Source organism: Rhipicephalus microplus, chromosome 2, assembly GCF_043290135.1.
Source record: "Rhipicephalus microplus isolate Deutch F79 chromosome 2, USDA_Rmic, whole genome shotgun sequence".
Classification (NCBI taxonomy): Eukaryota; Metazoa; Arthropoda; class Arachnida; order Ixodida; family Ixodidae; genus Rhipicephalus; species Rhipicephalus microplus.
In genome coordinates this window covers 293,444,986-293,589,164 of record NC_134701.1, presented here as the reverse complement: position 1 = coordinate 293,589,164, position 144,179 = coordinate 293,444,986, and the positions used below count along the sequence as shown (strand labels likewise).

Genomic DNA, 144,179 nt, shown 5'->3' with positions numbered 1-144,179 from the left:
ACCCATTCTGCAGTTCCCCCAGCACCCCCTCATCCTCTATCCACGCCTGCAGTCTTTCCTTTATAATCTGCATCGCCAGCCTGTAGACCACTGATGTCACTGTTATAGGACGGTAGTTGTTTATGTCAGCTTTGTCCCCCTTTCCTTTATAGATCATGCTCATCCTGCTAAGTTTCCATCCATCGGGAACTTCACCATCTATTATTATTGTACTCACTGCCTCTCTCAAAGCCTGCTTAGACTTCGGACCTAATGTCTTTATCAGCCTAATTGGAATGCCATCTGGGCCTGTTGATGTACTACTAGGAACCCTTTTCTCAGCCCTTTCCCACTCTTGTTGTGAAAATGGAGCCATTGCACCACTTAATTCGTCCTTGTCTATTGTGGTGCATAAAGTACTTCTTTGTTGAAATTTTTCTGTCACTTTTGTTCTTATATATTCAATAGCTTCGTCCCCTTCTAGCCTAGCACCTTTGGCTGTAGTTATAAATCTCTGCTCTAGGCTCGTCTCATTTCTTAGGGAGTTTAGATGGTTCTAAAATTTCGCAGCTGCCTTTCTATCTTTTTTATGTACTTCTGCCAGACACTGAGCTCCCTTCCTTCTAATCTTTTTATTGATCAGAAGGGATGCATCCCTTCTACAGCTTAGAAAGGTTGCCCATTTTCTTTCAACATCATCTGTCGGTTCACCCCGCTGCTTAGCATGTCTGTGTTCCCTAGAGGCTTCCTGACGTTTTGCTATGGCTCTCCTAACTTCCTCATTCCACCAACTTTTGGGTTTGTGTCTTCTTTTCCGGGGTGACTTGTCACGCGTCTTAGCAAGCTCTAGCTCAAAGAGTGTAATTGGATTCGTGTATGTCCACATTGTCTTATTATCCTCCGTGATTACTTTCTCAATTTGTTTAGTGGCTATTTCAATTTGCCTTTCTGGATAAAAATTTTCCTGTAGTTGCTCATCTTGTCTCCTTCCCACTTTCACTGCTCTTCCAAAACTTAGCTTGATACGTTTGTGATCGCTACCCAGACTTCTGGAGCCACCTTCATCTATGTGCATTCCCCTGAGCTTATCATACATCCTATGTGACATCAGTGCATAATCTATCGTCGACTGAAGCCTTCCTACCTCCCATGTTATTTGCCCTTCACACTTCTTGGTACTGTTGCAAATGGTCAAATGTAGCCTTTCACACATATCCATGATCATTTTGCTTGTCGGGTCGGTATACCCATCTATATTTTCTATGTGCGCATTCATGTCTCCTAGTATAATTATCTCGCACTCTTTTCCTAACTCCTGAATGTCCTTTGATATACACTCTACCATTGTCTGGTTTTCCTCTCTGGCCTTTGCTCCCGTCCACAAGTACACGTAACCAAGGAGTGTCATTTGACCTGCCACTTTCCCTTTTAGCCATAAATGTTCCTTGCACTCCTGCTTGACCATTTGCCAGTCTGTAGTTTTATGAATGAATGCCCCAATACCACCCCCCTTTCTGCTGCCTTCTGTTCTATTACAATATTCCCACGCGTAGTCCAGATTGTTCGGAGGTTGTTCCATGTCCCTGAGATGTGTTTCTACAAAACCATATACCATCGGCCTCTCTTCCCTTAGCTGTTCTTCTATCTCTTCCCACTTCAGCCTGTTCCTACTACCCTGCATGTTAATATACCCTATGTCTGAATTGGCTCGGCGCTCGTGGCTACGTCTATTTATGCCCCGGACTCTACCTATCTTAGATATTGGTGCCACTTTGGAATCGTATCTGTCCATAGCACCTGTCGAAGAGTCTCCCTGGTTGTTTTCCTCGTTACTAGCTATCCTGCACCCCGAAGTGCTCGCTTGCCCCCCAAAAAAGCTACTGCGCGTCCTGCAAGTCACCAACCCACCTCATGACCTAGCCGCCCATCGAAGTGAATTCTGTCTCGTTGAAAACCCCCCCACCTATGCACCTCTCTGTTTATTTTCACCACCTCAAAGTTTTTCTCTCGACTCATCCGCCATATCTCTTGGTTTGCGTTGACCACCGCTCTTTGCAGGTTGCTATCACGCACCGGTACCTCCGGTATCGTGCATATCACTACCTGTACCTTAGGAGAAGTGGCGCGCATGTCATCGACGCCTTTCGCCAGTGTGGCTGCTAGTCCTGCTGCATCTCCATTTAGAACATCGTTTAAACCGCCTGAAATTATCACTAGGTTTCGTCTATCAGCTGTCGTTTTGAGCTTTGCGCTCGCTTGCCTCATGACTGCTTCCAGCTTGCGTCCTGGGAACGCCCCTACTGCAACCCTCTTGTCACCTCTTACCCTCTCGCTATCAGCGACAGGCTGCGCCCCCATGCGGTGCCTCGGCATGCAGGGTCCTCGTAATGAGGCTCAAAACAAACAACATTGCACAGCCACGCTTCGTTCTATAAAAATAATTTATAAATCGCATTCGTGAACGACAAGCACGTCGCAACAGCGGTAACAGCTCATTTCACGACTCCGACAGGTAGGCCTAGCATCGCGGGCGCCGGCCGTCGCCTACGCCGTTCACATGCGAGCTCGTCATCGAGCACTCGTTTTGACAACACTATCAAGCATTGCGCTCGTATGTAATGCGTTAGCATACATTATTACTTTATCGGTGCCATCGATGTGAAGAGCAAATGCGGAAGCGAAGCGAGCCAGCGCAGATACGCCGGTAGCTGTGTTTACCTGCGAAATGGCCTTGCATCGCTGCTCACTATCTCCGATCTCGCTAGCAGTTTCAAAACGGGCGTTGTCGTGCAGAAAAGGCACACTTAGGCATCACTTTATTCAATCCGGAATAATACCACGTAACCAGGGAAACGTACTCGATGTTTGTCACGCGGCCGCAGTCGGCGATGCAAGCGAATCCACGCTCGCACCGCTCCATCGACGGTAGATGGGAGCGGCGACAGGGAGATGGCGCCACTAGCATCGGGATGTCACTCGTATGCTCGCGCTTGTGATTCGCTGCTGCCATGCGGCGGTGCGATGCTGCGACGAACGGTTTGATGCTCGCCGCACCGGCTATGCGGCGGTGCGACGCGATGAGACGTCACGAAACGTCACCACTCCGGCAGTCGCATCGTCGCACCGCACGCCAAGACGGCGCTTTCACCGGTGGCGGCTATATGATACAAGTCTACCATAGATGACCTTGTTCTTATTGTGGTGGGCGATCGAATCGGTGACTGCAGTTTTTCGCGCTCCTTCAACATTTTCTTCTCGTTTTTCCAGTGTAGTAGGATAAGATGGAATTCCATACATCAGGAAGGAAGGTGCGTAGCCGGTAATTTCGTAGGGCATTCTGTTGTACACGTCAATTACCTCCGGAAGCATATTAGTCCAAGACTTCTGTGGTTCGTCATTAATCTTACACTTAAGTCTCGTTACGATGTTCTGGTTTGTCCGCTCGTTCATGCCGTTGCAGTGTGAATGATGAGATGAGGTGAATAGTTGGTGTATATGATTATGTTTTCAAAACTGCTTAAATTTTCCTGCAGTGAATCCTGTTCCACGATCTGAAAGGAACCTCCGTGGTTTTTCAGAAGAAAAATTGTTTTGCTACCCATTTCCCGAATCAGTACACTTATCTGCCACGGGTGGAAGACGACAGTGACCAATGTTTTCGGTGACGGGGGCCTTCGACTGGTCTAACGTCTGAGTATCGCCTCTGTACCATTATTCTGCGCTGAGCTTGCATTGACTTTGATGAAATGGTCAGAACAAACCTATGCACTCTTGGTGGGAATCCAGTTTTGTCGCGTTATCACTGCAATGCAGGAACTCTTTCTATTGTCATCGGTCAGAAAACAGAACGTCTTGACTTGCATATAGAATTAATTCAGGCATGTAGACTGCATCCTGGCTTGACACAGCTGTGCTCGACTTGCCAGCGCTTCACCAAAAATAATTTTATCCGTATAAAACGTCGAAACACAAGCAGCCGCGGCCACAACAAACGCTAAAACCACGCAAAAACAAGCTAAACTGGAAGTTTCCAGGGGTAGTTTCTCGGTGAACGCACAATGTTGACAGAGACAGGCAGGCTCTGGCGAAACCGTCTATAGTAGTGGAAGGGGGGGGGGGGGTGCACAGGAGAAAAAGAAAGAAAAATGGCAGCCCGATTCTTTTTATTCTGCAGTAGTCTACCTCGACAAATACTTGGTTTTCTGAAAGACGCCGTTCGGCCGCATGTGCGACTCTTGATTTGGATAACGTAGAGATAACTGTAAATGAACGCAATACTGATATCGTCATCGTGCTACTAAATCATAATCCAAATATAAATGACGAAAAAAGGACACGATGATAACTCAAGCACTTTTCTTGTGAATTAAGGACGTTGGGAGTAAATGCAGGTCAGCTAATAGTAGCTTTTCACAATATTTCAGCAAAATTACTTATCAGAATAATAAGTGGCATGATGAACGCACTTAATTATCTAGGACGTAAGTGGCATTCGGTTGACCACCTGTTAACTATCGTTACACGATAATATAGTGAAACGATCCCTAACAATTGGAGGGCCCCGTACGCGTTTCCAGTAAGGGGGAACGCTAGAATTCCTCTGTCACAGAGGGAGTAAAACCTCCTTGCAATGATCTATATAAGCAAAATTCAGCAGTTGCCATGCTTTTATTCGCCAATTGGACCAAAATAAAAGTATAATTAGAAAAAATACTTGCCTTAAGTGCACCCAGAGGATTTGTCGGTGATTTTGCTCACACGCGAGAAAAAAAAATCATGCGCCCGCTGAAATCCCGCACGCTCTGCTTTCTGTCGTGGTCTCCACCGCTCGAGGAACCAACATTAAAGGGATCGACACTAAAGCCAAATAACAATTTACGTCAGAGTGAAAGCTCAATGTATGACAACACCTAAAACGACAATATTATCAACAACAGTGCCCTGCTATCCGAGAAATTAAAGTAAATGCACAATAACACAAGCGCCGCAGTAGGACATTTTCAAAATGATCCCGATGACTCCAGACGGACCGCCTAAAATTACTTACTAATTATCGATCTAGCTACACTAAATATAGAACCTTCCGTGCATCGAGAGACGCAATAAAACGCTGCTTGTTTGTTTCTGTTCGATTCATGAAAAAAAAAAAGAACCGTTGGACCTTACTATAGGGAATGGCGCCAATATGGAAACGACAATATTATCAACAACAGTGCTCTGCTTACCGAGAATTTAAGTAAATGCACAAGAACACAAGCGCCGCAGTAGGACATTTTCAAAATGATCTCGATGACATCAGACGGACCGCCTACAATTAATTACAAGTTATCGATCTAACTGCACTAAATAGAGAACCTTTCGTGCATCAAGAGACGCAATAAAACGCTGCTTGTTCGTTTCTGTTTGATTCATGAAAAAAAAAAAGAACCATTGGACGTTCAATCGGAAATGGCGCGAGTGGTTCAAAAATTTAATTTTCGTGCGGTTACGAAAGACAGGTGGTGTCAACTAGCGTAGCGGAGCGCAGTTTAAACAAAAGCGTCTGCGATCTCGAAGCCAATTGTGTGAAATTGATCAGTGGTCGTTGCTGCTGTGGCTCCCGCTGCTTTCGGTCTGCTGCTACTAGCGCAATAAAGCTGGGTAACGTTGTGCCCAGCTTTCTAGGTATAGTACGTGCGGTTTGCGCCCCGCAGGTTTTCCTGCCTACGCGTGCCTCATTTTCCGGCATGGAACAGCGCCCTTGTAAACAATAAACAAGCTAGTATCAATTCATTTCGGAGATAAAAAAACAGACAGGCACCTGTTTTGTTTTTTTTTTCTGTAATTGGAAAGTAAGCGAATTTCTAAGGAGAAAATTAACTTCGTCCATGTAGGATGACAGCAAAAAAAAAGCACTGAAAAAATTGTGACTTTTTTTAATGTATAAAAACGTTGTACAATGACATAATTTATAATTTGAGACTTACGTACATCATTGAAGGAAGGTGACTGTGGTGTATTTAGAAAAACGTACTAAATGACATTAAAATTATGAACAAATGTTCTACACACAGATGTATGTTCAACAGTTGTATATGTTTTATATAACCCCAGCTGTTTACATTTGCATGATGATGCCAGGAGCAACACGAGCGCATCAACATCAGTTGCTGTAAGCTGATATGTTGCGCTTGCGCTCTCAAGGATGGTAGCCCCGAACACTGCTACATAAATCTACCAAAGTGTATGGCACTTAACTACAATCGACGTGAACTGGTCATGAAGGCTGCATCATAGGAGTGCTTGTGTAATTTTTAGAAAATTCTATAGTTAGCATTGCAACTGCAATTGACCTTTCAAGCAACATTTCGCCTGAGTGGTGTCTATTTCCACAACAGTGTTGAGACCTGGTGTAGCCACGCAGAATGCTTTATTTTCATTTCATAAGTGAATTAAACCACTGTGTCCACACATTAACAATATTTGTGCTATGAAGTGGTTTTTCTGCTAGTAAAAACAAAAAAAGTCATGACCCCCCCCCCCCTAAAATGAGTAGCTGAATCCGCCCCTGGCTTCACATACACCAAATTTGGTGTTACGTGACATCAATAGATGACGAAAGTATATGACTGGTGCAAACATTGTAAACATGACACGCGTGTCATGTGAGAACATGACATCATACCATGCTCATCATGCAATCGCAGCCGTTTCGCTAGCTTTAAATATAACTAACTTGGTAATTATGTGACGTAAATGGACGATGAAGGTAAATTGCACGTCCAAACATGATAATCATGATGCATGTCATGTAAAACATCACTACATGCTACACTCATAGCTGGCTTGCGGCCGTTTCGCTAGCTTTACATATACCAAATCTGGTATCACGTGGCGTGAATAGACGATGAAGGTAAATGACATGTCCAAACATAATAATCATAACACGTCGGAAGTCATACTGAGTATAATTTACGTCCGTTTCATAACATTCTGACTTTAAGCAACATATATGAACCTTCCTTATTCGTGCTTCACTTATCGATTCCCACTGTACGTGGGATCTGCCGTTTTGTTCAATTAATGGACTCATTAGCCTATTTCTCATTTCCTGCCTTCACACTTCAACGCCTTAGACCCTGGGTGCATTATCTTGAATTGCACATGTGTGACTGGAAGCCACCTACAAAGTGAGTTCTAATAGGCCTGGCCTACCTTCGATGTGTCTTAATCCGCTATTTGTTTACTATGCTTCCAAATTACAAGTGCTCCTTCACTCTTGCCTTCTTGCTAAATGAGCTCTATTTCATACCTGTCGGCTTCATCATAGGATGTGACAGTATCGTGTGCCCTAAAATAAAGTGATATTCATACCTTGGTTTCCTCTTGGCTTCGTTGATGCCAGGGATGCATGCATAGTCCTTGTGCAGCTCTAGACATGTAGTATGAAACACACACACACACACACACACACACACACACACACACACACACACACACACACACACACACACACACACACACTTTTTCAAGGTAGAAGTACGTGTAGGGGGGAGTAGAGAATAAGTGACTAATTGCTAAGGTGTTTTTAGGTGGGGCTACCTCACTGAGCTAGCGGTACCTCTGTTCCCATCCAGCCTCTGCCACTTTTGAACTAAAATTAAGTTTTTACTAACTCCAGATGCGTTTACTAAGTTTTTACTAAGTTAAGTTTTTACTAACTCGTTATGCATTTGTGTTAGCATGGAAGCATATAAAAACAGCAGAGACCAAGGTGAGAAGCAATATTGCATCTTTACTATTCTCAAAATAATTATTTCTCTTTGTGACTGATTTCTCCAGTCACTCTTCAGCATGTGGCTATGTGAAGCAATCTTATGATGCAAAACAGTGCCAAAATATTCTGTGTAAAGTTAGGGTTGTGTTTTCCGGGGCACATCTAGCTAGTGTGTAGGCTGCATTAGCATTGGACTAGATTAGGTTGTGCATTACTTGATGAGGAAGAAACTTAATAGCGCCATAAAGGAAAGGTGGGTGAAAATGACAGGCAACATATATGTCTTTTGCCTTCCATTTCATCTACTGTGTTGTTTGATACCTTCCTAAACATCCATATTCAGTAGTACGCCTGCAGTGTGGGCTGGCATGCACAGTCTAAACAAGTGCTCCACAAAACTTGGGATAGTCATTCATTTCAGAGTACGAGAGTAGATTGATCGATATGCGGGGTTCAACGTCCCAAAACCACCAAATGATTATGTGAGACGCCGTAGTGGAGGACTCCGGAAATTTCCACACCTGGGGTTCTGAGCACACGGACTTACAACGTTTCTGCCTCCATCGGAAATGATGCCACCGCAGCCGGGATACGATCCCGCGACCTGTGGGTCAGCAGCCGAGTACCTTAGCCAGTAGACCACCGCGGCGGGGAATTACGGGAGTTGAGGCAGCACATCTGGCATGTATGGGTTACATCATTGAAAAAGAAAATGAGTACACTACACTTACGAGAAAGTTAAAATAATGTCAGCAATTCTAAAGTTGGAGAGAAAGGACAAAGGCTTTCAGTGCTGTATATGTATCGGTGAGAAACATTAAACACACCTTTATGAGAGAAACGGATTCTCGGGAATCGCAGGATTATAGGCACTTTTTAATTTGTATTTCGGATGATCTGAAAGTATGGTACGTCACATATATCTCGGCCGGTCTACATATTGCGCATGCACATCTGCACTTCACAGCAAAAATTATTGCAATGAATTGAGCCAATAAAGTTTTCTTTAAATATTTGTTGCAGCTACAGAAACACGGCTTGCCGTGGGTTTCCTTTTTGAGCCTAGAATTAAGTTACGTAAGATGTATATTCCTACTGCAAGTGAAACAAGTTGTGCATTTGTCATTAAAGGCGTTTGCGTGAACGCGTCAACGAAGTCTGAACAACCATAGCTTCCATGGCATACAGGTGATAATTCACTGCATAATATATTATGAATACCAGAGCCAGCCCACGTGAGAGCCACGACTGTAGTTTATAACAACCAAGTTCATTGTATAATTTTCATTATCGCTTTCTCTGGAAGAGCCGGCCCTTTTCTAGGCATTCGACCACCATGGCTGTGCCAGAATCTTCGAAAAACTTCTACTAAATTGTTTTAGACTATTTGTGCCCAAGGCACGAGTAGTCTAAACGCGAGCCTCCGCGATACAGACCGACAAAGAACTTTACTGGGTCCTGAGAAACGCTGCTCCTTTAGAGCAACGTCGCGGGCCGCTCCCACGTAGGAACGGGGAGGCCTAGTCTCACCGCCGCGTCGTGGGCTCTCTAGACAGCCCGTAGTTGTGGTAGCAACTCTGAACTTGGTAAGGCAGAGTCCCAATCTTCTTCTGTGAGCCGACTTGGGCCCCGTAACGAGGGGCACTGCCAGAGCATATGTGCTAAGTCACTAACCTCACCACAATCAGGACAGGTAGAGTCAAAAGCCTCTGAGGAGACTATGATGAGAAAAAATAGGCTTGGATAGGACCTGGTCTGGAGCATTCTAAACGTGATGGCTTGAAGTCTAGACAACTTGTTGTGTGATGGAGCAAATGACCGCCTACTCAACTGGTAGTGTTTAGCCACTTCACTGAATGTAAGTAAAGCGTCCCTGAACATCTCACTGCCAACCTGCGGACCTACGTCTTCCCCAGCGCGGAGGGTTAGTGCGCAGTGCGCGCGCCCGGGAGTGAGCAGTGTCATTCAGGTTTACTTGAGAGTCCAGTAGGGGTTCGAGATGTGCAGGAAAGCAGGTAATCGTATGTGGAGAAAGTGTCCTATTTTCAAGTAGTTTAAATACTTCAGTACAGACGGAACTAGAGGCGAAAGCCTTGACCGCTAACCTTGAGTCGGTGAAGATTTGCGATCTACTGTCATCCAAAAGGGCAAGGGCTACAGCCAACTGTTCGGCTCTTGAGGAAGTAGAGCCCCTAACTGACGCAGCATTGATAATAGAGCCCATATGATTGACGGAAATAACAGAAAACCTAGCTGAGCGACCGTACTGAGCGGCATCGACAAAACAAACTGAACGAGGATCGTTTCTGATGTTCTTCAGAAGTGTGATGGCCCTAGCCCGGCGCCTTCCTACGTTGTGCTGAGGATGGACGTTTCGCGGAAACGGGGTGACCTGGATGGCAGTACGCTGTTCATCTGGTAGTTGAAGACGGTGATCCTCTACGAGCACCGGACTGGGGCCTAGGACGGACAAAATCTTCCTACCAGCCGGCGTAGACGACAGGCGCATTAGCTGTGCAGTCTCTTGGGCTTCAATGATCTCATCTAGGGTGTTATGAACTCCTAGCTGCATAAGCCGTTCAGTGCTTGTTCACACGGGGATGCCCAACACCCTCTTTACGCTTTTTCTGATCAGAGTTTCCAGTTTCTTCTTTTCGAATCCATACCAAGAGTGCATGGCAGCAACGTATATTATGTGGCTCATAAGTAATGCATGAAAGAGCCTCAGTAGATAACGACGCGTATACCACGGAGTCCCAGTCAGTCAACTTTGTGGACTAGGGATTGTATTAAACATATCGTAGAGTGAGTGGACATGTTGGCGCGCTAGTTTGTTTATCATGCTTATATGCGCAATAGCTCGAGGTAACCATGTCACATCACCACAAACTTGGTTTCTAAAGATAACGGTGACACTGATCTAGGGGCTGGAGTCGAAATTACACTGATTTGACCCGAAGTGAAAGTGATGGAAACGAAAGTATGTGGGTTACTTAGCCCTAAACTGTCCTGTTTCAATCCGGCGGAGTGCTGTACATGCAACTATCTTTACGTGGATTCACACTTGAAAAAGCACATAAAAATATCCCTTTGATCCTCACGTGGTGTTAATTCTTATTGGCATGCTTGTCAAGAGCTACATCCAAGAGGTCTGACACCGATTTTGTCACATATATTTACCTTTTGAGAAGCACACCTTCGACCAATGCTCATGCATGTAGTTTGTTTAGAATTTCGCATCAGCCGCAGCCGTGATTATTTAGTTTCTCTTCCACAGCATGCTTAATCTCCTAGATCGAAATTCAAGTTGTTCGCCTTAGTTGTTTTAAACTGATCGAGTGCTACCATACACTCCTTCATTCATTTGAATTCCCTTTCCTCAGCTATATGTCACGTGAAGCAACGCGTCTTTTGCATGCAGCATTCATGCGAAAATCATTCTTCCTCGAATTTATTAAAAAATTCACTTGTCGCAATGTTTCATAATAAATTTTGAATGTATATGTGCTGGCACAGATACATAATTATTTGTAATTGTGCATATATATATATATATATATATATATATATATATATATATATATATATATTGTTCACTAGCACAGTGGTGTTGTACACTTATTATTTTAATTATTGGGTATATATGATCTATATATCATGTTAACATATATGTTTGTATCAGTTCAAATTATCAAAGTACTCTTTTATTTCCACACAAAAATTATCAAGTTTTTTGCGTATATCCGTGCGCCTTTTATTTTCCTGCACATGTTACCTTCGATGCTCTAAACACTAATATTTATCTGAACGTTGTCATCTTAATGTTACCAATATTATTTCTTGCCATTTTTGGGTAGACGAACTGTCAATCACCTGTGGCACATAACCGCACACCTGCAATAAGTGTGCCACACATTTGGAAGAAAGGCTTTGACGACATACGCGGTGGGATTGTGGCATTAATCATGACCTGGTGGGCAATCATATTCGTCAAACCATCTTACCCTTCCATACTAATTTGGTTTACGCAAAGGTAAAGGAGTGATCACGAGAGCAACCAGACATAGGCGGCTATAGATAGATAGATAGACAAACCATTGAAGTCAATTTTTTCTGCTTAGTAACAGGGGCGGCGCCAGGATGTTTTTACTGGGGGGGCAACCACGAAAAGTGAGTTCCTCCAGGGGGGGGGGGGGGGGGGGCAAGCTAGCTCTGCTCTTACTAGGTTTTCAATATGTGCTTCCGGGCACTTGGGTGAGCATAGGGGGGGGCAGGCGAGAATTTTGGAGGGGCTGGAGCCCACCCTTGCCCCCCCCTGGCGCCGCCCCTGCTTAGTAAATTGATTTTTTTATAACGTTGTCTACTCACTGTCCAGCCCTGCTCGGTTATAGGCGTACATATATATTAGTAAAACGGCAGTCATTGTGTAGGCGCTGAAAGGTGCATGCAACGCAAAATATCTCTTAATTCAAATTCAAAATAAACTTCCCTTGTCGAGATAAAAAACGGAGCTGGAGCTGATAATTTCACAATTATAGAATACCACCGTGGTCATTACACACATACATATCCACACATGGGGAAGGGCCGATCGTATATGCGTTCAAAGGCAATGTAGCAATTGTTTTGCTTGGCTGCAGGACAAAAATGTCACACGGTGAAGCATATATGCTTTGCGGTAAAGCATATTTGTTGTGAGCCTTCCGAAAGCGGCACTCCGTAATGTATACAACTTGTAGGAGCTTCTTGCGCAAGCTCCCACTAAAGTTGAACAGAGCGATTGAATGCGGACAGAAGAGAACAAGCACGTACACCCACACAGAATAAACATCCTTGCTGCACGATCATTGATCGAAGGTGTGCCTGTAAAAAATCTAGCTATATATGTAGCGAAAGGTATGGGACCTCTTGGGTTGCTCGTGGCAAGCAGACTAATAAGAGTTAACATCTCTTGTGCATCAAATTTATATCTTCATGCGCTTTTACAGGTGTGAATGCTCATGCACGGATCGTAACCTGACAACTTAGGGCTAGGTAACACACATGTTTTCGTTTCCACCGTTTTCAACTATATATGGTCACACCCCGCAATTTTGACTCGAACGAGTAGATCGAAGTCAACATTATCGCTAGAGACCGGGTTCGTGATCACATGATGTGATTATATCTCAAGTTATCGCGCAAATAAGTATATGATAAAGAAGCTAGCCCGCCAACGCACTTCAGCTCGCTCACATGATTTATATATACTTCGATGTACATCATTCGTCAGACATTCAGAACCACTTCTCATCTGACGATCTAATTTGTGCAGTATCGATTGTCATGTGTGTTTATGACGGTATGCCGTTTTATGAGAAAGGTTGCCATATCAACTGTTTAAAGAAGAAACAAGCATTATCGTGGAGGCTCACGTTGGGAGCAAAGTTATAAAAACTGTGTTAGTAACCTGACTCCTAGTACGTGTTATACACGCAAATAGTCTAAAACAATCTAGAAGTTTCTCAAACGTTCTGTCGCTGCCTGCACCAATCAATTTTTCATGGGTATATCGATCATATAAAGAAGAAATGAGCGAGCGTGGAATATCACTACTACGGTATACAACCAAATCTCTTCCGACGACTCACTCACAACTTTGCTACATGTACCCACCGGGAAAATCAACCATAAAAATTAAGTCATACAATAAACTCGGCTGTTATAACCAACACAGTTGTGATTGTCACATTGGTTTTATATCATGCTGTTAATTGTCGCCTGTACGTATTCCTTGCACAACTTGTTTCATTTGCAGTACAAGTTCGTTTTGCAACAATATTTACAGTGCAAAGTGCATCTTGGGTTCTCTCGAGAGAACCCAATCTGCACTTTAAGCATGCAGTTTGTGTAGCTGCAATTAATACCAAAAACTTGGTTCCCTAGATCCATCAACTGCAATAACTTTTGTTGTGCAGTGACGATGCAATTGTATGCGCACAGTACACGTTAAGAGGCGTGTGACTATGCTTGAAGCCATCTGCAGTATTAACTAAACAGTACTACTGCAGTTCTCTGCAAATATTCAGATTCTTTCTGAAATGTATATTGAATTTTTTTTACCAACTAAATACCGAGCATTTAAAAGACATTACCTTTCCCCTTTCTGTCCAGCTTTATATATATATCTATATATATATATTACCTATCTCGAAGCACTGCTCTCTTCCGAGGTTGTTGTATATTACTTTCGTTTTTTGCAGATTATTTTCAAGACCCACCTTTCTGCTCTCCTTGTCTAACTCCGTAATCATGAGTTGCAATTCGTCCCCTGAGTTACTCAGCAATGCAATGTCATCGGCGAAGCGCAGGTTACTAAGGTATTCTCCATTAACTCTTATCCCTAACTGTTCCCATTCTAGGCTTCTGAAAACCTCCTGTAAGCACGCGGTAAATAGCATTGGGGAGATTGTGTCCCCCTGCCTTACACCCTTCTTGATTGGTATTCTGTTGCTTTCTTTATGAAGCACTATGGTAGCAGTTGATCCCCTGTAGATTTCTTCCAGAATGTTTATATATACTTCATCTACGCCCCGATTCCGCAGTGTCTCCATGACAGCTCATATTTCTACTGAATCAAACGCCTTCTCGTAATCTATGAAGGCTATGTATAGTGGTTGGTTATACTCTGAGCATTTCTCTATTACCTGATTGATAGTATGAATGTGGTCAATTGTTGAGTAGCCTGTTCGAAATCCTGCTTGTTCCTTTGTTTGATTGAATTCTAATGTTTTCTTTACTCTGTTAGTATTACATTTGTCAATAGCTTGTATACTACAGAGAGCAAGCTGATCGGCCTGTAATTCTTCAAGTCTTTGTCATCTCCTTCCTTATGTATTAAGATGATGTTAGCATTCTTCCAAGACTCTGGTACTCTTCCCGTCAGGAGACACCTCGTAAACAGGGTGGCTAGTTTTTCTAAAACAATCTGCCCTCCATCTTTCAGCAGATCTGATGTTACCTGATCCTCACCAGCAGCTTTGCCTCTTTGCATGCTCTCCAAAGCTTTTCTGACTTGTTCTATCATTACTGGTGGGGTGTCATCTGGGTTACTGCTCAGTGTCATAGTATTAAGGTCGTGCTTGTCCCGGCTACTGTACAGATCTCTGTAAAACTCCTAGCCGCTATTTTAACTATCCTATCCATATCGGTAGTTACTTTGCCTTATTCGTCCCTTAGTGCAAACATCCGATTTTTGCCTATCCCAAGTTTCCTCTTCACTGCTTTGACGCTTCCTCTGTTTTTCAGAGCGTGTTCCCTCCATGTTATACCTTCTTACATCGGATAACTTACGCCATTATTCAACTTCAAAAGCTCTGCCAGTTCTATTTTGTCTGTTGTACTTGAGACTTTCATGATTTGACGCTTCTTAATGAGATTCTTCGTTTCCTCGGACAGCTTGCCAGTGTCCTGTCTAACTGCCCTGCCTCCAACTTCCACTGCACACTCAGTAATGATACTCGTCAGATTATCATTAATTTTATCTACGCTAAAGTTGGTTTCCTCACTAAGAGCCGAGTACCTGTTCTGAAGCGAGACTCTGAATTCCTGTACTTTCCCTCTGAGTGCTAGCTCATTGATTGGCTTCTTGCGTATCAGTTTCTGTCGTTCCTTCTTCAAGTCTAGGCGAATTCGAGACCGTACCAGTCTATGGTCACTGCATCGTACCTTTCCAACCACTTCTGCATCCTGCAAGATGCCTCGGTGTGCACTCATTATAAAGTCTATTTTGTTCTTATTTTCGCCATTAGGGCTCCTCGATGTCCACTTACGGTTGCCTCGTTTTCGGTAGAAGGTATTCAAAATCCGTAGATTATTGCGTTCTGCGTATTCTACTAGTAGCTCTCCTTTGGCGTTTCTAGTACCGATGCCATATTCTCCTACTGCCTGGTCTCCAGCCTGATTCTTCCTACCTTTGCATTAAAATCTCCCAGCAGTATAGTATACTGTGTTTTTGCCTTACTCATTGCCGATTCCACGTCTTCATAGAAGCTTTCAACTGAAGAGTCATCATGGCTGGATGTAGGCGCATAAGCCTGTACCACCTTTACCTTGTATATCTTATTCAGTTTAATTACGATACCAACCACCCTTTCATTAATGCTATAGTATTCCTCTATGTTGCCAGCTATGTTTTTGTGAATTAGGAATCCCACTCCCAGTTCTCTTCTGTCAGCTTGGCTGACAGAAAAGAACTGGGAGTGGGATTCAAAGGACGTGCCCATTCTGTAGCACCCTACAGGCTTCATCTGTTCTTGTAACCTCACTGAGCTATATTACATCCCATTTAACACTCTCTAGCTCCTCGAATAGTACAGCTAGACTTCCATCACTAGATTAGGTTCTAGCGTTAAACGTTGCCAAGTTCAGGTTCCAATGGCGGCCTGTCCGGATCCAGATTCTTAGCACCCTCTGCTGCGTTGCAGATCTGACCGCCGCCGTGGTCAGTAGCTTCTCAGCTGCTGGGGACTGAGGGCCGTGAGTTAATTGCCATATGCATGTGGGAGGTAGTGGCCCATATACTGTATCAGGGTGGCCAATCCTTCTCTGGTGTGGGAGTGCGTTCCCGGCGGTGGTTACCGGTGAGGCCGCACCCCAGGCCTCTTAATGTAGTTCCATTACCACGCAGATATTTTTTTTATCCGGTTGGGAACTGCGCGGCACCGGGTTTCGAACCACGAACCTTTCGCATGCGAGGCGGATGCTCTAACCACTACGCCATCGCCGCATATTCTCTATATACGCACAATCTCTATATACGCCATCGCCGCATATAGAAATCGAAGTAACTAGAAGCACATTTGGCAAACGCTCTCAAATCATGACAGGTAGACTGCCACTATCCCTCAAGAGGAAGGTATATAACAGCTGTATCTTGCCGGTACTTAGCTACGGAGCAGAAACCTGCAGACTTACAAAGAGGGTTCAGCTTAAATTGAGGACGACGCAGCGAGCAACGGAAAGAAAAATGGTAAGTGTAAGCTTAAGAGACAAGAAGAGGGCAGTGTGGATTAGGGAACAAACGGGGGTTAAGGATATCATAGTTGAAATCAAAAAGAGAAAATGAACATGGGCCGGGCATGTAGCGCGTAGACAGGATAACCACTGGTCATTAAGAGCTACTAACTGGATTCCCAGTTGATTCCCAGATGGGGTAAGAAGGCAAGCGGGTTAGGGAGAAACAGAAGGCTAGGTGGGCAGATGAGATTAAGAAGTGTGCGGGTATAAATTGGCAGCAGCAAGCACAGAGCAGAGTTAACTGGCGGAACATGGGAGAGGCCTTTGTCCTGCAGTGGACGTAGTCAGGCTGGTGATCATGAGATTATATATATATATATATATATATATATATATATATATATATATATATATATATATATATATATATATATATATATATATATATATATATATATATATATATATAACGCAGCGAAGAAATACTTTCTTCTCTACAGTATAAGTACGTCCCAAGAACTAGTACGGGTTTAGTAACTAATTGCTAATTGGGTAATTTGTACAAAGAACAGAGTATACATATGTCGTTGTTTCAACAGGGAAAGAGATAAAACCAGAGACCAAGGTTACAAGCAATGTCGCACCTATGCTGTCCTCAATGTAGCTATTTCATTTTGGTATGATCTATATGCCAGCCATTCTTTAGCGTGTGTCTATGCCAAGTATTTTTATGACTCATAATAGAGCCAAAATATGCTGCATCAAGTTAGGGCAATGTTTGCTGGGTCACATTAATCAAGTGTCTCAATTATTAGGCTGCATTTGCATAGATTTAATTTAGCCACGAATGTATGATCAGCACTCTATAAAGAAAAGATGTGGTGAAAATTACAGACACAGCATGCGTGTCTCATTGCCTTCTGTCTATTTCATCCACAGCGCTGTTATTCCCTCCTAAAATAAGTAGTATTCAATACTACACCTGCGTGCACTGTGCATGTGCAACCAAGTAGATTCGAAACAAGTGCTTCACAAAAATTCAGTCTGTCATGCACCACCAACCAGCCCAGCAACTCACTTTTTTAGAGACACGTAGTCATTTACTATACATTACATTTTCAGCATGCCAGACAACGCAATGGCATTTACCTTCTAATGCCTTCAGATTGAAGGTCATTCGCGCGTTGCCACACGCATGAACGAAATGGCATTCGCCAAAATGTCATTCGTCACCAAATGCCATCGCCAGAACTCATTCGACTGAGAAATGCGTACTCTCGACGCCACAGCTGATGAAGCAGTTGTATAAAACGACGTTGATTCGATTGAAAGGAAACTTTTTGCGTGTTTTATTTACACTAAGCACTTTAAAAAACTACTTAAAAACTTCTCTTCAGCTGGTAGGCGCTGTGAAATAAATATGCTAGGCGCCATTTTCTTTCTACGCTGCGGATATGGCTAGCTTTGGCTCAAGTTGCTACATGGTCGGTTGTAGCGTCATAAACCAAAGTAACGAACGAAATCTAACGGCAGCGTAATATCCTTATTTATACTTTTATATATTATCGGATGTGTATGAAGCTTGTAAACGCTTGTTTATTTTTTTATTGCTACTCATTCAATGGCTACGAGGAAGGTGCTGCGATCGACATCATCAAGTCAAATGTCATTCGCTTTGGACGTGTAGCAGCACTGCCGGAAAAAATGTCATTGGGGAACTGAATGTCTTCGCTGCCGAATGTCATTTTCTATGCCCGTGTGGCACGGGTATTACCGTTTCTATAAATCACCTTGATCCATTTTTCGCCAACCTCGGTCACTGGAAACTCATGAAAAGTTACATCAGGAGTCTTCCCTTGCCTTGATTTGCAGAAAGGCACGCAGCACACAACCATCGTGATGGTTCATTTGCACCAAGAAACCTCGCTTCGCTGGTGTACAAACCGCACCTACCTGCACGCTTCTGTCGCAGCTCGGCACGAGCATACGGTAACGAAAGATCGTCATTATACTTTTAAGTTTATTCTAAAAGAGGCATTAATTCATTTTTTAATCGTCCAGAGTGTATGCACGCGTAAACATTGCTGCTTTTCTCCCAGTGTCGCGCGAGCAGACGACAAAAAAAAAAAAAAAAAAAGCGCGGCGGCTTATGTTTTGGCATAGCCTCCTATATTTCCTTTGCCTGAAGGATGAACGCGAAACGCTGGTCATTTGTGACGGCGCTGCCTACGTAGGGTAAGAGTTATTGTACTTGGTTTTTGAGATTGACTATTTTAGCGTTTGTTAATAATTTCGGAGGTTTTGTCTTGTATCAAAGAAGTTGCCCGTTGAATGACGGCGTCACATACGTAGGGTTTTTTAAAATTACTTTTACGCTTTTTTAAAATTTTTTACGTAATTTTTGTTGCATATAAGTTCTAAAAACGTAAAAACCTATTTGAAGACACTCCTACTTAGGTGGCGCTACCACCATAGTTGCAATGACAGCCGCTTTTTAAGTGACCGCCGATAATTAATTCAGCAGGCGAGAGAATTTCAGGAGGCTTTGGTTTTGGCCGTCAGCAACCAGTGCGGTTGGGGTAAGCTGTAGCGCTACAAGGCGCATAGCGGCAGACGCCAGTACCAGAAAGCGCGTGCTGTCGCTTCGCTCGCTAGGCAGGTCAGTAAAATACAGTAGTTCGTGGTTCAGACTTAGCTCAAGCTGCAGCTTCCGCCGTGTTCTGGCCATTCTGTGCTGGACCACTTCGTGTAGCTGCACTTTGGTCTCTAGTCATACTCTAACCTACGTTGGTTTTGCTAGTACAAGTCTGAAAGATGGCCATGGAAGTGGACGATGAACTGGATGTAGACCAGTCTGAACAGCCAAGTTCCACTAGCTCTGCTAGGGGAGACAAAAAACGATTCGAAGTCAAGAAAGTGAGTGGGCATTTCTTTGCTTTCTTTGCCGTTTTCATTTTGAAGTCTTACTGTTTACTAAAATGCTATTCTTTTCAGTGGAACGCAGTTGCTCTGTGGGCCTGGGGTAAGCTTTTGACCGCATCCGTAAATGGCAGATCGTTTTCTTTTTCCCACGCGCGCTTCTCTTATTCGCAGACATTGTCGTGGACAACTGCGCAATCTGCAGAAACCATATCATGGATTTGTGTAAGTTTAAAAGTGACCCTCACGGTGGTTTAGGCTTCCGCTTACGCGACTGCTGTTTCTTGCCAGGTATCGAATGCCAGGCTAACCAGGCTTCAGCAACCAGCGAGGAATGCACCGTAGCCTGGGGAGTATGCAATGTAAGCAGTTTTTTGGCCATACCATGATGCGAGGTAAAGTTTCTGTCGTTCCTTTTTCAGCACGCTTTCCACTTCCATTGCATCTCCCGGTGGCTGAAGACGCGCCAAGTTTGTCCGCTTGACAACAGGGAATGGGAATTCCAAAAGTGAGCAATACGCCTTTTCTTTGTGAAAAAAAAAAAGCACCCTTTGTCAGTGTTCTGGTTGTTCTCTTCCAACCACCATGGAAAGGCTTGCAGTGGTGTTAAAAGCCGTTAGCTTGATTAGGTTTTGCATGCGCGTTCATTCGTAATTATAGCTACTTCAGTAGTATAATTCATACCTCAACACCTGGAAGCCATCTAAAAAGGCCACTGGCTATACACATGGTGTACTGAAAATAACTAGAGGAAACGCTGCGATTGTTCAGCGACCATGGGAATGCTGGGCAGTACTTGAATTTGCGGGTTTCGAACACACTTGTGGCTTTGTTTATTGCAGTGTTTTGGTTTTGTTTTGATAACGTTTGGTCTTTGTAACTATATTTGAATTTGTGAGCCTAAAAGGTTAAGGTAGTGAAGCTTAACGGCTAAAACGTTGCTGATCGCCGTTTCATGACAGCGCAACTCCAAGCCACACAAAGCTAAATAAAGATGAAAGTGCAAAGATTAGACAAAAGGACTACCCATCATTCCCATGCTTGATGAAGCGCCATGCGTTACAGTTACGAAAGACACTTGCCCCACAGTTATAGGAAACTCTATGGCAATACATGCATGGGTTGCACGTGATGTTATTATCGGCTTGCAGATAGAGCGTCCGCCATATTTTGCACACTGAGTGGGGCTGCGCATGCAGCTTGCTGCCGCGTCTGAGCTCATCGACCTCATCTATTTATTCTGCGTGACATGGCAAAAAAAAAAAAAAAAACATGCACGCGCTAGGATTGCTGTACTTTGAAGAGCTTGTAGAGAAGACTTGAGGACGTCGCTAGCATCGGTCCTTGCTATCTGCACATGGCAAGTTTGCATGCATCGAACGTTGATCGGCTGCCTGCCGAGACACACGGCAGCATTGTGAAATATTTGGTGCGTTCAGCGAGTCATGTTGCGCTGCAACAAATTAGAGTTGCAAGTCGCTAGACAGCCACCACTACTGCAGTAGCAGTTGGGAGAAAAGCTTAGTAGCAAAGCAGTTTCCATCACCGCGTGTCGTCTTTCTATGCTAAAGTGGATGACGCTATGTCTGATTACTGCCAAAAACTTGTTTTGTTTTGTCGGCTAAAAGGCACATGGTTGAAGTAAAACATCATCTTGGTCTAGACACATAGGCATCAGCACGATTTTATGTTGAAGGATGCGAACCAGTGTTGAGAGGCGGTGGGGGAAGTGTTAGTGTTGTTTGGGAGGTGTAAATGTCCTATTTGCACCCTGTTCCAGGTTCCGTAGACAGCGTGCCTGCTAGAATGGCATCCAGTTAGCTCTTTTGTCGCTGTTTACAGCGGTGGAAATGCGCAGATACTGCAGTAGTTTGATCATAACAGTCGTGGCCCAGCAGTAGGCTTGATGCCCAGTGTGCGTCTGTGTCGTTTACTAAATTTAGAGGCTTTCTTTTAAAAAAGAACACCTTCACGTTTGTTGCACTGTTAGGCGAAACTTGGCAACTCAAGACATGTTTATTCAAGAGGAAAAGCCCGCCTGTACATAGCTGTAAATACCTTGGCCGAATTCTACAAGGCCGTTTCAAGAGCCGTTCACTGTGGTGTTCCTCACAATCATAGCAATTTTGTGCGCATGGTAACCGGAAAAATGTTGCCCAATTAGTAGCAGCTACCATTAACAGTGGGAGTGCATGAAACTTTTTAAGCTCATCTTTCAGCTTGTATGTCTGTCCACCCAAGTTTAATAAATACATTGGTAGAAAGGAAGCAATGACTTGATGTAAGGCATAATAGAAATTTCATTCATGGCTTTGTTTCCTTGCACAGGTATGGGCATTGAATGACCGGGCTTCAAGGCTTCAAAATTCAAGCTGTTTATTTTGCTGAACCTCCCAATAAAACATTCTTGTTCTTCTTTCATTGATAAAAGTGTGCTATTATATTTTATTGCATCTGCAGAAATAAGCTTTTCTAAAAGTGTGCATCATTTCTAATGTCAGCGTTGCGTTGCGGCTTGTTATTTTACAGATTGTTTTGCTGTTTGTGAACGAACTGGTATGTGCCCAAGAGCAACAATCCCAGTGGTGTTTGGGTTTGTTGCTCTACTGTTTTTGGGTCATTCCTTCAGATGTGTTTAGAGTGATGCCTTGCGACTATGTGTAACATGCTTTGTACCTCTCCTGTGCGACAATATTACATGCGAAAGGTATAAGCAGGAACTTCTGTAGTGAGGTCTCATGATCAGCAAGACGAGGAAAGTTGTTTGAGCAATTGAGTTTCTCGGCAGGAGCTAAAAGCCTGCCTCCGGTCACAGCCGCAAACACATTTATGTAGTAGTGTAATGAGAATCAACCGAACAGTAGTTGGGTCTAGGCACACAAAATCACCTTAAGACGCTAGCTGTTGTAGCATGTGCCACACTGGGTACTTTCGATGGAGATCACGATCCAAAGTGTTTGGTATCACTGAGATAATATAAAATGTTCTAATTACCTGATGACATCAAAGTGGCAGAGTCACGCAAACTACTTGCAATGTACGCTATTCGTGAATCGAACTTTCAAGTTAACCTGACTACATCTGCAATACACGCTGACACCGAAAGATTGCTACAGCTACAGTGCGACCGTCGGCAGCTACGGTGCAACACGTCGGGTGATGTCATTCGCTTGCACTGATGCACCCACTCACAGGAGCCTCTCGTGACCAAATGGTACAGTGTCACTGGGGACCTGCGACTAACGTCTGAGCTGTGCTCTTGCGCCATAGAGTATATGTGGAGCTTTAGTTGCCTTTGACGAAGTTGGTAGAACGAAGCGACACGCTCTGAAAGAATAGTTTTTTTTTTTTCTGGCTTAACCAGGCACGCTATGTGCTGGTAACAGAATGTTCTCGCTTGCTATAGAAAACTAGTCCTTGATCACAGACTGCACCCTATGGCACCACACAGAAGTGCCCAAACCGCAAGAAATCTGTCTATAGAAAACATCAAAACACAAGCAGCCACAGTGGGCAAAACGGGCACCATTTCTAGGGCATTTCCAGTGATTGCACAGTGCATCCAAATATAGTATTGTCCTTGCTGTGGTCAAGAGAGGCAGGACCCTTCTTCCTCGGGCGGCAGCCAGACGTATCTAGTGTTGGCGAAACCATCTGTACAGTTGCGCACATTTGACAAAAAAACTTGCTCAAGTAACTTTCTTACAAGCATTTTTATTTCTCAAAACTAAAATCCACTGCACAAGCAATGTTTCTTAAACTGGGGTACATGAAAGCTCATCTTCATATGCACCTCTTTAACAATGAAAGCGCAAAGCTACAGGAGCAAGCATTTGCTCATAACCATTTGCTGCAGCCACAGTGATTGAAACACATTCATACCCAGCTGGAGTGCAGCCAACCATCTTGCTGTATTCCCTCAAATGTAATCCTTGAATTACTTCTATTGGGACACTTCAATATTTTTTTTTTTTTTTTTCGCTATTACTAGGCAATTGCTGCTACCACGAAGTCTCAAAGCCATTTCCTCATTTCACTGGTGGTGTCCCACGATTGTCGCATCAACAAGGGGGCAACGTGGGTTGACTGCAAAAAATAGAATAAGCAGTTGGGTGTAACTTGTGATACCTCTGGCAACAGAAACTTGTATTGCCCAATCTCTGTTTGGTCCAAACTATTGCTTGGTTCTGTCCAACTCTCTTGAGACACGCTGCTTCAACGAAACATCTGGGAGAGCCGAGACTGACTAGACGCGTCTTGAAATGATTATTCTGCTCGACACACAATGTACTCTGCAGTGCTTGTCCACTGACTTATGTGCATAGCATAGTATTTAAAGGGTGATAAATTTGGGGATGCCTCAGCTTCTTAATATTTTCTGTGAGTTGTTCATCAAACGTGCCTTGCCTTAGGGAGCCAACATGACAGAAAAGTGCTTGCAGAGCAGCCCAAGTGTTAATTCCCATTACAGCACTGTGACTAGGTTTTGCACTGTTTGGTCAAGCCACCCATTCAGGGGCAAAAATGAATGGGGTTAAGACGGAAAAAACTGTTTCACACGTACGTTTGTTAATATTGGTGTTCACAAATCTCAATTTAAAAACATTGCATGATCCCTGACAGCATCCTTTAATGTTGTCAGATCTCGAAAATTGATTCCATGCAATAAATCACAAAATGAATTTTTGAGACTGTTTTTGACAATGTAAATCTTGCATGAAAAGCTTGCCATATTAATTCTTAATTCTGACTCCTACCTTATCAAAGCCCAGTCTTCCAGTTACATGAAACACAGCAAGCACAGAAACGTACCACCTACATGCACTTCTTAACCCTTCCACTGCCAGGCTTTATTCAGCACTCCATGCCAAGTTTTTTTTTTTCTTTTCTACTGGCCATTCAGTCTGATTTCTTCAGGATGTGTAAATGTTCTTATTGTAAATTAAATCATCAAACAAAAGAGGTGCTAACTAGAGGCAAAATAATGATTACAAGAAAATTACAAGCAGTGAACTGATTAACAAAGTAATATAATTAACCATTGATTAAAAATGACAGCCCTTAATTATCTATTTCAAGTCCAAGTTGATCAAGAGCTCCTGAATTTCTTCTATCAACGCACACATCTGGCATGTCATGGCTGTGCCGCTGAGACGGCAAAGACGCGAGCCAACGCTCATGTGCACGCACACCCTCCCTCTGTTGTCATAAATTTCACAAGTTACATTTGTTTGCAGAACCCCTTTATATAGACAGTGGGACAGACCTGCATTATTTTTTTTTTTCAAATGAGTTGCCTCGTAAGTGGTAGGAAGTAATTTATACCTCTGTCACACGTAGCAACTTAAGTGCACTTCAAGCAAGTACACTTACCCGCGAGTGTCATTTGCGCGCTGTCACACGATAAAATTTCATGTCACTCGCTGCAAAGTACACTTGCCGGCAAGTGCCTTCCCTAACCTCACTTCGCTGCTACGTAGAGTGTAGCCGCGGTACCGGTGGCTTGCACAAAAATACGCTGTTGCCTAAAATGGTGCTCATACTACTTTTAAACTATTGTTTTTATTATAAGGAATTCTGGGATGTATTAAAACAAGTCGTAAATCAACAACAGTTCTCGCTACACTCATCCTCGGGCAGTTTGCGGCCACATCTGCTAGGAGGATGTGGCAGCACATGTTGCACAATGGCTGCGTCGTCGCGTTATTTACTTCCAGACACACTTGCAAATGTGTAGGTGAGTCGTTCTCTAGTCGTTTACGATAGCATGTGCCACTGGTGCTGCTTCCACGGAGACAACGTGGTCCGACGTAACAAATATATATTGTGCTACAAACCCAACAATTGCTACTGTCATCATTTCCAAAGTACACTTCGCTTTCTCGTGTAGCAGCTAACCACCAAAATGACACTTTGTGAGCGTAAGTACACTCACTCAATGTGCACTTAAGTTGCCACGTGTGACAGGGGTATTAAAAAGGCAAAGCAAGTATACTCGGGATTGGCAGTGAATGGGCTAGGAAGGGCATTTCTCTACTCGGTGGCTGCTAGGGACTGGCTCTGCCCAAAGTATGAGGACGGCTTTGCCAGGCACAAGAACCCGCCCTAGAGAGACTTTATCAAGGCTTCACTTCACAAAATAATGGATTAAAACACCCTTTATGAAAAATCTATACAGTAACAAAATGGTGTGCAACCCTGTGATAGTTGAGTGCAAATGAAAATATACCCTGCTCGCATCAGTCATGCCCACATTGAGCATTGCAAATGAGAGCAGCACCCAGCACGTGAGTTATATTTGCAAAGGGGCCATATGCAATAATTACATATTGGGTAGCACACCTCTTTTCATCATTATTAGTCCTTTTACTGAGGTAATTTCTACATACTCCTGCTGAATTGGGATGCAGTAGGCCTACCTTAAAGAAGGACTGGCATGTCGTTTCTGATCATCAATTTTCTATGTGAAACAATAGTCCCACAAGACCTCAAACCAAAGAAGCAATACTTCCAGTTAGCAGCACTTCCACAGAGCCTACCTCGGTTCTACATTTCTAAAAGCAGAAGCTGGTCAAGTGGAGTGACGATCACATCAGCGTTAAGTGTGCGCGCACCTACATTTGCACCACAAGACAGCTCTGTCACAAGCAAATTCAAAGACTTCCGTATGCTGCACTTGATTCAAAACGGAAGCAACAATAAAAAGTATGTTTACACTCTTTTGAAAAGGCCAGGATATGGAACTGTGCTTTTTCAAGAAGACATTTACCGATCCTCAACTGCTTGTGCAGAGGAACAGCCACTCGCTATGCTACATTAATATTACAGCACATGTTCAAAGGGCAAGGTGGTATCCAGCCCGTTCAGGAAACCTTTGCAAAGCAACAAAGTGCAGCTTCATGACAGATCACAAAGCAAAAGTGTTCTCAAAGCAGCACCGATGGAAACAAACTTGAAATAAAGGCACCGAGCACACATTTCCATGGGAAAGAGCTATGGTCGGCTGCGCATGAAACTGTTGTAGCAAAGCCCTGCAGCAATTCGTACACTACATGAAGCATGTGCCACAGAGCTGAACAAGTTGTTGACCGTTAATCCTGACCATTGCAGCACAGCAAGAGTGCACTTTGTAGGGTGTTACAGGGGTGTCTCTTTCTTCGTTGTCACTCCTTCTCTGTGGCTGGCTACTTTGCTGTGCGGTTGATCGGACATGCAGCGCTTGTTTCCTTTGCAGTTGGGATTGGTAACGATGCCGTTGCGCCTTGGCCGCGCATCCGTGGCAGGGAGATCTGGCAGTGGGCGCGGCGGCACAACTACTGCTGGTCGCCAGTTGCAGCTCTGAGGACTGGACGGCGCACGACCCTCGTTGTTAAGGGGAGAAAGAAGCCGGCTTGTACGGTGCCGCGAACGTGTGCACTGCTGGATTTGCTGGGTGAAACTGAGGCTTGCTGCACTGGAGTCTGCGACAGTCGCAGCAACATTGTGTTGGGAGCGAGCCGTCGAGTCAGTCCGATTGCTAGACGATTTCGAGTCTGAGCGGGTGGATGCGAGGGAGCGACGTTTGTCGCTCGTAGATTCAGGAGACTCTGGGCAGAAGAGAGGAGCAGCACATGGTGCAGTGGATGCTGCAGAGGCAAGTGAGGACGTGCTGATTGAGCCCAGGGCCTGTGCGGAGCGAGCCAAACTTTCTTCGAGCAGTTGGACAACATTGAGGTGCCCTGCCTTGGTCGCAACGCGCAGCGGAGATCGGCCACACTGGTCAGCGTGGGAAGGATCAGCCCCATGCTCCAGCAAGGCACGCACAACCGCTTCGTGGCCTTCCTGAGAGGCAATGCCCAAGGCCGTAGCACCTTCCACACAGATGTGGTCAACCTGCACAAACAATGAAGGCACACTGTTTGGCGCTTGTCACTAGCTACTAGTCCCAATTAGGCCCCATGATAGCAGACAGCCAATGTGAGGGGTACCAAAGCTTATCTGTAGCGTATCATCTCATAACAAGAGACACTAGTTCGAAGCTTATCTGTAGCGTAACATCTCATAACCAGAGACACTAGTTTTATAAGCGACATTTGAAAAATCGTTTGGTTAGGTTTCTCATGTTGCCATGGTAACAACATTGCATACAACATAATTACACTCGATTACTAAGGACAGTATCTCTAGATCTTTTCACTACTTAGAAGAAAGACAACCCAGACACACTCATGTACCATTACCGATGTCCCATCACTAACTAGTATGTGCTGCAATATTAATTTTCTTGGCACAGCGCTGTTCCGCTTTGCAGTCGGACGATTGCGACTACAAATTGCACCGAACTTTCTTACGTTATGATTTCATAATCACTGTTACGTCCCCACACCAACTGTGCAACGCGATACCATTGGACTTCTGTCACAGCATTGGCAGCAGTGGTAGCTTTGTTTTCGTTAGTTTAGCCAGGCTTAGGAGCCATTGCCATGTTTCTATGAGACAGCTCTGCTCAAATTGTTGAAAACCTAACAGTGCCACATGGATGCGATTGGATGTGCAATTATCTTGCCATGAATCTTTGCCACATCAGAACTTCAATGGTGATCGTGTAATAAAGTGACCTAACCCGACTCCTTTGCATATTTAGAATTCTTAGTTACAAGGGGCTTTGTCTGCATGAAACACCTTTCCCAGCTTTCTTGAGCGTCTCTCGTACTGTGTCTTTCTGGGTCCTGTTCTCCATAGCAGATAGCATTTTAACTGGATAAAGCTAATGTACAATGCCATTCTTTAACAAATTCATGAAATGGCCTTGACAAGAAGCAATGAAACTCTGCTGCCACTATTAACAAAAGCAGCATTAAAATAGCAATCAATACTCACAAACAGAAAAGGCAGACAGTCTAGCATAGCTAGTGTACACACAAACTTCAATATAGCGAATATAATTATTGTTACATGAGTAACGAGTCAATATATTGGAAATATATTTAGACAATATATTTGCAAGAGTGGTTGCAGCGCTGGCCAGTCTGGCTCTGAGCTTGAGCAGCAAGCGACCTTCATCCTCTTCGTCGGGCACACATGCACATTGACAATATGCATTGCGGCAGCCTACATGTAGCAGAACCTCCATCAGCAACGGCGCATCTAGACGTCAACTTCTTTGGGCGAGTGGTACAGCTTCAGGCGTGTGACGTATACGATGTCGCTGGCCCGAAAGGTGGATGAAGCTGACGAGGCAGCAGGAGCGATTTCATAAGTGACGGGAGGCACCGCTCGAAGCACTTTGTATGGCCTTGTGAACAGAGAGAGCAGTTTGTCAGATAGGCCAACGTGCCTGGTCGTAACCCTAGTAGAACCAACGAACCGGGCGAAAAGTGCACATCACGGTGTCGTTGATCATACCGACGCCGTTGGTTTTCTTGGGAGGCCAGAAAGCGAGCACGAGCAGCTTCGCAAGCGTGGGCGGCCCGGCTGATGGCGTTTAGGGCATATTCTGTGGTCGGAGCTGCTGGCAACGGAATGACTGTATCAAAAGGCAATGTCGGTTCGCGGCCGCACAACAGGAAAAATGGGGAGTAACCAGCTGTGTCATAATGTGATGAATTGTACGCAAATGTTATGTATGGTAGAGCGAGGTCCCAGTCAGAGTGGTCTGAGGACACGTACTTTGAAAGCATGTCAGTTAGGGTTCGGTTCAGATGCTTCGTGAGACCATTTGTTTGAGGATGGTACGACGTAGTGAGCTTGTGGCGAGTTGCACATGAGCGTAGGATGTCTGCTATGACTCTCAATAGAAATGTGCAGCCTCGGTCCATGAGCAGCTGGCGTGGAGTACCATATTGCAAGATCACGTCATGTAGAAGATCGGCAACGTCTGTGGCACAACTTGTTGGAAGGGCCCGTGTGATGGCATAGCGTGTGGCATAGTCAGTGGCCACAGCTATCCACCTAAGAAGACAGGTCAAAAGGGCCAAGTAAGTCCAAGCCGACACAAAATGTTCAGAAGGAATGTCGAGTGGTTGAAGGCGCCCAGCCTGAAGCACGCCGCGACATATCTTCTGACAGAGCGTGCGAGACCTAGCCATTAGAAGCGACGGCGAATATGGTCGAATGTACGGGACACGCCAAGGTGACTGGCAGTAGGAATGTCGTGAAGTTCGTGGAGTACAGCCGAGCGGAGGTGTTTGGGTATAGCAAGCAGCAGAGATGAGCCGTCTGGATGGAAATTAGGCCGGTATAATGTACCATTCTGGAGTACGAACGCACGATGGGATCGGTTTGATGGAGAAGAGTCGAGGCGCTCGATGATAGCCCGTAAGGCTGCATCAAGGCGTTGCTCGTTGGCTATGTGGGTCAGTTGGGAAATAGAGCACACGCAGGCGTCGTCAGGTACGCCGGCTGGCTCACGAACTGGATTGCGAGAAAGGCAATCAGCATCCTAATGCAGGCGTCCAGACTTGTATGTCACAGCAAAGGTATATTCTTGCAGTCGCAGAGCCCAGCGACCAAGTTGATACCTGTAGGATCTCTCAAGGATGAAAGCCAGCAGAGCGCGTGATGGTTCGTGACGACGAAGAAGTGTGTGCCATATAAATATAGATGGAACTTTGAGACTACCCAAACAAGAGCAAGGCATTCTCGCTCCGTGATCGAATAGTTGCGCTCTGCAGGTGTAAGGAGGCGGCTAGCATAGGCGATAAAGCAGTTGTGACCCTGTTGGCGTTGGGCGAGAACGGTTCGGATACCGTGACCAGTGGAATCCGTTTGGACCTCAGTTTGGGTGGATGGGTCAAAGTGGGCCAGGATAGGGGGCGTCATCAAAAGTGTGATGAGGCGAAAGAATGCTGCAGCTTGAGTGGACCCCCACAAAAATGGGACGCCTTTCTTCAGAAGATCGGTAAGTGGTTGGGCGAGTCCCACAAAGCTTCGGACATCTTTGATGGATTGGGGTGCTGGGAAACTCATGATGGCACGAATTTTCTCAGGGTCCGGACGCACACCAGACACATCGACAAGGTGGCCTAACACTGTAATCTGTCGGCAGCTGAAGTGACACTTTGAGGAGTTCAACTGGAGGCCAGCATTGCAGAAGGCCTCGAGAATGGCCGACAGACACCCAAGGTGGGTCTCAAATGTAGGTGAAAATACGAGAACGTCATCTAGGTAACACAGGCATGTTGACCATTTGAACCTGTGTAGCAAAGAATCCATCATACGTTCGAACCTGGCTGGCGTGTTGCATAGACCGAAGGGCCGATGCGGACACGTGATGCGGTCAATGGTGAATGGGAGCAGCATCATCTGTGCTGATGCGGTGCTGGACAAGAAAAGTTTGGCCGAGTGGTCGATTGTAAAGGTCAAAGATGTCGCGGTAGCAAGATAAAAGGCGGATGAAGGCAGCTGATTGCGCTGGGGGAAGGTGAGGAGCGATCATGCCCCCGTGTAATGACATGTCGAGGGATGTGGCATAGGGTGGGCGACAAGGAAGATTAGTGCATACGTCGGCTACGAAAGTGGTGACGTGGTCATCAGCTAAGGACCGCAACGCGGCGATTAAGATGCCTTCAGGGAGGACTTGCTCCGTGAAGCTGAAATTTATGACGGGTAGATGTATCCGGTTGGCGGCTATAGTTACGACGCAGTGAGGGGCGATGACGTCATGGGCCAGTAGGACATCAGGAATTGGCGTGACGAATAATCCCCATCAAATACGGGTGAGGTCGTGGTGACTTTGGCAAATGTGAGGGCTTTAGGTGGTAGGCGGAGAAAATCTGTGGCACAGAGGCTACTTTGAAGTTCAGGTTGAATATAAAGGTCTAAGCAAAGAGTACCAGCGGAACAGTCTATCAGAGCAGAATGGGTCGACAGGAAGTCCATCCCTAAAATGAAGTCATGAGGACAGTTATGGAGCACCATGAATAGGACAGGAACGGAGCGGTCGGCGATGCTTATGCGAGCCGTACATATTCTGAGGACATGAACAGTTCCCCCATCGGCGACACGTACAGCTTCTGTAGCAGGAGGCGTCAGTACTTTTCTTAAGCGGCAACAAAAATGAACACTGATTATGGACATGTGAGCACCAGTATCGACTTGTGCCGTCAGAGAAATACCGTCCACGTGAACATCGAGAACATCGATGATGGGCTCAGTGGCTGCGCCACGAAACAGTCGACTAAGCCACTTCTTTTCAACAAGCAGGTGTTTGCTTTTGCTTTCATCTGTGTTGCCCTGCCCGCTACCATTTCAACCGTCCAGCACGTACCTTCATCTTGCGTGGATCAGCGCACTGGCTATGCACTGGTTTTTCTTCGCCAAGCAATGCCATCCACACCCCAGCTTCCATTGGCGACACCCGGCGTGAGCCTGAGCACCACTGCGTCATGGGAGCTGCCTACGTCACTAATGTCAACCACCGGATCGGCTTTAAAAGAGCAACATCCTCGGGCACCCACCTGTGGGCTCGGTGGCTGTGCCACGAAACATTCGGCTAAGCCACTTCTTTTCAACATGCAGGTTAGTCATTCATACAGCTTTTTCACAAAAAAATCAAGCGACTACCTTTTGGTACTGCTACCGAGCCCCCAGTGTTTGCTTTCGATTGTCGTAGAGTGTGTTCGTGTCTCGCGCCTCTTGTTACTGCTCCTGGGCGACGTCGAAAGTAACCCTAGCCCCGTTTAAAGAAACCCTGGTTCCGATCTTAACACTATCCTAACCAAATTGCAGAAGTTATCCGCCGGACAATCTCAACTAACGACCGAGATAAAAGGTCTGAAAAGCGAGCTGGTCGAAACCAACAGCACAATATCTGAGCTTACCAAAAGGATGAACTCCGTCGAGAACCACTGCCAAAACATAGAAACCCTGCAGCGACAGGTTGAATCAGTTGAAGCAAACGCTTCCGAGACGATGCGAGCTATCTCTGATATGGAATCGCAAATGGACGACGCTGAAAACCGAGCCCGTAGAAATAACTTAATCTTCTTCAGTATTGCCGACCTTGGTCCATCTGAATCTGCTGCTCTAGTAGAAGAAATAGTAATTCGGTTCTGCGCAGATCACTTGAACATAACCCTAAACCCGGAGCACATCGAGCGCGCGCATCGTCTCGGCCGCCACTGAAATGGTCGCAACCGCCCTATAATAATGAAATTTTTGTTGTTTAAGATAAAAGGAAAAGTCTTGTCCAACGGCCGCAAACTAAAAGGCACAAACTATAGAATCGGTGAAGATTTTTCTCGCCCTGTGCAAAACGCGCGTAAACATCTTATTGCATTTGTCAGGAGCAAATCAGTCCCTTTTTCACAGCACTACAAAACATTGTTCATAGGTTCAACAAAGTACATCTACAACGAAAATACAAAATACGTAAAAGAATCCAAATAGCAATCCCTACGGCTGGGTCAAACAACCCGCCGTCCGACAACGTCGCCTAGCCCTACCACTATTTCCTCAGCAATCTATACTAACATATGAAGTTTCTTACCCAAACGTGACATCATATCTAGCGTTGTCCTTTCATCCGGGTGTAGCTTATTAATACTCACCGAAACATGGCTAAGAGATGATATTTCTGATGCGGAGGTCCTTGATGATCTACCCAGCTTCAATGTCTTCCGCAACGACCGTCAGCATTGCCGGGGTGGCGGAGTACTCATCGCTGTTAAGGATACGTTGCCCTGTTTGGTTGTTGCTAACTCAAGTGACCTTGAAACCTTATGGCTGCTCTTTTGTTCAACTCCGCAAGTTAGCTTACTTGGTGTGTGCTACCGTCTCCCTAGAGCAAACAGCGAATTTACTGATAAACTGAACTGTGTGCTTGACACACTAACAAAAAAATATGCAAACGCGCAAGCTTTGCTATTCGGAGATTTTAATTTGCCTCATATTAAATGGAATGACAATCCACCGTCATAATGCTAAGTCGAAAACAGTTTTCTTGATGTTTGCTTCAATTATAACTTGACTCAGCTTGTGTCGGAAAATACGCGCGTCACACAGGACTCAGCCACCATTCTAGATCTCATTTTAACTAACAATTCTTCCAGTTTATCTTCAATGACTCTGCTGAAAGAAATTAGTGACCATAAAGTGATTCATGCCGCTTTTGCTTTTGCCTTTCCGAAACGAGAATCATGGGATAAAACAATACGCTTGTATGACAAAGATAACTACGACGCGATTAACAACGAACGTATCTCCTCCTACCCTGTCTACTGTTCCGAATTCCACAACCGCACACTTCAAGATAATTGGTCGATATTTCATAGCAAACTTACTGAACTTGCTTCTAAACATATTCCTGTTATAACTGTCCTGGCCAATCATCACAAACCATGGTTCACAAAAAAGTTAAGAACCCTTAAAAACAAGAAGAAAAGGCTATTTCGCTCCACAAAGCAACACAATTCCCCTGTGACGTGGAGTAAATATTATGAGGCAGAGAAAAACTACCTCTTAGCTGTTAGTCGCGAAAAATGTTCTTTCTTTCATGATACCCTACCAAGTGTATTAGATAACAACCCCCGAAAATTCTGGCGAATCTTGCAACCCAAGGTACCTGAAACTATCAACCTCACAGATCATAATGACATAATGATCACTGGCCAAGAGTGTGCCAATGCATTTAACGTCGCGTTTTCATCTGTCTTTACTACTGAACCTGCCACTCCTTGTCCGTCACCGCCTGCATGTTTACACTTTGTCATGCCACTCATCGAATTCACCGAAAATGGCATAATGCTAATAATCGAAAAACCAAAGTTATCATCAGCACCCGGGGTAGACGGTCTCAATTCGAAACTGTTAAAAAATACAAGACATGTGTGCGCATCTTACTTGAAACTAACATTCACCGAGTCACTTGAAACTAACACTTTCACTTGGAACTAACATTCACCCGCTAACTAAAAGCGTAGCACTGCCAATGCACAACGCATAGTTCTTTTATTTTCGTTTGGAGTTGGGGGGGAGGGAGCTCACCTGTGCATTCGCCCGCGGCGGCGAGAACAGCGGCTACGCCGGCTCGTGGGGCGCAGGCCCGCCTGCTTGCTTCGCACACACCCGCGCGCAATAACGAGCGCTCACTCTCGCCTTGTGCGCCGTGCGCGCCGCCACTGCATTGCGCTTCGTCGACAATGGAACAGCCGCGGAAGATGCACGCTTGCATCAAAATGGCAAAATGCAGAGCAATATTTCTAGATTGTCCGTGAGGAGAATTCGTTATATCAAGGTCGTCTCCAGCTGTTACTTTGTTACACAGAGGTCGCGAATACATGTGCTTCTATGGAGCGACGGCGGGGACTTGAAAGACTTTGTTATATCAAGGAATTTGTTATATGGAGGTTCGTTATGAGCAGGTTTAACTGTACTGCCGTGTCACGTTGTGCACTGTGTGGTTGTGAGCGTTCATTGCAGTTTTATTTTGCTGTGGTTCTTGTTATATTGTTGCCTATGTGTTTATTTCTTGTGTGTAATTTATAATCATGATATGGCAGCTGTATTTTCGCGTCTCGCAGTGCAATAAACCTCTCTTTGTACCTGCTTTATCAAACATTGAGAAAGTGTGCATCTGCTTACGAAAAATATCACTTCAAAATAAAAGTTCTTGCTCCTCCAATGATTCTCATGTTTTAATTACAGTCAAACCTCAATATATCGAACATGGATATATAGAATTATTGCCTGTATCAACGGCTCCTATATCACGTGGGAAATCGCATGCATTATTGATTTTTTATTTCGAACAAAGTTTGACATGTATTGGATATATCGAACTCAGCCACCCCAAACCGCCCGCGCTCCATTGACAGGCGGCGAGCTTTCCTGCAACTCTCGAAAGTAGCGGTAGAGCGGCGGGCGTTTACGAATGCTGCACACATCGATGGCACCGAGAGCGCCACTTTAACGTAGCGGCGTACGCGCGCCGCAGCCTTGCAGTTTGCAGTCATTGCAGTCTCTATGGTGTCAACGGCACACTGCGCACTTGTTGCAAGCTCCTCCCCCGTAGCATCGGCAGGAATCGGTCGTTGTGCTCGCAGTGTTCGTGCGTTCGGAGTTAGGCCTGTCGCGCGCTGTGGTGCGCGACAGGCCTAACTTTCGAACGGCGGAGCTCACAACGGCATAGCTCACGGATGTGGAGATTGTCGCCGAAGCTACTGCTGAGCAGCCAAATGAAGACTCTGCGGAGGTGGATCCCGCAAGCGCTGATGGTGCCCCGCGCCCGACATCAGCTGAGGTCGTAGCTGCCTTGGCCCTGCACTGCGGCGCGATTGAAGGCACCGGCCTATCACTTATGGATCACCTGGACTATATTGAGGACGCAGTCATGCGCGACAGGCCTAACTCCGAACGGCGAAGCTTACAACGGCGGAGCTCACGGATGTAGAGATTGTCGCCGAAGCTACTGCTGAGCAGCCAAATGAAGACTCTGCGGAGGTGGATCCTGCAAGCAATGATGGTGCCCCGCTCCCGACATCAGCTGAGGTCGTAGCTGCCTTGGCCCTTGTGCGCCGCCACTGTGGCGCGATTGAAGGCACCAGCCTATCGCTTATGGATCGCCTGGACTATATTGAGGACGCAGTCGTCAAACACGCCATGGCCAACAAAAAGCAGTCTACTCTTTTTCAATATTTTAAACCAACACAATAAATACTATGTTTGAATCTTCAAGTGAGTATTTACTGCACCACGCTTGAACGGTTCGTTGGTTGTTTTCAGCAAGCTGTTGACGTATTTTTTTCGTGATTTTTTTATATCGAATTCTGGATATATCAAACTATTTCGCGATCGCCGCGCCATTCGATATATCGAGCTTCGACTGTAAATTGTGTGCATAGACACACAATGACCTCGTGTGCTTGGCACTCTAGCGGTGCAGCTTACACGAAGCTCATCGATGCATACAAACGACATGTAAAAAAAAATTAAAGTATGGCCTCAGAGATGAGCACACACACGTAGAAGTGGTCTAGGAGGCTGTATAATAAATTTAGTCACTACAATATGGCCTTCCAGACAGTCTTTTCGGCGGTCTGCCATCTCTGAGGCTGCAAAGTTTCACCCCAGCCGTTAGGTGCGCTGCGAACCGAAATCAGCCGCAGGGGTCTATGGAAGTGACCTCTTTTGGCCTTTTATATTGCCACCATTGATGAACGAGCCGCTGTGACTGATACTCGTTTTGGGCTGCGAAGAAGAAGAGAACATTTTCGTTGCTCTGGTTCAGGTGAACTCCTGGCTGTAGGTCTTGTTTTGCTCGTGACATTGCCCACGCAGGCGGCGGCTGCTTCTTGCTCTGGGAGATGTAGCTGTCTCCAAGATGGCCGACACAGCCGAAGTACACGTACCCAGCACCTCCACCAGTAATGTCACGAGCAAAACAAGACCTACAGCCAGGAGTTCACCTGAACCAGAGCAACGAAAATCTTCTCTTCTTCTTCGCAGCCCAAAACGAGTATCAGCCACAGCGGCTTGTTCATCAATGGTGGCAATATTACTACTCTATGGAGAGACCCTTTCCGGCGCGCACGTGACTCGGCCTCCCCGATTCTTGCAACCCCCAAGAACACGCACCGCACCCGCATGTGGCACCGTCTATCGCCCCGCGCCGTTACCAGAGCAGAATTCATACATGGTTTTAAAGGGACACTGAAGAGGTTTTGAATTCGCGAAGCTATTGCAAATTCGGTATCCGTGACCTCTTACAACATGTCTACAGAGGTTTTTCACAAGGTTCGATCAAACAATGGCACTACAAGCGAGCAAACTTTAACGACAGAAACGCCGCCCCCGGCATGCGCGCGTGCAAAGGCGGAGCACGGGAGAGATAAACACACGGGGAGGTGACGCTACCGTCAGGGTCGAGCCCCCGCCCACTGGGCAACCTGCACCGAGCCACATGCGTTGCTCAGCCTGCTCAGCTTGTTTACTACACGGTTGTGCCTTGTTCCTGCTACGATCTTCTGCCTGGCAAAGCATCAGTTTTTCCAGTTTGTAGGGGTTTCTTGCCATTGCACCATTCTCTTCTTCTGATTAAAGATTTTCACCATCCGATATTTACTAGTTCTGCTTGTGCAAAGTTGAAGTGGACTCGCAATGCTGAATCACTGCGCGGCATATGGCTGCTCCAGCACTTACGTTCGCGATGAGGTCACTTTTCACAAGTTTTCTCGTGACCAGAAGATGGCTACGAAATGGGCCGCTGCAGTTAAAAGAATATACTTAAAACCTACGAGATGAAGCGCGCTGTGGCAGTCGCGAATCTGCCGAATTTCGAGGCAGCAGAAGCACACCTCCTCTTTCCGAATTTGTATGCAGTGCGTGCGTGAGCCCGTATGGCAAAAACACGTGTATAAAGATATTCCTCCCCCCCCCCCCTCCCACTCGTGAAAAAGTTGGTACCCCACTGATGGCCTCTGAGATGGCATTTATGTAAAAAAAATTAGGTTCACTTGCATTTTGTTGTTGTCGTTGTTAGAAAAGCTTCGCGGAAGCGGTGGTTAGCTAGTGCACAGCTGTTAATACAGAACACCATTGGTGTAGGCCGTAGCACATAGCACACCCACCTGAGCCCCTCGCTCCAGCAGGAGCTTGACCACGTGTGCCTGTCCCTGCCAGGCGGCCGACTGCAGGGCAGTGCGTTGGTCACTGTCCTCTGCATCAACGTCTGCTCCGCGGCTGAGCAGCAGCTCAACCAAGTCGGCATGGCCCTGCCAAGCAGCCACGTGCAGTGGCGTACGCCCTTCGAGATCGCCAATCTCGGGGTCGGCTCCGCGAGCCAGAATGTAGTCTGCCATGTCCACCCGGCCCTCCAAGGCAAGCACATACAGTGTTGAGCGACCATCTGCATCCTGGTAGTTGACGTCCGCATTGTAACTAAGCAGGACGTGCACCTGCATAGGATCAGATACAAGGGGAGACCATCTGGGATTGGCAAAGCTCTACTCTTCAAGAGCTGGCTAGCTGATGCATTGTTCATACAGTTCACAAGGCACAAGACAAAGTGCTGGCATTCTGCAAATTAAGCAAGACTGCAAGCAAATGAAAGTATTTTATCACCATTACCGTGGTGAGTTAGTACAAAGAAGGACACATATCTAAGCAATGCACATGGGCAGCCTATTCAGTCCTATCAAACTAAAGAAATAACCCAGTTTTTACAACACACCAACATATTTTGACATTCACATTTCCCCACAACATATAACCAGTTGGAATTCACGCTCAACAGCTGTAGTCGAATGCCCAAAGGCATCATCTTTTTACATGCCTTTCAATCTCTAAAGCACAGCTCTGATGTACATGAGCTTTAATGCTTATTAGTTGCATTTTCCTGAACACAAATTTACTAAACAAGCTTTTTCCTGAAATCTTCCCATTTAAGTACGTTGCTACACCTCCTCGCATGTGTTTACCAAGCCATTTTCTATGTATTCGAAGTTAGTTCTAACTTGTAGCCTACTTCTGCCTTGAGAAAGCTCACCAGTGCAAGCGCCCATGGTGAATACAGGCGCACTTCGAGAAGCTCCATGTCACAATTTATCTCGGGAACGCTTGCAAGCGACTGGATTGATAGACGGGAGACTTGTGTGGCAAAACAAACCCCCTTTATCACAACAAAAAATGAAAGTGAAACCAAACACTTATGGACACAAAATTACCCAATAATAGCACAAGGAAAACGTAATGTAAACCATTCTCAATCTGTTCCTAGCCCTAGCCCTGTTCCTAGCCCTACTTCTAGTCAAATATGACTTCTCAACGATTAAACGTTCTTACAGTTTACGTCAATTTCTCTTCGTTGCCATGTCGACGGTTTGTAGAGTACTTCGTTGACGTCCTGCTCAGCTTCCTACGGTTGGCGTCGGTTGATCTCGCCAAACGAGCAGCTCTTCTTCATCGCCGGTGTTCTGGTCTTTGTCGCAGACTTCAGCCTCGCTAGGCTAGGCTTAGCTCGTCATGGACTCTCTTGCTGACGGGTACACCCTGCAGACTGGTGTGGGCTGCTACCACCCTGGCGCGAAGTGAAATAGCTGCAAGACCACCATTAACTGCTGTGCAAGGATGTGACAAATCCAGGTAGCCTCATTCGGGACCTCCGAGATCGACGGCCACTTTTTGGACCTCTCGCGCCAACAACCTTCACAACCAGGCGGCTATGCTTCTCCCATCGCTGTAGCAACACTAATTTCCCATGTCTTCGCAGCTCAAAGCCCCAAAGCACAGTGACAGCTCATCCTTCGAGATTTTTCATTACGGCTCGGGTAGCATGCCACGAGCCTGCTTGTCCAATCTTGTTTCTCGACGTGACGCTTATGCGCATCATCGGGGGTCTCGCGCACCAACACCACATTTCAGAGCATGGCACATGCCTTGTGCCCTCTTACTCATGACAATATAGCATTTCCAAATTTGGTCAGATTTACACGCAGTTTTCAGCACTGCATCTATTTTTAGTATATGGAGACATATTAAGGACATATATATTGCTCAGGCTTTCATGTTTTTTTTTTTTACAATCCAGCGACAAATATTCAGAAAAATTGTATTTTTTAACATCTCGCTCTTTCTTTTTGTCTCCTAAAGAATATAGATTAATTTTCTAAAGTTTGTCCGCAACGTTTCCTCTCATTTTCTTTCCTTCTTGTTTCGATATAATGGTCATGCTTATTAAGCCTCGGGTTCGCATTTTACAGGCTCCTAAAAGGCTGTGCGTACATTCAAGGTGAGTTTAAAATTTGCATCAAATTTAACTGGCACAACGTGGCTCCACCTGGTGCAACCTATGATTGGTGATCCTACACTGTACCACTAACGTCTGAAATGGCACTGTATTTTTGCTCAGAGACAAGAAGGAGGCACTCAGTGAGCTTGAGGAAGCTTGGGTGTGTGTGTCTGCTTTTGTTGTTTTGCTTTTGAGCAGGGGGTCCAAACAGAAAGAAGTGTTTCTACAGAGTCGTGACACCGTTTCGGCTACCCGTAGTCCCTGTAAGTAGGTTGTACAGAGACACTTGGTGTTCAGAGATTGTTCCCTGCCAGTAGCTAATCATTCTGTTTTGTGCCTGCACTTGATGGGGTGGCAAAAAGAACAGTCGTGGAACCTGCAGCAAAAACTACTTTGTTTTGGAGCACAACATCGTGGCTGTTATATAAGAAGCCCGTAAAAGGATTTTTCGGCTATAAAAGCGCTAGTGCAAACTGGTTCTTCTAGGTGCCAAATGCACATGTGTAGATAAGAAAAAGCTTTGTTTTTTGAAAGCAAACAAAGCTTCACTGTCAAGTGCATGACTGAGCAGTCACTGTCAAGTGTATGACTTCTGGGGGTCTCTAAATAGGAGAGCCACACTCCCGGAACACATGGACACAGCAGAGCAACCAAAACAAAACATTTATTCACTACCTTAACAAATAACAACACATACTTTTCGCAATGTAATAGCTTGGGGTGTTAGTGCTGGGACATTCACCGGAAACTGGCCCTGTCTTCGCACTTGACCACCTCCGATGTAACTTATGAATATTATAGTACTTCATTTTATTTCTGGGACAAACATTATCCTCACTTGTCGGTAGAGAAGTTCTTTTTTTTTTTTCATTTGCCATTTTGAATTTTCAGATGCTAGCCTAGCAAGCATGCTGTATGTAATACACTCAAACCTCATTATAACAAAGTTGCATCTTACACGAAAATAAGTTTGTTATATCCGTAAATTCACTATGACAGTTTATTCCTACCACTGTGTTTATTGCAAAACTATTTTCGTTTACTTTGTTATAAGCAATATTTCGTTATATCCGGTTTCATTATATCGAAGTTTGCGTGTATATAAAACAGAGAAAAGTGCAGAATATAATAATAAAATATAATAAATGTAATGAAACAGTAAGAATTATATATATCTCTCATCTTTGAAATGTGATGTTCTCAAAGTAGCCATTTCATCTACTCACCTATGTTGCCTACAAGGAGGATTTAAAAAATTGAAACTTTTTTACTCCTCCTTGGTTGCCTGGATGGCGAAGAAGCAGATCAAACTGTTCCAGAGATAAAACAACGCTAGCCGTGCCAGAGATGAAAAAAAGCTTCATTTTTTTAAACGAACGGTTGTTTTTCGCCATAGCTAGCTGTGAATTGCTGTGACACGGCTTCTGAATAAAAAAGAAGGTGCGGCCTGTTGCATCATGTCGCCGTCAATAAGCTAGTGCATCTCCACCAAGTTGACAGTTGCAGATGCTTTTTTTGGTGAGGGCGCTAAAACTCCACTCATCAAAGCGGACGACACTTCATGTTACAGTGTTGATTGATTGATTGATATGTGGGGTTTAACATCCCAAAACCACCATATGATTATGAGAGACGCCGTAGTGGAGGGCTCCGGAAATTTCGACCACCTGGGGTTCTTTAACGTGCACCCAAATCTGAGCACACGGGCCTTCAGAATTTTCGCCTCCATCGGAAATGCAGCCGCCGCAGCTGGGATTTGAACCCGCGACCTTCATGTTACAGTGTGATTGCAGGAGGATTTGTGCATGTCCATGCTCTTTCTCGCGATTTTTTTGTTTGTGATCGTGTATGGGGGGTAGCGAGCCTTATGTTTCCTGTGCTCGAGTACGATTCGTTGGTGCAGGCATGTGTGACGGGTGGTTTCTTTAGTGGTGTGACGCCGCAAAAGAGTTATGTGCCACTGAGCAGCTGGAACGCGAGAAAAAAACGCTTCTGCGAAGTACGACATATTGCCCTGCAAACTACTGTGTCAGAAAGCATATCGGGATGCGTATTATTCGTAACAGAGCACTTTTGTCACAAGCGAGCGCTGAATTGGACAAGCACCAGCGCTTCCAGATGACAGCATCAAATCACTGTGCCAACCGCTCCGTTCCAGGTGTGTACAACAAAACAAGAACCATATTTATTCAAATCTAGACCGATAGTTTTTCAAATTTCTTTGCATCGAACTCCAGGGTCCACTTAGATTCAAGGATTTCAAAAAACACGCCGTTTTTCATGGAGAAAAGTGGTACACAACTAACGCCGCCTAGACGAAATTATAGCTGTTAGTAGCCAAGCCAACACTAGGCTTAAGTAACACTGTATCAGTAACACGTGTGCTGTTTTTAGCGTGTCAACACTGTTCTTTATGCCACTTGGAACCACAAAGACATGATACAAGGGGAGAGGCATCAGGAGAGAGGCCCAAGTGGCTATCGCACAATCCCAGAAAAGGTGTCTGTGTTTCCTGTGCAGTCGGACGTGACTTGCGAAGTGGGAGCGGCTCAAGCTGCCCCAGACATGTGTGTTTTACGAGAAGCATTTTGAGGACATCTACTTTAAAGAATTTTAAATGCTAAATCGGGCGTTCTCGCCAACGAGATAGCCAGAGAGAGACCCCGCCTGAATCCTGTTGCACTACCAATGGTATTTGACAACTACCCTGAACACCTTCAGAGTAAAAAGGAACCGAAAAAGAATGTATGGAATATATGTGACCATACATACCATCGCTAAACGGCAAATGGCAGTGCCGTTACAAATGTCAGCAGTGGGTCATCAAGCACGCACTTCAGAGCGTGCGTTGCAGTCCAACGTGCTTCAAGCTCAGTGCTCAGCCACGCGGCTGTGTTCATATCACCGTGCTTCAAGCGCAACACCCAAGTTTTCAATCCTTGCGACATGGACTATGTTGACCGAAGCGTAAGCAGGCTATATTGCCTACGCGCGCTATTGCACAGAAAACAACAACATTGCTGCGCTATTTATTGAAATAATGGTGATGTTTGAAGCTGTGATGCCCTACGTGGTTCAGTACTGACTACAGCTTATTTCCGTGGAAAGAGAAGTGGCAAGCATGTGCTTAGGATAACAATTAAAACTGAAGAATTTGCCAAAATTTTCCTCTTCACTTAGACTCACTCGGACCCAAACTCACCAAAATATTACTCACCCGAACTCACTCAGACTCATGACTAGATCTGAGGTTGAGCAAGTCGACTCACAAGTGAGTTTGCCAACCTATGGTCATAATTCTACACTACAGTTAAAGGCCCCTGATGCACTCATTGGCTTAATTAGGTGGCATCCAACAAAGAATCCATTCCCCTTTTGTTGCAACATGGTTACCAGAAGACTACGTAGCAGAGACTTGGGTATGCATGAGCGCACTTACAGTTTCCTTGTGTCCTTCGAGGGCAGCCACCCGAAAAGCGGTGCGGCCATCGTGAGCCCTGTGGTCCACCAGCGATGGCGGATGGCCTCCAAAGTCCAGCATGGCATGCACAGCCTGTGTGTGTCCTTCTTGTGCTGCCAAGATGAGTGGTGTACGCCCCTCATTGTCCGTCTCTGAGGCCTGCGCACCGGCCTCCATGAGCAGGGTACACACCTCGGCATGACCCTCCAGGGCCGCATAGTGCAGTGGTGTCCAGCCCGCATTGTCCCTGCATGTGCAGCATCATCACCTTGGCATCCGCATGAAACTCTAACAATGTGACCAATTAGTTTGCCATAAATGATTATCTTTCAGCTTACAATGTAGTCAGACGAACATTGCCATTGTTTATATAGCTTTATTTTTGCATAATTATTAGCATGCGCAACAATGCAACGTGTGCAATTTTTCATACACTCCTGCATATGATAACTTATTCTTTGCATGAGTACTCCACATTGTATGTGACACTTTATGCATGTTTCCTTCTACATGTTTTCAAGCTATATCATCACTTCCATTGATGGCACCAGCGCTTGTGTGGAAACTGTTGCTTCAGGTGGGACGACCCCATCAGGCATTAATGCCTCTTGCCCTCCCTTTACCAAGCGTAACTTTGAACACTTGAATAACAATACAAAGAAGGGACACCTTCCCACAAAGCAGCACTTACAAATTCTACGTTCAACTTTAACTAGGGGTGGGCAAATAATCGAAATTTCAAACATTTTTCAATAGCGTTTGCTATTCGACTCAATTCGTACTGAAATATTTCTATTCAAACTTCCCAAAAATAAATACAGTCGTCCCATTAAAATTAAACCCTGCTGCTTCAAATTTTTAATGTGCTTCACCTCATCACACTCGTATTGCAGCAAAGTTGTCTTTCAGGCTCTGCTACGTTCAAAAACGTATTGACTTAGGAAAACGATGGTTCCAACATGGACATGATACATGTGGTGATAACACAGTTATTGCTATTTTGGACTTGAAATTTATGCAGGAAAGCCAAAAATAGGACACAAAAAATTTTGAGCATCCAAAATTTTAGATATTCTTATATAGTAAAAAAAAAAAGAGAGTTTGAACTCCGCATTCGAAGGTAGCACACCCTTGCCTTCTCCATCAGTTGGGCTTCCAAAGAAGTTGAAAGAGTAGGAGAGGCTTTTCACCTGTAAAATGTTGTCGGCAACACTTTGGCTGCAACAAACCACGTACATAAATCCAATCAGGGCTATGCGTTGCCGCATTTTTGATAAGGCGAAACACCCATCCCTCCAACGATTCATTAACCTAGCCAAAAGAAACACTGTCATGTTGCTGCATCATGGGGACATCCTAAGGAATCCGCTCACTTTTTTTTTTTATTCTACAATTTAGCTTCACGGTATTCGAAAAAAAATGTAAAAAATATTTGATTCGATTCGCACTCATACTTCAATATTTGAATTCGCTTCCCATTGATAATTTTGCCATTCGCACAGCTCTAGTTTCGACCTTTCAGGGAACTTTTTCTCTGAAAGCTCATCCCAAAGCACTGTATACATTCATGGCAAAACTAAGCTACACACTTTATTTTTAAACACAGGTAAACTTACTGCCACATCTGCGACACAGTTATTACACCTTAAGAGATGCATTGCAGGGAACTTCTTATGAAGGCTTGAAATACTTCATCATTAAAAAGCACTTGTAGCTGGGCAACAGCATTATGGTAAAGCATGAGCTAGTTAATTCAACACTAATTAATCTGGATAATCAAATGATTCAGGTGTGTTCTCTGGCCTTGGCCAGCATATGCATTGTTTAATGGCATCAAACTTTTGATTAATTCGTTAATACTAGGCCTCAACACGGTTGCTTCGGATAATACTCGGAGCGCGCTAAGGGCAAAACACCACACATGTACAACACAAAAGAACAAAGCCAGCATTTTAAGACAGCCAACACGGTCCCGAGCTTTCAGAAGTGCGTGGTCACTAGAGGCCCGATTTTTGGGCACTAAAAAAGTGTGTTTTAGACACCAAAGACAGGCAGGTAAAACACCGTTTTAGGCCCTCAAAATCAAAATATGGGCACAATAAATTTCTACAAAAATTGAAATATCTCAAAACAACGACGTCGGTGACTTGTATCTACAGCAAGAAGCAAAAAACAATAATATTGTTTAAGATAGCATGACGGTACCAATGATTGAACATCGGCATAAATTTCCCGCGCGATTCGCAGTATGTAGTTTTTTGTTTTATTGTCTAGCATTGTGTGTCAAGTGTCCTCCATTCAATTAACACTCTCCTGGGTCTCTTTCATTTCGTTGAGGCTGGGAAGGACAGCGCAGGAGCAAATAACCATGCCCCAGAAGAGAGGGATGCTAGGTCTAATCGCGTAGGACCAATTTCTCCCTTGTCAGTGAACAACTTAAAGGGCCCCTCACTAGGTTTGGGCATTTCGAGCTGACAAGCGCAATGGTGCACTGGGCACTCCAGATCATTTTTGTTAAGATTTGCAAAATTACATGTCGCGGAAAAACACTCAACTTCTAATGAATGCCACTTGCCCTTCTCGCAGGCGTACGCCCCAAGACCTAGGGAGTGACGTACAGCAAGGAATAGTCTTGTTTTTACATTACTTCTTTACGCTGACATTGGTGGGCTGACGTTGCATACCATAAGCTCTTCATCAGATCTTTGTTAAATGCTAGCTATATGTAAAAAAACATGAAAAATGTCCTGCCTCCTGATTATATCCTCCATTTTAAACGGTACCTCATTAAGAGCGTTCCACGTGACATTACTCTACTTGGCATGTACAATTTCTGTGTTCTGTTGTGTAGCATGAATGAGGAGTTTTTTGGTTTGGGCCAGCTGCTTCATATCATTTTGAAAGGGAAGCGCAAAGACAAAGGGAAAAGAAAGACAGCACTCTGTCTTTATGTCTTTCTTTTCCCTGTGTCTTAGCACTTCCCTTTGAAAATCTGTACAATGGATGAAAGTTGAGAAAAATAATAAGAATCGCAAATGGAATCTCAGCTTGTTATTACTTTCATTTTTGTTTTGAATAGCCTCGAGGTGCTATTCACTAATCAGCCCTCGTTTCGCGTCCACTTTGGTGGACCAGTCGCTATAGGGTATTCTGCTGCTGACCCTAATACCGCGTGTTCGATTGTGGCCTCGGCGGTCACACCTAAATTGAGGTGAAAGAACAGAAGCCCGTGTACTGCGCGATGTCAGTGCACTTCGAAGAACACCAGATCGTGAAAATTTGCCAAGACTTCCACTACGGCATTCCTCATATTCATATCGTGTTTTTTTTTTTTTAATGTAAAACCACATATACTACCACTGCTGCTACTACTACTACTACTACTACTACTACTACTACTACTACTACTACTACTACTACTACTACAACTACTACTACTACTACTACTACTACTACTACTACTACTACTACTACTACTACTCCATTTTGCTTTAATGCGTTGGTCTTCTCGTCGTTCCTGCATCGTGCCTTCACCAACCCTGACAACGCTTAGCTTGTGTTTGGTGCGTCGTCTCTGAACGCAGTTTCAGCAGAGTAACGTGGTGTATCGCGGTCACAATACATGTTCCTTGCCAGCCTCTCCTAAAGTGCACGCACTGACTGATCTATCCCACAGAAACTGTAAATACACAACATAGAACGCTGAAACGACACAACATCGATGGCGTGTGTGCACGAGTAGGCTGGGCCCTGTCATGCACACATGACCTTGCTTACGCAAGATGTTCTTGGTGCGTATGCATCACGTGGTTGTCCAGCCCCGATTCCGAAGAGAGCAGGGAAGAAATTAGGCTCGCGATGGCTACATGGGACGAGAGGCAAGGGATTCAGGCTTGCTTCTTTGCATTATACTTTGGTGGCTCGTAGCAAACCAGTTTGAACAATCACCATAGTAGGACGCTTTTCATTGGGCATGCAAGAACTTATAGTGTCTAACTACAACTTATTACGTAGGCTAGAGAGGGGTGCTTAAAAAGTAAATTACAAACAAAACAAAATCCGCGTGCACATCACACTTTTTACCCGAAGGAGCTACAGCAGATGTGTTACAATGTCAAAGAAAACATGCCTTCATTGGCACAACACACTTTGTTCTCTTTATAAGCAATTTCTATTCTGTCATAAAAGTACCAAAAAACGAATTAATAGAAATATTATATCTCATACGACATTCTAAGATCTTAATTACCAGTGCCGAAGAGGACTTAGGTACATTCGTTTTCAAATGCGAGTTTTACCATGAAATGAGCTTTAACCGCAGTTAATTCGACGCGGTGATGGTGATTCCCATCCTAGTTCATTTTTCAAATTGTTACAGCTATCAGTTTATTTATTTATTTATTTATTTGAAATACCTTACAGACCCAACAGGGCATTGTATAAGGGGAGCATAAAGGGAATACATACATGATTCTGAACAAACAATAACATGAACTAAATGTCAATTATAATACAAATCCTAACAGGAATAAGAATGAGAAAATATTAATAATAAATTTAATAGGAATAGAACGGCAATGAACATCAGATGAGTATACGCGTGAGATAATGATTTAAAACAAGCTAAATAAAACAAGCACAAATTGTGAATATACTTTCCATTATTCAGAAGAAAACATCACTGAATAAAACACAACAGAACTGAATGGCATGTTAGTATTCAAACCATCAAACAAAATAAGTTTAAAGTAAGAGAAAAAAAAGCGAGATACTAGTAGAGGATAAACGCGTAGGTGCCGATTTTGATATGAATAAAACGTGCAGTTAATCTCGTAAATGGGCGAGTAAAAGGTGCCGGAATTTTTCCCGATTGCGTTCTGCAACGATCTCATTTGGAAGGCTGTTCCACATGCGGATGACACGGGGGAGTGCAGATGAGTTAAAAATGTAAGTTTTACTGTATATGCGCGTGAATGAAAGATGATTATTTAGTCTCTTTGATGTGAATGCAGATGTTTGCAATGTCAATGATAATGGCCTTGTTTCATGTGCGTATTTATGGAATAATGATAGGAGGTTTAGATCACGTCGGCTGCTCAAAGTGGAAAGTGATAAGTTTATTTTAATTTGTGTTATGCTTGCGCTATGGTCGTAGTTTTGTGAGATGAATCTAGCGGCTCTATTCTGGATCGATGCCAGCATGTTAGTTAAATAGCTGTAATGAGGGGACCAAACTGCAGAAGCAAATTCTAGCTGAGGGCGAACAAATGTTACGTAAGCTAAAGCACGTATATTTGAGGGCGTCTTACGTAGATTGCGGCGTATGTAGCCTAATGATCGTGAGGCGTCACTGCAGATGTTGGTGATGTGGGTAGTTCCAGAAAGGTTAGATGTGAAGGTTACACCTAAATATTTAAAAGAGTCAACACAAGATACGGTATTGCCAATAATAAAGTAAGAAAACTCAGAGTTAGAATGTTTGCGAGAGAAGGACATTACTTTACATTTACTTGAATTAAGGGACATTAGCCAACTATTACACCAATTGCTGATGAGGTCGAGGTCATTTTGAATTATTACGTGGTCATAAGTACTAGTTATTGCTCGGTAAATTATACAGTCATCAGCGAAAATGCGCACTTGTGAGGATAAATTACTTGGTAAGTCATTATTATAAATAAGCAAAAGCAGTGGACCGAGAACACTCCCTTGCGGCACACCAGAACAAACGTATGAAAGTGGGGATGAAAAGTCATTAACAATGGTGAATTTCTGAGTAATGGCTTAGGACAAATCTTGAATTCCTGTTCTGTGTATTTTTTTATGTTTGTCACTTAAAGATTGATTGATTGATTTGTGGGGTTTAACGTCCCAAAACCACCATATGATTATGAGAGACGCCGTAGTGGAGGGCTCCGAAAATTTTGACCACCTGGGGTTCTTTAACGTGCACCCAAATCTGAGCACACGGGCCTACAACATTTCCGCCTCCATCGGAAATGCAGCCGCCGCAGCCGGGATTCGAACCCGCGACCTCCGGGTCAGCAGCCGAGTACCTTAGCCACTAGACCACCGCGGCGGGGCATGTCATTTAGAGAGATATGACAAGGGGTCTCGTACGGAACAAGTGTATTCAAGCCTATGGAGAATGTATGCTAAATACACCGTTGATTGTAACCATGCCAGCACCTGTCTCAGGCTTCGCTGTATGAAGTATAACGATTTGGTGACCTTCAACACCACTGAATCAAGAAGAGCATTCCATGAGTGGCCTTTCATGGTTTTTCATTCGTTCTCCAGCTACCGGCGGCTGCCCAGAAAAACCTGCTCTTCCTTTCCCATCATAACACACAAGTTTTTAGGGTGGTTCTTCAGTTCCTTCAGGGCACTGGACAGCTGTCTGTAGAAGGCGGTCACCGTCTCCGTGGCCATAGATGTCACATTTATTTTCTTTCCCCATCTTTAATTCTCTCTCCTCCTTCCGCTTCAGACACTGAGACGTTCTTCCACTTAAGGCTGCAGGAATAGCGTATTTTGTACCCCTCATGCTCCTCCTCCAATCGCTCGCAGTATATCAGCTTTGTCTTTGTTGAACCTTATAGTGTTTGCAAATATCAATGTTGCCTTTTTTACATGAATAACAGTTTCACTCCATGCTTGAAAACTAAATTTGGGCTTGGATAGCACTCATATAGGCACTCATTTGGAAAATAGGCATTTATAGAGATTTATAGGCATTTAGGCACAAACACTCAAAATAGGCATTTACAGGCACTATAAAAACACCATAAAAGCTTTTCTTAGCCTCTAATTCGTGCTCATATATCAAAATGGCACAATAGGAATGCAAGGAACAAAATAGGCATTTGCCTACAATCTGGTCTCCGGTGATCACAAATGCACAGTCGCGATGTTGGTATGTAACAAGGCACGAGTTATGTGGTGCAATCTTGTACGCATTCCAAAATTCAGACGAAGGCTTTCCGTTCCACGGAGTAGCACGCGATGGGCCCATTTGAGCCATGACGAATGCCTTGACGTTCTATGTCACGTGAGCCAAGGTGTCACGTGTCTGTTTCCATTTTTTTTTTTCGGAAAGAGGCGAAGAAATGGTTGGAGAGACTGTCCAAAACAAAAAGAATGGAAAGAATGAAATGGCGACGAGGCGGCATAGATAAAATTTAAATGTAAGCGCCTGGCGCCTTTTCAGTATCCGGGCACTTTGAAAACATGGCGTTCCCATTATCTGCCACAATTTTTCGTCTCGCCTGTGTTGCTGCTGCAGCCGAGCAGAGACAATTAAGCGAGGTAAATAATGCATTTGAATAGTTGACGAAAAAAGAGTTCCGACGACGTGTTCGCTTGTCGAAATAAACCGTGCGTAGCTTGTGCGACAACTTGACCCTATCATTGGATGCCAGCGAGCCAGTGGCCTGGAAATATACACCAATGTCAAAGAACAAATCGTTCAGACCATTCGACGGTCACTCACGTTTGTGCCTATATGATAGCAGCAGCGTCGCAGCAGGCCTCATGCACTTACGCTGTAGCTCAGTCCCTTCTCCGTTGTCGTAGCCACCCTGTCTGTCTGTCAGTCTCTGTTGTCGTACACAGACAGACGGAGACAGACAGACGGACGTACGGGAGGATTCACAATTTACTGATGAAACTTTGAAGCTTACCCCCACTCATCATTCGTCACTCCATGGGTATGCTGTTTTTCTTTGTTTTTTTCCTGGGCAGGCCCTTCATGGCTAAGTGCATAACTTAGCTCCTGCAACAGCCGCTGCCGGTCAGTGACGGTGAAGCCGTGCCCCAGCTCAATGCTCTCACTGCGAGCTGGCAACGCTCCTCCATGAAGGCGAGCACCATCGTGTGCTGAGCCTCGGAAACATGAAGGAGACGCTCTTTTCAGCTACCGCTTGAGGTTCCCTCCACCATGATTTCACTTGAATAAGCCAACGGCTTCAAAATCACGATGTTTGAATTAAAATAGTGATAAAGACATGAGTAGAGCAATTGCTTGACACGGTGTTGTACCTAGCATTACCACTAAACGTCCTGCTAAATGGCGGTGCCTCCTAGCGTCATTTCAAAACAATAATGGAAAAATACTTTTCAATCGCATCTCATTCCATACTCAACATTTGAAAATTAGTGCCAACACATTTTAGTACACACAAACCTCGTTATAACGTAATGGGATATAACGAAATATATATAATGAAGAAAAAAAATTCCCCTTGAAAGCTCTATTGAGAACCATGCATTTTAAACCTCGTTGTAACAAAGTAAATTTGACCGGTAAATGGATATAACGTCTAGTACATAAAAAAATAATATCAAACGTTATGTGTTAGATATATCGTTTTATGCCGAGTTCGACTGTACGGCGCGGCTCTTTAAAAACTCCCACGCTGTCCTGCTCACACAGCCAGCGGAGAGGATTGATGACTCGCTCAGAGGGTCACATGACCGAGAAGCGGCGCTGCGGTGCAAAGCGATTTCTTTCTCACTTGAAAACACATGATGGGGAAGCTTCCAAAGACTTACATTTATTCACAAATCAGAGGACATCAATCATTAATTGAAGTAATAGGTGATGCGCGTCTGCACACGTTTGCCTTTCAGCGAGGCAATCAATTTTGCACGCAGTTTGCAAAGCATTTTTTGAAGTAATCGGTGATGCGCGTCTGCACATGTTTGCTTGCTTTGCAGCGAGGCAATCAATTTTGCACGCAGTTTGCAAAGTATAGTAGCGCGGCTAAGTCCAGCGCCAACACTCTCTAAAGACGAGGGCAACGACTGAGTCTCCATTGCTACCCACTGCACTGAGAAAGAAGGAGTGTCTCCACGCCGAGAGAAGCAGATCGGCATTAGAGAGAGAGTCAATTCTCTGCGACAGTTTTCTTTTTCTTTCTTTTTTTCTCTTTGAGCACGGCCTTGACAGGAGAAGGGGGTCTACGTGCAGAGACGAAAAAGGGAGATGCGTGGTACAGGAGCGACGCAGATCAGCATTTGAGAGAAAACAAACAATTCGCCACAGTCTTTTCTTTCCTTTTCTTCTTTTCCTTCTTCACGTGCAGCGTTGAGAGGTGCCGCCGCAGGATTGAGCATGGTGCTGAGAGCATTTTTGGAGCGTGGTCTGTTTGAATTAACCGTCGCAAGTGCTTAAGCGTATGAATTACAGGGCGTTTTCGCCCATTGGAATACACATAGCTTTGACGAGACCACAGCGCGAGTTCGAATTAAGCATGTTAGAATTAATGAGATTTGACTGTGCTTATTTTCCGTCGCACGCTTGGTCGCATAGCAGTACATTGGGCCACGAGGCGGTTTCCTTCTTTGCATGCTTATAGGTGTGCACCCATCTGAGCATACATTGCCACAAACTGTTATAATCGATATAATTAAATAATAGATATAAAGAAATAATTGTGGCTTCCCTTCAACTTCGTTATAACGAGGTTTGAGTGTAGTGAGTAATAGTAGCTTCACATTCCTAAACATGTTAGAAACACTTCTCAACTTACTATACGGTCCCCAAGCCGACATCAAAATTGTGATGCAAGACTTCATTTCCCTCATTTGCTATTCATTTACCCTCGTTCTCGCAGCCGATGCGGACCACCCACTTTTTGATTTAACGAACAGTATGCCTCCGTCCGAATTTAGAATGTCTACAAGATCGCTTCACTGAGCACATTTTAGATTAACACATAAGGGTCTTGAGCACTTTCACACCTTGTATAAGGTTGCTGACAAAAATTGCAGTTTGCACTGCTCTCATGCAAAATGATCATTAGACTTGCATATTTCTCATGAAAAAGACAGTGCATTGATATAACTGATATTTATTTATTGTTTCCTCTATACAATTAAACCTGCTCATAATGAACCTCCATATAACGAAGTTTTTCTATTCTCTGCTGTTGCTCTATAGAAGCACATGCATTTGTGACCTCTATGTAACAAAGTAACAGCGGGAGACAACCTTGATATAATGAATTTTCCCCACAGACAATCTAGGAACTTTGCTCCGGATTTTGGCATTTTGGAATAAGCATGCATCTTCCGCGCAGTCTCGCAGCCGACGCAGCGCGAAGCGGTGGCGGCGCGCACGACGCACCAGGTGAGAGGAAGTGCTCATTATTGTGCGCAGGTCAGTGCGAGGCGTGCAGGTGGGCCTGCGCCCAACGAGCCGGCGTTGCCGTCGTTCTTGGCGCCACAAGTGCATGTGCGGGTGTGCACCCCCTCCCCCCCCTCCAAACAGACAAAGAACTACTTTTGCGTTGGCAGTGCCACGCTACATATGTGGGGCTGTGCTGCATATGGAGGGTGCTGTACTGAATAGTTTTCCGTGGCATCGGTGTTGTTCACTCTTTATTCTCGACGAAGTGCGTGCGTGTATAGTTTAGCTGCACGCACATGGTATGGCCCCCAATGACGTTCAGCATTGTTTTTTTTTCTTAATTGCGGACAATTGTGTCGTCACCACCGATGGAATGTCAGACTAGGCGCTCATGGAAACTCTCAGAGACCACGGTGACGACGGATCTTCGGAGGTCGACTCAACAAGCGCTTCCGTCTCGCGCCGCGTCTCAAGTTCACAGGCCGGTAGCTTTCGCGATTAGCCGATTAGCTCTGGCAACACGATGGCACTTTTAATGCAGTACAATAAACATAATAGCAAAAAATTGTAATGTTATACAAAGCAAGGCTGGCAGCCAACTCTTCTGAATCTGATATCGCAGAACTCCTACAAAACACTGTTGTGAGCGAATATGGCCGCTCCTGAAAGCAGTGCTCTTTTCACACAGTCCCTTCGCGTTTAAAGCGCACTGATAATCACCGCCGAGATAACAAGCGCGCCAGAGAGATGACGACCTCCCTTAATATCAAAGTTCATTAATGCTACTCGAGTGATTTCCCCCCACACCTCGCTGTTTCATACTCGTTCAAGACGGGTGGTTTCATTTCTGAATAAGCATTAGATGGAAGTTCTAACACGCGTGAGATGTTATTTCATGCGCCTTCTAGGCAATTGGAGATGGGCTGACTCATTTGATCTCTGCTTCTGCAGCGCTCGCGCACTTTTACCCGCTTGTGAAAGTCACGATGCGCGGGGCTATGTTATCAATTAGAACTTGTTACGGAACATGCCAGCGATGGCAAAAATCCACCTGGAGTGTCCATACAATTGCTACGCAATAATAACACAGTTTTTATTGCAAAAGCAATTGTATGGACACTCTCGACTGGATTTTGCCGCCAGCATTGCGTCGATGTGGGCATCACCATCACTCACCGTATATGTATATGCATCTATATACAGTACACACTCAGTAAACGGAACTTGAAGAGACGGGAAAAATATGTTCTATTTAATATGAGTTCCGTTTACTGAGAGGTGAACATGAGGGCAGAATACAAGTCAGAAACCAAGCATAGCGGGGGCAATAGTTTGGTTTAAGCAGTAGTTCCGTTTAAGAGATTTTCGTTCACTGAGAGTCTACTGTGCAGTAAAACCTCATTATAACGAAGAGGTATATAACAAACTAATGGATATAACGAAGCAATCGTGATTCTCCTTGAAATTCCCCTAGATGCCCATGTATTTAAAACCTCATTTTAACAAAGTGAAAATTTCCTCACAATGGACATAATGAACCATTCTTTGTCCACAATGAGCATTTACTGATCATTTTGGCATATGCCAATTCAATATATTATAGCACGCGGCGGTTTACGTCTCATCACGGCTGCGGTAATTCAAAACTTCTGCCTTGCGCTCCCCGGGAGCCAACACGCGTGTGGGAGCGAGTCCCCCAGCCTGCCCTTTCCTCAGGAACTAATGGACTCACCCGCACAGCAACTTGCGTGAGTGTGCGCGTCAGCCGGCCTTCTCTCTCCTGTAGAACTCGTTGACCCGCCCGCGCATCTGACCTCCTCCTCCCTTTCAGCTCCACTCAGGGGTGGGCGGCAGAGATTTTGGCTTTCTTCCTTGTCATTCGCTTTGGAAGAACAACACCCTCTATCAGCTTTTGCTGCTAGACACGAGATGGACGATGGAAGTGGCAAGCGTAAGCGCAAAAATATAACAATATCGGCAATGTTGAAAGCCGTTGAGTCTGGCGTCAAGAAAAAAAAAAGTGGCCGAAGATTTTGGCGATGTCGCCAGTGGGTGCCACGGGCGACTAGGCCCAGACATCATGGGACGCTCTCCTTGACGCCGGCGTTGTGCCTGACTGTGACACTTTCTGCTTGTACGTCGATACCAATGCTGATGCGGTGGCAACAGAAGAGTTGTCAGATGCGGAAATTCTGGCTTCGGTGACGGGCGTGCATGACGACAGTGACGAATGTGACGACACCCCGGAGCCTAATATTGGCAAACTCAACTTACCGACACCCGCACAAGCACTGGATGCGACAGATCTCCTGTGCCGCTTCTTTGGTGCTTACAATGACGGCAAGGATGGACTCAAAATAGCTGCTGCCACTGAAAAAGCAATCATCCACGTGAGGAAACGTCAGCAAGTCTATTAAGGACTATTTTTCTTCGAAGTGATCTGCAAGCTGGTGTGCTGAATTTGGCGAAAATAAAGTGCATTGTTCTTTATTATTTTGCTATTTTTCTGCCTTCCCACTGTGGTTTTTCTGTGCGCAGCGGGCTGAATGTGATATTCGTTGATGAGTACATTCTCTCTTGCTGGCCAATTGTCGGTACAAATGGATATTGGCTATAAGAAACTAATGGTTACAACAAAGTAATAATTAAGACTCCCCTTTGAACCTCAATATAACGAGGTTTGACTGTATATGAAATTGCAAGAAAGAAAAAATCCACAAAAAGACTTCGGCGTCTGGTACCAAACTTGGGACCTTTGGAACATGAGTGCGAGGTGTTCATTCAGCCACAGAGAAGCACGAGCCTCAACGTTTGAACGGCAAGCTATTTATCTTTACTACTTACCACTGGTGAAGGGTATATCATGGGGGGGGGGAGGACTATCGTGTTTGAAGATAGTGCAAGGAGCGCGCGTCGCCACATCGTCATGACGTGGCGGCACCGGCTCTCATCTCCCATGCGTACTTTGACCCGCGGACAGGAGGGGAGTAAACGCTCACTCACGCACCCTTATCTCGCGCTGGGGAGGATCATACATCTTGGCTGGCCTTTGGCTTTCCCCGAAACAATTCTGTTGTAGTTACCGGGCGCGCACAAAGGTCACTGCAATCATTGCACGGTCTCTGTTTGCGAAAAGAGTGTGCTTTTCAGACACAGTGAAGTAACAACTGAGACACTTATTCGCGTTCATCTGTCCCTGTGAGTACGTTTCAGGCGTTATTTGTGCATGAGAAACGCAAGGCACATTTCGATATGCTTGCCATTCTGCGGGTGAGCTTCAACTTGTAGCTATCGCGTTCATTGCTCGCCTTTGTGAAAAACCAGTGACTTTTTTGCTGTTAAATAAGTGTTTTGGGTTAGCTCTGCCTTCAGTCCCCTTTTAATTAATTTGGGCATTTATTTTCTCGATTTTCATACCTATCCTGCATATAAAAAAATCTTTATAACAAATTTTTCCAGGAATTCGTCAATTTCGTTATATTCAGGTTTAACTGTACTCTCAATAATGCAGCATTCAGCTGATTCAGACAGTTTCTTCTGTCCCATAAAATCCAAATTAACGAGCTTTTACTGCACTGTAGTACACTCTTGATAAATGAAGATCTGTTGAACAAAACTGCTGCCTAATAAAAAATAAGTAGTGCTTGTGCCAAGATTGGTTTCATGTTTCTATTCTGCACCCTTGCTAATCTCTCAGTAAAAAGAACTCCTGTTGAATCTGTGGGGATCTAAGGAGCGCCTGCGAACATTTCGCGGGCATACCGCCGTACAGCCACTCCTTTTCCTTTCCCATACTCTGGGCAAGGCGCGTGTTTTTGGGGAATGCGAGAATCAGCGAGGCCGAGTCACGTGCACGCCGGAAAGTCTCTCTCCTCAGTTGATCGGCGCCTAGTAAGCACGTGTTTCCTTCGTCTGCATTCCCTTTGGGAATCGCTGGACTGCAGCCTGCCTGAGTGCCTTGGCATCCCCAGCGGGCGTGTTTACCTGATTGTTTGCTTCAGTACCATACGCTAAGCCAAAAGTGGTGCCTAGTGCTTGAAGTGGTTGCACCACACCAAGTCGCACTTGCTGTAGGCAACTCTCGCGACCAGGCCCAGTGGCCATCGTGAAAGTGCGCAGCATAGCCACGACAGGGGTGTCAAAGCTCGCCATTGCCAGCTGCGACATGCTCGCGGTTTCCCCTTATCGTGAATGTCCGTGTGCGGGAACATTTGCTCGTCGCATCCCGGGAGCGGACGTTGTACTGTTGTTCAAGGTTCCGCCAAAAGCAATAAAGTGTTTGTGTATTTCTGTTAACCGGACACTCTATGTTTGGCCGCGCCACGCTAAACGCTGTGTTGGTTGAGCACGTGCAGAGCGGGGATCTACACGTGAGTAGGTGACGGAGATGCGGCCCTGTGGCTCGCTAAGCCTGAACTCGCGGTGATCATCTGCTACGGTAAGTAGCGAGGTCACCACAAATCGAACATATTTTCCCGGTCCCTTCAGGTTTCACTTAATGAGAGTGTACAATATTTACGGCAGACTCGTCATATTCAAGTTCTGGCAATTCAAACTTTCGGTTGGCCCTCTGTATTTCAGTGTTCACATATATGGTCACAACATGATGGCGAAGTGTGTTTAAACACATTTGTGTGAGATGCTTTTAGAGCTTCACATGGCAGGACGGCCCACTTTGCTCCTACGCAGCTCTGCACAAAAACAAGTATTTGTAATAGGGCTAAATAGGACATTTAGAAATTGCACTTAGAATTCACTTGCTTTATTAAGATGCAAATTGAGGAATATGTGCCATAATTTTAGGGTTGCTAAGCGGACGCAAATGTTTCGAGTGGGGGAGCTTCAATGATAAATGCGCTGCAGCAGAGCCGTAGGATGCTGGTGATGATGATTATAAAAGCGTTCGATTTTAATAATTGGCAAGTGTATTTATGTGCATGGTTTACTGCCTCATGCTCACCAAGTTTGCAATATATTACAGAAACTGTGATATGTAGAGGAAGGTTAAACTTGTGCTCAAGTATCATTCATTCATCTCTATTTTACCATGCTGATAATACGCCCCTTATAGCCCCTCAAGACAACAATTACAATTGCCGGCGGATTTTTTGGACTTCGAAAATTCAGACTTGTTGGATAATTCAGACTTCATTAATGTACAGTCAAGGTTACCATAGCACTAATGCATTTTCGTGGCCGATTTTTCAGACGAATTTATTCTCAAAGGTTCAATTTTTTTTAACAAATTGCTCATTTTGAGCCAGGCCGCTTGATTTTGAAAACCGTGATGTTGGATTTTCTGTTGGCTTGGTAAAGTTTGGCTTTCAGTGGCTAGTTGTGTACCGTATTTTCCGGTGTATAAGACGCGGTTTTTTTCCGAAATTTTCGGAGGTGCGTCTTATACAATGGTGCGTCTTATACGCACTTTTTTTGGTAGTTTTTTGGGAGAAACTCGTGTTGATGCTCATTAGTCTTTTTTTTTAAACCACTAGAGCAGCCCAATGCGAATTATGCATCATAATTACAATAACGAACACTCAACGTGCCGGTACTACAGTTTTAAAACAAAACCAAAGTACATAAAACGGAAAAATTTAAAAAAGTATGTCGTCGTGCGAGTTCTCAGCTCACTGAAACTGCGCGAGTTTCAGAGGCTGTACCATAGAGAGCTGTACTCAGTGAGTGAAATCGGCGTAAGATGGCGATAGGTGCGCGACGGGTTCGGCGGTTTGGTTCGGATTCGGCCGCTACTGCCGCTACCACCGCTACGCTGTCGTTCAGCGAGTTGGACTAGTCGCCATTTGCAACTTCATTCGTTCGGTTGGTCCGCGCCTTTGTTACCTTCACCTGCAGTATGCCGGCTAAACGGAAAAGTTACACGGCGAAGTTTAAGCTTGCTGCTCTGAAGTATGCAGAGGACTACGGAAACTGGGCAGCGGGCCGTCATTTCGACGTCACGGAGAAGATGGTCCGCACATGGCGACAGTCGACTGCTAAGCTTCAGGCCATGAAGAGTGACAAGAAAGCTGACCGCGGCAAGAAAGCACGATGGCCAGACCTTGAGGGACGTCTGCACTCATGGATACTGGAGCAGCGTGCCCAAGGTAGGGCGATGTCAACGGTGCAGCTGCGTCTCAAAGCGCAGGCGCTAGCTAAGGAGGTGGGCGCCGTTGATTTTGTTGGCGGGCCGTCCTGGTGCTCCAGATTTATGCGCCGCAAAGCGCTGGCGATGAGGGCCTGCACAAGCATGTGCCAGAATCTGCCAGCAGATTTCAAGGACAAGCTTGAAAGATTCCAGGCTTTCGTTAAGAAAGCCATTGAAGACGATGGCAGCGGCAACAGCCATATAATAAACATGGACGAGGTGCCACTTACGTTTGACATCCCAATGGAAAGGAGTGTGGCACCGAAAGGTGACAAGTCTGTCACCATCAAAACTACCGGCCACGAAAAAGCGCACTTCACGGTTGTGCTGGCATGTTGCGCCGACGGGCAAAAACTTCCGCCAATGATTATATTCAAGCGGAAGACGATGCCGAAAGAGTCTTTCCCGTCTGGTGTCGTCATAGAAACGAACGTGAAAGGCTGGATGGACGAAGAGATGATGGGCAAGTGGCTTGAAAAATGCTTTTCTAAGCGACCGGACGGTTTCTTTCATGCGAAGAAGGGCCTCCTGGTATTGGATAGCATGCGGGCGCATATAACGGAGCTCACTTTGAAGCGCATCAAGGCAAAAAACTGCACCGCTGCGGTTATCCCAGGCGGGATGACAAAAATGCTTCAGCCGTTGGACATCTCGGTGAACCGCAGTTTCAAGGCTATTCTGCGGCGCCTGTGGGAGTCATGGATGTCCGACGGCGAGCATAGCTATACCGCAACTGGACGCATGAGGCGTGCTTTGTTTTGCGAGGTCGCAAAGTGGGTGCGCGAAGCCTGGTGTGCGGTGTCACAGGCCACCGTAACTGCGGGGTTCCGCAAGGCAGGCCTGCTAGCATCCTCAGCCCCTGGCCTCGACGCCGACGACAGCAGCAGCAGCAGCGATTCCGAAGAGGAAACAGAGGAAGTCCCAGCGTCACTGCCGCCAGAGCTCGTTGAACTATTCCAAAGCGCGTCGGAGGACGGGGACTTTGAGGGCTTTGAGGAATAAAATGTTTTCCTACAGTCGTGCGGAACGTTTCAGTGGGTGCGCATTATTTTTTCTCACAAGTTCGGTGTAGTATAAGTTTTCTTACGGACTGGCGCTCAGAAACGTAAGTACGGCATTTTACAATGCTCGCTCAACTGCACGTTATGAAGTTTCTTTGCGGAAAGTGAGTGAATGTAGGTGCGTCTTATACACCGGTGCGTCTTATATATATTAATTTTTGCATGAAAACTTGCGAAAACTGGGGGGTGCATCTTATACAAAGGTGCGCTTTATACACCGGAAAATACGGTAGTTATCAAGACTGGAAGCATGCACAACCTTCTGGTTTTGAAGACCATCTCGATACTCCTTGCCTGGCAAAACTATCATTGGATGCAACTTTTATTTTTCAGTCAGCCCTATTACACCCTTGTAGTTTACCATTAGCGTGATAGCAAAGATTAAGGGAATAGGGTTACCATACCGCAAACGCTTGTTGTGGACAGTGCCTTATAGTTGAACGGGATAACGTCTATGTGGTTTACGTGCCACAGCTGAGACAGTGGCACCAGCTATTAAAGGATGAATAAGCTAAAGAATGGTGAAAAGGAAAAGAAAACGAGAATGTTAACCTGTGTCCTCACGCGAACCAATGGTATAATTTTTTTTAGTAATATTACAGGTAAATGGCAAGCAAAACCATTTTAAGCAGTCGCTTTCTGCGAATAAAGTGAATGTTTGAACTACAGAAAAATCACTTAAAAGCGGGCATCTGAAACCGCCGCCATGTTTTACATACACTATGTAAACCACGCTAACATGGTAACGTTAAATTCGAAAAATAGCGAGCGTACGGTGAGCGGTATGGGTCACGTACGTTACTGCTCATGCACACTTCGATCCTGCTATCCCGGTAAGCCCGCTATCCCGCTAAGCCTGGTAAACTATAACTGTCTATTGTCATCATTAATACGCCGGTAGTTTGTGTGTGTGTGTGCCTGCATGCACATGCGTGTGTGTGTGTGATTGTTTTTCCCACGGCGGAAGAAAGAGAATGTGGTTCTTCCGTCTGTCATTCCGCACGTGGTCGTGTTGGTGCTGTATTAACTGTTTTTGAGCCATTGTGCGTGTCACATGTTCTCTGCTGCTGTGGTTGCTCAGTAGCACTCAGTAGTTAACGTGTTCATTTTGAAACAATCGCAGGCGTGGCAATAATGTTTCGATGGAGGCAAAATGCTGGAGGTTCGCATACTGTGCGATGTCTGTGAAGGTCCGCTTCATCAAAGAGATACCGAACAAAATTTTTGCCCCCGAGATTTTCAGCGAAATTGAAGGATTGGGCCCTGAAATCTATAGAGGCAACCTTCATTCCATGCAAAAACTACAAGAAAATAATAAATTTAATGCGTTTTTCACAAACTTCCGTGTCTAGCGGCCACGTAGTGAACTAGAGAAGGTGACGTTTCGTGACGTCCACAAACCTGAAACGGGCAAGCCAACAATGCCAGCTGTCGCCTGCATCTCTCGACTCTCTCAACTCCCACTTCGGTTCCCAAAACCGGTATGAACAAAAACAACAGCGAACAATGCTTCCAGCTGGGGCAAAGCACCAGAGCTTTTGTGGAAGGGAGAGAGTGGGATGAAAGGACAGGTGGAGAAAAGGTAGAGGAGGACAAGAACACTTGCATACTGCATGCTCCTCGGTGAGTGTGACGTCACGGCTTGCACTCGCAAGCAGCCGCAGCATGCGGACAATCCATCAAAAATACAACCAGCTGTTCAAAAATACGAGAAATAAACTTCGTTTATCGAAACAGTGGCATCTTCCGACACGAATTTCGAAGTTTCGTCAGTTTTTCCACTTCTTGTTCATCATCATCACAAGCCTGACTACGGCCACTGCAGGGAAAAAGCCTCTCCCATGATCTGCCATTCAACCCTGTCTTGTGCTTTCTGTAGCCACGCTATACCTGCGAACTTTTTAATCTTATTGGCCCACATAACTTTCTGTCCACCCTTCGTGCATTTGCCTTCTCTGGAAATCCAGTCGGTTATCCTTAATGACCAGCAGTCGTCCTGCCTACATGCTACGAGCCTGGCCTATGTCCATTTTTTCTTCTTGATTTTAACTATGATATCCTTAACCCCAGTTTGTTCCCTAACCCACTCTGCTGTCTTCTTGTCTCATAAAGTTACACCTTTCATCTTGCTTTCCATTGCTCGCTGCGTCGTCCTCAATTTAAGTTGAACCCTTTTTGTAAGCCTCCAAGTTTCTGCTCCATAGGCAAGTCCCGGCAAGATGCAGCTGTTATATACCTTCCTCTTGAGGATCGGTGGCAGATTACCATTCAGGATTTGAGAATACTTGCCGAATGTGATCCACCCCATTCTTATTCTTTTGGTTATTTCACTCACATGGTTCGGCTCCGCGGTTTGTCCTAAGGAGACAACTTTTAGCATCTCTCCATCTATCACAAAGTGCTATTTTCTGCTGAGACTGTTGCACATTACTTTAGTTTTATGCATATTAATTTTAAGGCCTACTTTTCTGCTTTCCGTGCCCAGTTCTGTAATCATAAGCTGTGCCCTGAGCCACTCATCAAGGCAATGTCATTAGCAAAGTGCAGGTTGCTAATATACTCTCCATCTCTAACACTTCCCAATTTAGGGTACTGAAAACCTCCTGTAAACATGTGCTGAATAGCATTGGAAAGATCGTGTCTCCTTGCCTTACGCCCTTCTTTATTGGGATTCTGTTGCTTGCTTTCTTTATGTGGAACTATGGTGGCTGTGAATCCACCATGGAGAAAGGAAATACAGAGGAGGGGCCCTATTGTATCCCAATGCATTGCGAGAAGTATGGCGGAAGTAATGTCAATTTTACGGGGCAAACAAGCCGGTATGGGGCAAACAAAACAGTAGACCCTCTGCGGCGTGCTTTCCGTGCTAGTTCACTTCAGCACGAACTTATAGTCCTGGCGTAAACTTAACATGTATTGTGAGGTTCGCATGCAGTAAAATGTTGGAAGCACACGTTTCCCAGACTGTTCGTGCGTGGCAGGCCCGAGCGCGGCGTGCTGAAATACTTCAAAGAGCATTTTTGTGCAACAGAACACAAGGTACCGGTATGTTCCGTAATCAAATTCATTCAGCCCCTGCATCATCGTATTAGAACCAATTCAGCAATGACTCATGCGTTCTGCTCGCCATAAGGCTTTTTTTTTTTTCGTAGCCAGATTACACAATCTATGGGCCGATTAGCAGTATCCTTACTCGTATATATGGTGAGAGTGTGGCAACACGCAATTTTAAGAGCTTTCTTTGTAGCTATTCCGTGCAATGCCAACCTAGTACTTGACGTAACGTCACGGCGAAAAGAAGATGCCACTGTATTGCAAACGCGATCATGCACGTAAAGTGTGTAATTTCAATGTGCACACAACTAAAAAACAGTAAGCGCACTCCACACAATACAAACACACTTAGTCGGATAACAAGAAAAGTTTGTTGTCCTTCGATATGAATGACACAACTACTGAAGATGCAATATGACGTCTACAACACCAAAAACAAAAGTTCGCGTGTGCTCTCAGTTGACACAATGAATAATAACCAATGGAGCATACAGCCGAGAGCTCCGCATGCAGATACTATGAATTAGTGATCAGAAATGAAGCGAACATACGTGAAAAGTGACACAAGGTAATTTCGGCAATGCACGCGATTCACACCGAGTATAAACAACAACTGGGCATCACACAGCTTTTCTAAAAAAACAAGCAAAAAGAGCAGCATTTGCGAATAGACTTGCCGCTAGCCCCGCTTCCAAGGCCGCCACACGGTGGAAATAGCAAAGTGTTTATATTTGCTACTCCACTAGAAGGAGGTGTGGAAGTTTGCGATGTGACGGCTTCACGAATATGACGTCAGGTGTTCTCTTTAGTTTTTCCTTCCTCCATGGGATCCACTGTACATTTCTTTCAGTATGTTTACGTAGGGTTCTTCGATGCCCTGACTCCGCAGTGCCTTCATTACTGCTGAAGTCTCGACTGACTTAAACGCCTTCGTGTAATCTATGAAGGCCATGTATAGGAGTTAGTTGTATTCCATGCATTTCTCTATTACCTGATTGATAGTATGAATATGGTCTATTGTGGAGTAGCCTGTACGAAACACTGCTTGGTCCTTTGGTTGATTGAACTCTTATGGAGTCTTAAGTCTATTCGCTATTATTTCTGTAAATAGTTTGCAGAGAACGGACAGTTGGCTGATCACCTTATAATTTTTAAAGTCCTTCAGGTCTCCTTTCTTATTAATTAAGATGATGTTGGTGTTCTTCCAAGATTCTGGTACCCGTCTCATCAGGAGACACTTTGTATATAAGGTGGCCAGTCTGTGTTACACAATTTCTCTGCCATCTTTCAGGAGGTCTTGATTGATTTGTGGGGTTTAACGTCCCAAAACCACCATATGATTATGAGAGACGCCATAGTGGAGGGCTCCGGAAATTTCGACCACCTGGGGTTCTTTAACGTGCACCCAAATCTGAGCACACGGGCCTACGACATTTCCGCCTCCATCGGAAATGCAGCCGCCACAGCCGGGATTTGAACCCGCGACCTGCGGGTCAGCAGCCGAGTACCTTAGCCACTAGACCACCGCGGCGGGGCGATCTTTCAGGAGGTCTGTTGTTGCCTTATCCTCAAGCAGCGGCTTTGCCTCTTTGCACTCCTTCTAGAGCTTTTCTTAGCTCCCCTGCCAATACTGGTAGAATTTTGAATTCCTCTAGACTATTATTGTTTCCCACAATATCATCCTGCTTGTTTTCGTTTCTGTACAGCTCTGTAGAACTCTACCGCCACCTCGACTATCTTATCCATATTGGTGACATTGCCTCCCTTGTTCCTTAATGCATACATTAGATTTCTGCCTATGCACAAGTTTGCCTTCGCAGATTTCAGGCATCTGCCGCTTTTCACAGCCTACTCAAATCTCTTTGTTATACCTTCTCACGTCGGCTACCTTATATCTATTGATTAACTTCAAAAGCTACACTAGGTCTATTTTATCAGTTGCATTTCACGCTTTCATGATTTGTCGTCTTTTAAGATTTTTCGTCTCCTAAGATAGTTTGCCAGTTTCTTGTCTAGTGACTGAAGCTCCGACTTTAATGGCACAGTCTTTGATTATACTAGTAAGATTATCGTTCACTGTGTCAACTCTAACCTCCGTTACTTCAATTAGTGCCTCAAACCTACTCTGAAGTGAAACTCTGAATTCTTGTACTTTTGCTCTCACGGCTAGTTCATTAATTGGCTTCTTGCGTATCAGTTTTTGTCGTTGCCTTTTTAAATCAAGGTGAATATGAGCTCTTACCATTCTATGGTCACTGCATCGGATCTTGCCAACTACTTCTACATCGTGGACAATGCTTGGGTGTGCACACAGAATGAAGTCTATTTGATCTTTAATTTTGCAGTTAGTACTTTGCCACGCCAACTTACGCTTAGCTCGTTTTCTTCAAAAATTATTACGTTCTGCGAACTCTACAGACACTCCCCTCTGGCATTTCTAGAGATCTAGAGACGATGCCATATTCCCCCACTGCATGTTCTCCGGCTCGTTTCTTGCTTACTTTGGCATCAAAGTCGCTCATCAGAATAGTATACTGTGTCTTTATTAGAGGCGACTCTACGTCTTCATAGAAGCCTTCATTCAAATGATCCCCATGGCTCTAAGTAGGCACGTAGGCCTGTACCACCTTCATCGTGTATCTTTTGTTAAACTTGGTTACCGTATTTACTCGTGTAATGAACCCATTCACCTAATGAACCCACCCCCCACCTTGGTCCTCGAAAAAAAAAAATTTCTTTGATCTATCTGTTCATTTTATTTCGGTATGATAGCCAGTGCTGTTAATGATTGAAACAATGTTAAATCAAACCAATACAGTAAAGCCTCGTTATAATGAAATGGGATATAACAAACTAATGGATATAACGAAGCAATTGTAATTTCCCTTAAAATTACCGTACGCGCCCATGTATTAAAAACCTCATTTTAACGAAGTGAAAATTTCCCCACCATAGATATAATGAACCATTCCTCGTCCACCATGAGCATTAACTGATCATTTTGGTACAAGTCCATTCTCAATACCTCATAGCGCGTGGCGGTTTAAGTCTCATCACGACTGCGGTAATTCAAAACTCGCGCCTTGTGCTTCCCGGGAGTCACTTGCCAACACGCGTGTGGGATCGAGTCTCCCTGCTTCCCTTCTCTTCTTGAACTAATGGACTCGCCCGCCTCCCTTCTTTTGTAGAACTCTTTGACCCGTCCGTGCATATAACCTCCTTCTCCCCTTCAGCTCCGCGCTGGCGCCTCACGCGCCGCCGGGGCAGCGGAGATTGTGACTTTCTTCTTTTTCGTACGCTATGGAAGAACAACACCGCCTCTATTAGTTTCTGCGGCTAGACACAAGATGGACAACGGCAGTGGCAAACGTATGTGCAAAAATATAACAATCTAGCAGAGGTCAGCAATATTGAAAGCCCTTAAGTCTGGTATCAAGAAAAAAAAAAGAAGCCAAAATTTTTGGCGATGTGTGGGTAACGCGGGCGACCGGCCCAGACGATGTGGGTTGTGCCTGACTGCAACACTTTCTGCGTGTACGTCAGTGCTGATGCTGACGCAGTCAGATGTGGAAATTGTGCCTGTGATGACGGGTGTGCATGACGACAGTGACGAATGTGTTGACACCCCAGAGCCTACTGTTGGCGAACCCGACGTACCGACACCCGTGCAAGTGCTGGATGTGACAGACCTGCTGTGCCGCTTCTTTGGTGCTTACAATGACGGCAAGGAAGCACTCTGCAACTTGAAAAGCAGACATCCGCGTGAGGAAAAGTCGGCAAAAGTCTATTGAAGATTATTTTTCTTCGAAGTGATCTGGCAGCTGACGTGCTAAATTTGGCCAAAATAAAGTGCATTGTTCTTTATTATTTTGCAAGTTTTTTGCCTTCCGATGACAGTTTTTCTTTGCTCGGAAAGCAGCTCCGATATTCGGTGGCAAGTACGTTCTCTCCTGCTGGCTAATTGTCGGTAGAAATAGATATTGGCCATAACAAACTAATGGTTATAACGAAGTAATTACGACTCTTCCTTCAACTTCATTATAACGAGGTTTGACTGCACATAACAAAATAACCGCGCAATAAAAGTCAAAACAGAGTTTTGCAATCATGCCAAACAGTTGCGAGCAGGGTGAGCGCGGACGACGTAAGTAAAAATTTGAAAGTCGCGCCTTTCATGATAAAGCGCCATCTGTCGAATGCAGAAAAAACCTTTTTACTGATAGCGCCACAAAAGTACAGCGGCACAAAAACAAAGGGCGTGGCCTCCAAAACGGTGCGTGCACGGCACAGAAATGCACCGCGCACATGCCTTCTCGGACTTTCGCGGTGCGCAACCACTCACCGCGTCGATGGCACATTGTGCACCTGCAATGTCTACCGCAATGTTTGTGCACCGCCATCAGACGTTGCGTTTTTGTTGTTTGGTTTGTCGTTGTGAACTTAGTTAGAACATCTGCCGCTCAGGGCGCGTTCGGCTAGTACGCTAGCTACACGGATAGTTATGAACAGCACGTTCTGGAGCGTTGGAACTGAGCGGCTGGACGACACTTCGGCGTGGATCTGTGCGTTTTCGTTACAGGAGGAAACAAAAAGAGCTTCGGGCTACAAAAAAAGATTTGTCGCACATTTCGCGGGCCAGAACAAGCAAAGCCATCATGCAAATTTTTCGCTGTTATAATTCCCGTGACTTCTTTCTCCCGCGTAATGAACACTCACTTTAAATTGGTGTCAACATTTCTCAAAAAAAGGTGGGTTCATTACGCAGATAGGTATGGGTATGATACTTGCCACCCTCTTACTGATGCTACAGTATTCCTCCATGTTGCCAGCGATATTCTTGTGTATAGAAAATCCCATGCCTAGTACTTCTGTCAACTAATCCCCAATAACAATACGTGTCCATTCTTCAGCACTGTATTTATTTATTTATTTATTTATTTATTTATTTATTTATTTATTTATTTATTTATTTATACCTACAGCACCCTCTGGGGTCATTATTCTAGGGGGTTTACAAATTCAAAGTACATTTAAATCAGTGGGGACAAGTTGAATTGCAAGGCACACAAAAATAAAAACAAATCAAGAATACCTAAATCACAGCATACAACATCATTGTGTGACCACATACTCCTTCAAAAGGGAAGGAAACGCTGTGGAAGGGGCGGTCACAATGTTTTTTGGAAGACTGTTCCATTCGTGTATAGTTTTAGGAAAAAAAGTATTTGCATACGTTGATGTTCGGCACATATATTCACACACTTTCAAAGGATGGTCCCGCCGTGATGAGATGTATGTTGGTGGTCTGATGTATTTGTTTTTATCGATCCCTGTTTTGTCGTTTATTAGGTTGTAGAAAAGACATAGCCTGATATATTTACGTTTTGAGGAGAGTAACGGCCAACCAAGTGAACTAACGATTTCGCTAGACCTTCTGGTGAAGTTATAATCACCCGTCGCACGTTTCTGAATGCACTCCAATGCATCAATATTTAACTTGTGGCCGGGTCCCAGGCAGTGCAAGCATATTCTAAAATCGAGCATACATTTGACACGTAAAGAACAGAGGGGGCGGTTCGGAAATTGCGGCGTAGGAAGTTCGGCACGCGACTGCCTTTAACTGATACCGTGCGAACATGATCATTCCACGATAGTGTGCTGTTGATGACAACGCCAAGATACTTGTATTCATTTACCATGGATAATGGTATCCTTTCCATGAAGTAGTTAGTTTGTGATAAAAGGCTGCTTTTTCTTGGTAAACCTAACGACACAGCACTTGGACAAGTTAAGCTCCATTTTCCACAAACTGCACCATGGTATTACTGAGCCAAGGTCTTTCTGCAGTTGTTGGAATCTTGAGTTCGAAATCTTAAGCTTCACGTGTCCTCTACATGACGCTGACAGTGACTTTGCTGGCTCAGCAAAGTCATTGTCAGCGTCATGAGTAAAAAAAAGTGAAAAAAATTTTAAAAAATTTTTTTCACTTTTTGGTCCCAAAGAGCAGTCTGCCCCCTTAAAAGTGATTGTTTCGGAAGTCAACTTTTTGACATCTTCATGATAAATCACTTTATATGGTAATCATGATGGTTCAGTGCATAGTTTACTGTCCTCGTAACATATCTCCTGAGTTGCTTCCGATTTGCACCATTTCTTTTGGCTGTTTAAATATTACTCGGATTTTGGCAAATTTCAATTTATATAATTTTTTTGTATATTTTGAGTAATGTGATGCTAAATACTCTAAACATCTATAAAACAAATTTTAGACAAAAGGTCCGATACCTTTTTTTTTTTTTTCTCTAAAAGGTAGCAACATACAGTAGACTCCTTTTAAACGAAACCTGAAGGGAGAAGGAAAATGTGTTTCCTTTAAAGGAGTTTCATTTACTGAGAGATAAACAGGGGTGCAATATTCAAGTAGGGAACCAAACATATTAGAGGCAGTTGTTCCATTTAAGAAGCAATTTCGTTTAAGAGAGTTTCGTTTAATGGCAGTCTACTGTATATTTGTGGTGAGTGATGCAAACACGTAATTACTTCCACACAAAGTTCCTTGCCTTATGCCACTTTCTATAGCTAGAAATAATTCGCTGCTTACCTTTTCATCCACTATTTTATGTAATTAGCCTAGCCATAGATGTAATTACTAGTACATACATTGAGCCCAGACTAAGGACCACTGTCTGCTACTATAGCTATTGTGGGCATTGATTGATTGATATGTGGGGTTTAACGTCCCAAAACCACCATATGACTATGAGAGACGCCGTAGTGGAGGGCTCCGGAAATTTCGACCACCTGGGGTTCTTTAACGTGCACCCAAATCTGAGCACACGGGCCTACAACATTTCCGCCTCCATCGGAAATGCAGCCGCCGCAGCGGGGATTGTGGGCATTGAGGCTAGCCCGCCGCCATTGCGCAGGCTTTGCCGCCTATTTCTGCTGTTCTCATGTCCGAACATGACTCTCCCCTCCTCCGTGGTCTGTCACACTGGGGGAGCGGGAGTGGCTATTAACCTCTCTCACCCGGTAGCGGATGTTGACTGTGGCGCCGTGCGTAAAGTCTCTTGGGACGTTGCGTAGTGAGTCAGTCAGATTTCTCCCGGACAACTTAATGTGAGCACGCATTTCTCTCACATCCGTCGACTCCTATTGTTTGGGGCTCGTTTGGACTTCACCAACGACACCTTGCATCCGCGGCGAACGCTTACCTTTTTTGTTGCCCCCCCCCCCCCCTCGAACGCTAGGCTCCATCGACCGGGCCCTTTGTATCGGTGTCACCGTGAATCTCTTTTGCCTACGAAGATGTGCTCGCAGCACACTGTGTAGTACTTCTCGCCTGTGGCATAGATAAACCCATTTGTTTTCCCGCTGCCCCTGTTGCAACGGGCACTGTACTGCGTTTTTCGTTGCCGTAGGCAATAAGGTGTTGCGATCTGTTGGGAGCAGTACTGTGTATTTGCCACGCTGCCCTTGGTGGCTTGGCTGTCCGAACGAGCATGTGCAAAGGCGACGGTTAATGCGTGTCCTGCGGCGCGCTACGACCCGACTCACACAAGTGGCTATACTTCTGCGGAATACATGTACACTACACTATTTACCAGAGTTTTATTTACTACTCCAAAATGCCAACAAAATAGGATACAGCCCTGAATGCAACGCCAGTCTATTCTTTACCAATCAGAAATTTTTCGCGTTTACTTTCCGTGCACTCCAACCACCCGCATCGTATACGCTCAACATAACAATGATATAGACGTAGCCAATCAATTTGCAGAACAGGAGCATGCGAATCGTCAGTTGACCGGAAACGTCGAAGTAGGAGTGCGATCACTAGAAATAAGTAAAAATCCGACATTGTGGACACTTTAAAACCAACAATGTCAAATTTGAGCAAGACAGAAAAAAGTTCGGAGAGAATAAACGCATGAGAAGGAGGGTCATCAGCATTAAGCCAGCTTATGCTCGCAAGGTCAGAAATTTGAAACCGTGCGATGCTTTTTTTTATATATATATATATGAAAAAATTAATTTTCTCACAGTTAATAAGAGAAGGCCAGGTGAGCTACGAGTCAGATGAAGTTGAGAGCTGAAAGGCAGTTAGTAGGTGTTTTAAAGCGCTAAGAAAGTGCAACAGAATTCTTGTTCAGTATTCTTTTAAATCCCACCAAACAGACAAGACATTACTTGCATGGATCTTTTTTTTTACCAGCATCAATTTTTATTTGCTTGGTGCAATGGAGCCCCTAACCAGGTCGCCCGCAACGGTCGGCAGTAGCGATTGCCAATGCGCTGACTTCGTTGTGGTCACCCGAATACAATTGAATCTGCTTGTCCCTAATCAAGCACAGTGTGAAGCAGAGCATCATTGGAGGTTTTTTAAGGCTGTTCTGATCAAAATAAATGTCATTTTCATGTCCGAACCAATTTTTTGGACTATGATTTTCCAAATTATTTCACGGACCCCACCAGGTTGAGAAAATATCTTCCGTTGTGTAACCTACTCTTTTCCAACCAGTGTAGTCTGAAGAGTGAGATTGCCCTCTAGGGTTGAGAATGAGTGAGGAGCACTTGCATAACTGCCCATTCAAATGAGATCACCCACCAGCCAAGGTAATGCTGAACCCCTGCTGCATAAAACTATGCAAACCTGTGCAGTTCATCGAGTCCTCGGTTCAGTAGTTGTTGCACCACCTCCACGCTGCCTTGGGCAGCTGCAATGGAGAGCACTGTTCGTCCTTCGGCATCAATGCTGTCCACATAGGCGCCCCAGAAGAGGAGCAGGCCCACCACGTCAGCATGGCCCATGGACGCAGCAGCAAACAGGGGTGTCCGTCCACTGTGGTCAGCATGGTCTAAGTCGGCCTCGGCTGCAACAGAACAATTCATCAAAACTGCTACTCAATAATGATTATTATTATTATTATGCGAGTGGTTGTGTTCATTCTGAAAATTGAGGAGCTGGTTAGAAAGCTAGAATGTATGAGGCTTCGTGTATAAATCGGATTACTCTTACATATAAATAGTATCAGATTATAAATTTTATTGCTATTGTGTACAGATAGGATCATATTACCCTTAACCGATGACTGAGCTCGTCAATATCATTGCACTATTGTGAGCATCATTTTCTTTGCTGAACAAAAGTTTGCCCAATAAAAAGTTCAGCCTTTACCATGTCTGCCTTGCTCTTTACCGTCAAACCACTTGACAATTTCATATCAATGTTGAATCGTATGCAAGATACGTATCTACCAACCTGGGGACCTGGAAATTTGTGACATTCATACTGTAAGAAGGAAAGCGGCAAGCCAAAGGAAAACTGCCCTACGTTTTGATTACTTTTCAGGGCCATAGAAACATTGTAGAAAGCCATGTATGATAGCCAGAAAAGCTTTTAGATGCCAGTGGTCATACTGGTATGTGTAAATACAAAGCTCCTGCATGAGTGCGTAATTACCAGACAACTCATTGCAGCCCCTTCCCAATCCTAGTTGTCTTTTCCTCATTACACCAATGCATTACAAATAAGGCCACTTATAAAAATTTTAGAGCTTGTTTTCATTAAGAGTGGGCCAATTCTCATAATTTCAAAAATGATTCCAATAGTGTTCCCTATTCAACTTGCACAAAAAGTTTTCCTATTTGAACTTTCCAAAAACAAATAATGTCAACGTCAAATTAAAAATTAACTCCACAAATTTTTTACTGTGCTTCACCTCATCACATTAGGGTTGAATACGACAGTGTGCAATCGCCACGATTCGCAATGTCGTGAATTATTTTTGATTCGATCGACCCTTTGCAGAAAAGCGCTTCCAAAATGTACGCCGTTTCAAGCAGACTTGAGGAGGTGCCCAAAGATGCAAGCTTTGGCCACGCTCGCTCGTGCATCTAAATTAGCTATACTCGTGTGTGTGGAGTACACAGCATTCAGATATGTGGAAAGGGGTCATGGAATATGCGTATAGGAAATGCACACCAGCAGAAGAATAAAATATGTTTTTTACTACTAGCCAGGTTCCTCTTTGCACCTCCAGATGACTCCACCTATCCGGCCTAAATGATGGTGGGGAGATCATCAGGGGAGTGATAGGGCGCACTAAATGGCGCTTAGATATGTGGAGAACCTTATTTCTCCAGAAGGTCGCAAAGTGAGACAGCCCCTCTTCTCTCTTCCCTCCCTCTTTCATAGTGGTCACTGTCTTTGAAGCCCTATCTCAAAAAGAGCTCAATTTTCCGGAGCGCGTGCTGTGAAGCATTAGTATAGAATCGATAATTTGTGATCGGATCACAACTAGGTTTCCTTAATAGTGTGCTGTTCCACACGTGTGCGGTTTTGTCATGTGTGTTGCGCCCCGTGGAATGAGCTATATAATGTGTTGTAAGGGTACGCAATAAACAAAAATTGGAAGTTAGCACTCACACTGTCGTCTGTTTTTTTTTTCTCCTTTTTGACAGCATAGTATCTTTCCTTCACGCTCGAACTGAGCTGCGATAAAGCAATATAATTTTATCATGCACCAATTCGCCCAGTCAGCAGTACTTGTGCCCTGACGCTTGCCAGATAGTGCAAGAGGGTGTTATCGCGTGCATCGTTCAAGTGGTGGAGATGGTTCATCTTATTTGATCTCTGCTTTAGTAGCGCTCGCAGCCCCTGCTTGCACGCTTTTATCCGGGGGTAGAAGTTACGATGGAGGGGGGAGGGGGGGATAATGTTAGGGGCGTAGGCAGAAATTTTTTTCGTGGGGGGGGAGGGCGCCACCTTGATTTGAAGTGGGGTCCAGGCCGGCAGATGTGGTCACACGCCATTTTGTGCTCTGTATGCCATGGCAAAAAGACATATCGGGGGGAGGGAGGGCAGCAGATGCATGGGCCTAGTGTGCCATCCCCTGGCTCCACCACTGGAAGTTATCAATTTGTACTTTGTATGAAGCACAATGGCAAGAACCTATCGGGAGTGTCAATATAATTCTCGTTATAATAAGAATGCAGTTTTTTACCACTAAATACAGTCCAGCCCACATATAGCGGCCCCACTTGAAACGAACTTTCGCTTAAAGCAAACAATATCCACATGACTGTGAAAATATACAATGCTTCAATGGCACAAAATCGCACTTACAACGAACGTCTCGAAGCGCCGCCGATCGGTTACAGCGAACGGAGTCAGCGCACTGTCGACTTCCCGGGAAACAGCTTTCGACCATTGATCAGGCATCGGCGAGGTCCCCATAGATTCTTATTGTTAAACACCAATCCTGCCTTCGCACTCCTCTAGTTGCCACTTCCCCTGACTGCTTTTTGTTACGCACCCCTCTGTCCTTTGTCCCCATGCTACTCTGGGCACCCTGCATTGCCAGACGAGGCCCATGTTTTCACACTGCCACCAGTCTTTCGAAGACGGGTCGGCCATCTCCCCTCAGTTTTTGACCGCTGGTACTGTTGTTGGCGTCGCCGGACTGGAGTGACCAACCAGGCCATCTGACCACCGACTGTATCCAATCGTCTGCGCCTTGTCTAATCGTATTGTTCTAGTGCACGCGAGTACGCTACCCCACCTTACTCTGATAATTCACGATTTCTTTTGTGTTTAAGACCTGTTCTCGGCCACTTGGCATTCTATTCAGCATGCCCTCTGCACGCATGCAGAAGTGTAAAAACAGCTGTTATTTGCGCGGAATGAATGGCAAAATATCAAAATAGGTGAGGCCAGGCAAACTCACCGGCGCAACAAAACGATTGTTTGACCACAGCCGCTGGTTTTTCTAACACCGCTGCGCGCCCAGAGGTCGAAGCACTGCCGCCTGGATCGGCGCACGCGGCAATCCAGGTAGTCGTGCTTTGATCTTTGCGTGTGCATGCACTCTTTCAAGTTTTTCTACGCGCGAGTTGCACGTTTTGCCAACCTTTCAAGCAAGCTATCCAACCGGCCTTTTTCCCATGTGTTTTGGTTTTCAATGTCGCCTTCCCGCCGTATCTTCCCCTTTCTTCACTCTATCAACACTCCTTGCCCTTCTCTCGCAAATCTATCCTCTTTTGATCACAACTCCTTCGCCCTTTTCCACTGCTCCGGGACACCAGCCATGCTGGCTCAAATTAATGTTTCGTTTTCTGACAAGAAACGGGCCCAGAGCTGTTCTACGCGTTTTGGCATGTGTGTTGCGTGTGCGTGTTTTGCTCGCTCTTGGTGTGCGTGTGTGGTCAGGATGGCGGACGGAAGGCCTTGCACGCTTTTCCTGCCGCTCAACAAAACGTCAAAAGTGTGACCGCGTGGCTTGAGCGTAATCTGTGCGTTAGGTGCCGCGTTGCGGAGCGATTTCTCATAGCTGTTGACCACATGGCAGCCAACTTGCCGCATCGGGCGTCCCGGTATTCAGCTGTGGAGATGGTGAATATTTCGTGGGCGGCAGTGACGACTACATGCGCGCGAAACTGTTTTCGCGAGGCCGACTTCGTCGACGTCAGGACCGATGCCGAGCCTGAAGCTTCTGAACTGCAGCGGCGATTTGTGGCAGCGCGTCGTCGACTCAGACGTGGGAGAGTGGGTGGGACATCTGTTGCGATGGTTTCATTATGGCCGATGATGATGCCAACAACGTGAAACCGTGCATGGATTAGGGCATTGTGAATGAAGTACACGGCAAGAGCGATTTGAAGGAATCGAATTGCGAAAACCACGAAACTTCGGAGCCAGTGTCTCGTGCAGCTTATGCCACGGGTTTTGGCGAAGAACACGCTGCCGTTTGAAATAAACTCGAGACCGCCCTTATCGCTTCTGCGATTCAAAACATGTGCGTCACGAACTTTTTTTGGGGCAAGAAATTTCGTGTTTTCGCTCCCAACTTTTTTATAAGCTGCGTTTCGTTTACTACAAACTTCGGAATACAGCGAACAGATGCCGCGTCAGGCTCAGGTTTGTTATAAGTGGGCTCGACTGTAAATGTTTTGAGTAAGTTCTGCCCTCAGTGCTTTTTTATTTATTTGTGCTTTTATTTATTTGTGATTTTCCCAGTCAAGCTGCATATAACGAAATTCTGGTTGTAACGATTCTTTTTCAGAACGTGGTCAAACTGTAATAAATAACAAACCCACCATCCAAGAGAAGCTCGCAGACCTCCCGATGACCTTCAAAAGCTGCCACAAGCAGAGGAGTCATTCCTTCGTTGTCGACATGATCCACGTCGGCCCCCCTTTCCAACAGCAGTGCCACAACACCAAGGTGGCCCTCGGAAGGACGTACGCACAGTGCAGCTACTGAGAGCGCCGTGCGCCCGTCTCCATCTGCGTGGTTGGCCTCTGCTCCAGCGTCGAGCAAGCGCTCCACGATCTCCGCATGGCCCATGTAAGCAGCAGCAATGAGGGCTGTGCGGCCCTCACGGTCAGCACGATTGACGTCGGCCCCTTTCTCCAGAAGCTGCGCAACCACTTCTTCATGGCCTCCCCATGATGCTGCCCGCAGTGCCGTCCGTTGCTCACCATCTGCCAAGTCCACCTGTGCCTTGTTTTCAAGCAGGGCTTCCACAACCTGCAAGTACAATCACATTCATCTCAAAGTAGTAAAGGATTTTTCACCTTTTGTGGCACACATCATGACCGACTGTCTATGAATGTGTGAAATTTGCACACTTTAATGCCACAGTTTTGGACACTTGGATGATTGAGACATAAGAGAGCCTGCTGAAGGCATACTTTGTATGCAAGGACCCTAGGTGCGAAGTGTTATACTCTGCGGGAGCACTATCACCCCTGTCAAGTCGTTTGTACCTTGTGGTGCACACGTGTCTGACAGATAGGCCGCCTTTAGGTTTAACAGCCACCGAGCAGAAGGTGGCGCAGTGTTTATGCAGAGCGGGGGCTGTGATGGAGAGGCCAGGCCGGTGCACGAAAAAAGGAGTGGGTAATTGGAGCGGGTAATGCAATTCTCGCCAAGACAACGTCTCGTTGTACACGGTACTGACTTCACGAAACCAATCATGTGTAGCAAAACATTTCACCTGGAAGTGTTGCCTTAGGCAGCAAAAACATGAAATACCATAAACCCAGTGTGTTCAGGGTTGTAGCAAGGTTTTTGACTGGGCTAGTTGGTGAAGATCCATAATAGGTTCCAAAACACGGGTGAAGAAGAGATACACGAGGGCAACTGAATTTTATTTTGAAGAAACACACTTGTACAGCATTGCACATGCATGAGTGCCTGCTGTCGAAAATGTTCTTTGACAATGATAATCATTTATGTCGCTTAATAGTAGTAAGATATGCGTGCAAGACAGTTTGCTGCTCGCAAGAATGATAACTCCTTTCTGCATAGCACTATTGAAGGTTTACTAATTGCCTTTCTTTCTTCAATTGCCACAGTTTCAATAATCAGCTTTTCATTCCCACACGACATTTTAGGATAACAGTAGTGTCAACAAAGATAGGAGTGCAGCTGCACTCAGAACAATGTTGCGCCAAAGGCCAACTCTGCCTTTTTTTATTTTTTGACGATGCTCTAACAGACGAACATAAAGACATTTTACTATTTGTGCCACATATTCCACTCCACAGGAAACAGGTATGTCATAGACCCCAAGTTTCGTACATCCTACAATTGGGTTCTTATGCTTAACATTGCAACCTTCTTCCTTACTGTCACGTTGACAAAGGCAGTAATCAGTATGTCCAAGATGAAACTGTTTATTAGGCCGAACTTGTGGCTGGTAAATTGAAAATCTGGTTTCAGCAATACACACAGGTAGCGGCGAACTGAGTGTTGGTCATCGACCAACTGACAAGTGGTGAAGCGTATTGGCATTTATGCATGTGCTGTTAGATATTTCAGTTATTGCTAGCGGCCACACAAGCTCTAGAAGTACCATACTGTAATGCTCACAATGCACACATAATAGCATCAGAAGGTTCTAAGATTATCTGGACGTTTCTTGGTCATTCGGCATGGTTTTCGCTAGGCAGCACTTAAAGTGTAATGGGTGATAAATAAATTTGAGGAAGGAATGTGAGATGTTTGCTGTCATGGGGCAGGTTTGCTTGCGTAACTTTCAAAAATTATTGGGAGCAGAAAGAAGAACCTTCACCTCTGATTTCTTGCCGATTTTTTTCACGCGCTGCGATGCACATGTGAGATTACTAAAACATTTTGCTTTCGAGGTTTTTGAGCATCTCAGCCAGATGAACTTTTGCCTCCTTCAACAAGCTTTCTGACACAAAAATCCCTTTAAGAAACCTGCTGCTTCAAGTCTGGACACTGAACATTGTGATGACATGACTTGTTGATGGCACTCGAAAAACAAGTGTGTGCTTTTCATCACTTTACTATGAGATGAACGCAAAGACAAAGTTGCATCAGGTGTCACACCATATGAATGATGCAGCGAGTAGGTGGCTTAAAGGTCCATCCGTCGCAGAGGTTGGAGAGTATACAGTTGAGAAGAGCACCACATTAAAAGGGTTGCTTGCCTTACTACTGCGAGATAATTCGTTGAGAGAGATGGCCGTGCAATATTTTATGAACATGGTCAGAAAATGCTGCTGATTGGTGGTCGAGGCTCCTGCAGAAATGTGAGTCAAACATTAAAGCACCCCAACCCACAGCAGGGAATTTATAATTACGCTAGAAATCACTTCAGATTTCACCCAAGATTGGCTGACTTGAATGTCCTTGGCTACATAGTTACTGCAGCTGCTGTGGACTGGCAATGTGCTTATGGTGCACTCTCCTGGTGCGAAAATTACGCTACGGAATTACACCAGTGCATTCATGATCATCAATAATTAAAGAAAGTGCTCAATAAGGCCATGCTCATGTGCGCGCCCCCATGTCAGCTCTCCCTGCGCAGCTTTCGGAGAACTCGCTCGAGCAAAAGGAGAGAGAAGGTATGAAAGCGTGTGACTAATCACTTCATATCACTGCGATAGGTTTTTAAAATGTTTGTGGCAGCCAATTCGTGAGGCAAGAGCATGGCCTTTAACAATCACTTAGAAAAATGCTGCCACACCCATTTAATGTGAATGCTTTTCATTATAATGTCAGCCACACACAGATGCAGCAGGCAGATTCTACTGTACACACTTCCCATTCCTTTCAAAACTTCCCATCTCATATTGTTCTATTATGTAAATGTATCCTCTCTAACGGAATGCAGCAGACCCTCATGAACAGAACAAGGAGGGACTAGGAAAATATGTTCCACCTAACTGAGGCATGAACAGAAATTCAAGTATGAAACCAACTGCATTACAGACAGTTGCTCCATTTTAAGCATCAGTTCGGTTCAAGAGGATACGTTTACTAAGTGTCTACGGAATAGCAAGTCTGCATGTTAACACATCATGAGCTGAAGGTGAAAGCTTATCGTGATCCCCAAAGGTGGGAAAGCTTGACAAACCTCAAAATATGCCACTGCCAAACATAACCTTGCTCACAAGTTCACAATTCTGCGAATGTGCCTGCAAGTCTGTGGCTTCGAGCATTGCTTTTCGCTGGACACCTCACACTGATGTCACAATTGACAATAAGCCAGCACATTCCAAACACTTTTTGGAATGTGCTGGAAACACTTTTATTCCACCCGCCATGTGTACGACTTCTACCGGTCCAGTTTTCATGCAAACACACGCACCCTGTTGCTTCTAACTCTGCACTTGTGGTCACTTCACCCTCAGCCTAAGAGATTGACACCATGACACACTATTCTTCATACCACCCTTGTGGGATTTGTCTGCTAAAGTTGGCACTCTCCCTTCACTCCCCCCCCCACATTACAATTATGCGCAGCATACGAAATGAGAGCCATACTCTGCTCAGGCCAGCTGCATCATGACACCAGCAAGAAGCACCACCCAAGCACTCATGGTAAACCAGCAAGGGTGAAACGCACGGTCTGGTGTTTTTGACGGTCCATTAAAGTGCCTCTCAATTAACGGTTACATCTGTACAGAAATCTCAATTATTTTTTACCACCAATGCTTTCTTTCCCTTTTTCATTTTTAATGGATCACCCAGGTTTTGTGGGATATGTGCGATTTTTGTGGCATATGCGTTTTTGCCCACGAATGAATTTTTCATTTTTAGTTAACTAGTGGTCAGCAGTGAGGCTTGCTTGATTTCTGTGGCCCATACATGCTAGGAGGTTTTGCGTACATAGGAAAAACGAGTTTTGGTTTCGCCCCATTGCCAACTAGGCGGCAAGTACATGAGGGTCTGCGGCGTTGCTGTTCGTAAGCTATGTAGCCATTGGAACACGAGATAATGCCCTTACCAAGAATAGTAATATAATTTTAAAGTAATGCTGCATATGGCTAGGCAAAACCACAATTCATTTGTAATCTGTAGGCTTGTGCGAATAGTGAATTTTAGGTGTGAAGCGAATTCGAAGCGAATAGCGATTTTGATCTAATAATATCGAACCAAATTCGAATGGTATCTATGAAATATAAAAAGAAGGAATATTTATCATGACCTAACTAACCTGCACATTATTTCTTTTGAATTGAAATAGGGGCTCTATGCAAATGCCATTTTTTTTTTGTTCAGAGGAAGCCGATACAACCTTGATTAGTAGTTTCGGTAGAATGCGAGTGATAACCTCTAAGATACTTAACGTTTTAAAATTTATTATACTTAAGCATATAAGCCATCATAACAAGCTTAATAAAATGAAGAATTGATTTGAAGGTAACATATTTCTTTAAAGGGGCCCTGCCACACTTTTTCAAGTAGCCATGGAGCCAGTAAACATGTCACGAATTTGCCGCTGCAAAGTTTCTAGAATCAGTCCAGAACTAGCAGAGTTCCGAAAATTTGTCGCACGCTGCAATTGCATTCTCTCTTCTCGTCCCGACGAGGAATTCCTCCCTGCTTCTCGTCCCGACGAAGCAGGGAGGAATGGCACGGTGAAAGAAAGTACGTCACACGCACCTCGTGACTTTCAGCACCTCTTTTTTTTTCTTCGAATATGCGGCTTTTCAGTGCGATCGCGCACGTACTCGTGGACAAGCTGCGGCCTACCACGGCGGCCTCGGTAACAACGAGCGCGCCATGCTCGAATCAGCCAATGGCTGTGACTAGAGCCGTATATTTTTTTTTGGCCGTGACAAGTGATTTTTGAGCTTGTAGTGTCATTTGCCAAGGGAAAAAGCAATTGCCAGCTTTGAAAATTTATTGTGAATTACAGGCCGTGTACGGCGCTATATAATTTGCCACGCGTGTTCTCGGTAGCTTCGACTACCGATGGGCCACGTTTTCCGACTATGTTCAGTAAGTGTTGAAGGCCTCTTTAAAACTTAAAGGGAGGCTTCACGTCAAAACAAATTTCCCCTGAACAGGTGCTTTCACGGCTTAACTTTCCCATATTGCAGTGAAACCACCTTTAGAAGCAATAACATGCGGTATACATTTATTTGTTCATTGCGAATACTTCGAAAATATTCAATAATTTCATTTCGAACCGAAGAAAATTCGTATACTCTTCATTCGAATATTCAAACCTGTTTGCTAGACAACAAGAGGCTCACCTGTCCATGCCCCGCCCATGCAGACGATCGCAGAGGTGTCCAGCCCTCGTTGTCAGCGTGGTCAGGATTGGCACCGGCCTTGAGAAGCAGAATAACCACATCTGCATGACCTTGCCGCGCAGCTGCACGAGATTAGTAAAGAACGCTTACATATTCGAAAAATGGCACAGAGGCTACCTCTGCAAAGACACACCACTGCCAACACAAAGCGACCTAAAAAATTCACAGCCCTTTGACTACTGCGAACATGAAAGCCAGCAAAGTTGCACTAATGGTGAGTTTACTGTTGCAAATCTTGCTTTAGTGAATTTGCTTTAGTGAACTATATTGCCACAGGTAAAACGAAACAGAAAGCCAGGAGTTGATGTCTGCTCCAGAACCAGAGCAGCAAAAACATCCTTTGCTTCCAAATGTGTATGTGGGTAGTTGATAAATGACCTCATTAATTTAAAGTCACTGGGACTGTAAAGGATCTGCAAATTGAGCACAAATTCAAATTAACAAAAAGTACGATTCAAGGAGCTTTGAATAATTGAAAGTAATCAGCAGTGGTCGTCTGCTGTGCTGCCTAGTTCGCAGCTCTAAGGGGTATGTTTTCCAGCAATACCTGGCTACCTGGCCATAATTGTGCAGCAAACAAAAAGGAACGAATAAAAAAGCTCGTTCTAAATAAGTTCTTGTGATCAACTAAAATGTGCACCTGCAGAAAATAAAGCATGCTTCACTGTAATACATTGATAACATGCGGGCAGCACGTCACCCGCTCATCCTAGCATCAGCTACCATTTGCCCATTCTTTATGGCAGTGCGCAAATTGTTGGAGCAACCGCCAATCGGAGTTTCGCATACATCGCAAAATGTGTCAGAATGACCTTTATTAATTTCCTTCTCTTCCCAGAAAGAATGGGTAAATAATGATCGATGCGCAGACATTGCAAAAGGCATGCAACGTGCTCCCAGCATGTCGCTGCTGTATTGCAGTGAAGCATGTCTTCTTTTTCGCAAACACACATGCAAGCAAACTACTTTTTCGTTTTTCTTTTTTTTTTTTTTTTTGCACAGCCACAAGCGAGATAGGGGTGCTCCTCCAGTCACTTATTAGTATTGTCCAGGGGGTCGTGTCGCAAATGAAGGAAGCACACTGGACGTTCAGATTAAACTTTTATTTGGCCGAACTTGTAGCCTCGTAAAAAAAAAGTCAGATTACATCAAGGCTCTGATGGCCGCGAGCAGAGCGTCGGCGTCGATCGGAAAACTGACAAGCGGTGATGCGCGTCGGTATTTATACACGTGCCATCGAATATTCTAGCGTTATCGCCAGCGGCCACATAGGTTTCAGAATAATCTGTAATGTTTGCGAAGTGCGCGTAATCTTATCCAAATTATGTGATATAGTCCCGAAGCTTCTCGTACAGTGCAGGCGCACTTTGCGCTGAGAATTACGTACGGTGTAATGGGGTGATAAGAAAACTAGAGGAAGAAACGTGGCAGTACTGTACAATGCATCGCCTGGTGGATCCTAAGGGCCATTGTTTCGGTGATTTTCAGCGAAATTGGAATTGGGAATTGGCACATGGCACCCAAAGTTTTCGAATCAACATACTGGTGCCAGCCGTTGCTACAAATTATCCACTCAAACTCACATTGTAAAATATAGGACTACAAAAATCCTTCAAGTTAAGCGGAATTTCAAATAACCGAGCTCAAATTAATTAGGTTTCACTGTATGTGTCATTACACCCTCTCCCAAAGAAGCAACGTCTCGATGCACAAGGAAGAAGACGCTATACAATCGAAAGACATGTGTTGTAACACAAAATAACTCAGTCAGCTGCTTTCAAACAAAATGTGAAACAAAAATGAGCAGAAAACAACAAATAAAAAATAAGAATGAAGGAAACAATATGTTGTCAATACAGTATAAAGTCACTCAACAGTCGAGTCCCCACATCAAGAAAAGTATGGTTTCAGTATAGAAGCATGAACGACTTCAGTTTGTGGAAGCCGACAGGAGTTTCTTGAGGTGACTTCTGGGAGAACCTCTTAGGTTACTTCACTGAGTCGCCGTAAAACCTTGTAGGACTTGAAATAGCGACGCGGCAACTTTTCTGACCAGCCGCATTGTCGCAAGGGGGTCATACCCACACTTGATCGCCTGGGTTGAAGGTGATTTCTCGGTGATCATAGTGGTGTGGGTCTACAGATTGGCGACACTGTACACAGCATTGTGCGAGTTAACGGGCTTCTTCAGCATGTTGAGCGAACATGGCTGCGTACGTGAACATTCCCGGGTTGTCGGGAAGAAGCATGGCGTCGAGCATTGTGATTACTTCTTGCTTCTGCACAAGGCGAAAGGGCATCAAACCTTTTTAACTGAGGTATTATAAGCAAATGTGACATAAGGTAGGATATCGTGCCAGTTCTTGTGGTCAATAGTTATACAGATTGACAGCATGTCTGCGATAGAGCCCATTTGTATGAGGTGATATGCCATTATTTTGCGATGTTCTGTGCCACTTAGCCTGGGGTTCCTGTAGCATCTCTGCAGTGAAAGCTGTCCCACAATTTTTTATGACAACAGCTGGAGAAAATGGGCTACGGTAGCTTTTGTTAGTGCCTTTGTTTCTCAGTATTGCCAAGTTCCTTTTCTTAAGTTTTGTTATCGCCCTGTTACACTACGTAATTTTCAGCGGAAACCGCGCTTGCAGTGTTTGAGAAGCTTCAGGACTGTAGTAGATCATTTCGATGAGATCACGCGCACTCCCCGAGCTATACAGATTATTCTGAAACCTCAGTCACGGCTAGCGATAACGCTAGAACCTTCGATGGCAATTGTATAAATGCTGATGCGCTTCACCGCTTGTCCGTTTATCGACGGCCGACGCTCTATTCGCCGCTATCAGTGTCAGTGTCCTGCTGTAATCTGATTTTTATTTTGCGTGGCCACAAGTTCGGCTCGAATAAACAGTTTCATTTTCGACCCGAAGTCTGCTCCCTTCATTAATTCATGTCGCCATGACAATATCGTATCAAGTAACTAGTAGCAACCACTATCCAAAGGAAGACACAGCGAATGATCCCAGCAAGTCCACGCCAATCTGATGAAATGGCGCCTTCAATATGGCTATTGGGCGTAAGAGTACTACTGGTTGTGCAGATGAAGTCTTACATTGTTGGCATTCCCAAAATGAGCTAACGTAGTGCTTCACAGTTTTCGAGAAGCTTGGCCGATACAGGGGTGGAACAGCAGTTGTCGGAGCAGGCAGAAGTGCCTTTTGTAGCAGGCTTGAAGCAACCACAAAGACGCTTTGGAGCAGGCTTAGAGCAGCCAGAAAGGCCTTCGTGAGCAAGTTCGAAGCAGTCAGAGAAAACATTCAGATCAGATGCAGCTATGTTTCACAGCAAGTAAGAAGCAGCATTCATCCAACGCCACATTTTTCAGACACCAAGCTGAATTGTGCAATAGCACAATTTAGCCTTATTATTGTGATAGCAATTATGATAGGTTTTTGCCATCGCCATCATGCCCCGCATAAAGTCCAAATTGATAACATACCCCGGTCATTGTGTGTTTTGCCCACAGGTAAAAACGTGCGGGCGGGGTGACGAACACAGCTGAAGCAGGGATTAAACGAGCCATCACCGCTGCTCTAAGAGCGCATGTGATAGCATCACTCTGCTCGGAGGCCTCCCGGCAGAGATAAAATGCCACACCTGCATGAACAGGCACGAATTACGCGAGGAGGTGCGGATGCTGCTTGAGCAGCAACTGTGACCTTTGCTTCTAAGGATGCAGACAATCACTGGTGTGCACGCTGGCTCGGAATCATATCAACAGGCGATCCCCTTCGACAGGCTGTGCTCTCATGGCAAAAAGACTGCACGAATAACGTTGCTCTCCCAGACGTGGCTATAGTGTCGTACACCAGCGTTTTGCCGAGTAACGCGTGATCGGAGCAGCTAGCCTCACTGCGTATAACATTAGAACAAGTAGCTATCACACTCGTTGCTGAACCCTCGTGGTGCAACTGTAACTTTCTTGCTATGTGAAGCCGCCCATTTTTTAAAACCTGGACGTGCAAGCATCAACCACAGCGCCCATAAGTGCCGTAATGCAGCACAGTGACGAAATGAATGAAAATATGTGCGTGCGCTTGAAAAGCAGTCATGTGCACCTGTCTTTACTATACTGTTCTAGAAGCCTGACACCACCCCCGCTTTCCTTGGAACACCGCTACTACCATCCTTTTTTTTTTTCTTCATTTTTGGACAATTCCATCAAGTTACAAAAAAAAATTAAAAGTCTCACCCAAAGGGTGAAGATGTTCTCAAATCATAAATTGTAGATTGCCACTATCTCTAAACCCACTCACTACATGATTTCCATAGGACCAAAATTGGCGCACGTAGGATGACTGACAAAATCACTCCATGGTTTTGAGGCATTACATACAGGGCTTATGAGAGAAACCAAGACAAGAAAAGTATATATATAAATAATAGGGCATTCTAAAATTAGAGGTTTAAAGAAAGTTTGCCTCTCGCTCAAGTGGTGAGATTGCTGGTACATGACAGCTGATTTGAAGCCCATGGTATTGATTCCCAGCTATGGCGGCCACAGTTCAATAGAAGCAAAAATGCCAGATTTAAGCTTATGTTCTTAAAAAACACCACACTGTCAAATTTCCTTGAACCCTCAAATATAGCATCTCTCAAAATCATATCCTGGTTTTTGGATGTTAACACCAACAATTATCATTATTATTATTATCGATTATTAGAGTTGATCTCGGGTATATTTAACTAGAACGGGATTGCAAAATAGTTCGATATATCAATAGTTTGGTATAAAAAATATGCATATTTAAGGCTTGTATTAATGCGCAGCAACTCTCCAAATGGCTTTCAAAAATCGTAATAAGCATTGACGTGACGATTAGCTCACAGTATTGTTAAAAAAAGCAACAACTTCTATTGCAAGTTACCACACTTTATTTCACGTAAAACAGTCTGCAGACTTGTCTTTTGCTCGTCGTCATGTTTATCAAGTCATCCTCATTAATCGAGCATAGAAACTTTCAAAATAGGCAAATTCAGCCCCTTTAGCCTCAACAGCGATGATTCACAGTGTGCAACGATACAAGCTCTGTAGCATCATCAAAAGCTCTTTAGTGGCAGCGTCAGCATCTTCATAACCACATGGGTCCACTTCCGGGGCACTGGCAATGTCAACCATGATATTAGCATCGATGCTGTCAGAAACAGCGACGATGTTTTCAACACTGATGAAGTCGCTTTCTGAGCTCCCATCCGAGGTGGTGTTTGGAAATGCTAATAAGTAGCGAAATTCACTGAGGCACCATACGCCGTTGTCGACTAAGATGATGCACACTTCAGTCGTCACCTGCCACTAAAGTCCATGAGGAAACTGCACGATGGTGCCTCACTTGATGTCATTCCAAGCCCCAGCCATTTCTTTATCGCTACGAGTTTATCGCTACTTCGACCTTCGATGGAAGATTCAACTGTAAAGAAGTGAGACCTACTTAAGTGCACAAGCCGAAGGTGACAATGCTGTCCACAAACAACAAACGAAAGGACTATGTACCCACCTTTGATACATCGGCAATGGCAATGGCACTAAGGTCTTTGTAGCAGCAAGCAAAAAAAAAACATAGCCTCCAAAATATGTATTTTATAACCAAAAAACGCCAAAAATATGTCACTAGGTTGCGAATGTCGAAGACCATGCCCTTTGTGCCTGCATGCCATCATGTGCGAACAAACAAGAGAATGCACACATCGCGATGAGGCTGCCAAGTCACTTTGCATACATGTCATTTTGGGTGCCCTCGGCAAATGGCCCTTCTGAAAACACTGCGTCCGCGCATTTAACCTACAACAGATTGCGCATCACGTCACGGTGCACTCACAAATGCTGCGCAACCAACAAATTTCACTGCCTTCTCATCACCTGCACGCGAGGAGAAATCGAATATTTAGAACATGCCCGGAAAATTACCAATACTTGTCAGAATAAATGCACTTTCTGGAGTTCGGCTCAGCGCAGCGTTGGATATATCGAATGTTACGCTCTGCAAAAGTTGGGTATACAGCAAAACCTTATCAATTCTAATTCAGTTATTTTGAAATCCCACTTAATTCAAAATATTTCCGCAGTCCCGTATTTCACATTGTAAGTCTGAATGGATAATTTGAAGTGGTGGTCAGCACCAGTCCAGTTAATTCAAAAACTTTGGGTTCAATGTGCCGATTCCCGATCCCGATTTTGTCACTAGTCTACAAAAACGGCGAGGCTTAAGAGCCATGATGCATGGCAATGTAGCGATACGAATGAGTGGCAGCTGAAGCACCCTAGCCACGCTACTTCCAGCGCAAAAAAGAACAGAAAAAAAAATTTGCATCTGCGGAAAACAAGACGTGCTTCACTGCAGCACAGCAGCGACTTGTAGGCCACATATTGCATGTTTCTCGCTACATGAGCGTGTCATGATTTATCCGTTCTTCCTGGGATTGTAAAGAAAATTAATAAAAGACAGCTTGTAGGCATTCACAATGTATGCGAACCTTCGACTGCCGGTTGCTCCGGCAGTTTGCGTACTTCCACTGCTGGCGGAGCTCTTCCCTGCAACGCCTACTTCAAAAACAAAGTTCAAAAGCTTCAATAACCATCTTTTCCAGCTGCAACATATTGTGAGCTCTGTCACACTGGCCATTATTAAGGGGGCAGACTGCTCTTTGGGACCAAAAGTGACAAAAAGATTCATTTTTTAAAATTGACATATTTGGTTTCTGCAAGTATTTTTCTATCTCTGCAAATTTTCACGCACCAGGAAGTAGTAATTTTTTTGTAATGTCATTTTAACTGTCCAGATTCTTGGTGCTGTTAACATGCAGAACCTGCAAAAAAATGGGGAACTGACTTTGAGGCTTCTTTATAATTTCCCAGCACCTTTGTCTAAAGCTCTACTACCAATTTATGAGCGCCTTCATGAGGATTGCCAAATATGCGCACCATGATTGTTGCTTTTTGAAGAAACTGAGTGTTTTCAGTTTTTTCCATTTTTCTCAAAAAAGTAAATTTGTGAGTATTCAACTTTGAGGCCTCAATATCTCTGCAGCTAGGGCAGGTACAACAATAATTCTATTTGCAGTGGAAACCTGTATGTGTGTAGAATGCAAGTATGGGAGCAGAATTCAGAGCACATGCCTTTTTAATTAATTACTAATTAAAATAGTAACACAATTTCAACTGCTTTTGAAAATGTATAGTTCATTTTGCTGCAAAATAACCAATAAAGGTATAAAAACAAAAACCTCTTCCATACTTTCACTCTATAGTCATTAGTCTATAGTGGCATATCCTAAATATCACTTTTAATTAAGCACTTTTTTTCTATGATGCCCTTAAACAATAGGGGGTGAACTTAAGTTATCTCAGCAACAAAGTGAGTTACAGGAAAACTAATTACATATTTGAAGTCAGCAGAAAAAACTGTATAACCCTGTGCAGTTTTATCAAGATCACTGAAGAAATAAACAAAAAATGTCTAAAACCAGTCTGCCCCCTTAAATTATTTATTTTACGAGAAAGAACGGCGAATGGTCACATCATGACGTGCTGAAGTGGCCAAAAGTGGGCGACATGCTGCTCGCGTGTCACAGCTGTAATGCCGTGAAGCACTGCTTGTTTTCTACAGGCACGTATTTCAGTTGATCATGAAAGTGTTTTCTTTTTTTCTTGTGTGTGTGTGTGTGTACGTGTGAGTTTTCCGGTGACAGCAGCAAAGGCTGCGGTTCCTCCATATTTGCGGAAAAGTAAGACCAGCTATTGCGGAAAAATCAAGACTACTGGAGTCACAAACTAGCCAGCACAGCAAACCATCAGCCCTGATTACTTCAAATATTTGCTAGTTCTTTGAATCACACTTTTGCATGTTTTTTTTATTCATAAACCCGCCTGATTCAAAGATTTCATGCGGCTCCGGTGACTCTGAATTAAGGAGGTTTCACTGTACATGTGAAAACATTCCCATGCTTTTGCATGGAAAAATCAAGAGGACTTTTCAACTGTTCAATATGGCAAATATTTCTATATATCAAAGTTCAATATACCCAAGATCAACTGTAGTATTATTGAAAATGTTTGTTTTCAATGTTCATGTACAAAATGACTTGTATCTGGGTGATGAAAGTTCAGGATCGCGTGAATATTTTGCGTGCCCCTGCAATAATGGCACAACTGAAACTCTACTGTATATGTGACGAACCTAAATTCAGTGGTGTCTGGCCATTCCTGTCGGCCAATTCAAGCGAAGATTTGGCATGCAGGAGTCGCTCTACCAGTGCAGCGTCTCCTTCATAGGCGGCAGTGTGCAACAATGCCCGCTGGTTGGCATCCGTGTCGTCAACCGATGCCCCCGAACCCAGCAGAGCATCCAGAGGGTCTGGAGGCATTGAGGGAACAGGCGAGCCTCCCTCGTCCGATCCGGCCACACTGGCAGTTGGAAGTCTGGCACCCGCTTCCAGCAAGAGTCTGCAAATGTATGGGCAAATATTCCAATAAACAAATGGATGTTTTATTTTGCCACACGTAACTCCGTGGTTTCACTGCAGCGAAGAGCCGCTAGGCCATGAAACTGACAAACAAAGAAAAATCCGCACTGCCACAAAGCAGGACTTCAGGGCTAAAATCACACATCACCAGAGCCCAAGTTTTTTCAAGTTTCAAGGAGTGTTGTAACAGTTCATGTGCGTTAAGTTGAAATTTAAAAACGCAGCTCATTTTACCACTTCTAACTTGGACCATAGTACTATTCGAAACATGCTACTATTCAAAGTTGATTTCCCTCTAAATATTTCAATTGACATATTTACTCTCGTAATGAACATCAAAATTTGGATTTTTTTCTCCTGCATAATAAACGCAACCCCTAAATTCATCTGCTGCAGTCCCACTGACTTACATCTGGCGCCTCTTTGCCCTTTAGATCTTTTCCTTTTTTTTTAATTATTACGCCGACCCCCTTCGGCCACCTTGGATCGCTCAACCTTCATTCCCCCCCCTTCCACGCTGCCGTCCGCGAATCCTCCTATTTGAAAACATCTCGTTCAGTGTCCCCGAAGCTTGAGCTTATATAGTCTCAGGCACTGCCCCACTGTGGGGAACTAGTTTTTTATGGCATTTAGGCGGGCGTCTTAAACTGATGCAAAATCGTTCTGATTTAACGATGCTAGCATTAATTATATGATGTGTTAGAGCATTTACAATTCGATTTCGGCATTACCAGATGCAAACTTACAAATGATTGCAAAAAAGCCACAATGGATACTTCCACTGTCAGTGGTCCTTTAAAAACCTCGTGGTGGAGCTTTGTGGCAGTGTGAATTTCCTCTACATATGTATCTTCACAGTACAGCACTCCTCCACTGCAGTGAAACAACCTTTACAAGAAGGTTGCATACCGGTTATTGCAGTTTAGCTCTTTAATAAGAGACACAGATGAAGAGACAAATAGTCATAAGTAGAGGCCGGATTTTTAAGCACTAAGAAAGTGTGTTTTAGGCGCCAAAGACAGGCAGGTAAAACACTGTTTGAGGCCCTCAAAATCGCGATCACAATACATGTTCCTTGCCAGCCTCTCCTAAAGTGCACGTACTGACTGATCTATCCCACAGAAACTGTAAATACACAACAGAGAACGCCGAAACGACACAACATCGATGGTGTGTGTGCACGAGCAGGCTGGGCCCTGTCATGCACACATGACCTTGCTTACGCATGATGTTCTTGGTGCGTATGCATCACGTGATTGTCCAGCCCCTATTCCGAAGAGAGCAGGGAAGGAATTAGGCTCGCGATGACTACATGGGACGAGAGGCAAGAGATTCAGGCTTGCTTCTTTGCATTATACTTTGGTGACTCGTAGCAAACCAATTTGAACAATCGCCACAGTAGAACGCTTTTCATTGGGCATGCAAGAACTTTTAGTGTCTAACTACAACTTATTACGTAGGCTAAAGAGGGGCGCTTAAAAAGTAAATTACAAACAAAACAAAATTTGCGTGCACATCACACTTTTTACCCGAAGGAGCTACAGCAGATGTGTTACAATGTCAAAGAAAACATGCCTTCATTGGCACAACGCACTTTGTTCTCTTTATAAGCCATTTTTATTCTGTCATCAAAGTACAAAAAACGAATAAATAGAAATATTATATTTCATACGACATTCTAAGATCTTAATTACCAGTGCCGAAGAGGACTGTTTAGGTACATTCGTTTTCGTATGCGAGTTTTACCATGAAATGCTTGACATAGGAGCTTTAACTGCAGTTTAATTCGACGCGGTGATGATAATTCCCATCCTGGTTCATTTTTCAAATTGTTACAGCTATCATTTCTGAGTAAAGGCTTAGGACAAACCTTGAAGTCCTGTTCTGTGTATTTTTTCATGTTGGTCACTTAAAGAGATATGACAAGGAATCTCATACGAAACAAGCGTAATCAAGCATACGGAGAATGTATGCTAAATACACCGTTGATTGTAACCAAGCCGCCGCCTGTCTCGGGCTGCGCTGTATAAAGCATAACGATTTGGCGACCTTCGCCACCACTGCATCAATAAGAGCATTCCATGAGTGGCCCTTTATGGTTTTTCATTCGTTCTCTAACTACCCGCGGCTGCCCAAAAAAAACCTGCTCTCCATTTACCCCCGCAACACCAGGTTTTCAGGGTGGTTATTCAGTTGCTTCAGGGCGCTAGACAACTGTCTGTAGAAGGCGGTCGCCGCATCCTCGGCTATAGACGTTACTTTTATTTTCTTACCCCATCTTTAATTCTCCCTCCTCCTACCCCTGCAGACGCTGAGACGTGCTTCCACTTAGGGCTACAGAAACAGCATTTTTTTCACTCCTTATGCTCCTCCTCCAATCGCTCGCAGCTTGTCAGCTTTGTCTTTGTTGAACCTTATAGTGTTTGGAAATATCAATGTTGTCTTTTTTTACATGAATAACGGCTTCACACCACGCTTGAAAACAAAATTTGGGCTTGAATAGCGCTCGTATATGTGCTAATTTGGAAAATAGGCAATTATAGGCACTTATAAGCATTTAGGCACGAACAATCAAATAGGCAATTATAGGCACTACAAAGACACTATAAAAGCCCTTCTTGGCCTCTATAATTCGTGCTCACATATCAAAATGGCACGATAGAAATGCAAGGAACAAAATAGGCATTTGCCTATAATCCGGTCTCTAGTCATAAGAGGCACAACTGTGCCTGCATTAAAACAGGGGCTGATAAGTAAATGCAACCATGCATGCTGCCAATAAGAGGTACCTCATATAAAAGACAAGAATATCTCCCCAGTGCATGTCTTTTATAAAAAGGTTAAACTACCAACACCAATTCGTTTACCTTTAATACTTCACAATTTCCAATTCCTTAAACTCAAATCAAAAAGAATTTGAATACTGTAATATTTGTTCAATTATTTGAAGTGCTCGTATATTCACACAATATTGCATTAACATTATATTGGATTATTTGTCGTGTTAATGGCGATTCACTAGATTTGGCTGGGAAGCTCACTGTGGTATAAAAGCAACTAATAAATGGACAACTATTTGATGACAGTGTCCGTGCATTGCGTGAGCGCGGTTCGATTGTGGAATTCCACAAGTCCCACACCTGCAGATCAAGGCACCTAGACTATCGGGAGTTAAGTAAACCAAGAAAGGAGGAGATGACTTCACGACAAGAGAAAAAAAAAATGATCACGTTTTCATTTGTTACTACTTTAGGTGGCAGTAATATTTTAACAAACAGCTCTGTATGAATGCAGTAAACTTTTCAAACCAGTTCTCATAATTATAGCACGCGTGTGGAATTACTAATGCACGCACGCAACGTAAAATGTGCTATGACCCGTAAAATCTAATAGCCTCATCCCAAACTTAGCCCACTTCACTGCATAACATTGTATGACAGCAAAGCTAAGTTTGAGTGCGCTGCAGCTAGATGTTATTGTGAGTTCCTCGCATAGATATAGATAAAAAACTGAGCTGTAAATAACCAAAAGGCCAGACAAACACGGCACCCTTCCTTTACACTAATGGGTAGAGGAGAGGCTTCGAGGCAAGCTGTTAAGGTTTCCCAAGGCCAGAAAATTTCCACAACTGCCGTCCTTTGTCAGTGTGCTTGATTGGGCTGATTGGTGCACACTAAATGATGAATAAAACTGCACTAAAGATGGGATGTGTCTGCGTCTTTTTCTCGTCTCATCTTTAGCACTGTTCTATTCTTTGTTTACCATCCTCTGTTGTTTTCACTTTGGGTGCGGTCAGGGATCAAATTTATGGCCCTGCTCACACAATTCAGAGGACTGGTAAGAAATTCGAAGTCTTTCTGGCAAATCAGGAGAGTTGGCAAAGCATGCACTCGTAAGAAATCTGAATTAACAAATCTTTTCCGTATCACACAGCAACAACTTTAAGTAAATATTGAAAAAATATGAAAAGACATTCCACCAAGCCCTTTGTAACCTTGCCGTTTTTAGCTAGCTAAGTGGTGGCTAAGGCTTCTGTCTGCCCCTCCAGCACACCTCCTGGTGCCACGACCAATGAGCTCGTGCTCTGGCTGCCACCCCAGCTTTGCATTGCATTTTCGATGTACAAAATACCTGAGCACAGCCGGGTCCCTGGGGATGACCACACTGCCCACACTAGGGCAGAAGGCACACTCCAGAGGCACCCCTGAGTAGAGCAGCCACAAAGTCAGGTGCTGGGGCTGCACAGCATCACAAGCTGGCAGCCGCAACAAATGGTGGGCCAAGTCTTGCACCTGCACAACACGACAGAGGAACAAAAAAAAACATTGCATTTCACGCAGCAGACTCTCGACATTTCTTTGCAAGTCATGTTCCTGTTATACTTATTTTTATTTTGAATTTTACATAATTGTGATGTGTGGTGGACACCCTGTTTCACTGTGTCACCGATAGGGAGCTGAATAACATAATGTGCACTCTGTGGCTGCTGTCCCACCGTCGTACGTTTCTGCCCTAATTTTCGTTTTTTTAGCAGGGTTAACTGAATTAAATTTATTAATTATTCAGTTTTTTCTGCAGATTGTAGATCTTTAAGTAGACTTTTTTTAAAGGCTTTAGAACAAAAGTAATGCTATTTCTAACAGCATATGTGTTATGGTGCTTTTGGCAAAATTGCTTTTCAAACACAAAGTATGTGGCAAGAGAGCGGATCTAGCTGAGAACAACTACTATCGATCAAGAACAAGGGTGGGTTAAAAAATTATACCATAAGAAAAAAAAAAAGAATTTGCTCACAGCAGTTTGAGCTTTAGGCATTTAGCTTCATACAGCAAAAAACGTGACAGCTGTAGCTATCTTAATGCTTAAAAAATTGTCACGAGTAAAAGCTTGTTTTGAAAAAAATGCTAGCAAACAGATTTTGAGCAACGTTTAATGGATGACATTTAAATATTTTTGCTATATAATAAGTAGCCACCAAGAACATAATCTGCCTGCCTGCTGCTTACTGCAATGTGTTGTTAGGCTTCACTATTCTGAAGAAAGGTTAAGGACGCAGACAAAAAAAAGAAGGGGACAAGATAGAGTGTCAACTTGCACCTAACTTTATTTGAGAAAAAAAAAACATCCACGCATTGCAGCATCTGACCCTTTGGGGTAAAAAAACATGCAAGGCCGTCTGTACCTTGCGCAGTGCTTGCGTGGTCTACGTAATTAAACTGGACACTGCGTTAATGACACGGCACAGGAACATGAGCTTTCAATAAAAAAATAACATGAATGCCCATTTATCTATGCACTGTGAACCTTGCATATGTGGGCTGGACCTGACAAATATTTGCATGCATGGAAGGAGCGAAAACACTATGGCACGTGAACTTTTGGAAGCATATTTCAATGTAAACAAGATGTGTGCATCAGTGATATGTTTTTCACCTTGCATAAACAAGCAATGCAATTATTTTAATTTTTTGCTATTGTGATGCCAAAAGCTTGAAATTGTTCACCAATGTTTTGCGCAGCTGTAACTGCACACATGTCTGCACGCTTATTATTTTTAATAAAATCGGCCGCAAGTGGACACTCTATCTTCTTTTTTTTTCTGCCAATGTGAGTTACGTCCTCCATCTTTCTTCACAATGCTGCAGCATACGTCATTCAGAACTAGCATCTCATTAAAACAACCCTCTTTTTTTTATGCTTCTTAATAAAAATATACCTTGTCATTGTTATAAATGGCTGCAGGAGCTGAAATCCAAGGTGTAAATAACTGGGCCAGCATTTGTGAAATATGATAATTTTGCTATATTACAAAAATACTATATCCAGAAAATATTTTTTTTTGTGATTTTTCATTTCTAAGACCCGTGCCCCCAAATGAGATTTTCGCTTGTAACCTATATGTCCTGCAATTGTGACATACGTGAAAATAAACTTCATTTTTAATCTACTTTCACAAATTAGTGTCAATTCACAGAATCTTCAAGCTTCCCCTGCAAATGCCCTTCCCAACTAATTTTCCGTGTGGACCCCAATTGGCTTGTGTCAGCTTCATGGAACTAGGCCCAAGGTTGTCGAGCCCTACTATAGCTGATGTGGCCAAACAAAAGAAGATTGTGCTTGTTATGCCATAAAATTGAAACACTGCACAGGAGAAAAAAGAGCCCATGCACCACCTGTGTGGGCGGCAGCTGTGGGCCTCGCAGTGTCTGCATCATGGCAAGCATGGCGTGTCCCTCAGCCGCATGGCAGAGGTACTTCTGGGTGCAATGTTTCACATCGAGTAGCCACTCGGCAAAGCTGTGGTGGAAGAGCAGCAGACAGCCGTCCTCACGCTCAATGAGCAGTCGCGACAGCAGGGCTAACCGTCGACCGAACTCGTCGTGTGTGAGCAGTTGGTTGCGGGTCCACAGGCACAGGAACACCTCGTCTGCCGTCAGCGGTTGCGCGGCTGCCAGTAGCACATGCAGAATGGGTTGCACACGTACAAACTGCCGCCGCTGCCAAAAAAAGAAGACAATGCAATCCTCTTCATCTATACAGTTTCTTACAATTACCTAGAAGAAAAACTGGCAAGGCAATGCTGTTGTATGCATGAAAACGCTCGCACATATTTTATTAGAAACAACATCATTTACGGCGGACCCCAACACCTGAAAGAAAGGTCCTTGCGTCACAATAGTCTATTTTTAAAGGTGCACTGACACAAAACTTCGTAGCCAAGAGAGCCTGTGAGATGAATTCCTAAGAACATGCATATATCATTGGCAAAATATCAACAGCGAATGCAACATGAAGACATTAACATGAATTTCGAAGTTTGCTTGTGTGATGGAGTGCTCTGCACCGCATTTTGCGGTGACATCATAACCACCATTTTTCTTTTGCCGCTTTTGATCCAGCAGACTACTATTTGTAATGCAAATGAGTTCTGAGGAGACCCGCAAGGTGGCAGAAGGGTTAAAAAAGGGATATTAGACAACCACCCATCTGTGGCACAAACCCACAAGGACTTACAATTTCCCTTTTCTGGACTACTACTTGGCAGCTGCTCGTGAATTAATGGTCATGGTGCACGCATTGAGAATGTTGTGTTTGACGATACTGCTGTCCCGTTTCCTGTTCGAACGGGCTTCATGCGGACTGTATAGAATTGCGTCACAGTTCGGTGTGCCGACGTGCTCAAGCATTGCACACGCAAGGTGGTGATATTTGCACATAGCTTGTCGTTTCTAGAGCTCTCTCAAACTGAAACTGAGACTGGTTGGTAATTAGGAGCTTGTAATTAATTCTGTCTTGGACTGATGCAAACAATGTACAGTGTTATGACCAGCAGGCCCCCAGCAACCCATTGCAGCAAAATAACACAAGGCCTAAATATGTGTTCTGGTACCGCTTTAACTAAGGCAGCACATAATGATATTAAAGTTTAACCTCGTTCGAACAGGCCTCTAGAATGAAGAGGATTTTCGTCTGTTGTAAAATGAGTACATAAAATCCAAGAACTGTTCCAACAGACTTTGTGTGCTGCTGTGCTCGAGCATTGCACACGCTAGGCGGCGATATTTGCACCTGGTGGCTTGTCGTTTCTAAAGCTCTCTCAAACCAAACCTGAGACTGGTTGGCAATTAGGAGCCTGTAAATAATTATCTATCTCGCTAACAGGCCCCCAGCAACCCACTGCAGCAAAATAACGCGAGGCCAAAATTTGTCTTTCAGCATCACTGTAACTGAAGCAGCACATAACGATAATACAGTATAACCTCATTACAACATACCTCCGTAGTGAGGCGGATTGTAGTATGTTGTAAAACGAGTATGCAAGATCAAGTACTGTTACAACAGAATTTTATGTAAACAGTTAATGGGTCTATTATACCCTGTAGTGTGCACCTATCTCACAGGAGTACAGCCACTACCGTGGGCTCGGTCTTGGTGAGCCATAGGGCCGCTTACACCGTCACCTCACGTGACTAACGCTGCCACACACGCGCGCTTGCACAACCAAGGTGTTGAGCGCAGCATAGCAAGTACACAGTACAGCTCTCAAACAGTTTGCAACACTTTACTGCCTGCGGCAACACCAAACTGAAGTACCGCACCCACTGCGAAAGGTGGCGGGAAAGCAAGAGAGGCTTATCCACGACATGGGCAAAAGTAAACACAGAGGCGTTGTGAGCACGTCTCCGCGAACAAGAAAGGCTCACGGCGACACGTCGTAGAGAGAAACAGCCCCTCAAAAAAAACTGCTGTGCACTCTCACGATAAGTGACTATAGGGCCCGATCTCTCGCACGAGGGCAAACTTGGCTCGCTCGATAGGTACAGCTCGACGTAGTACGACCATGTGCAAACACACCGCGCCACTTTTCAGCCTAGCATTTGGAAGGGGCAACGAAAGGTGAGCATTTGCCACGAACGCAAGGAAGGCACCATTGGTGAGTCTGAGCGAGCTTTAAGAACAAAGAAGCCGACGGATGGGTAAGAAAAGGCATGCTTGCTGTTCGCTGACCCGAGAGATTCTCTGACTCCTGCCGTGCGCGTGAGTTACGTCTCGAGCGCGGCTCCATAATCCACATCCGCTACCAGTTGAGAGTGTTAATGTCACTCCCGCTCTCCCAGCGTCGCCGAGCAGCGGAGGAGGGGAGAGTCATGTTAGGACACCATAACAGCAGAAATAGGCGACAAAGCCTGCGCAATGGCGACAAGCTAGCTTCAATTCCCTAAAACCGGAGATAATTAGAAGTCATAAACGGATTTACTCCCAATGGGGGCATAAAAAAATGATTTTATTCAGTTTCTGTAGCACTTTTTCTATCTGATTCCAAAATAGTGCCACAATCGATGTTCACTTTTGTTTTATTCGGTTTTCGCTTACAAACCCTGTCAGGAATGCTGAGCGCAAACTGCGTCTTGCTGTACGAGAAAGTTCACAATCACGGCATGCACAATCAGATGGCATGCAAGACACAAACACTCGAGATTATTTCAGAGCTTGCCCGACACCCAGTGGTAAGACGGGAATATTCAACGGCATGTGTATAAATGTCGACACCCTTCACCGCTTGTGAGTTGATCGACGGCCCATGCTCTGTTCGCCGCTATCAATGCCCGTGTGTTGCTGTAATCTGACCTTCAGTTTCCTGGCTACAAGTACGGCCGAAAAAAACAGTTTCATCTCAACATCCGAGTCTGCTCTCTTCGTCCACGTCATGACTCCATGACATCTGGTGGAGCTGCTGCTTCTTTGATGTTCCGGACGCTTCCGCAAAGCCGCGAACTCAGCCCAAGCGGCAAAAAAGACACCGACACTAATGTCGAACAGTGAGCAAGCCACAGGCAGAAGGGACTGCCACCAGAGTATGAGCCCCTTCCCGAATAAACCAAGCAGCCCTGTATCACGACATCGACAGCAGCAACGATGACCACTTCTGCGCAGCCTGCCCCAATTGTTCTCCGGCAGCCCAAAGAGCTAAAAACCTTTCGCGGATAGTAAATCAAGAACCCAGAAAGCTGGCTCGAAGCATTCGATCGAGCCACCACTTTCGGTGCCTGGACCACCAAACATAAGCTTTGACATGTGCACTTCGCCTTGGAGGACGCAGCTCGTACCTAGTTTAAAAACCAAGAACAAACGCTAACAATGTGGGAGATATTTTGCACGAGGTTCTACGCTACATTCATGAGCGCCGTCCGTAAGGAGAGGGCAGGGGCTCTTCTCGAAACCTGCACCCGACTCCCAAACGAAAGCATCGCACTATTCACGAAAGAAATTATTATTTACAGATACTACTGTCTCATGTTTGAGACATTGCAGGAATGGTTACAATAAACGAACAAAAAAAACAGCAGGAATAAATTTATTATTTACAGATACTGCTGTCTCATGTTTAAGACATTGCTTGAAACTTGACCAAGCTGTTTCGCCATTCAGATACAGACATGCCCGAGGACAAGTCTCATTCCTCATGCGAGGAGTAAAGCAAGAACTCTTCGCTGGGCTAATGCAGAACCCACCCTCAACAGTACAAGAATTGGTGTGGTGTCCTAATGCGTGGTCAGACTGCATCGACCTGTATCTCTCCGAAGCCAGCGCGAGCGCATTTTTGCCCTTGCTCGAGCAACCAAGCCCTTTTGTCCCGGTGTCACCATGAATCACTTGTGCCCTCGGAGACATGCTCGCGGCACTTCGTGTAGTATTTCTCTCTCGTGACGTGGATAAGCCCATTTGCTTTACCGCCGCGCTTTTGCAACGGGCTTTGTACTGTCTTTTTGGTGTTGCCGCAGGCAATAAAGTGTTGCAGCCTAGAGCAGTATCGTGTTCTCGCCATGGCGACAGTTAACGCATGCCCTGCGGCTTGCTCAGACTGAACCCACGCTAGTGGCCTTAATCCTTCGGGATACGAGTACACTACAAGGTGAGAGCCATTTTTTTATCGCGATAACAATTATATCAACACTCTCGACTCTGGATTTTGCCGTCGCCAGGGGCACAGGAAGAAATATTTTTCATTTTTTAGGGGAGGGGGCAGGCAGGCAAATGGTCATTTTGCACGATATGTGCCATGGCAAAAAAAGAATTTGGGTGGAGGATCATCCCTGATGTTCCCCCACCCCCCCTGGCTACGTCACTGGATCACCGTCATGTTTTGAGTACTGTCTAAATTGATTAACATCCTCCCGCGTATAATGTTTTGCAAGTGGATAAAAAAGCGCGAGTGGGAGCGACGAACGAGGCTAAACAGAAGATAAAAGAGCCGACGTATCTCCTTTGCATGGAGGACGGATGCGATAGCATCACTCCACGTGTCAGGCCTGCCATCGATTGTTACTCAAGCAGAGAGGAACGCACCGCCCGTTTTCAAGGATCAAAAAGGAAGTAGGACCGCAAGGGGGGGGGGGGGGGGGCTAGTTTAAAGGGCCCCTAAACAACCTCCAATATTTTCCCAAACATTTGAAGTAAACAAGCACATTGCATGCAGAATGCCGTCGCGATCAGCGATGCCACATGCCACAGCGCTACAGGTAGCGGGGGCGCCACATTTTTGAAAAAACAATAGCTTCTCCTTTCCAGTCCCCGCCGTTCTCGCCACTGACATGTGTGACATCACCAGTGAAACTCGATGACGTTACCACTTTCGATGCTTGCGATTGGCCGAAGGAAAACCGACGAATTCCGGTCACTCTGCAACCGTTGTTCGCACGCACCTTGCTGTTCTTGGTCATTTTGCCGCTTGTGAATCGACATCTGCGGCTCGTAACGCAACACAGGGTCCATACCAGCATGATTCGTAGGGGCCCGGGCCGGCACGACAGCAACAGCGGTTAGTCAACGATCAGTGCATCCAGATGACACACAGAACACAGTTGACGGCAAGCTTGGTTGTCGGAGTGGCGGATCGCGGCAACCGGAAGTAGACGCTGTCTCAAACAGGGCGTCTCGAACAGGGCCATGCGAGATGAGGAGGGGCACTCAGCTGACTCAGTGAGGAGGGGCCAAGCGGTTTCGGAAGAGGGTAGCGTAGGAAAGAGAGAAAGAAGCGATAATCGCGTTTCGATCATTAAATGCGCGTAACTCTGCTATTACGGCACTGTTTCGAAAAATTCGCACGACTACGTGTTCGTTATAAACTCGAGCACAACTTCTTTACCTCAACTAAATTTCGACCGCTGGGTGGTTTAGGGGCCCTTTAAGGGTGTGAAGGCTGGCGCACTATTTCGGCAGGCTTTAAAAACAGCTAGTATACGGCCCTTCTACCTTGTACTCTCAACGTGAAGTGACTGGGCGAAAGTGCTTCACTTTCTGGAGCAGCCATATAAGGGTGTGCACTGATACTTGTTTTCAAGGCGGCCACACCATTATCACACCATTTTGGAGGTCCATTTGTACGCGCCGTTCGTTGTTCACAAAATCCCACTTATTTAGAGCAGCAGAACACGTGCCTGTCGACAGTGTTGTTGGCCACGGCTTCTATCTCGTGTTAGCTACAAGCTTACGTTGATGCCTACATTAGAGCACAAGAACTTAACAAACAGTATGACCATGTTTGGCATCATCACGGCATGTCTCATTACATATTTCTGAAAACAAAAAAAAAGTACGGCAGCTGGAGCAGCCGGCTGGGCGCTCTAGACAAGTCTGATTCTATCTGTTCGTGCATCATCGTGCAAGGGGTGCTACAGGGGTCTCTAGTCATCCAAGTCGCTGTATTGATATCGAGCAATGCGCGTGCAGAAAGTTTTCTGTGCGGCGAGTAAAGGGGAAAAAAAGAAATCGTAGGCAGCATGAATACTTGCAGCAGCTATCTCACGGCTGATTTTCCTGACTTCGTCCTCGGCATCTACGACTGCCGACGATTAACCAAGTCCCCTTCTGCCCCCCCCCCCCCCCCCCCCCTCAAGAAGCGATAATTTTTTATCGCATAAATGTTCACTGTGACCCTCAGCTTGCCGACACCAAAATGTGCCACCAAATGGTTTTCCGCCTATCGGTAATGGCGGGGACCGATGTATTAGCGATAACGACTTCTGCACAGTTGCGGCGGTGCCTGAATGAATAAGCATCAGAAAAAAGCGATTGTGAGGTGGCCGGTAGCGATGACTTGGTCATTTTGACTCATCGTTGGCAACCTTATCACAGTCACCTGCAGATATCTACTCGACAGACTGACAGCGGTACAAGCGCACCATGCTACCGTTCATAAGTTTGCCATCATCGCGTCATGCGAAGCCGCTTGCGCACTTTGCTTAAAAAATTTGTCTTCTCTATGTTAAAAAGACGAACAAACTGCTTGGCGCACCCGAACACGGTCCCGAGTGAAATATGCACGAAAAACGCACAAACGTGCGCATAGAACCTGGCAAGTGACGGCGAGAGTCAAGTACGCGCTGCACACAACTAACCAGGAATGATTGGTTCGACTTGGCAGTACCACGCTTCAATGGAACGGCGTGAGTTCATTGCAAACGTGGTTTAATTCATTCATGAGCAAACAGGGGTCGCTTAACAAGCACAAAGGCGTAACTTGTCACCGGAGGCTTTGTTAGCACTTTGCAGTAAGAACACAGAAAAAAAAAAGGTTTGGTCACCAAGTGCACATTTTTATGGGCGAGTCCATATACAACAAACTGCTGATATAACAACCACTTATCGCGCCACTTTCGAGTTCGTTATAAATGGGTTCGACTGTATATACTTCACGGGTGAAGACTATCGCACATTATTTCGTATGGGTTCGCGAAATGACCACGTGATTTGCGCACCTGCTTCTTGGTGCTCCAGAATCGCAGAAAAATGTGCGCAAACTATGCGAGTAAATATAGTATTTCCATTTGTTCGATTCAATACTTCTAAGTTTGAGGACGTTTTAATTGTCTGAATTTGAGAAAGTGAACTAGAATGCTGTGATATTCAACTGAATACTTGAAGTGCTTGGATATTGGCCCATGCCTAGTAATACATTACTTGCTCCAATATTTGCTTCTTAACATATTTTGCCATGGCCGAATATTCTGGAAAAGTCGAATATGCATTTTACAGATCGATTATGCTTCAAACCTGAAACATATTCTATTTGTATTTGACAAATTGAAAATACTTGCACAACCCTACATTTATGACAACTTCTTGCATTCATTTCTCTTAGTATGGCACACACAACCGATGTGATGAAAGTCTACTTCTTTACAGTACCCGTGGTTCCTTTTACTCGCCTGGAAGAGGCGTTGGCAGAGCCACAGGTAGAGACCATTGAGGGTGCCCGGAATGTGTCGTATCTCGCGCAGCGTCACCCACCGCTGGGCCACACCGTCGAGCAGGCACTCGAGGTACAGCAGGCAGCCGTTGCTCTTGATGTGCAGCTGGTTGAGGGCTTCGGCCGTGTCGCGAGCACCCAGCTGCTGACGCAGTGCCTCCTCACCATCCAGCCGTGCCAAGATGTACTGCTGCATGTCGCGCACTACAGACGCCTTGCGAAGGTCATCTAGGCTGATCTGCACAAACACACCAGCCAAGTCTGGTCAAGTTGCCCACTACTACGAAACGTCACGACAGAACAAGATGGCACAAGGGCCAACTCACGACTGAACTATCGTTGGTGTCTGAATGTAAATACATACCCATACGTGATTACACATGAAAAGGGCAAAAACCAAACAAAAATATCATAAAAACATGCGCTCATCTATGTACAAGATTTAATTATGCTGCGTACTGCCAGCTTTACATCTCTTGCACTGGCAGAGTGGGCAGGTGTTGAGGGCACACCAAACGTCACTCCTTTTAGGGTCATAGAGCAGGATCATATAAGGGTGATGTGATGAAGAGCAGGTGGTAGTGGTCGCAACAAAACTGTAACAGCACAGAGCTTTAACACAAGTGTAGAACGGCAACAGCACGGCAGGTGGCAGCTCCTTGGTTCAGCTGCAGCTCTTCAGGAACACCAAGTGCCCTATGAACAACGTCAGCTATATCCGTAGACTAGTTCAAGGTTCACACTCGGAACTTTACACATGCTGCACAAGCTTAAAGGAAAAGCATGAACACAGAAAATAGTGCAAGTTGCTGCCTCGGTATTCCGTGAAGCCAATGTGTAAGCATGCAGATCACAAACACCATTTCTGATGAAACGGCTGCTTGTGGGCAATTGCGGCTGCCTGAATGTGCGCAAAGGGATGGCCCTTCTGTGTGCATGGGGATAGCATTCGCGATAGGCACACCTATATATTGGCAGCTTTATTTGCAAAATAAGCAGCCGGCAGTCTGCGCTATGTTATGGGCTCCCACTCTCTCTTTCTGCTTGCACAGCCCTTCTGAAGTTCAGCTGTATCAGTACAATGGAGGTTCAAATCCAGGGAACATCTTAGGCAGCTTTTGACGTAGGACTACTCTAATGGCCTCACATACTTAGTCTGTGCCTAAAACTTCAGCTATTGCATAGCTGGTCATCAGTGAACTGCAATCGCCTTATCCACATCTAAAATGTCCACAATCTTCAGGTCCGCAACATAGATTCAGCAAACGGTGGTTTTGTTAGAATCTTGTTTTACTCGCCCCATCACGAAGTAGACGTTTGTCTCTTCAAACATGCTGCAGTAAGTGCAGCAAAATGAGTGGAGCCTTTTTCATGTAGACTGTTATGCTTTTGTTCACGAGCTACCCTCATGTATCTGGCAGAGGTACGATCTTTTCCTTGTGGACAACACCTGTGAAGGTGTCCAGCAATGTGACTCTCAATTCTCAAACCAGATCCTAGCTGTGTCTTCTAGGTAGAAATACACATGATGCAACTTCTCAATTGTTGAAGGTGACAACCTAGTCGTACGTTTTCTGCCGCATTTCCAAATTCTCAAAGGTTGATCCACTGTTACAGACACTGTCACTCTTCTTTTGCCAGTGCCCATTTTGTCGAGCTCTACTGCAGATACATCGCAGTAGCGTTAAAGGGGTCCTCAACAGGTCTCACCATTTTGAGCTGGCAAGCATAATGCTTACATAGTAAGCCCACAATTGTATCTACCAAGAGTTGCATCGCTATATGCTACAGAAAAAGCTTAAATATCAGACTTTACACCATCCGCTCTTCTCGCAGGCAGTACGATCACAGAGTGTGGCCCTGCCCTTGCCAAGGTGGCCATATTTTCTCCAGTCACTTTAGTCTTGTAGAGTAGGGGTTGGTACTGTGGAGGCAATCCTTGTTTCCAGGCATTAACTTACTGATCATGGGTGGTATTGGTGTCCTCTTGATCTTACAAAAGCTGTCTCACCTTAACATGCCAAATAGCCTTCTGAAGTGGTTGGAAGCTCATGTTTCAAGAAAAAACCAACGTGTGATACTTGGTTGGGTCCGCTCGTCTAACGTTTCTGCATTATTAGGTGTGCTACAGGGGTCTGTCTCAGGGCCCCTCCTTTTACTTATATTCATCACTGACACCTGTCTTGCTGTGTTAGGTTATATGCAGATTGCTATATCTACAGTGTCATTTTCTGTAAATCAGACAGCTACTATGTGGCCTACGTCTTAGTGTTCCACTAGGCCCCTGAATCTGTCCACATGCAACCTGTTACGATTCTCGAACAAATAACTGCCCCTGATGGCAAGCTATGTTATGAAAACACCACAGTTATCCCTTGTCCAATACAATTACCTTGGAGTTACTTTTCCAACAACTTAACATTGAATGCAAACATAGATGATATTTTACGAAATGCTAGCAACACATCAAACTTCTTCAGATGTAATTTTACGCAAGCACTGGCCAGGCTGATGTAAACCCTGTATATGCCAAATATACACCGATTTATGGAGTACGCGTGTAACACTCGGGAACTTTTTACTACAGTAAACATTGATGCTTTAGAACGTTTGCAGTTGAGAGCAGCCCCTCGGTAAGAAGTGATTAAAACTTCTCAAGGAGGTCTTTCAAAGCCAGAAATACTCTAGGATGGCCTCTTCTTCATTAGCGACTATTTCATAATAAAATATTTCACAGCTTAACGAGTATTCACAATGAAAACTGCACAATGGAGCCTAGGTATACATTTACCCGTATCGATCGCACATTAAACATACATGAGTCTGCTACAAGAAGCAACATTCTTAAATATATTCATTTTTTTCATCACTGGAACCCAAAAAATTCTCTTTGTGTCTCGTGCATCATCCACATTAGTGCTTCATAGTTAAATTTCACCACAGCCTGTACGCACTAGAAAGTCATTGTTCATGCTTTCGTTTTTTTTGTAGCAAGCTGTGTATGACTTTTTTTTCTTTTTGCTGTTGTTGAATGTTAATATACATCAATGTTGATAAAGTTTTACCCTTGGTCACTTCCTTATGTAGTTGTATTATCCGTACGTACACCTCAGTGTTAACAATAATAAAAATAGTCAGTTGTGCTATTCAGCATGACAACTAGCACAGGGGAGCATGGATTTGGTTAAAAAGAAAGAATACATGACAAAGGAGATGCTCACTAACAAGCGAGTTTACTCGAAAAAGCCACCAAGAAAGCTAGGGCACAAGCCCATTGACAACAGACTCCGTCACCAAAAACAATGCCAATCTGAGAAATCCTTTTTTTTTTGTGTCAAAGTGTCTATTGTCAATGCACTTTCCTTAGCTTTCTTACAGTGAACGTTTTTTAAATAAACTCAGTTGCAAGTGAGCATCTTTTCTGTCATGTGGGTCATACATCACTCACTAAAGAAAAAATAATAAGTCACCATTCTGCCTTTTATAACACATTAGTATGTACAGCAAAACCTGCCTATAACGAACCTCCATATAACGAATCCCTTGATATTATGAAGTTTTTCTATTCCCCACCTTTACTCCATCAAAGCAGATGTATTTGCGACCTCTATGTAAAGAAGTAACATGAGGAGAGAACCTTGATATAACAAATTTTTGCCATGAACAATCTAGGAGTTTTGCCTCGGATATTGTCCTTTTGGCACGAGCCTATATCTTCCACGGTTGCCCCGTCGCCACCAAAGTGTGAAGCGGAGGCGACACACACGGCACGCTCGTGGCCCCGCTGAATCCGAAGGAAGGGTGAACGCTCGTTTTCACGAGAGTGTGCCCGAGGCGGGAAGGCGCGCCTGCAACCCACAAGACGGCGTTGCCACCGTTCATGCCGCCACAGGCGCATGCACAGATGTTCCAAACCGAAAACAAAAAAAAAGAAGGAGATTACTTTTGCGTTGGCAGAACCACGCTTTTGGTTAGCGTCACATATAAGGAGAGTGCTCTACCAAATAGTTTTCTGCCATTAATGTGTCGTTTGCTCTTCGTTTTCGATGCAGTGCATGCATGCATGGTTTCACTGCGCACACATAGAATGGCCACCCCGACGAGCTTTAGCTTTCTTTAATGCGGACATTCGTGTTGTCACTACAAAAGAGATGTCAGATTAGGCACTGATGAAAACTCTCCGAGACCGCAGTAACAATGAGGAATCTTCGGAGGTAAAATCCTCGTGTGCTTCCGCCCTGCGCCGCACCGCAAGTTTGCAGGACCGTAGCCTTCGCGATTAGGCAAATAGCTCTGGCAACACAACAGTGCCTTGAATGCGATGCAGTGAATGCAAAGCAGCGAATGTGATAGCAACAAATTGCAATGTTATAAGAAGTAAGGCTGGCAGCCAACTTTTTTGGATCCAATATCACAGAACTGCTACAAAACGGTGGTGTGAGGTCGCTCCAGCAAGAGGTGCTCATTTCACGTTGAAAGTGCACTGATGCTTGTCGAAACAGCCCACGTGCTAGCAATCGCAACCGTGCTTTTAAAATCACCTCCCCTCCCCCTCACGTTTTTTCATACAGGTGGTTTACATTTGAGCATCAGGCGGCCAGTCCAACACGCCACGAACCTCGTCAAGCCTTGCTGGCTTTTTGTTCATGTTCCTCAACATTGTACAAATGTTGAAATAAAATTTGATTTGATTTTAATTATCGTGTGCACCCTCCAGGCTATAGAGATGAACTGGCTCCTTTGATCTCTCTAGGCTTGTGCAAATAGTGATTTTGGTCAAATAATTCTGAATTGGATTTGAATAGTATATACAACACTAAGAAGGATGGGCATATTTACCATGACCTAATGACTTCAACAATTTCTTTTTAAATAGAAGTAGGGCCTCTATGCAAGTGCCTTTTTTATTGTTCAAGGGAAGTCTAAACAACTTTAAGTAGTAGCAGGATTCGATCTTCGGTAGGATACGAGTGGTAACCTGTAAAATATGTAACATTTTAAAATTTATTATACTTAGTACATATAACCCATCGTAACGAGAATTATGCTTTAAAAAATGATGAATCAATTTGAAGGTAATATGTTTATTTAAAGGGCCCTGTAACACTTTTTTAATTAGCCATAGAATGAATTCACTAAAGAAGCTTATTGCCTCACAAATTCATTGCCGCACAAATTTATAGAATTCTTCCAGTAGGAACAGAGTTGCGACGATTTGTCGCATGCTGCTATTACATTCTCTCTTCTCGTCCCAACAAAAGCACTGGAAGCTAAGCAGGAATGGATGGCATGGGGAAAGAAAGTACGTCACGCACGCCTCATGAGCTTGAGCACTCTTTCTCTCTTTTTCATTAAAATACACAGCTTTCCAGCATGGTTGCACATTTAGGCATGGACAAGTGGCGGCCTCTCGCGGCGGCCCCAGTAAAGACCAAGCACACCATGCTAAAACGGTCAATAGACAACACAATGGCTGTGACGAGCGATTTATTAAGCTTGTACCGTCATTTGCAGAAAGAGAGCAATTTTTAGCTGACTGAGAATTTATTGTGAATTGCAGGCCACGTGCTGCACTCTAATATTTTACTCACGTGTTCTCGGTAGCCTCGACCATCGATCGGCAGCGTTTTTTTTTTTTTTTTGTCATGCTGAAAAAGTGTTGCAGGGCCCCTCTGAATTTGAAATGGGGCTTCACGGCAAAGCCGATTTCCCTTGATTAGATGCTTTCACAGCTCAGCACCCAAACACTGCAGTGAAACCACCTTTACAAGCAATCAGATGCAGATTAATATACACCTAATCGTTCACAGCTAATACATCAAAATTTTCAATAATATAAGTGCAAATCGAAGCCAATTCGAATACTCTACAATTCGTTCAAGTTTCTGAACTATTTGAATATTCGCACAAGCCTAAATCTCTGCTTCAGCAGCGCTCGCGTGCTTTTACCCACCCGTAAAAGTTACGATGCGCGGGGGCATGCAGTAGAACCTCATTATAACGAAGCAGGATATAACGAACTAATAGATAGAATGAAGCAATTGTAATTCCCCTTACATTTACCGTAGACGCCCATGTATTTAAAATCTCATTAAAAGGAAGCAAAAATTTCCACACAATGAATATAACGAACCGTTCTTCGTCCACAACAAGCATTTACTGATCATTTTGGTATGCGTCAATATCTTATAGCGCGCGATGGTTTACATCTCATCACAACTGTGGTAATTCAAAACTCGCGCCTTGCACTCCCCCGGAGCTGCCTGCCAACACGCGTGTGGGTGCAAGTCTTCCTGCCTCCCCGTTCTTCGGGAACTAATGAGTTTGCCCGCGCTGCAACTCGCACGAGCGTGCGTGTCAGCCGTCCTCCCCTCTTCTGTAGAACTCGTTGACCCCCCCGCGCATCTGACCTCCTTCTCCCCTTTGGCAGGCTCCGCACAGGGACGGCGGAGATTGTAGCTTTGTTGCTTGTCATTCGCTATGAAAGAGCAACACTACCTCAATCAGTTTCCAGTGCTAGACACGAGATGGACAACAGCAGCGGCAAACGTAAGCGCAAAAATATAACAATCGAGCAGAAGTCGGCAATGTTGAAGCCGTTAAGTGCGGCGTAAAGACAAAAGAGTGGCTAAAGATTTCGGTGACGTCGCTAATGGGTGCCGCAGGCGACCAGGCCCTGAAGTCGGGAGACGTTTTTCTTGACGCCAGTGTTGTGCCTGAGTGCAATCACTTTCTGCACGTACGTCAATGCCGATGCTAATGCCGTGGCAACCGAAGAGTTGTCAAATGCGGATATTGTGCCCGCGGTGACGAGGGTGCATGACGACAGTGACAAATGTGTCGACACCCTGGAGCCTGATGTTTTTGAACCCAATGTACCGATGCCGCGCAAGCGCTTGATGCGACAGACCTGCTGGGCCGTTTTTTTGGTGCTTACAGTGACAGCAGAGACGGACTCCAAATAGCTGCTGCAGCTGAAAAAGCAGTCATCCTCATGAGGAAGAGTCAGCAAAAGTCTATTAGGACTATTTTTTTAAAGTGATCTGCCATCTGGTGCGCTGAATTTGGCATAAATAAAGTGCATTACTCTTTATTATTTTGCTAGTTTTTTGCCTTACGATACGCTGGGCGTTAAGCAGGGAGGAATGGCACGCGGAAAGAAAATGCGTCATGTGTGCTTTTTGAGCTTGAGGAGTCGTTTGCCGAGAGAAGAGAGCAATCTTCAGCTGACTTTGAGAATTTATTATAAATACCAGGCCACGTGCTGAGCTATATTTGACTGGTGTGTTGTAGGGAGCCTCTACTACCGATTGGCAGCATTTTTTGACAATGCTCAAAAAGTGTTGCAGGGCCCCTTTAAATTTGTAGAAGGGCTTCGCGGCAGAGCACACTTCTCCTGAATACGTGCTTTCATGGTTCAGCATAACTACACAGCAGTGAAACCACCTTTACGGGCAGTAATTTCGGATTATTTATTTGTTTCTTGCGAATACTTCGAAATTTTCAATAATTTAAATTCGAATCAAAGCGAATTCGAATACGCTGCTATTCGTTCGAATATTCGAAGCATTTGAATATCCGCACAAGCCTATGAATAAACCCTTAACTGCTTTGTACGGGCGGAGCTCGTCCTGCCCAAACTGTTACCCCTCTGCTTTGGACGAGAGCAGAATAGCTACTCCCCTCTAGTGATCAGGTAAAGAAGGGCACATTTCTGGTTTACATTGCATGTCATCCACCAGATGGCAGCATTTGCTCGAGAATTTAGGTTTCTTCTGTGGCAGGAGCGTGGTTTTTGTATGAAAAGATGGCGTGCGGTGGCGGCAACCCAAGCATAGCTGGTCCGTGAACACGAAAAAGATGCCATTCAATTTCGTCATTTCAGCCCCGAAGCTTCCAGAATGAAATACCCCAAGGGTGCTTAATCTAGACAAGTGAAGAAAGACATGGTGTCTGTAACTATTTTGTTTAAAATGTCTTGAATTTTATCAGCAGCAGGTAGCTGGTTTCGTATGGTTCAGAAATAAACTTTATTCTGTTGATTTGACTACAATCAGTAACAAGCTAAGAATAAAAAGTAATGTGCACTGCTGCTCATTTGTTTTATGCGCGTCCAACTGCGACCGCTCTTTACTAACACGCAACAGTCACGATGAACCCAACTGCGATCGCTTTTTACTAAGACACAACAGTCACGATAAACCAATGACAAATTCTGCATGGCGCCATTCGTGACAAGAGTATTCTCTGACGAGAGGCGATGTGCCGCTGCACCGAGATTGGCAGGCAGCCATTCAGATTTGCTGCGGTGTTTTCTTCATTGAGAAGAAGCTATTGCATCCACTTGCACTCAATATCATCCTTGCCGGCTGTCATTCGATACTGAGGTTTCTGATTTTGCAGCGTCTAAAGTGCACCAAAGTGGCCGAGCTTCATCACGTTCCGTTGTTTCGGCAGCGCGAAATAGCAACACGGCGTCTATTTCTGCGTCACTCAAATGCATCAAGCGTATTAGCTGAGGATGACTACTCTAAACGATTGTCGTCACCGTCATTTGTGAGCTGTAAGGCGAAGGTGAAGTCAGACTGCGCGCATCTGTGCTTTGTGCAATGTGCACGTCCATCATTTACTGCCCGCAAAAGCATGGCATCAGCATTGCTACTAATGCGTATGCTACTTGGGTGTCCCAATGTGGGAATCTTGGTTATCTTTTGCAACATTCGCTGTGCTGTGCACCTATATGAGCGATGTTTGTGCTGATGAAGCATGAGAAAAAACAAGCAACCAACAGAACCTGCTTGCGCGACACAGTACAAAAGTAACAAACCGGTTGGGGAGACTATGCAGTAGTGTATGCATTATAAAGCGAATTGTGGTCATCCTGTGTTTGTGTAATTAATGCAACGTGTGTCTATTGGCACTGCTGCATCATCTGAATGAAATTGATTTCCAACGGCTCATAATTATGTGCCAAGTTGAAGTGCCTGTTGCGTAGGCGCTTGTTTCCCGCTCGATGCACAAATGTCTTCAATGAAAAAGTACACTACCGAGTACAGCGGCAAACCATTTGGCCTTGGCGATCAGCATTGGGTCATCCACTGGAACGTTCTTCACATGCACTTCTAAAAACCAGGCATAGAGTGCCTTTTCTACACTCCCGTGGGCGAAAGCGCACACATGACAGGTTCCCGACGTTCACTGCTCCGCAGCCTGTTCCTTGATATCAGCTTTGTTCTTCAACAAGGTATTCAGAGTGCTCCGTGGTATCCTAAAGTCATCCGCGACAGAGGAATATTTCTCGCCTGCTTCAACACGCTGAATAGCCTTTAACTTCGTCGCAAAGTCAAGGGTCTTGCGTTTACGCTGGCGATAGCTACACGGAGTCCGCAGCGGCTTTGCACACCACGCACGCGAAAGAGAAATGCAGCACATGTGGTGGTACACAGGCGATGCGACAATGAAAGCAATAAACCACTCGCGAGGCGATGTCCACATGTGAGGACAACAGGAAAAGGCACGAGCCGAGCTGTTGTTGGCTGATTAAAAAACTTGCAAAATGGCACCAAAAAATAGAAGGCGAAAGGAGGAGAATGTCGGCTCCTTCGTTCCTGCTTTCCGAGCAGACGGGTATGCGGAGAAAGCATAAAAGATAGAAAGAGAAACGAAAAAAAAGCTGTTCTGAAAGTTTGAGATGACGATAGTCATAGCGCGAGAACCGAACGACGACAAAAAGACAAGACAGGCGTCTTTGTCTTCGTTCTGTCCTCGCGCTATAGCTATCGTCATGTCATACCAACTAGACCAAACTGCCACACTGCAAGTTTGAGATAGTGCAGTCCGAGCCCTCTCGTCCTTACCATTTTTCGAGCGTTTCGGGTTTGGGCGGAGGTGTAATGCTGGGCAGAAGTTGCTGGGCGGAAGTTGCCGGGCGCTGCAAGTGCCAAAGCGCGCCTTCCCACGCTGCCGCGGAGATCGCGTGGTGCGGCGAGTGCCGATGCCCACCTTGCAGCTTGCGCGGCGTTCGATATATTCGAAGGCGGCTAAAAATACCGTTTCATAAAACGTGCGAATTTCTATATATCTACAAAGAAATTTCAAGGAGATAACTTACGAGTTCAATATACCTGAAAATTCGACATATGTGGGTTCGATATAACCCTGTTCGACTGTATTACGAAGTGATAACTTCTTTATATTACATTAACCCTGCCGTGGTGGCGTGGTGGCTAAGGTATTGGCTGCTGACCCACAGATCGCGGGATCGATTCACGACTGCGGCAGCTGCATTTTCGATGTAGGCAAAAATGCTGTAGGCCCATGTGCTCAGATTAGGGTACATGTTAAAGAACCCAAGATGGTTGAAATTTGCGGAGCCCTCTACTACGGCGTCTCTCATAATCATATGTGGTTTTGGGACGTTAAGCCCCACATATCAATCATCGTTTATAATAAATTAGAGTCCCGTGAAAGAAAAAGTAAAGGATGCAGTGCACTCCCCTGTGAAAGCAAAGTCTGGCACGCAATGCAGTCGCATTCACTGGAGAGAAAAAACCCTCGTACCTGCTCAGACGCACCTTGGCACAGACACATTCATAGACTGTATAGTAGCCCCTGTTCCAGCAAAACTCGGTCCCACTTTGAAAAAGTTGACTAATCAAGGGCTGACTCCATGGCTACCCCATGGCTACCTTGCACTCCATGGCTACCTCATGGAGTGCAAGTTGTTGAAGCAAAAAAAAAATTCACCTGCAGCTTTTAGTAATCGCCACTTTACCCACATACATCGCCTTAGCATTAACTTAACGATAATGTATGCAATGACACCCACTGTTAAATAAAATGTGCGCTACGTGCTTTTATTTTTTGACGAAACAAGATGTTGAATAAAACTTTGGCGTTTACCTCAAACATGATGAAAAGCACGGCAATGCGAGACGCACACTTGGTATTTACGACAACACAAGAATCGGAATTCTCGAAGACAACCTCGGATAACTTCTTCACTATTCGCTTGCTTTGAGTCATAGTTGCCATAGTTACAGCAAACAGTGAATAAACGTGGCAGCGAAAGTTTAGTAAAACAACAAAAAATTACAGACTTTATGAAATGGGAATAATGCCCTTGTTTCATTTTGTGAAGCTGCAAAAGAATGATTTCTTATTTTAAAGCATTACGTCAAATGTGGCTTGGTTTGTTTTAATACCATCATAAGTACCGCGCAGAAACGTCGCCTTCGAGAGATGTACAATCCTTTCCGTGGACTCCGAGATGAGTGTGGTGGAGATTGCGATATAAAAAACAGATATATCGCTATATAAACAACAGATATATCGCTAAACTAACGTGGAATTCTGTGCCTTCTCAAGTTCTCTTATCGAAATTTGGTTTCCTTATTTCAATATCAATGTAAGTATGACTAAAGAATGGTTGTATGCGTAAATGTTATTGCCATTGTATGGGAACTCCTTCCTTTGTAGCACGAAGGCATGGAAAATAAGGGTAATGTGGCCTTGTGGGTGGAGCTTATATTTATTCTTAGGTTGTCACCGACTAAAAGTATGTGGTGAAGATATTTTTTCAATATGAACTAGCTACTTTTTAGTACAATAAGAATCGAAATCCAAAACAAATGAGCAATTAAGACCAAGTGCTATGATGATCCCAGCCACACCAAAAATGCAACAAAAGACCAACTGTAACTTATAACGAAATGAAAGCTGCCATCACAGCCACCATCCGTAACGCGGCGGCAAGCACCATGGCCGTCAGCAACAAGCCCACCGCTGCGCTGAGAACCTTTGTTAACCAACAATGGGACAAGCCAAGATGCCAGCATTGTGGAAACATGCATGGATAATTCTGATCCAGCCAAGGAAGTGGCAATCAAAATGCGTTTTCAGGGCAATTGGCAAGGGCCCTGTCAGTCCTTGAAAAAATTGTCATCATATAAAACTTTTGTAAAATCGATGATGGTATGGGTTACCATAAGCAATCGTGTAAGGGCCACACATTCTTTCCCGCAATTTTAATGGGGTGCGGCCTTTAAATTGGAGGGTCAAATTTCTGTTGAATTTTCTATCCACCTACAGAAAAAGTAATTTATTCATGCCGTGCACACCTGACGATGGAATATCTGGTGTCTACCTGCAGACACCCTCGCTAGGTGGCTTCATCAATATCACTGCTGTGGTCAAAGCCCCTGGTGTGACGACTGCCCCACCTACCGCTCGGTGGTTGTTAAACTGAAATGGGGCCTATCCACGAGATGCATGGGCGCCACAAGGCACAAACGACCTTACTGCAAATTATAGCAACCCCACAAGGTGCAAATATCAATCCAAATTCAAGTGAAGCTAACAATGCACATAACTTTACACATCAAGTGCAGTGCAATACAAGTGAAAAGAAGTAAATATTGCATGTGGTAGGAAACAACAGCGGGGCACATGCCACAAGCAATAGAAACAGCATAGTGTGCACCGTCCAGTCATCAGCGCAGAGAGGCCCACACATCCGGGTTGGTAGCACAGTGCCACCCCACTGAAGTGAGATTTTTTTTTTGTTTCCTGTGTTGCCGTTCTGATTTTTTAAAGGAAAAAAATCAGAAAACAGACACGAAAATTCAGCAATTTTCATGCATTTGATTGGAAAACCTGAGCATCCCAGTAAATTGCTCACAGGTGCTACGATTGCCAGCATGGGTGTGCCAATCGCTTGTGGTTGGTTTAGTTGCGGTGTTCCGCTTCAGCATTGTGGCGCTGTCGGCGTCCGATTGCTGGCGTGCTGGCAGACAGGTTTAGGTTGCCTTTGATCTCTAGAGTCATGTGCCTCTTTTGCTGCTTGTTTGAAAGCAAGTCCTTCGCACTGTCTGTCACCTGTGTCCACGGGGAAGGTTGCACAGAAGTCCTTCTTCCCAGAATGTCTGGCAAATTGTATTGACAGTACCAAAGGACGATTCGTAATGGCGGCAATTGACACTGGGTCACGTCGTGCCGGTAAAGAGAAACAATGCGGGATATCTCTTCAAAGGAAACACTCGACATTTTCAGTTATGCAACTGGATCTCCAAAGACAAAGTCAACCGCAAAGCGATTAGATTTATCTTTCCTTTTTATCGTGCCCTGACGCTGATTTCAATGTAGCGCTGGAGTAAAAGCGAAGAACTGCGAGGGATACAACGAAAAGTGCTTGGTACGTTCACGCTGGTCTACTCTATCACCATACGAAAATTGGAACATAAGTGAAGATAATGCACTATATAGGGATCGCGCAGTGCTGCCACACTGGATGTGCTTGCCTGCCAGTGGTGATGGCAGGACGGCGCACACTATGATGTTAACAGTACTGGTGGCACGTGCTTCGCTGTTCAGCTTTCATTTGACGCTGATAGTACATACCGTATCTACTCGCGTAATCCTTGCATTCGCATAATTCTCGCACCCCCCACATTGACCAGCAAAAATATTTCTTTTTTTTTTTTCATGAGTAATTATCGCAGCCCCAAAAAATAATGTTGTCTGCTCGTTCGAGCCACTGATGATGATAGCGTCCACCATGTGGCCCCCTCTCCTAAGCATAAAGTGTACTATTATTGCACCGAGATCCAATCCAAGCCAAGACAAAGTGGCAAGTGTGCATTGCAGCGTGTTTTGTACGTTGTGTCCGCGATGTTGTAATGTTATGGGGCGTTACAGAAGAGACACGACTGCTTCCAATTTGAAAGTGATTGATCATGCCATAAAAACGGCAACATGGCTGTCGGTAGGCCCTTCGGAGTCGACGAGTTTTGTGTTCGCTAATGGTGACAGCAGCTGAAAGCCACCAAGACGTGTTGGGACTTCCGTGTGCTTAAGGCTGGGATGGATGGTAAACTTTATTTTGCCAGAACACAACTGCGGAAGATTCAGTTAAATGAACATCAGCTTAATACTGGCGTGGTATGCTAACCTTTTGCGGGCTCCTGTTGAGTGAAGAATGCTGCCGCTTGCCCGCAACGCCCACAAGCTTTGCGTACGCTACTCTAATTTTCGACTATTTGCTTGCACCTTTTTTGACTCAAATAAATCTTTCCTTGTGCTGAACCTATGCTTTTATTATTGAGGTAAGTCTAAATTAGGGCTTCTGAAAGCTTGCAGTTCGTTTCTGGCATGAGAATCCCCATTCGCGGCCACTTAAGTTTTCTTTTTCGGTCTGCATGTTTTTGCGGAAACTTTTTCTCACATAATTCTCACACACCCCAACTTTGCATCGGTTTCCCGCCAAAAAAAGTGCAAGGATTATGCGAGTGAATACGGTAAATGCTAAAAAAAAAAAACATCATCCTGGGTCACAAAATCAATTCACTTTATATTTAAAATAATACACATATATGCTCCTCTGTGCCAATTCACCTAGAAAAGAAAAGCTACTACATATGTCTACTATCTGACGGTCAAGGAATTATGTGCCATTATTTTTGCTAGATCAAGTCAAAAGGGAAGGCTTCTCCTGAAAGGAGTTCTAACACGATATTTCGGAGGTGAGTGTGCTCTGCCATACAAGTCACCTGTACGTAAAGATGGCTATGAGCAAGCTTGATACTCACCAAATGCTGATAAGATATTTTATTTTTTATGTTTAAGTCATTTTTCACAAGGTGCACCTCCCGCCATTGGCACTAGCTTGACGTCAGGCTACAGTATAGGAACTTTACACTGCACTTTCACTAGTTTGTCAGGTACCGAACTTCCAAAATGGCTGTTCATGCATCACCCAGTTCAAAACATTCAAAATAACCGGAGCATGGTGTGACACTGCTCCGAAAACGTGACGACATCTTGCACGAGCACGTGACGAGACACTCATATTGTGCTGTGACGCCAGGGTACAGGAGGAAGCAAGAGTAGCTTTTAAAAACATATTGTAGTTACTTTTTTAGGGTGCACTCATGGTTAGCAGTACCTTTTTTAGGCTTTTGAAGGCTTGGCCTTTTATATGACACAGAAAAATGACAACAAAAGTGTCAGTACCCCTTAAGACATGTACCACTGCAACACAGCAGCCATTTGCACTCCACTACCTCTTCTGCGGAATGACTGCACTCAACAGAACCTGATTCGGTAATCTAATACTTTCAATAGCCATCAACCAATTGCTCAAGACATTATGACTATATTTTGTTGCGCACAGCCTCTGAAGAGCGCAACGGCCCTTTCTTTGTAGCACACACCTTTCTGAAGCCTGTAAACATGCGTGTGATGGTTTTGCTCTGTCGGCGTGCCGAGCAGACCAGCAGGAGCCACTGTGGGAACAGCTGCTGGTGGGCAGCCAGCAACTCTGCAATGGTGCGGCTGCCTCTGCCACCGTCAGGCAAACAGTGGTGCCTACGTTCACCTCCATCCTGATGGTGGGAGTGGTGCCGATGACAGCCCATCGCACCAGAGGTGTTCATCTGCAAAGAAAGATGACGAAAATGACCCACAACTATTACTACACTGTACAAACAAAATAAATCAAGTGAAACGGTAGATCATTTAACAGTCACACCTTCGTGGAAGCTACTGTCAAAGCAACTTCCACTTAAAGGAACCACAAAAGTCAAATAACAATTTACATCAGAGTGAAAGTTTAATGTATGACAACATCTAAAACGACAATATTATTAACAACAGTATCCTACTTGTCGAGAAATTAAATTAAATGCACAAAAACACAAGCGCCGCAGTAGGACATTTTCAAAATGATCCCGATGACATCAGATGGACCGCCTACAATTAATCACTAGTAATCTATCTAATTGCACTAAGTAAAAAACCTTCCGTACATCAAGTGATGCAATAAAATGCTGCTTGTTCGTTTCTGTTTAATTCATGGAAAAAAGAACTGCCGGATGGTACTATGGGGAATGGCGCGAGTGGTTTAAAAATTCAATTATCAATTGGTTACACGGGACAGGTGGTGCCATCTAGTGAGGCACAGTTGAACCAAACAACGTCTGCAATTTCGAAGCCAATGGCGGGAAATCGATCAATGGCCATTGTTGCTGCTGTGGCTCCCACTGATTTCAGCCTGCTGCTACTAGCGCAGTGAAGCCATGCAATGTTGTGCACCGCAACGAAGACGTGAATCGATCTGGTCAGTTCGCTTCTTCAGGCGGGTAATTTGAAGTGTGATAACCCGATGCGGACCACTAACACGTAATTTTGTTTCAAAATAGGCTCTTCCTTGGCAAAAATGTAACATTACAAGGTTTCTGGACCACTATTTGAACAATGAACGTCAACTTAATAGTTGCTTTTAGTGTCCCTTTAATGCTTGACAGAAGCTGCCATCCACTGAAACCCCCAACATGTAGAGCCTCCCATCGAGGTGCATACCTGGACAAGGAAAGACTCGTCCACCGAGTCCACGAGCAACAAACAGGGCTGCTCAGGTGGCTCTATCTCAAGCAGCGGAAACAATACAGCCTTTTTGAATGCCTCGTCAGGCCATCGTGCACATGCCACGGGCTCAAGGAAAGCTTCAGCATCACGCAGTCGGTCCTGGTAGCCACTCAGAAGGCCTGCCTGCTCGCACCGGCACAGCTGGCGTACCAGGCTCGGCACAAACGAGGCCACAGCCAGGGTGCGCGTGTCGTGCGCCTGGCAGAAGTGGTGAGCCAGCAGGCGCCTGCTGAGAGCATGCTGGTGTGCCTCGGGGTCGGTCACCGTGGGCTGCGCAATCTCCTGGAAAAAGGCCGTCTTGCCACAGCCCGGCCCACCAACCACAAGCGCACCGCATGTTTTGGATGCCGGCCGCTGGTCGAGGCAGTGGACCAGCTTGGCAAATGCCCACTCCCGGCAGAGGAACCTGCACCCAACAGTTTATTACCACAATTCACATTCTGTAGCCCACAGCTTCCTACCACAATGTCAAGAAATGCAAATAACTCAAGAAGCGTGTGTTGGGTACCAGCTGGTAAGACACATCTTGTAAACTTAAACTGCGCTAGAAACGCGACACCAGAATAGAAGCATCCTGTGTGCTTCTAGTCTGGTATCTCGTCCCTAGGGCAGTTTAAAGGAACCGACAACCAATTTTTTTCTTCCTTTTTTTTTTTTATTGGGAGGCAGAAAGCTCACTTTTTATAGTGTTTCTAGCTGCAGAAGTTAATCCGAAATGCACGTAGTTACTTTAGAAGCAGTATTTTTCTATTTTTTTTATCTGAAAGGTTTTGAACCCAGATATACATCTCTGGCAACGTTGAGAATTCATTGCAATGCCGTCAACCCTCCTCACGATTTGTGAAAACTGTCGTCCTGATTTCCCAGGAGTTCCTGTAACAATGCTTAACCACCTTTGAGTTTTTCAACTATTTTTAAAAATAACAATTCCTTAAAATGAGATGATGTGGCTTTACATACCTTCCCTGTATTTGTGCCGCATTGTGTGTGCCTGTACCCAAGGTTGCCTGCGCCTGTGTCAAGAGTAGCTTGTCCCGGTGTCGTTACTCTCTCGATACACAAGCCAGGCCAAGGCACCGAAAACATCACTGCGCATATGCCTAGTCGTGCCGAATAGCAGTGCATGCAATTTCTGAGACAAAGTGTAGGTAGCAAAACTACGTCACTCCAAAGCCTTAGCGACCTGAAAACTGCTTGCATGGTTGCATGAGCACGCTGAAAATTTGCTCAAGATGTGCTGAAGAGCACAGAGTCATTACAACACACAAAGGTAACACCACTTTAATGCATACTACTAACGCAGGCATATATGTACATTTTTATAGCGTGATATCTTTTAATATAAAGAAACCAACAATATTTTAGCACTAACAAAAATCGTTGACTGCATACAGCAATCAAGGATCATGTGGCCGAGTACATCAAAAAATTTTGTAGCCAGAAGCACAGGTCATTTTTCGTGACTTTCAATGAAGAAATAAAAATAAAATCCGGCCCTCACTAAAAAAAAAAAAAAAACAGGCTTGGTTTGAGACAATGCAATGAACAATCTATCGGTAGAGTTATCTCATTTCATTTTCTGGGCTTTTTCTGTCGGTCCTTTTATGTTTTCAAAAGGATCCAAACAAGCATCTGTTTTTGCCACTGATGTCCACCATCATGTTGGTACACAGAGGGAGTGGAGCAAATGTTTCACCATAACAAGGCAGACAATGATCAGAGTAAAAAAACTCAAACAGCAAAAAGAATAAAGATTATGGCAATGCATGAGAGTGCAGAGATTAGAAACTTTGTATCAGCGGCCATAGTAAGTCGAATGTTAGCAACATTCATGCACATGTAGAAGACCATCACAAAAACATTAACATCGAAGAAGCCTGACAACACCAAAACTACAAATTAGATTGGCTTAGCAATAACTCATTACTCTGCCCCTCCATCAATTATGGAATGTGTAGCTGAAACACAGGCCGATTCACACAATATCTAGATAATCATAAGATGGCGAATGCCCCGCAACCATAGCCACAACTCTGTCTTTAGGGTAGGGACAGAGCAGCAGCTGTTCCACACCAATGTTATGGCAAGAATCATAACCTTTGATAATTACTCTTTAAAGGCCAACTCCAGCAATTGTTTGACGCCAACTATTCTGAATAAAATTCACTTGGTACATTCCTTTGAACATTTAAGTCATTTATGCCAAATTACAGGCTGAAGAAATTCGTAGATTCTTTACAAATGAATTTTAAATGAAGTCCTAACCCTTGCTACTTCCTTATCACAGCTCATATTCGCTAAATTCTTTCGGCAGCATGTTCACAAAAAAAAAAGTGCACATAGTTCTCCTCATAATAATTTCTGGACTTCGGTGTTGGCTGCCTCCTCCCTCCTTTATGCATAGCTGCAACTTCAGAAAGGCTAGAGTATTTCCCGTTCTCTCAGACTCACCTTTTGGTTGTCTGCTTAATGCTATTTTTTCCCCTACATTGATGTAGGAGAAAAAAAGCGGCATCTGGTCTACTGCTCACATGCTACCCCACACACTTATATGCCTGAGCTAGTTCCCACTCGTGTACTACGCCTGCCATGACAGTAATCAACACCCATCTACATGTTAGCCAGCACACATCAGCTCATTGTTATGTGCCTCTCGAGCTAGACATAGCTTTGTGTTTCATTAACTAATTGCAGTATCAATTATCTTGGTTAGGCCACAGTGCACCTCCTGGTGCTCACCAATAATTGCTATGAATCACTTTTGCACTGCGAATGCGCCATGGCCAACCAAGCTCTGGGTGCCCCTACATGCCTGCACCATGCACGGGCAGACTTGAAGCAAATGCATTTTTAGAAAAACATTTTTAAAAATGTGCTCGTGCCTTTGCGATCTCCGCATGTAGTGCTCCTAGCAACAATAAGAGAAATTGGTCTCCTTGTGCAATAACTGTGCTTTTACTCAAAGAGGAATTCAACTCTCAATCATGAAACAACTAAAGTTCTTGTTGCAAGGCCCTTCTAAAGAATGCTAATGGCTTTACTAGTAGGAGAAATAATATTAACCTACCTCCTATGCCACCTAAAAAGCTCTTTTATCATGACACCAGTACATAATGAGTTACGTCGCTAGTATTACCTCTAGGCATGAGACAGCAACTTGTCTGCTGTTGATTAGCGATACCCTTATGTTACTGCACAGTTTTCCAGCAAACTTTCTAAAATCAACGGGAATAGAAAACTGAGACAGCCGGTGCAGGTGGTGCTGTAAAGGTCTTTGACGTGCTTTACTTGACTTATTTTGCTCTCCCTGCTATGCAATGTGTAGCTGTAGAGATTGTGTCCAAGGCAAGCGAATATGCAAGAAGGTAGAACCTGCGCCGGTTGCAGCCGAGGCCATTGACGGTCGTCTCTACGGGCTGCTGGGGCAAGCTCATGGCCATGAAGGGCAACCAGCATGCAGCAGCAGGCCCTTGCTCCTCGTTGCCGTACCTCTGCAGGGAGCCACGATGTTTCTGTGGTGTCCCATTCTGTGTGCACACATTGCATCATGTAATTAACCATGTAGGTCCCAGGAAGAATACTACACGGTCAGGCACAACTTGAGAAGCCTATGACCTTTCCTCCTCAAAGGCAGGTGCACACAAGCCCGCGCCAACGGGCGCGCACTCAAGATCAACATCAAGAGTCAGACACAGCATACTGCCAAGCACCCGAACAAGACTAGTTGTGGAGCCAATCATCTGGGCTGGGGTGCCTCTTTGAACATTCGAGTAGTAGCCGAACCATAACAAATGACAGGGCATCATATGCACAAGCAGTCAAAGAAAGAGAATACATTATGGAGAGAGCAGAAAGAATCCAAGCCAGACAAAGTGCCCTTTTGTTGTTGTCGGTCGCTTACATAGGAAAATTCATGTTAAATTAGCAATTCTTACTAGAAAGGAGTATGCATAGAAAGAGAAATGTGGTGTCAGTCCCCTTACTGTAATTGTAAGCATCAATGTGGTTCACTATTAACGCGATATCATTACTTGTAGAAGAACATGCAATGTTGGTGGCATTGTCTGTGAACAAAAAATCATGATGGATGCAACGAATAAAAATCACGATTCAAACCAGAACTGAAGACATGTACCCTGCATGGCAGTCAAGTATTCTACCACCTAGTGCTTAAAACTGATTCGGAAAAGGCCCCATACAGACATCACGTCGTACAAGGAGTCGCATTAAATTATGTAATATTGTGTGGCATAAGTGTGGAATCTCACTAGGCATTACGCCATGTGAACAACCTACATAACAAGAGGGTGTTTAAAAGCTGCCGAACCACCACAAAGGGCTTGGTGATCATAATTCCCTATCATGCTAAGCAACCAACACAGCATCAACAAAGTGTGCCGCTATGTGGGCCCATGTATTGCCTTGCAGAAGTCTAGCAGTTACTTTGCAGCTGTAACTGCAACAGGCGCATTAGGACCGTTTACCAGGACCAATATCAAGCAAGCAGATTTTCCACAACACGTGTGAGTTGTCCACCGAGAAGCAAAGTATGGCAAGCAAATGAGAAGGGAATATGAACAAAGCCAGATAAGCAGAGGCATTACAAATGAGACATTTTTGATTTCGTTGGCATGCAGCGTAAAACTCTCTCCACACCAGAGTCAGATAATACGTATTGTAAGAATTCATTGGGCTGCATCTTCCTCATCTGTCAATAACCATCATCAGTCTTCACTTCGGCCTCTTCATCATCGGCGCCATCTTGCTGTTGCTTGAATAAAGCATCAGCTAAACCGTGGTATTTCAAGTGGTGGAAGGTGCTTCACGATCTATTCGACCTCTCTCCATCCAAAGCCAGCTACTGGAGCTCCGTTCGGGACGTCGCTTACGCCAGCAAAGCACCATGGAGCAAGAGAAAGCCCAACCACCCGTCGCCAACCCCAGCCCGGTCAACAACCCCCCTCGGGAGCCTCCAATTTTCTCCGGTCTGCCTGGAGATGTTGAAGACTGGCTCGACAACTATGACCGCGTAGGTGTCTACAACAACTGGAACTAGGCATCGAAATTATCACGCATCCAGTTTTACGTCTCTCAAGTTGCCAAGACGTGGTTCCTGAATCATGAGAGCGACTTCCGCAATTGGGTCTTCCTTTAAAGACCAGCTCTGACGCATTTTCGGCCTACCGACCGTCCGTTCAGAAGTTGCTCGGAAGAAACTGGCAGAACGCGTTCAACATTGTGGTGAGTCCTACACTTCTTATATTGAGGATGTGCTTGCACTTTGCCGTCGTATCGATGACACCATGCCCGAAGCTGATCGTGTCCGGCACCTTCTGAAGGGTATCGGACCTACCGCTTTCAACGCCCTCGCCGCGCACAACCCTTCGACGGTTTCCGACGTCGTCTCTCTATGCCAGCGACTTGATACCTTGCAGTCAATCCGCCTGTGACCCTACTTCACTGAGAACCCCCTAGCAAACAGTATGGAGCTGCGATCCATCATTCGAGCCATAATTCGTGAGGAATTACAAGCCTACAGTGTACCTCCTTCTAACAACGTCAACCGACATCACCACTCGACGTTTCATTCTTTTCTGGCCCCATCAACGCTTCACCAATCATTTGCGACCAGTTTCTGTCCCGTGTTACTCAATGCCGTCATCTTGCCCGTGTAAACACTGAAGCTAGCCAAGAACGCAAACATTGTTACGATGCCACTCATCACATCGTCCTCTACCGCCCCGGCGACGATGTACTTCTGTGGACTCCTGCACGAACGCCTGGCTTATGGGAGAAGCTTGAGTCGCGCTATCTTGGCCCCTACAAAGTTTTCGAACAGACCTCACCGGTGAACTACCGTATCACACCTGTTCATGCCCCCACTGACCAATGCTGCTGCGGGACATAAATTGTGCATGTTTCGCGTCTCAAGCCCTATCGTATGCGTTCCACAGCGTGATTCGCGGCCAGGCTGGCCGCGTCTGTCGACGGAGAAAATTATTGTAAGAATTCATTGGACTTCATCTTCCTCATCTGTCAATAACCATCATCAGTCTTCGCTTTGACCTCTTCATCATCGGCGCCATCTTGCTGTTGCTTGAATAAAGCATTAGCTGAACCGTGGTATTTCAGTATAAAATATTTTGCTTCGTCATCCAGCATATGCAAGCTAGGCCTACTGCAATGGACATTATCAGGGCAAACCAACACACTTCCATTGAGTTTGCTAACCCTGCATGCAGCCTAAATTAGAGAAATCACTGTTGGAATCAGTAACGACAATTCACTTGTTGCTTGCTTGCATCCTGTGTCAGCACATGGTGGCATGTGATGACAGTACATCATGGCATAGCTGCTGCCATCTCCCCTTGATGTCAAATTGCACTGTGAAACTGCCCCTTCAATGCTGAAAGAATTTTTCTAAGATAGCAGTATATTACACGCATTACCAAGCACCACAATACCTTTTTCAGGATTATTGGCACCACTGACATCATTTGAATGAACAATTCGAAAATACTTGATATTTGTGTCAGTGCTTCTTAAGACGAAGCTCAAGAATCCTACAAATTTTTCTATAAAAAAAACAGTGGAGAATGTGATTGATTGATATGTGGGGTTTAACGTCCCAAAACCACCATATGATTATGAGAGACACCGCAGTGGAGGGCTCTGGAAATTTCGACCACCTGGGGTTCTTTAATGTGCACCCAAATCTGAGCACAGGGGCCTACCACATTTCCGCCTCCATCGAAAATGCAGCCGCCGCAGCCGGGATTTGATCCCGCGCCTTGCGGGTCAGCAGCCGAGTACCTTAGCCACTAGACCACGGCGGCAGGGCAACAGTGGAAAATGTAAACCACACCGAGAGGCTCATAGCTACCATAGACCGCACAAACCCACCATGTTGACTTGAAACTTTAGAAGCTGCTGTGAGCCATTGCTTGCTCACGGCATTATCCCAACAAGTTTCTTGGGATAATGTAGCCAATGCAAGCACAGGGCTGGATTTACTGGAGACAGCAGAGCGACTGCCTGACGGACAGCATGCCTAAATCACCACTGCTTTTCGTGCAGATTCTGCCGTGGTTTTTCACCACTGTGTCGACAGAAAACAACTGGATCGAACTGGAATTTTTCGGTGTGCCTCAGCGTGACAATGATGCGGTGGACCGTCAACTTGACAATGCCTATCCTGCGGAAGTGACATCTCTTCTGGACAGTCTACAAAAGGCACAGCCCTTCTTTGATATCTTCAGAGGGCACGGTGACTGCTTGACGGACAGCGTGCGTTAAATCACCACTGCTTTTGTCCATAAGGCATAAGGCAAGGTTTGTCCATAAGGCAATCTGGTTTGTTTTTGTAGCAATGATAGGTCTTTGTTGATCCTGCCGTACCTTCAGAAGTGTTTTGCAATTCTGACTGACTGCTGGTCAATGTTGATGTTGTTGCTTGTGTCGAGTGACATAGAAAAAAAACCCAGGGCCAAACTCTGGTCAGAAGGTTACAGAAATGTTACAGGTCATTATTGATAGGCAGGAAGAAAGTGACCGCAAAATGGATACCATACGAGAAGAAATTGCCGCTGTCAATGTTAAAACTGATCACTTACAAGGTGTTCTGACCGTCTTTGAAGACGTGAACAACAAGATTGAGAAATTGAAATCAGTTGTCCAACAGCAGGCATCTAAATTAATTGAGTATGAAAATAGAAGTAGGTGTAACAACCTTTTAGTGTTTGGAATTGCCAAAAGTGATAACGAAACAGAAACCAAACTGAGAGAACAGGCCCTTGAAGATATTTTTGACAGAACTTTAGGTGTTTACATGAGGACAATAGAGGCAGAATTCACGGTATCGATAAAGCAAAACCGAATAGGAGGAGACCCATTATTATGAAGTTCTTTGATTCTAGAGAAAAGGATAGTGTTCTGAAAAATTGTTTTAAACTGAAAGATACTTATGTCCGGTTCAGCCAAGATTATGCCAAAGAAACAGCAGAAATAAGAACAAAACATTAGGAAAGTCAGCAATGGATTGGTCACAAGGCACGAAAGCTCAGCTCACCTAAACTAAACTTAAAGCAAAAGGCAAAACGGACACCTGGGACCTGACCTAAGATAAGCACATACTGTGTACGTTTGAAGAAATTAGAGTAGGTAAAGAAAAGCAGAAAAAAACTAATGTCACCAATCGCCCCCCTGACTCGCGTAATTCAACAAGTTCGAGATATCAATGCCCACCTCTTCTGTCATAGCAATGTTTTCTTGTTCTATTAGCACACAGCATTGTTAACACTCTGGAATATTTGCTGCTTTCATAAACTCCTCATATGGTCTTGATAACAGAATTCATTGTACGTGATGAGGGGCGAGTTACCCTCTGCTGGTCTCCCCTTCCCAGCTCACAGTCACAGAATGGGTTACTCTCCCTTTTTGTGGGAAAGAGAAACGGGACAGTGAGTGAAATCAGTAGGCAGGGACGACTAACCTGAGGAAACCCTGCGAACCACAGTGATTGTCCAAAGGAGTACATCTACTCTTTGTTTTCTTTATAAAGTGGACAATCCCTCTACGTGACAATTGCACGTTATTGCTGATGTAGCAATGAAGTAATGTTGATTGAGCTAGCCTGTTGCCTTAATTGGCCGAACCTGTCGTAGCTACGACTGCGGGAAGGAGACATTAACTGTGCATGGTACGATTGTGTGCGGCTGGAACTTTAGCTAGGCTTCTGCACCAGCCGTGCATAGGGTGGACCTCTTCAGGTGTGATGAGCACAGCGCTTTTCACTTGACGGAGAAGGTCCCTCAGCACGCTGATGTGGCTAGGGGCGCTGATGACAGCGGCGCGGGTAGTGAGCGGCACTCTTCGCTGGGTTTTGGTCAGGTGCACTGCGATTTTCTTCGTAAGCACTGTAGCTAATTTACAAGTATTTCATCAATTGGTACTTGAGCTAGGTTTCACTGAAGATGTCAATGACAAAAACAAAGACCCATCACTGGTGCATTTTACCTGGGTGGAACACTTGATGCTTCGGCTTTCTATAGCCTAGTGGCTGACAGAGTCACAGAGTCTCCATAGAAGAAATGCTGCATGAGATGGAATATGATGAGGAAGACAAAGGCACTTTCACTAGATCTGTCTGTAAATCCCGCATTGTAGACTGCTGAGTGAACCGACGGCCATCTTATATTTGTGTTGCAGTCTATGTTGCAAGAAAGCTTGCCCTTTGTAATAATTGTGATGAGTGCAAGAACACTCATCTTGTTTTTAGTGTTGGCGGTAATATGTTACAAGTCACACCATAGCATGTAACATTTTTTTGGTAATTTACTACGCACTCATTTTGGAAATAGAGCTGTTGCTTCTCAGATTCGACAGGTTGTGGTTGTGAGCAGGTTGTCCCTGCAATACAGCAGCGTTATTTATCAGTCCCGTTTTCAAAACAAATTTGCTTCTACCTGCTGCTCTTAGCAGGTATACGTTTCTGGTTGGCAAGTACCCAGGCAAGCCAGGCTCACCTTAACACCTTCACATAAACACTCGCATGGTTCCCGGGACCTATATAGGTGAAAGAGGCAAAAATTATTTATGCTGCAAATATCTTTCCTCGCAAGTCTACATATTTTAGGGTTTTCTTCATTCGTACAAGACCTACGCATATGATTTGTGAACTAGTAAATACACAACATCAGAATTACTGTACATTTAATGAAATATCAGTGATGTTTACTCTTCAGAGAGTGTTGATGATGAAACCTCATAATCTCTTAGCTGTAACTTTGAAGAATTGATTTACCAAGTGCCACAACATTATATGCAATTACATGCAAATCTACAGTAAACATCACCAGGCCTCTGTATCATTGATCCGGCATCTTGTGCAAACTTTTCTAGTTATATAATAACTTAGCTTAAATAGTTGCTTTGGTTAGAGGCTTTACTGAAATATAAATATGAGGTTTATTAATTTGCTACTCTGGTTCCTTCAGAAAGAGCGCACCGATTCAAATTTCTGATCTTAGAGTAATAGCAGAAGTTACTTTTCTGTCCATAATGGTAACGCATAGGTGGTACAGGGTGGTAAATGCGTTTATTTTTCGTAGGCGTAACTAGTAACATGCTTAGTTACTTTTTCTCCGTAATGCATACTACTCGTTTCTTAAAAAATTGCCCCAAGTAATCCCTAGCCCAGAAAAGCAAGTAGTGGAATACCGGCGAGCTTTTGTATTCGTTGAGTTCCGTCTACAGCCTGATCGTGAGCCTTGAAAACAAAATCACTCGTTTTTTGAGCACACCATATATTCATGCCAAATCAGCCATGAAAATGCCAAAGTTGACAGGTGAGACAACTAATCGGCTATCCAAAGCATGCTGATACTTTGACTAAAAGTGTGGAACATTACTGTCTCACTCAGGTCCCCCCCCCCCCCCTTTCCTTTGAAAGGCATGAACCAAACATATCATAAAGAGGAAGAGTAGAATGTAAAGCTGACTGCAGTAGAACACCTTATAAAAATGAAGTGGCATTTTTCAAAAATGCTCAATGCCTGCTGCTGGAATGAAATTATTGCACTCATAATCCGTGATTCAGCTTAGTTGATGAGTACCTGTTGGCCTATAAAACTGCTTCGTGAAAACCAATTATTGAACACAAACTCAGAATTCAAGCAGTGAGTTGAACAAGAACGTTTGGAATAGTAAAACAGCACTCTTGTACCGAAAATTCCGCTCGTGATGGAATAATTTAGCACGTTCAAATTAATATGAAGCCTTCCGGTGATGACCTAACATATCTCAACATACCTGCTGCTCCCCCTCCACCCTACTGTGTATAATTGCAATATCATCAAGACCATGAAACATCATTAAGACCACAATAGTTTTCAGAGGTGAGACCATTCGCGACGATATCGGGCTAAAGGTGGCAGCACCGTTAACGCGATAGTACGGATAGGCGGTCGGCAGCACGCATACAAATACACGCAGCGGCGCTTTGTTGTGTGCGGTGTGAGCCGACTGCCGGTAGATTAAATGCGTTGACTGCAGTTTACTGGTGATATTTACGCTTCTCTCTGCGGAATTGATGCATCAAGATCATGCAACATTACTATTACTAGCAAGTGATGCGCATTCTGCCAATGAAAGGAATGCTCGCCCTGGTGGACTGTCAATGCCTTATCATACTAAATATACTTTTGCTGTGTTGTTTGTACGTGTTTAGCTTATGTTCCACCTACTACGCTGTGCTGTAGCGCAACTGAACTACTTATTTACTTTTAGCTCACCTGGATAAAAAAAAAACAAATGAAATAAAGATCGTAGAAATCCCGCATATTGGCGCAAGATAAGTTCAGGCAGATACCACTGTTTGCACGAATACACATATGCATTTCCTTTCTCATTCTGTTCTGTATAGAATATGGGGCGGTCGATAAGTCCAGCAAGGAAAGCTTAGTGCCAGGCAATGCTTAGCTCTCCATTGACATTTACCAGATACGCACTAGTAAAAGCATATAAAGTTTGTAAGAGTTCAGCAGAACGCTTCAATCAATTGATTACATGCATGACAGTGATACAAAGGAATGTTTATTTTATGGGATGATCGAGCATTTTTTTTTCTCAAATAAAAAATGACCGCTACCTTCCACCAGTCAACAGCAATGCCACACAAATGAGGAGCTTTTGTTAGAAATGGGAAGGATCAAGAACTGGAACTAGCTCAAATAAGGCTCTATTTGGCACATACATACTCTAACTCCCCCCCCCCCCACCCCAGTAAGAAGTTACTAATAAATTAATTATAATAAGTATAATTTATTAGCACAGTTTTAGAGAAAAGTTAAAAGTATGTATGTGCCAGTACAACCTTATTCACCTAGTTTCGGTTTTAGATTCGCATCATTTCAAAAAAAAAGTTCTTTAATTTCTGAAGGCAACATAAAGAAAGATTACATATTTTGTGAAATCGTACAACATAAGTGCAAGGTATGCCACTTAAATTAATTTTGAATGCCTAGGTTTTTTAAGGTGTTCATAAATGTAGACACATGAATGTTCCTCCATTAATTTCGCCCCAACATAAAATTCCGCAGGAAAACTCAGTTTTCAGTACAGTATAAGTACCAAAATGTCATATTTTACTTGATGACATTTATCTTTAACAGTACCACGGCCAAATTAACACAATCTAACCTCATCGCATAATCGACAAACAACTTGCCGTAGTTATATACCTAAAAACAACACGATAGTGTGCGGCCTATAGCAGAGCTTTTGTTTACAACCAAGTCGCTAAGACACTGCATTCACAGATTATTTAATAGTCGTCACGTTTGGGGCGATGCTAAGTGCATTTTACGATGTGATTGAAGCAGAAAGCGGCACCCACACAAAAATGATTCTAGCGAATAGAGGGTACGATGACAATACATAGCACTTTTGAAAGTTGTTCCTCCTGATCTTATTACTGATGATGATGGTAGATTTTAGTGGCGCAAGGGCAACTCAGGCCAAAGAACGCCAAACACACGGTTTTCGGTCGATTTGATTATAAAATTCTGCTCAGGGTGGCAAGAATAAAAGAGTAGTGTATAGGACTTAAACTTAGGTGTAGTGACTATGTGTGATGGGTTTAAAACTGGCTATGCTTATGGGTTTTACAAAGTCATGCCGTGTCGTCAACAGTCCTTGTCAAAACAAGGAGTGCGTGCTGCATGACATTTGATAAAAAAAAAATCTCAGCCGTCCCCTCAGGATTGAGAGGAGGCTGAGATTAGTGAGAATATGTTATGGAATGTAGGAAGCCTACACTAGCTAAAGACTTTAAGACTACTTTTGAGGGAAACAAGGGATCGTCTCCAAGAAAAAATTGTGGATGAGGCGGAATGTGACATTTGTACAGCTTTGGAAAGTGACACAGTCTTTCTGGTTCGAGGTACGGACAGGTAATTAGAACGTGAACGACAGACAGCTCATCACCACATTTTGCACAATGTGGTGCTGGAGTGTTGTTTAAAAGGTGCGAGTGTGTTGCATGTGTATGACCGATCCTGAGTCTGCACAGTGCAACCTCTTGGTGCCTGTTACGTTTTTCAGTCACATATCTTCCTATTCTTGGCTTTACTAAGTGCAGTTTGTTTGCATTTGCTGCGTTCCATTCTTCTTGCCATTGTCTACGCATTCGGGATGTGATGAGTGGCCTCAAGTCCTCATAGGGGATGGTGTCTACGTCAACTGATGGGCGGAGTGCTGCTGACTTCGCAAGTTTGTCCGCTATCTCATTGCCAGCAATGTTGCAGTGTCCCGGAATCCAGCATAGCGTTATTTTGAGCTTAGATTTGCGGGCTGACGTGATGCATTTTCGAAGTGTATTAGTAACTGGATTTTTGAGTATCTTAGTGGAGGACAGCGCAGTCACAGCACTGAGAGAATCTGTGTATATGATTGAGGCTGGTGCTTTCTCCTTTAAAATGTGCGTTACAGCTAAAAGTATGCCATAGCATTCTGCAGTAAATATACTGGTATGTTCGTTCATTGTTCTAGATTAAGAAAAAGTGGGACCGTGTGCCGCACATACGACTGTGGAGGACTTGGAGGCATCAGTATAATATTCAGCACACCTGTATTTGGCCTGCATGTACTTGTAGTGTTGATCGATTGCGACTGGGTGGCCATTTTTTCCTACCTCTAGGAATCTGTGTGTGTTGTTTAAAAGGTGCGAGTGTGTTGCATGTGTATGACCGATCCTGTGTCTGCACAGTGCAACCTCTTGGCGCCTGTTACGTTTTTCAGTCACATATCTTCCTATTCTTGGCTTTACTAAGTGCAGTTTGTTTGCATTTGCTGCGTTCCATTCTTCTTGCCATTGTCTACGCATTCGGGATGTGCTTTCTGAAGATGGTATCGCATTATTACTACGGAAGATAAACATCCACTCGGCTACCGGTCCTGACTTTATTTCAAATTTTGTCCTAAAAAACTGTGCATTGTCTGTCACCCCTTTCTTAATAATGTTATTTAAGATATCTCTTCAAGTTGGTGCTCTACCTTCGGACTGGAAAACTGCAAATGTTATTCCAATTCACAAAAGTGGTTCAAAAACAAGAACGTGCAACTACAGGCCAATTTCACTCACAAGCGTTGCTTGTAAAACATTAGAACATGTTGTTTATACAAATTTAATGACACACCTTCAAGAAAATAGCTTCATTATTCCAACGCAACATGGCTTCAGGGCTGGATTTTCTCGCGACACTCAGCTTGTAGAATTTTGCCATGACATCGCAGCATTTATTAACTCAGGTTTGCAAGTTGACTGCATCTTTTTAGACTTTAGGAAAGCTTTCGATACCGTATCTCACACTCTGTTACTACTAAAGTTGTCCTACCTCAAATTGCCGAACACCCTCCTGAAGTGGTTGGAAGCGTACCTGTTAGATAGAAACCAACGCGTGATACTCCATGGTGTCCGCTCTTCTGATGTCTCTGTATTATCTGGAGTGCCACAGGGGTCCGTCTTAGGGCCCCTGCTTTTTCTTATATTTATCAATGACCTTACTGAACACTTGTCTTGCCGTGTGAGGTTATATGCAGATGATTGCTGTATTTACCGTGAAGTTTCAAGTGAATCAGATAGTCAACTGCTACAGAATGATCTGAACAAAATCATGTCTTGGTGTTCGACTTGGAACATGACACTCAACCTGTCCAAATGCAACCTCTTAAGGTTCACAAACAAAAGACACCCGCTGATGGCAAGCTATGTCATGAATACAACACAGCTGTCCATTGTAACAGAATATAAGTACTTAGGAGTCATTTTTTCCAGCAATTTGACTTGGAATGCCCACATAAATTACATCGTAACAAAGGCCAGCAACACATTAAACTTCTTAAGACGTAACTTTAAACAAGCACCGGCCAGCCTGAAAGAAATCCTGTATATGTCGAATGTACGCCCACTTTTGGAATACGCGTGCAGCACATGGGACCCTTTTACTAAGGTGAACATCGACGCTCTAGAACGCGTGCAGCTGAGAGCGGCCCGTTTCGTCACGGGTGATTACAACTTTTCTAAAAGATCTTTCGAAATCAGGAGTACTTTAGGATGGCCTCTTCTTGAAGACAGGCGCAAATTCCTACGTTTATCTCTGTTTCACAAAATATTCCATGGTTTAACGGGTATTCACAAAGAAAACTACATATCGGAGCCTACGTATATATCTGCTCGTACTGATCACCCCCTTAAAGTGCGCGAGTTCTCTACCAGAATTAACCTTTTTAAATATTCATTTTTTCCGCGATCAATTAAGCAATAGAACAAACTACCTCATGAAATTGTAGCCGCGTCCAGGGAAACTTTCGCCACTGCGCTGGAACATCATATCTTATCGTAGCCTGAGCACACATTAAGGTTGCTTACACTTTCGTCTCATCTCTCTAGCGATCTACGCTTCAGCTCTTTTTTTTTTTTTCGCCTGCTTTTTATCTGTGTGTGTATATATATGTATGTATATACGTGTGTGTGCGTATGCATTTTATATATATGTATATATATTTTTCTTGCTTCTGTACCTTCACACACGTCAATGTTTATTACGTGTCACCATTGGATGCTTTATTATGTATCTGTATTTCTTTTATGTTCAACTCAGTGTTAATGGACTGTCGCCTTTCTGCATTTTGAAATCGTTATCTCCCCCCTACACTAATGCCCCTCGCGGGCGCTGTAGGTACTGTAAATAAATAAATAAATAAATAAATGAAAGGTCACAATCGATACCCTGCATTTCCCATGGCACAATAGTGTCCTTGTGAGACGTTAGTTGGAGATTGGAGACCGGTATGTGCATATTTCCAAGGTGTGAGGCCACTCTGAGGGGATACGGTGGCGTAGCTGATGGTCGCCTCAAAAACAGGAGGGCGTTCGATGTATCCTGCAATAGCGCACGAGCTGGGTGGTCGACATGGGAAAGCATCTTGGTGGCATACATAACACTTGTAAACTGACGTCATCGTTCTAGTGACCACCGGTCTGTCTCAACATACAGGCTGGCTGTCGGGCTGGTTCGGAAAGCACCGCTGGCCAGCCGGAGCCCAAGGTGGTGCACTGGGTCAAGCATCTCCAATGCAGATCTTGAAGCTGACTCGTAAACCACCGAGCCATAATCGATACGTGATAGCACTACACTGTTGAGAAGGTTCAGTAGACAGTCACGGTCTGTGCCCCATGACTGATGCGAGAGAATCTTGAGCAGGTTTAAGGCTTTCAAGCATTTAAGTCGTAGCTGTTTGATATGTGTAACAAAGCTGAGCTTTTCATCAACCACCAACACCAAAAAATTTGTGATCTTTTTTGCTAGCTATGGTTTGTCCGTTAAGTGAAATGTTGGGGGGTGGCCTTATGCCGCATAGTTTTGAGAAGAGTACGCAAACAGTCTTGTCACAGTTAAACTTAAACCCATTTTTGTCTGCCCAGCTTGACAGCTTGTTTACTGCCAACTGAATCTGACGTTCACATGTGGCTCGGTTGCATGATTTGAAGCTGATCTGAATGTCATCCACATATACAGAGTAGGAGATTGTTTTAGGCAATATGGTGCTTATGGAATTCATTTTTATGATGAATAGTGTGCAGCTAAGAACACCGCCCTGGGGGACGTCATTTTCTTGCGTAAACCACTTTGATAAGGCATTACCAACACGAACCACGAACGTACGTTCAGAGAGGTAGCTTTGAATTGTATTCAGCATGTTCCCCGACACTCCAAGGGATTGCAAGTCACGGAGAATGCCATAACGCCATGTCGTGTCATAAGCCTTCTCCAAGTCGAAAAATACAGAAAGGCAGTGTTATTTGTGAATGAAGGCATCCCTGACGTAGGATTCGAATGCTACGAGTTGGTCAGCTGTCGACCGGCCTGATCTGAATCCAGCTTGACGGCGGTCAAGGAGGCCATTATTATCAAGGTAATACATGAGGCGGTTTACCATTTTTTCAAATACCTTGCACAAGCAGCTAGTCAGGGCGATGGGCCTATAACTAGCGACGAGTGTGGCTTCCTTTCCTTGTTTGAGGATGGGTATTATAACCGCCTCTTTCCAGGCCTTGGGTAGACGCCCGGAGGACCATACACTGTTGAACAGTAAGAGAATGACATCAAGCGTGTGTTCGTGTAAGTGTTTCAGCATGCCATATGTAATCTTGTCTTGGCCTGCAGCTGAGTCGCCACATGTTGCCAGCACTGCCTTCAATTCGTCGATGGTAAACAGAGTATTGTAGCCTCCAGCAGATGGCCTTCTATCACGGATAGGCTTACGTTCCTCAGCAAGCTTGTGTCGTTTAAAGGACTCTGTGTAATGTGCTAAGCTGAAAATATACTCGAAGTGTTGGCCTAAAGCATCTGCCTGGTGTTCCAGTGTATCACCGGCAGTACTAACAAGGGGCATCGGATGAGTGCTGTGCCCTTGGAGTGCTCCTACTCTGTTATACACCTTATGTGTGTCAGTGTAAGAGTTCACCGATGAGAGGAAGGATTGCCAGCTCTGTCGTTTAGACTCTCGTCGAACACGTCTACCGTTTGCTTTTGCGCGCTTAAAATTCACCAAGTTTTCGACTGTAGGATACCTGCGGAATTTCGACCATGCTTTGTTTTGATTGTCACGAGCATTTTTGCACTCAGAGTTCCACCAAGGTCGTCTTTTGTTCCGTGTATTGTTAGATGTATGTGGGATGGATTGCTCTGCGGCCTGTATAATGTGGAGTGTGACCAACGCTTCAGATTCATCGATGCCTAGGGTTTCAATTGATGAGCGCGATAGTTTTGAGAGTTTTCGGAATTTCGTCCAGTTCGCACCCTGTTCTCGGAACCTGGTTACATTCGCAGTCATTGTACTCGTATTTCCTTTGTATTTTAGACAAACAGGAAAATGATCACTTCCATAGAGCTTTTAATTACAGCCCACTCAGTGGTTGCCAAGAGTAAAGGAGATCCGATAGTAAGATCTATTGCTGTGTATGAGCTGTGCGCTGCGTTAAAGTATGTTGGCTCTTTTTTATTAAATATACAGGAGCCGGAAGACAACAGAAAGTTTTCAATTAAGGAGCCTCGAGAATCCGTTCTTCTACATCCCCATAAAGGGTGGTGCGCGTTAAAATCTCCGACCAACAGAAATGGATGCGGAAGCTGGTCGATGAGTGTTTCAAATTCTTTAGTAGAGAGTTGGTAGCCTGGAGGGATGTATAGTGAACACACGGTTGTTACTCGTCCAAAAATTAGGGTTCGTATAGCCACTGCTTCTAAGTCAGTAACCAGAGTGAGGCTTTGAGACGGAACTGCTTTCTGCACCACGATAGCGACACCACCAGATGAATGGGCAGTGCCCTGTCTGTCCTTTCGGTATACCACATATCTTTTCAAAAGGCTAGTGTGTGTATGTTTTAGGTGTGTTTCCTGTAAGCAAAGTATGTTTGGGTGGTGTTGTGCAAATATTTCATAGATGTCGTCTAAGTCCTTAAGTAAGCCTCGACAATTCCATTGGATAATATTTTCGGCAGCCATTTTTATGAATGAGGAAAAGAGCGTGACTTATTCACACTTCGCTGCCTTTATTAGGAGGCTTCACTGGCGGGTGTCTTTTCCCTCTGAGGCGATCTATGGAGCCCCGCCTCACTTGGGATGATTCCGTCAGCATCTTAGACGCTGAGGATCCTGGTGTCACTTCCATTGCCTCCGGTGGACCCTCAGAAGCTAATGGAGGTTTGTCAGAAGAGACAGGTGTCTCAGTTGTCTGTGTGGTCCCTGGGGTCTGATGACGTTCGACCTCCGGGACGTGAAAGATTGGTGCAGCCTGTGGCTGCTTGGTGGGGGGCAGAGATGTGCACGCATCAGCAAAGCTGTATTGCGTGCCCACCGTCACTAGACGCCGCCCGGCCCACCGGCGCGCTACGTCAGCGTACGTTCTTCCGGAGAAGAGCGACACCTTCTTCCTAGCTTCAGAGAATGTGATGCTTTCCGTTACTTTTATTTGGATGATTTCCTTTTCCTTTTTGAAAATTTCACATGTTCGCGAGTACGCAGCGTGCGGCCCGTGACAGTTAGGGCACTCTGCGTGGAAGTACAGCTCTTGGTTGGGTGCTCATGATCACCACATTTTGCACATGTTTGTTTTCCGCGACAGGTGTTCGACCCATGTCCATATTTCTGGCATTTGTAGCACCTTCTAGGGTTGGGTATGTAGGGGCGGACTTTGCAGTGAAGGAACGCAGCTTTCACAGATTCTGGCAGGATGGAGCGGTTAAATGTTAGTACTATATGAGGCGTCACCACTTCTTCATTGTTTCGCCTGGTGGTTATCCGATGAATGGCGACTACGCCTTGCTCTTGAAAGCCTTCAAGGAGGTCAGCTTCAGTTTCTCGCATCAGATCACGTTGTGAAATGACACCTTGAAGTGTTAAGACTGCGATGGGGGGTGATAGACACATTCAGGTGGGCGAACTGCTTCTGTTTAAGGAGAGTGTTTGCATGCTCTTTCTGGCTTACTTCAACAAGAACATCACCGGATGACAGTTTCTTTGCGTCGTACTTTTTGCCTATTAAGTTAGCAAGGGTTTTAGCTATCAGGAAAACCGACAGTCCTGCAACAGAGACGTTATCTGCCAGAGAGTGTATGACTAGGAAGCGTGGGAAGTGGTCACAATCGCTTCCGGTTCGTTTGGAGCTTTCATCAGTGCGGTTCCTTTTAAGGGACCGATCATTGAGAAGGGGGAAAGATTTGGCCATGTGGTGCATTATATGTTCGGGGGCGATGGTGACCACCCACCACCGAGCCCAACAGGGGGACGCTACAAGGTAGAACACTTGAAGGCGCCAGTCACACATCGCCGCTATAACCAGATATAACTACCCAAGGTTGGGTAACTACACAAGGTTAACCCTAGCCGCCAGGAAGTTTGGAAGTAAACGGAAGAGACTAGAAGACAGGATAGATAAAAAGTGAGAGGTAAAGACGAAGATGTAGGGAGGGAGAGATAGGAAAAGGCGACTGCAGATTCCCCCCAGGCGGGTCAATCCAGGGGGTGCCGTCTACGTGAAGCCGGGACCAAAGGGGTGTGTTGCCTCTGCCGGGGGGCCTTAATGGTCCAATCACCCAGCGTCGGCTCAACCCCCAGGATCCCCTTTTCCCCGGACATGGCAAAGCCACGCACGGCTAGGCGTGGGAGGGAGTAGAAACTCCCCCGTTAGCTCGGGTCCGTGGTGTCGCTACACACCAAACGCCTACTTGCGCAGGCGCCCCTGCGGAGTGATCTTATTACTGTGCATTAACAGATGAGCAAAACCAAATGCTTACATACATTGTTTCAGGCATACGTACAAGCACTAACTTGCGCTAACATAATCGAACAAACCGCCCTTTAAGAACGTGCATGACGTACACAGCCATGCAAACACGATGTGGCTAGCAGACAACACAGGTAGCAATCCACACTGGTGCACTTAAGCCAGTTGCCACCAAGCAGCGACTCCGCTCGATCTAGTGGCCGGCTTAGTCGCCATGTACTGCCCAACATTTGCTCAATAAAAACAAATTAACAAAAATAGCTGACCACCACATAGCGCGATAGTGTTTTCAAAGAGCAGCACGTGCTCATTCATTTGTCACCTGCGCAAGTGTAGCCGCGCCTGTGTATGCAGCGTCCCAAGCGGCATCGGAGTGCAAAGATTTCAGTGGCCATTTTTCACACCTCCTCATTCTAGCATTCCTAAAATTAACTAGAAGGAACTCCGGTGCTGCGATTTTATAGTGACCATGGGAATGATGGGTAGTAGATGGATTTGTCTAGTCTTTATGTTTATGGGTTTCGAAGGCAGCTGTGGCTTCGTTTATTACAGCATTTTGGTTTTGCTTTGAATATAACAGCAAACCGTTTAGAACTTCGTGACCCAACTTGAATGAGTGATCCTCAAAGGTTAAGGTGGTGAAGTGCAACTGTTGAACATTTGCAGATTTTTTTTTTTCGTGACAAAGCAAAGCCAAAGGGTGCCAAAAGTACGAAGATTATGCAAATCCACGCACTACCCATAATTCTCATGCTTGCTGAAGCGTCACGCATTGCAGCTCCCATAGACAGTAGCGCCAGAGTGCCATCTAGTGCACTTATAGAAAACTATGATTTTAGCCACCCTAGCATTGGTGAAAGAACGCTCCACACTGACTTCAAGGGCAATAAAGCATTTACGATGTGAAGATGTCAAGGTAGTCCACCCCCATGAGGTGCAACTTTCATCCTACTGCCTCATATTTACGATGCAAGCCTACGAGACCACGCTTTTTACATACATATACACTGTTTTTGATCACAGAAGGGACATCCTAAACAAAATGAAGAGCACCTTTTGCAGCACTAATGCAACTCTAGCAGTACAAGGGTGCATATGAAGCCAGTCAATATGCCAAAAGAACTGCAAGAATTTTAAATTGTCAATGACGTATTTAATCGAACTGACAAAATTACCAGGGCAAGTTATGCCAAAGGTTTGCATGCGCCAAGGACACAATGCAGTTTAGTGACTGAATCGACGAGTTTTCTTTCCGTTTCATGGAATTTTTTTAGCACACTTCAATACTAACACACCTCTCTGAAATTCTACAAGCTGCTGCACCGTGCACGACGTCAGTTTCCGTTCGTGAAACTGGCAAGCCAAATTGGCCGATTTTGGTATGTACATTTTGAAGAGTGGTCAGGCCGAAAGAAGAAGGTGCACGATGTTTAACTTTACCAGTGTATAGATAACTTCAGACATATATTAATTGAGCACACATATCTCACAGAGTAAGGTGAATTGAACAGCATGCAGCGTATTTAAAGCGAAGTAAGACAACAAACACATATTACTATTCGGCTATCTAGTCGTGCATTAGTTTTGAAAGAAAACAATCAGGTTAATCGTGAGCTTCGCGCTAAACTAAGTGAACCCGTAGCGCCGACAGCTTGTCTTACAGGCGCATTTGACAGCGCGCAGTCAACAGTTCCCAGGCTGAACGTCAACACTGCGCACCCGAAGAGTGACGAGAAACACACAGGTCTCAAGGGTGGTCGGAGGTTGGTTAAGAAGATGTGCATGCGCTCGCCCTGTCACGAATGACATGATGGTGACGAGCGAGCAGATAGACTCGGCCGCGTAAGACATAATGTGTGGCGTGGTGGGTAGTAACTCACTTTCTGTGCCAACTATTGGTCGTAGGGACGACTGGACGCAGAGTCATCGTCGGCGCGATGATGAACGTCGCCGAGTGCAGCAAGGTTTCGCCATGTACTGCGACTACCACACAATAATAGCACTGTACGTCACTTCACACGGGCTTTCGAGTTCGCTGCACCACTTTCGGGGATTTTTTTTTTTTTTTTGTCGTGCTCACACAGCCGATTTGAGTGGAGCTGGCTATGAAACGTAGATTACTATTCTCTTCGTACGTTTGCGTAACATAAAATCAGAACACGTAAAACATCGCATAGCGAGCACGCCTGCCTGCCGGACATGAAGTTATCGGCCTGTCGGCTGTAGCTGGCACAACAAGCACAGCGCACCATAGAATAAAGAACCAATGAGCGCACATCCACAGAACACCTATCCGATACGGCACATCCAGCCAACTGCGGCCACTACCCACAACATGAATGGATGGATGCTTTCTGC

General features: G+C 44.7%; 2 protein-coding genes and 1 non-coding gene across 4 annotated transcripts; 1 reads left to right on the top strand and 2 right to left on the bottom strand.

Moving 5' to 3' along the window:
• Positions 1 to 19,362: 19,362 nt before the first annotated feature.
• On the top strand, positions 19,363 to 22,081 carry Roc1a (Regulator of cullins 1a). 2 transcript variants are annotated; one of them, XM_037429386.2, is made up of 6 exons: positions 19,363 to 19,648; positions 19,727 to 19,754; positions 19,826 to 19,876; positions 19,943 to 20,013; positions 20,074 to 20,159; positions 21,980 to 22,081. In XM_037429386.2, the coding sequence occupies exons 1-6, from the start codon at positions 19,547 to 19,549 to the stop codon at positions 21,990 to 21,992; spliced, it is 351 nt and encodes a 116-aa protein (XP_037285283.1). In that variant the 5' UTR covers positions 19,363 to 19,546; the 3' UTR covers positions 21,993 to 22,081. The 2 variants fall into 2 exon arrangements, with proteins under 2 accessions (XP_037285283.1, XP_037285277.1); XM_037429380.2 differs by having other exon boundaries at positions 19,402 to 19,754.
• A 4,443-nt stretch (positions 22,082 to 26,524) lies between these two features.
• On the bottom strand, positions 26,525 to 143,858 carry LOC119178181 (uncharacterized). The gene is made up of 14 exons (XM_037429368.2): positions 143,702 to 143,858; positions 124,848 to 125,002; positions 121,410 to 121,881; positions 120,263 to 120,484; positions 105,013 to 105,291; positions 97,477 to 97,800; positions 95,435 to 95,595; positions 91,018 to 91,283; positions 82,727 to 82,848; positions 77,306 to 77,738; positions 72,861 to 73,080; positions 43,795 to 44,062; positions 38,197 to 38,523; positions 26,525 to 27,523 (listed from the first exon to the last, which is right to left on the bottom strand). Exons 2-14 carry the CDS (start codon positions 124,913 to 124,915, stop codon positions 26,789 to 26,791), a joined length of 3,897 nt encoding a protein of 1,298 aa, XP_037285265.2. The 5' UTR covers positions 124,916 to 125,002; positions 143,702 to 143,858; the 3' UTR covers positions 26,525 to 26,788.
• Positions 49,822 to 49,894, bottom strand: TRNAS-GCU (transfer RNA serine (anticodon GCU)). Its single transcript has one exon. It is a non-coding gene; the product is annotated as a tRNA-Ser (tRNA).
• Positions 143,859 to 144,179: the final 321 nt, after the last annotated feature.

Excerpts from the sequence above, each read along its gene's own strand:
- Roc1a (XM_037429380.2), top strand. The coding sequence starts at position 19,547 with ATGGCCATGGAAGTGGACGATGAACTGGATGTAGACCAGTCTGAACAG. Across the intron at positions 19,755-19,825 it reads AGTTGCTCTGTGGGCCTGGG|ACATTGTCGTGGACAACTGC; the intron begins GTAAGCTTTTGA and ends TCTTATTCGCAG. Across the intron at positions 20,014-20,073 it reads TAGCCTGGGGAGTATGCAAT|CACGCTTTCCACTTCCATTG; the intron begins GTAAGCAGTTTT and ends TTCCTTTTTCAG.
- LOC119178181 (XM_037429368.2), bottom strand. The coding sequence starts at position 124,915 with ATGGCCATGAGCTTGCCCCAGCAGCCCGTAGAGACGACCGTCAATGGC. Across the intron at positions 95,596-97,476 it reads CACAGCTGCCGCCCACACAG|GTGCAAGACTTGGCCCACCA; the intron begins GTGGTGCATGGG and ends CGTGTTGTGCAG. Across the intron at positions 77,739-82,726 it reads CATGGGCGGGGCATGGACAG|GTTGTGGAAGCCCTGCTTGA; the intron begins GTGAGCCTCTTG and ends TTGTACTTGCAG.